At 36.8% G+C, this 131,619-nt stretch overlaps 1 protein-coding gene across 1 annotated transcript; it reads right to left on the bottom strand.

The window, feature by feature from the left end:
- Positions 1-51,992: 51,992 nt before the first annotated feature.
- Positions 51,993-121,694, bottom strand: DTHD1 (death domain containing 1). The gene is given in 15 exon segments (XM_060013184.1): positions 51,993-52,363; positions 53,938-54,008; positions 67,424-67,482; positions 86,268-86,512; positions 93,509-93,798; positions 95,498-95,662; positions 110,748-110,992; positions 112,066-112,245; positions 114,840-115,170; positions 118,882-119,002; positions 119,005-119,228; positions 119,230-119,285; positions 119,287-119,456; positions 119,459-119,494; positions 121,424-121,694. Coding segments are annotated over 15 exon segments (2,835 nt in total).
- Positions 121,695-131,619: the final 9,925 nt, after the last annotated feature.

Consider the following 131,619-nt stretch of genomic DNA (forward strand, 5'->3'; position numbering starts at 1 on the left):
TAAGAGCTCTCCTCCGGACACCTATAGCCAGGTATCAAAGCAATCATTAGAATAAATTTTGTACACATACAAATGTTTATTAGCAAACAGAAACTAAGACAGCCATGCAACCTGTCCCCTTAAGCTCAATGAAATCCCAGCTTTCAGTCCATGGTTAAATGCTTTGACTATGCTTGGCATGAAAGCTTCTCTGAGAAAAAATGTGACAATATGCTAGAGACAGGAGTCTGCTTATCTATTTGTAAGCAATGTACAATTAGATTCTTTCAAAGTAGCTACTGAATACCAGCCACCTTGGGAATAAAAATCCGATTGCTGGGTTCACTCTTTGTGTGAGGGCCAGTGTCTCTATGGTGTTTCTAACGAATATAGTCTTGACCATTACTCACTTCATTAATGAAGTCTTTCTTGTAACATCTGTGATGCTAGGTAAATAACCCCTTCTGTTGATTAGAGATAAATAAAGCTCAAGTCTCCTGACAACATCTCAACAATCTTTCTTCATCACTTACTCTGTTCTTAGCCCCACTAACTTTCACTAAATTTCTTCTTTGAATATACCAATGGCATTCTAATATACATTTATATTTATAATTGGTTCTGTTTTTCTGGAGAACCCTGACTAATACATCTATGTGTGCCCCAAGACTTTAGTGATATACATATATAAGACATTGTTCTTATACTGCTAGGATTGTATTACTAGGGTTTCTTAAAAATATCTCATCTAGGGACTTCCCTGGTGGTCCAGTGGGTAAGATTCCATGTTCCCAATGCAGGGGACCCAGGTTTGATCTCTGGTTGGGGAACTAGATCCAGCATGCATGCTGCAACTAAGAAGTCCGCATGTTGCAACTAAGAAGTCTGCATGCCACAACTAAAGGTACCACATGCCACAACTAAGACCCGGTGCAGCCAAAATAAATAAATAATTTTTTTTTAAAAAAAAGTATCTCATCGAGACAACCCCTGGTTACATAATACTATGAAGTCTTAGACATAAAAGAGAAGTCTAAGGGCCAGTCACTTGATTTAAGAAAAAGGCTACAGTGATGACTTTTAATCACCAGAGAGCACCACTGGCTCAGCCACTGGTTCTATAATGCAGAGATATTTTATTATCTGGTGCATAATTAAGATTCCTTCATTTATTCAAAAAAGCAGTTACTGAGCACAAAATATGTTCTAGGTCCTGGGGGGATACAGCAGCGAATATGAGAAATAAGGTCTTTATTACTGATCTTGTTTAGGTTTCACTCAGAAATGATGGTTTGAGCAGCCTAAACTAGTTAGAATTAAGACACAAACAAATGGAAAGAAATCCCACACTCATGGAATGGAAGACTTTATATTGTTAAAATGCCTATACTACCCAAAGCAATCAACAGATTTAATGTAACACCAATCAAAATCCCAATGACATTTTTTTTTACAGAAATAGAAAAACCAATTTTAAAATTCATATGGAACCACAAAGGACAAGGGATAGCCAAATCAAACTTGAGAAAGAAGAAATCCACAACTGATCTTTGACAACAGTATCTGAAATACACAGTGTGGAAATGACAGTCTCTTCCAAAAATGGTACTGAGAAAACTAATTTCGAAAATATATAAGGAACTCCTACAACTCAATAGCGAAAAAAAACAAAACCACTGGTAGCTCAATTTTAAAATGCGCTAAGAAGTTGAATAGATACTTCTCCAAAGAAGACATACAGATGTGTAGCAGGTACATGAAAAGATGTTCACCATCTGTAATCATCAGGGAAACGCAAATCAAAACCACAATACCATATCACCTCACACCTCTCTGGAAGGCTGCTATCAAAAAAACAAAAGATAGCAAATACTGGCAAGGATGCAGAGTAATTGGAACCCTTTCACACTGTTTGTGGGAATGCAAAATGGTACAGCTGTTATCAAAAACAGTATGGAGGTCCCTCAAAACTTAAAAATAGAACTATCATATGATCCAGCAATCTCACTTCTTGACATTTATGTAACATAATTGAAATCAGAATCTCAAGAGATATTAGCACTTCTGTGTTCATTGCAGCACTGTTCACAGTAGCCAAGATGTGGAAAAAACCTAAATGTCCATCAGCAGATGAATGAGTAAAGAAAATGTTGTATACATATACAATGGAATGCTATGCAACCTTGAAAAAACAAAACTCTGCAATATGTAACAATATGGATAAACCTTGAGGAAATTATGCAAAGTGAAATAAATCAGTCACAGAAAGACGCATACGACATGATTCCACTTATAAGAAGTATCTAAAATAATCAAACCTACAGAGTCAAAGAGTAGAATGTTGGTTGCCAGGGATTGGAGGGAGGGAGGGAGAAATGGAGAGTTGCTAATTAATAGGCATAAACTTCTAGTCAAACAAGATGAATGTGCTCTGGAAATCTGTACAACATTGTACTTATAGTCAACAATAATGTTTTGTACACTTTAAACATTTTTTAAGAGTGTAGATCTCAAGTCAAGTCTTATAACAATAAAATAAAACAAAAATGATGAAATGCTGGGGCAGGGGAGACTACTGTATGCCATTGTATTTAGACTGGGTATTCAACAGTGAACAAGACAAGGTTGTCTTAGTTATTGAATTTACAACATAGTAGGGGACACAAAATTAATTTTTAAATGTCCAATTATGACCAGTGATAAGATGGTAAATAAATGGCAAGGTGATGCCACAATACACAATAGGGTAACTTTTTAGAGTGTAGCAAACACTTTTCTGAAGAAGGCGAACATAAGGATGAGTAGAAATAACCTGCAAAAAATTTTCCAGGAAGACATTCTAGAGAGAAGTAACTGAAAAGAACTCAGTTAACCATAGCATGATATGAGAATGAAGGAAGAACTAAGCACAAAGAGGGTTTGGCATAGAAAAGTGGCTGCTTAGGAAGCTCTTCTAATTTTCTTTTCTTTGTGGTGTTCTGGGACATAGCTGTTAATCTGGCACCTAATCCAGAGTAACCTCAGCCTTAAAACAGCCCCATGACCAATCCAGAGCCATGGATGTTGCTTGTCAAGAAAAGTAAAACTCACTGAGTTTAATTAGTGTGAGACTGACTTTCGACCTATAATAAGTTAAATAACAATACACATGACTCATAAACAGCCAATGATACAAAACACGCCTAGATCCAGGACAAAAATGCAAGACAGCACTACACAATCAAAATCAGTTCCATTTTAAGTAAGAATGGCAGTTAGTATCTCAAAGGTACTAGAGATAGAGGAGGACCAATAAGAAATCAAGGTACTCTCATGAATCTGAGGGAATGAGGGATTAGAGATTTTAGGTATATTTAGTTAGCTTCACGAATGAAATAACTAAGCTTGTTATATTTCTGCTTTTTAAAAATAGACCCAAGAAATCACTCTTTTTTGAAAAGTGAAATTGTCTTTTGCAAATAATATATATTATTAAGCTTACATAATTTTTTTTATTTTGGCTTCCTAGGAACGTGATTTGAAAACGGGCCGAAATTAAACATTAAAAGAAAATTCTTTAAAAAAAGACTCACAAGGGCTGAATAAGAAGATAAAAGAATGCCAAAACAGAGATAGGGAAAAAAGGATAGTAGTACATGTAATTATTTACTATAATTAGTAATCATCTGTTGAAGACCCACTAAGTGCCAAAAACTGGATTAGACTCTGGAAATGAAATAATGGCAGTATTTTTTGGTAATGTTTGCATCTTATCTTTAGGATTTTCTGAGTTTGATCAGGGCAAGAAATATAAAAATAATCACAAAGCAATATGATAAATTCTGTAATCCGGAATACAATCCAAGGTCAGGTGTGAGAATAGTTAACTACCATTATTTTTGCCTTTTTGGTATTTATTCCCCCTCCTTTCTCAGATGACAGAACTCTTCTTTTCAGAGAAAAAACATTTCATGTGGTTCTGTAAAGCCATTGGAATATTTCTTATGACCCCAGTCTAGCCAAACAGGGCTCTGTAGAGCTCTGGTCAGAATGACTAGTTCAGTACTGATCATGTGCTACATGCCAGACAAATATGTCTTTTTGTGGACTTTTCTTTAAGGACTATTGGGAAAAATTATCCTTCCACTGAGGTCAGTAAGCTTGAAAGATATAAGTGTAGGGCTTCTGGCAGCCATTTTGTGAATCACTGCAACAGCAGAGATAACAAGAGATACAGAATCTGAAGGAGCCCCAGGACCTAGCCATGCCTAAAATTGACCATACCTCATCACATCCAAGAAATTTAGCATGAGATTTTTTTCCTCCCACTTGCAAGTAAAAATAATTCTGACTTACACAGTGGACATCACTATACTACAGTCAACTAGTATATACGTTTTTTTTTAAAAGAAAAACTATCTTGAATTTCAATCTTGAATATTTCATTAAGGAATTATAAGGTCATAATTTTTCCATTCAAAGGCGGACATGTCTAATGAATTCTGATTTTTTTTTGCATTGTTGATTAGGTATATCTAAAACAGTTCAGAAACATAAAAGAGAAAAGCAAGTTTAAAAGCAAGTTTATGAGATATTAGACTACAGGACTGCTGAGATTATTCAAACAACACAATGGCTTGTGTTGGATTTTAAGATTGTGAATCTGGCATGAAGGTAAAAATACATACAGGAAATTAGGTGGATTATTGAGTGTGTGGAGAGAATCTAATTTAAAACTCATTGTAAAATTTACCTATTAACAACTTAGTCCACTACACATTCACTTATAAGTGTATCTTAATAGACCACAAAATGAAAGAGAATGTATGAAATGTTTAGCTCCCAGCATAAGGCTGCTGGAGTTGACAAGTTCATTTTTAATATTTGATTTGAAAACCTTGGGCACAGCAGTAGCAAGTTAAGATGCAAATTAAATTTTTCAGGAAACAGCAGAGATGCACATTTCAATTGAATTTCCCATGAATAAAAGGTTATAAAGTCCCCACTGGAGGGGAAGCATCCTTGTTTCACAGCCTGAATTTCACTTTGGGTGGTTTGGGAGGAAGACTTAAAGTTATCTTTTTTCTTATTTTGTTCTCCAGTTTGAATTAAGAATCTCAAAATATTTTCAGAAGGACTAGCAGAACATAAGCTTTATTTTAAAAACAGTCAAAGGCAACCAGGTGAATGAGTTCCATGTGATTTGAGATCTGAGGCAGATGCCTTGATAAAGGCAATTCATTCCCTCAAGGACACCTGCCCAGGTAATGCTGGGCTAGCATTTGCATTTAAATGCCATCTACAAATTTTTCTCTCTGAAAAATCTCAGTGAGCCTAAACTAAATATTAAATCCCTTATTCTTTGACCACCTAAGGGTAGCCAGCCTTTTCTCCTCATGTACAGGTAGCCCTTCACAGCTTCATATTCAACTTTTAAGACAAATACAGAAGGTTAAAAATGCTATTATCAACTCTACTAATGTTGTAATGAATTACAGTATTCTTTCCCTGAAAGACCCAGAGGCTCACACATGATAGGCTCCCATTTCGTGTCTGATGCTTTCTCCATAACGCTATAAACATACAGATGCATGAGAGTTTGCTAAGACAAGAGCAGTAGAACGAAAAATGGCATCAGGAATTGCATTTTGAAAGGGAAAAGATTATCATGTTCCTTTACTGATGACAGGGATGAGATTTCAGAATGAAGCTCCCAAAACAATATCAATAGAGAAATGACAGGATGGGAGGTGAGCGTGTGGCTTGGGTCCAGAGCCTGGGGCTGTCATGTTGCAGCTGTGTGAAGTCAGTCCAGTTCCAGGCTGAGCTGGTCACCACAGTGACAGCTGGGACAAGAGAGGAATGAGACTGAGAGACACTGAAGCCGTGCAGAAGAGGTGTCTGCTACATGGGGACCGATGGAAAACTTAGATCCAAGTTTGTAGCCAATGAATGCAGAGAACATATGCCATGCATCGTGTATATTAACTCCAGTTGTTTTAAATTAAATTTCTAATTTTTCAGACCTTTACCCAAACTTACTCCATTTATTTTTCTTTGCCTTGAAGCAAGCAGGATTTTGCACCTGTAACCAAATTTGTAACAACAGCAACTAAACCCCACTGTGGCCAAAGACTATACTATGTGCAGTTTATGGCTGGTAAAATTCAATGTTGTATACGATGAACAAAGAGAAAATCTGACATTTTGTTACATTTGAGATAGTTGGAATTCTACCAGTACAAACCTCTGGTATCAGAAACTTCTTTTCCCTCTTATAGCAAAAGACGTTTAATATATTGAAAATGCCTTTTGGCTTTTACCTTTATATGCTATTTCTATCTTAGAAACTCAATAATTATTTCATAACTTCTGAAATGTCCATAATTAAGTTTTTATTATATGTGTGTAAGGATATGTAGAGTATGTTGTATGTGCTAAATGACATAAATACAAATAACATATATATACATATATATGTATATGGAGAGAGAGAGGAGGAATTGGGGAGATTACATACACTTTATTATGTGCTACTCTGATGAAAACATGAAGTTGATGTTTGTATCATTTATTCTAATTGGTCTAATGTGCATTTTAACAAATTACATTAAACAGAAGGCCAGTTGCACTTCAGTAATGGCACTGTCCTGATTAACAATGATCCAGAGAAGAAATTACATTTCAATTTAGTCTGCAGCTATTCCTAGGAAATGTAAGCTATTACTGTGTGGAATTTTGCACATTTAAATATTTATGATTGGTTTATAAATATTTTATACTTTAATAATTCTGTAGATTAAAAGTAAATGAAAACCTGCTATAAATACATACTAGAACTGAACAATTATGTGAATGGATGGTGGGTGGTAGGTGCCAGGTTTCTCAGTGTTATAGTGGGAGGTTACAGATAAGCAAAGCCAAGAGGCTATAATGATCTACATGGTAGTGGATTATAGTTGGAGACATCAGTATGACTCATTTAGCTTAATGTAGGTTCAAATGGTTACATGTGGAAATATATAGAGATATGTGTATATACATAGGCTAGTGTATGCACATACATCTCCTTGCTTTGTCAGCTGAGAAGGTCTAGAAACAACTTGGTAGCAACAAGCACACCTAGTGCCCTGATCTTGGTTGCTGATACCATTCTCCAATAAAAGACACCAGGGCTCCTCGGATCCTTAGAGAAAGGGTTGACAGTAATATGGGCAGGAAATATACAAGATGAGACTGGAGCATTTTGTGGTGTCAGAAAGTTAGGAAGTGCTAAAATTTTAAAAAATAAATATAAAAACTATGTTGATGGGAGTATGTTCAAAGCACTATAGGGCCTAATGAAAGAGCTCCAAATGCCAAAGTTAAGCAACAAAATAAAGTATCATTGGATTATAACCCAAAGTATAAAGCAAGTACCAATGAGTCCATCCTAATATAAATAAATGCGTTAGACTATAACTCCCCACTCTTTCGGTGTGCATTGCCTAGAGCAACTGTTATGGGTGGAATTATGTCCCCCAAAACTACATGTGTTGAAGTCCAAGCTCCTAGTACCTCAGAATTTGACTTTTTTGGGAATAGGGCCATTGCAGATGTAATTAGTCAAAATTAGGCCATACTGGAGTGGGGGGGGGCTCCTAATCTAATATGACTAGAGTCCTTTTAAAATGCGGAAATTTGGACAGAGTCACAAGCACAGGGACAACACCAAGTGAAATGAAGGTAGAGATCGAGGTGATGTGTGTACAAATCAAAGAACTTGAAAGATGCCAGCGAACCGCCAGAAGCTGGGAGAAAGGCATGGAACAGATTCTCCCTCACCACACTCAGAACAAGCCAACTGCTTGACCTCAGATTTTCTCGCCTCCAGAACTGTGAGACAATAAATGTCTGATACGTAAGCCAGCCAGATAGTGGTACTTTGTTACGGTAGCCCCAGGAAACTAAACTGAAGCGACTTCCTTTCAAAGAGTAGAATATGGAAAGAAAAAAGAGTAACTTTACAGTGGAGAAACCTGACAAACACCATCTCAGCCAGGTGATAGAGGTTAACATCAATAGTGGTGAGTCACATTTATTTATCCTTAATGTAATGTGATGAAAAGGGCACTTTCCCTCTGTGGTCTTCCTCACAAAAACCCATAACCCCAATCTAGTCATAAGAACAATATCAGACAAATCCCAACTGAGGGACAGTCTACGAAATACATGACTGGTACTCCCCAAAACTGTCAAGGTCATCAAAATCAAGGAAAGCCTGAGGGACTGTCACAGCCTAGAGGAGTCTAAGGAGACCTGATGACTAAAGATAATGTGCTTTCTGGATGGGATCCAAGAACAGAAAATGGGCATCAGGATAAAAGTAAGAAAATGTGAATAAATTATAAACTACAGTTAATAATATGTCAATATTGGTTAATTAATTATAATAAAGGTATCAAACAATATAAGATGTTAGTAATATTACTTATTAAAGAATAAGAAACTGGACCTGGGTTATATAGGAATTCTCTGTATTCTCAACTTTTATGTTAATCCAAAACTTCTCAAAAATTGTTTATTTTAAAAAGTAAGTGAAAAAAATTGGATCAGCTACACATCTGGTACTGTACTTAAAATGCGTAAAGCAAAGTATTGTGAAATACAGGTATATTTTATGTGAAATTCAGTTTGCAGTAATTCCCAACATGCTCATAAAAGCCAATGTGCACATTAAATAAAAAATAGTGTGATCATAAATTATTAATACAAATTATGCAGTTCAGTGAGGCAGAATGACATTTCAAACATGATCTCCAACAGTTTTTTTTCCGCGCAGGCTCAGCGGCCATGGCTCATGGGCCCAGCCGCTCCGCGGCATGTGGGATCTTCCTGGACCAGAGCTCGAACCCGCGTCCCCTGCATTCGCAGGCAGACTCTCAACCACTGCGCCACCAGGGAAGCCCCCAACAGTGTTTTTATCCTTTCAAAATTGAGACTAGTAAATCGTTTTTCCCTGTCAGTTTACTATCATAATATTCTTTGACATATTATCCTCAGACAGTTACATAAACAACTTGTGGTTCATTTCATTTCAGTTGAATAATTTTTTATGTTCTACAGTAAAGACTTAAAAAAAGCAGAGTCAAATATTTATCAGTATTTTTTAATCCTGTGTATTACATGCAAAATCAGCCTGTTTTGAGATTTGGGACAGACTTGTCAATTTCAGGCTATTGCTTTTTAAAATCAACAGAAGGCAAGGTGGACAATTTTAAAAAGCATCTGAACCACTAAACTACCAAGTCATGTGTATTATATCAACTTTCCCAACAGGACAGATATTTTCCATAATTACTTTGTGTGTGTGAATGGGGGGGCAACATTTAAAATCTACTCTCTTAGCATAGCTTTCAAGTATATAATACAGTATTTTTCACTATAGTCATTATGCGACATATTAGATCCCCAGAATTTGTCTTATAACTGGAAGTTTGTACACTTTGACCAACATCTCTCCATTTCCCCCAGCTCCCAGCCCCTGGCAACCACCATTCAACTCTGTTTTTATGAGTTTTATACTCTCTATGAGTTCAGCATTTTTGGATTCCAAATATAATTGAGTTCAAAGGGAATTTGCCTTTCTCTGTCTGACTCATTTCACTTAGCATAATGCCCTCAAGGTCCATCCATGTTGTCACAAATTGCATGATTTCCTTCTTTTTACTACTGAGTAATCTTCCGTGTGTGTGTGTGTGTGTGTGTGTGTGTGTGTGTGTGTATTATTCATTCATCTATTGATGGACACAGGTTGTTCCCATGTCTTGGCTATTGTGAATGATGCTACAATAAACACGGGGGTGGAGATATCTTTTCAAGATAGGAAAAACTTTTTAAAAATTGAGATATAGTTGCTGTATAATATTATATAAATTACAGGTGTAGAATATAATGATTCACAATTTTTAAAGGTTATACTCCATTTATAGTTATTAGAAAATATTAACTATATTCCCTGTGTTGTACAATATATCCTTGTAGCTTATTTATTGTATACATAATAGTTTGTACCTCTTAATCCAATACCTCTACCTTGCCTCTCCTCCCTTCCCTTTCCCCACTGGTAACCACTAGTTCCCCATATCTGTGAGTCTGTCTCCATTTTGTTATATTCACTAGTTTGTTGTATTTTTTTAGATTCTACATAAAAGTGATATCATACAGTCTTTATCTTTCTATGTCTGACTTATTTCACTTAGCATAATACCCTCCATGTCCATTCATGTTGTTACAAATGGCAAAATTTCATTCTTTTTTATGACTAAGTAATGTTCCATTTTATGTATGTATGTATGTATGTATACCATATCTTTTGTATCCATTCATCTGTTGATGGACACTTTGGTTGTCCATACGGAACACTTTGGTTCTGTATCTTGGATATTGTAAATAATGCTGCTGTGAACATTGGGATAATGTATCTTTTTGAATTAGTGGGATTTTTTTTTTTTGGATATACACCCAGGAGTGGAATTGCTGAGTCATATGATAGTTCTATTTTTAGTTTTATGAGACACTGTCATACTGTTTTCCACAGTGGCTGAACCAACTTACATTCCCACCAACAGTGTATGAGGGTCCCCTTTTCTCCACATCCTTGCCAACAATAGTTTTTGGTGGTCTTTTTGTTGATTGCCATTTTGACAGGTGTGAGGTGGTATCTCGTGGTTTTAATTTGCCATCTGTATGTCTTCTTTGGGAAAAATGTCTGTTCTGGTCTTCTGCCCATTTTTCAATTGGGTTGTTTGTTTTTCTGGTGTTGAGTTGTATGAGCTGTTTATATATTTTGGATATTAAGTCCTTAAATTAAAAATTAAAAAGAAATATAATTATCAGTCATATCATTTGCAAATATTTTCTCCCATTCAGTAGATTGTGTTTTTGTTTTGTCAGTGGTTTCCTTGGCTGTGCAAAACCTTTTAAGTCTAATTAGGTCCCATTTATTTATTTTTGCCTTTATTTTCTTTGCTTTAGGTGATAGACCCAAAAATTATTGCTTCAATTTATGTCAAAGAGTATTCTTCCTATGTTTTCTTCTAGGAGTTTTAGATATCTGTCTGACATTTAGGTCTTTAATGCATTCTGAGTTTATTTTTGTATATGGTGTTAGAGGGTGTTCTAAATTCATTCATCTACACGTAGCTGTCCAGTTTTCCCAGCACCACTTATCGAAGATACTGTTTTTTCCCCATTGTATATTTTTGCCTCCTTTGTTGTAGACTAACTGACCATAAGTATGTGGGTTTATTTCTGGGTTCTCTATTCTGTTCCATTGATCTATGTATCTGTTTTTGTACCAGTACCATACTGTTTATTTTATTTTATCTTATTTATATTTTTTTGCGGTACGCGGGCCTCTCACTGTTGTGGCCTCTCCCGTTGCGGAGCACAGGCTCCAGACACGCAGGCTCAGCAGCCATGGCTCACGGGCCCAGCTGCTCCGCGACATGTGGGATCTTCCCAGACCGGGGCATAAACCCGTGTCCCCTGCATCGGCAGGCAGACTCTAAACCACTGCGCCACCAGGGAAGCCCTACCATACTGTTTTGGTTATTGTAGCTTTGTAGTGTAGTCTGAAGTCAGGGAGCATGTTTTCTCTAGCTCCATTTTTCTTTTTCAAGATTGTTTTGGCTATTTGGGGTCTTTTTGTTTCCATACAAAATTTTAAATTTATTTGTTCTAGTTCTGTGAAAAATGCCATTGGTATTTTAAAAGAGATTGCATTGACTCTGTAGATTGCCTTGGGTAGTATGGTCATTTTAACAATATTGATTCTTCCCATCCACGAACACAGCATCGTCGTCAGTTTCTTTCATCAGTGTTTTATAGTTTTCTGAGTACAGGTATTTTACCTCCTTAGGTAGGTTTATTCCTAAGTAATTTATTCTTTTTGATGCAATGGTAAATGAGATTGTTTCCTTAATTTCTCTTTCTGATAGTTTGTGGTTAGTGTATAGAAATGCAACAGATTTCTGTATATTAATTTTGTATCCTGCAACTTTACCGAATTCATTGATGAGCTCTAGTTTTCTGGTGGTGTCTTTAGAGACAACACTTCTTAAGAATAGATTAGAAACATTTTATTGAGAATTATATGTCTGGAAATAAATAATTTCCATCTTGCTTCTCATGTTACTAATAATTAGCATTCATCTTTTGTTGGTGAATCATTCCAGTTTCAATGAGTGGAGAAGTGTCAGTCTGAGTGTTTTTGAGTTATTATAGGAAGTAGACCTTACAGAATTGTTGAAAAATGCAGGTCCAGAAGAGGTTTTGGATCAGAGGTTGAGTCACCAACCAGTCAATTAGAGAAGCCATGTCCTACCAGCCATAGATGTAGAACCATGAAAGGAGAGTTTGTGGAGAAGACTATGAGAAACCATTGCTTCTGAGTAGCTGCTGAATCAGTGAGTCCACAGCCAAGTGACTGGGGGAGAACCTGAGGTCACTGTTGGTCAGCATGGCCAGGAGCCAAAGAGGAACAACCTCAAAAGTTGCTGTGAGGAATAATAATGAATGTCTATGAAAACTCAGCACACAATGTCTGGCACACGGTAAGTACTCCATAAACATAAGATCCATGAAGGCAGGGATTTTTTTATCTGATTTGTTCATTGCTGGAACCTCAGCTCCTAGCCCTGCTTAGTTACATTTTATATAATTAATTGATTAATAGCAGCGGCTTATATTGCTGTTTTTGTATTTGTTGTTAATGTAAGGTCACGTGGTTTATGACGTTCATGAAAAGTGATATCATGATTTCTTTTTAATCTCCAACCCACCTAGGCAGGGCCCATCCTTAAAATATTTAGGTAAGACAGGTGTGCGGTTGAGTTTCCAATATATCAGGTGTTTCTACCTTCTTAGACTTTGAGAATCAGTCTTTTCTAACATCCTTATTATTCAACAGCATTTACTCCTGCCCCCCATCTCCCAATTCGTCACATGAATGCACTCTTAAAGGCTTGTGGTAGTCACTTTTGATTTTTACTTCTCTCCTTAGGCATTGTAGCATAACCTTTGCTGAACAAACTTCTGTTATTTCCCAGCTCTCAGAGTCTACGTGTAATACTTTATAACACTTGAAGTCATGTGTCATGCTTTCTCCTCTCTTCCTGTTAGTTTCCTGGGTGTAGCAAATGCCATTGTTGTTTCACCTAACCCTTGCAGTGTCCAGCATATAAAGTGGGGACAAAAGTGTGCCCTTTTAAAGGCTACAGCCATTTCTAAATTCTAGGGTGAATGCCAACATCCTCCCTTTGCTCTTTTAAGGACCTCTTTGATGACTCTTTTAGCCTTGCATATATAAGGACATGAGAAAGTGAAAACACTCATGCTTCAGACCAAGCTGTTGCTAATATTTAATCATATAAAAGACTGCTTATTTTGAGTTGAGTTAGTCTTTGCAAAGATTATTACGTTGTTAGGATACATTGTTTTCTCTGGCTAAGAACAAGTAGGGAGGGTGAATTAAGAGCTGAGAAAAGATGAATTTATTCCAAAGAAAGAGAATCAAGCCCCATTAATATGGAAATAAGCCATCAGCTGACAAAGATGTGTCTAGTGGGAAAATTTAGATCAAAGATAATGAGGCAACACATTAGAGGAAGAAAATTATCAGAGAGCCAGTTTTAACCTTTCCTTATCTAGACTATAATTCCTTTCCATTTAAGAGAATGGACTCTACAGCCAGATTGCCTGGGAATGAATCCTGGGTTGATCACTTATTAGTTAAATGTCTTTGGGAAATTTATATATCTTCCGCATGTTTCAGTGTCTTATCTAGAAAGCAGGGATAATAATAATACCTTTATCATGGGATTGGTGGGATAAATAAGTGAATATATATACAGTGTCTAGTCCTAGCAAGTGCTGAATGTATTATTGTTATTATTACCAACATTATGATTATCCCCAAGAGTTACTAAAATAGTAAAGATAAGAGTATCGCTCTGGCTATGTTTAGGGGCCTGTGTCCATGTTTTGGGATGAAGTATGTTCAGGAATGAGAAAGTGGTGATCAGACAGCTGGAGGCAACCTGTAAGACAGAAAAGAAGTGATATGCAAGACAAAATGGATTTCTAGGACACACAAGGAGTGATTTCAGAAATACTTAGGAAGAGAATTAGACTTCTTGCAGTTATGCAGTATGGGAGCTCAGATTATTGTTGCACATATATTAAAAGTAATAAACATCCTAGAGGGCTGAAGAACTTCAGGACACTGAGGTTTTGATTATTATTTTAATAAATATTTACATATGTCACAGACAATTTATTGGTCACTGTGTGAGCATAACACTTTCTAGGTGTTAGAGATACAGCTGGAACTTACATTTTGGTTGGGGAGAAAAAGAATGAGCTAGTAAACAAATACATACAAGATAATTATGGATGGCGATAAATGCTATTAAGCAGGGCATAATGATAGAGAGTAATTTCTAAGCACATACTTTCCATAAGGTTATCAGGAAAGGATTCTCTGAAAAAGAAGTATTCAGGCTGAAACATAAAATATGTGAAAGACGGAGCCTAAAAAGCCAAGAGAATAGTTTACCAGGTAGAGGGAAAGCCAAGTGCAAGTGTTCTGGAGCAAGAAAAATCTTGATGTGTTCAAGACACAAAAAGGAGGCCAGACTGGCTGGAGTTTTGTGCAGCAGGGAAAGCAGTAAGAGATGGTGCAGGCAAGAGAGGTAGAACCCAGGTCATGCTCAACCTTGAAGACAAGGGTGAGGATTGTGGATTTTCTTCTAAAACAAGGAAAAATCATTCATAGGTTTTAAGTGGGGTGGGGGGTGAAATAATATATTTTATAACTTAAAAATACCGTAGATGAATTTCCATGTTTCTAAAGCAAATCTCTCCACTGATGCCCAAGATCAAGGACATCAAATTGTCCTTTCTAGTGGATTTTTCCCAGTAACACTCAAATATGCTCTTTTTTCTACCATCTTTTAAAAAATGTTCTCAATCCCCATTCCCACTTTATTTACCATCTTATTTCTCTCATTTCCTTTACATTAGAAAGAAGGAAGGAGGGAAGGAAGGAAGGAAAGGAAAGGAAGGGAGAGAGAGAGGAAGGAAGGAAAGGAAGGGAGAGAGAGGGAGGAAAGAAAGGAAGGGAGAGAGGGAGGAAGGAGGGAAGGAAGGAAGAAGAAAGGAAGGAAGAAGGAAGGGAGGGAGGGAGGAAAGAAAAGGAAAGGAAGGGAGAGAGAGAGGAAGGAGGGAAGGAAGGGAGGGAGGGAAGAAGGAAGGAAGGAAGAGAGAAAATGACTTGAAAAAGTTGTCTGTACTCTCTTACTGCAAGGTATCTAATTCCATTCTCTTTTAATCACATTCTAAATAGACTTGCACCCCACTCCACAGAAACTGCCCTTTATCATGGTTATCAATGACCTTCATGTTACTAAAGCCACCTTGTCTGTTCTCAGTGTTTTATCTCAGGTGACCTATCAGCAACTGTTGCCACTGTTCATACTACCTCCTCCTTCCATCACTGGCTTTCAGGATAACACGTTCTCCTAACATCCCTCCGACTCTTTTGGATCCTCAGTCACTTTTGGTTTCTTCTTGTCTCCTCAGTCTCTAAATGTTGGCGTCTCCTGCACCACTATTCTATCTGTATTCCCTAGATTACTTTATCCATTCCTGTACCTTTTAAATATCATTTATATTTCTGAAGTCTCTCACATTTAGAGCTCCATCTTGAACCCCTACTCTGAACTTCAGACCCACATATTTAACTGTCTACTTAACACCTTGGATGTCTAACAGAACATGTTAAAGCAGCGGTCCCCAACCTTTTTGGCAGGGACTGTTTTGTGGAAGACGATGTTTCCACGGCCGGGGTGGACGGGGAGACAGTTCAGGCAGTAACGCGAGCGATGGGGAGCCGTGGGGAGCGGCCGATGAAGCTGTGCTCACTCACCACTGCTCACCTCCTGCTGTGCGGCTGGGTTCCTAACAGGCTGCAGCCCAGTACAGGTCCGCGGCCTGGGGAGGTTGGGGACCCCTTGTTTAAAACGTAGCTCCTGCTGCCTGTCCCCCACCTGCACAAAAAGAAATGGCTCTGTTCTGTTCATGGTCGTTTCATTGTTCCAACTGCACAGGCCAAAACCTTGAAGCCATTCTTAAAGCTTCTTTTATCCACTTTATTGTCAAACCTGGTTGGTTCCACTATCAAAATATATTCATAAGCTCTCTAGTTATTTTTACCTCCACTGTTGCTATCCTTGAAAAAACCACTATTATCTCTTGTGTAGATGCTTGCGATTGGCTCCTAAATGTTACCTCTGTTTTTATTTTTGTTCCCCTAAATATATTCTTACTATAGCAGCCACAGTGATACTTTTCAAACAAATTTCTCGTCATATCACTCCTCGATTTAAAGAGGAGTAGTTTTGGTAGGTTCAGTGGTGTCCCTTCCCACTCAAAATAAAAACTAAAGATTTTTTTTGTCTGTAAGTTACGAGGGTGTACATGATCTGGCCCTTTTTGACATCTCTAAATACTTTCTTCTCATACTCTGCTCCAACCACAGTGACTTCCTGGCCGTTTCTCAAACATTCCAGGCATGCTTCTGCTTTATGAGCTTTGAACTTGCTCCTTCCACTGCCTGGACAATCCTTCACCTAGACATTCACATGGGTGGTTCACTAACTTTCAGCAGATAGTGATCAGCCTGGAAACACAAACCAAATGAAGTCTTTCAACAGAGAAGATTTGATATGGAATTGGTGAATCGGGTGAAGGACAGGAACAGCCAAAAGCAACAGTAAGGTTAACACCAGATAGTAAAGGCAGGAAGCAGCTACCACCTCTATAAGTAGGAGAAGCGAATGGAAGGGTTTGGGGCTATCAGAACCCAGCAGCTCAGAAGAGTGGCCATGGAGATGTGGCTCAGACACCTGAGGCTGGCGTGCTGATCATCTGGTGTTGGGACCTCAGGAGCTCAGAGGAGGAACCCAGAAGATTTTGTCCCGTATCGCAGAGGAAGAACCATTGCCCATTTGCACTGATGCCTCAGAGGAGCAAATGAGGGCACTGGAGAACTGAGACCTAGAACTGTGAATTGGATGTTCTCAGGGGTCAGAATGAGACTGGTTCTGAAAGTGCCAACAAAAATGGAAAAATAGAATCAACTCTCTTCCAGAAGGTGCCACTTCTACAGTGATGCTGACAGGAATAGAAAGCAACTAGGAATGAAGAAATCCCTTCCTTCCTTTTCCTGCATTCCAGTCTCTTCTTAGTGAACTCTGTTGGGAGAAATGGTAAGAAACCAGCTGACAATAGAGAAATACAACTTATAGAGCTCCAACCATCAACCTGCAGAATATAGAATCACAATGACTTGATTCCTGGGCTCTATTCATAGAGAGAAAGTCTGACTCAGTAGATGTTAAGTGAGTACCAAAAACTCCAAAAATCGGTGTTGCTGTTGTTGTTTTTGGCTGCACGGCATGCGGGAATCTTAGTTCCTTGACCAGGGATCGTGCCCTCCTGCAATGGAAGCACAGAGTCCTAACCACTGTCTGTCCGCCAGGGAAGTTCCCCCCAAATTGGTGTTTTTAAGGTATCCAGGTGATTCTGAAATTCAGCTAGATTTGGAAACCCTGACCTGGAATAAACCCTCCATTCTCTAGTAAGGAAACTGAACAAAGAGAAGTCTTATGGTCTATGATGGCTTATTTTTATGTGTCAATTAGCCTGGGCCATGGGGTGCCCAGCTATCTTAGTCAAATGTTACTCTGGGTGTTTCTGTGTTTTGGAGTGAGTTTAACATTGAAATTGGTGGACTGGGTAGAGCAGTTTGCCCTCAATGATCTGGATGTGCCTCATCCAATCAGTTGTTCTATTCAGGCCTGCATGGAATAAAAAGGCTGACGCCTCCCTGATTAAGAGAGAATTCCTCCTCCCTGACTGTCTTTGAGCTGGGACATTGGCTTTTTCCTGTCTTCAAACTGGAACTGAAACATTGGCTCTTCCCAGATTTCAAGGCTGAGGGCTTTGAACTAAATCTACACCATTGGCTCTCCTAGGTCTCCAGCTTGTTAAATGCAGATCTTGGAATTTTTTTGTTTGTTTGTTTAAGGTGTTTTTTTTTTTTTTAACTGAAGTATAGTTGATTTACAATGTTTCAAATGTAGAGCAAAGTGATTCAGTTGTATACATATACATATATATATATTTTCAGATTCTTTTCCATTGTTGGTTATTAGAAGACATTGAATATAGTTCCCTATGCTATACAGTAGGTTCTTGTTGTTTATATATTTTATATATAGTCGTGTGTAGCAGATTTTGGAATTTGTCAGCCTCCATATTTGCATGATCTCATTTTTATAGTAAATCTCTTTCTATGTATATTGGTTCCGTTTCTCTGGAGAATCCTGACTCATATATGGTGTGTAACTCTGAAGTAAAATGTAAGAAAAAAATGAAAACTTATCTTCCTAAGTATTTGTCATCAACAATCACTGTGTGCTTAGCATGGATCATTTGTTCTTCTATACTTGGTTTATTGATCCACTGGGTATAAATTATGTTTCACATTCACTTGAATGAAAACATAATCACATATATTAGATTATAATGATACACTGTATTTTTTCCCAAGTAATTAGGAGATGGCCATTAGGGCACCACAAAACCCAGCGTTTAGCCCAGTGATGTCTAACAAATTGTTAGACATTAGACATTGTTAGATCTGGAAGAGAGAAAGGTAATAGCAAATGTATAAGATATGTGGGTGATGCAAAGATTATAAATGATACAACTAACAGAAAGGGAAAAAATGGAGTAAGCATTACTTTCAGGGGATTTTATGTATACAGAATGAACAAAGTGGGATTGAATATGGAAAAATATCCCAATCAATGTGGTATGAAGTGAGAAAAATATTCCAGTGAGATACGAGCCATTTGAGAACAGGGTATGATTGTCCTTTTCTGTGTGACTGTGGGGAAGCTTCTCTGTGTGTTAACAAGCACGTTTGGTGGGGATAATAGCATGTTTTCAGTCTAGAGCACTGTGTCATAAACCTATATGATTTAGATTTAAAAATACCCCAGACTATTAATCAAAGGAACAGAATCAATGCAGGCGAAAGGCACTCTAAACTTACCCTGTCCTCCATACATTTTGGAACACCATAGTTCTAAACTATGAAGGCTAGAATGCCAATGGAGAATAATTAGAATAATGGTACTTTAAGATTCAAATCTGGGACTATCTGATTACTTCTTTTCCTGATAGCTTCTCTTCTCACCAAATATATTAAATATCTTAATATATTGCTGTTCTTCCCCCAAATATATTAAAATATAAACTATTTTTATTAAACTTGCTATTTATTCTCAAAGAAAACAGAGATAATTCTTGGTATTTCAAGCCTATGAGAATTTTTCCTTGGTTTCATACACTGCTGTCCTACTGACAGCAATAAGCAGAAAAATACATGCACAGGACTTTGCATGACATCTGCTGGTTAAGAGTGTACATGATACAAGAGCTTATGTTTCTCCAAACACATCAGTGAATAACTTCTCAAGGCTGCCCATGTAAGGACAATGCCTGCAGGACCAGAAGGCTTCCTTTCACCCAAAGTGTTCCATAGATCCATTCTTTAAAGGGCAGGATTTCATTTTACATAAGTAAACACTAATAAATTAGAGGCCAAAACACAGTCTGATTGGGACATCCTAACCTCCTCATCTCCTGTATCTGATTATTTTATTGCATGCCATGGCATTTCCTCTGAAAACACATTAACTTAGCAAATCAGCAACTGCAGCTAACTTAAAAGTTGGTGAATGACTGAAAGCAGCAGTGAGTTCTAGTAACACAGAAGGTGTGTGATAGGGATGGCACCTTGTAAGAGATCAGTATAATCTGAGGGTCAAGAGGTAGCCCTCACCAGCCCAAGGTATTTCTTATCATTACCTTAAGTTACACTATTTGAAGATTATATCTTTAGTTTAAGGTATATCCCTTATTAATATGCAATAATATAGTTTATCCATTTGCAACGTAATTAGAATTACTTTTGTACTCCTAACTCTCCATTTGCCTCTCATCTGGATCCAGTCTCTGACCTCTGCAACCCCAGGTCTTGACCACAGCAGACTGCATCACCCAGGCTCCCTTGCTCTCTGGCTTCTGGGTGGGTTGGCCAGTGCGAGGCAGCAGCAGGAGAACAGGTGGCAGGAGGAGTGAGAGATCACAGTGTTTTACTTTACTCCTTCCCTGCTTGGGTGCTGTGCCTTTGGCAGGGGCTGTGTCTCTCCATGAGCATAACTCCCATCTAGGGTTCTTCCTTCTGGGTTCAGGAACTTGCCATTGTTAGTTTCTGAGTGTCCCCACCATCCTTTGTCATTCCTGTAGCTTTGATCATGCCTCTTTAAGTACTGGCTTCAATAATGGCTCTTTATTTGAACCCTATCCTTATTTACCAGGACCTTTAATGATAACTTTCTATGGGAGACCCACTTTATGTAAAGGGGAAGAAACAAAAGGAGAGGAGGGGTAATAGAAGAAGGAGGAAGGGTGATGAAAGGTCAGGAGGCTACAAGGGTGGGCTCCACACTTTATTTGGGACAGACTTTCCCAAAATGACAACACCTAGGTATGTGATAGCCCCTACTATACAAATTAATATTCTGTGTCTGGGGGTGATTTTTGTTTATTACTCCATTAGAACTTAGGCTCTATGAGAGCAGAGTAGTTTTTGGTTTTGTGTTGTTTCTTTTTGACTGTTTTGTCTACAATAACCAAATACCTAAAACTGAGCATATAGTAACTCAACAATAAGTATTTGTTAAATTGGAGTAGTAACTGGATTATTGTTAGAATACATAAATTAATGGATGGATAGATGAATAGTCATTCCCTGATTCATTTTCTTTAAATAGCCTACATATCCTTGGATCCTATCCTGATTATTTCTTGGAGACACAGTGATATATACTAACTAAGGTGCAATCAGAAAAAATAGGGGATGCTGAAATGATATGCTCTGATAGCAAAGGATTCTACTTAATTACATTTAACATAAATACACTGTACAGCAATAAAAAAATTAAACCTCCCAGTTATTGCAAAGATTAAAAACATGCATTATAACAAACAGTTTTGTTTTGTTTTGTTTTTATTGACTGGGTCATTCCATCATTGGATGACTTGAATAATATATATATATATATATATATATATATATATATATATATATATATATATATATATACACACACACAGCAGGTTCTTATTAGTCATCCATTTTATACACATCAGTGTATACGTATCAATCCCAATCGCCCAATTCATCACACCACCACCACCACCACCCTGCCGCTTTCCCTGCTTGGTGTCCATACATTTGTTCTCTACATCTGTGTCTCAATTTCTGCCCTGCAAACCGGTTCATCTGTACCATTTTTCTTAAGTTCCACATATATGCATTAATATACGATATTTGTTTTTCTGACTTACTTCACTCTGCATGACAATCTCTAGATCCATCCACGTCTCTACAAATCACCCAAATTTGTTCCTTTTTATGGCTGAGTAATATTCCATTGTATGTATGTACCACATCTTCTTTATCCATTCGTCTGTCGATGGGCATTTAGGTTGCTTCCGTGACCTGGCTATTGTAAAAAGTGCTACAATGAACATTGGGGTGCATGTGTCTTTTTGAATTATGGTTTTCTGTGGGTATATGCCCAGTAGTGGGATTTCTGTGTCATATGGTAGTTCTATTTTTAGTTTTTTTGGACCCTCCATACTATTCTCCGTAGTGACTGCATCAATGTACATTCCCACCAACAGTGCAAGAGGGTTTCCTTTTATCCACAACCTCTCCAGCATTTACTGTTTGTAGATTTTTTGATGATGGCCATTCTGACTGGTGTGAGGTGATACCTCATTGTAGTTTTGATTTGCATTTCTCTAATGATTAGTGACATTGAGCATCCTTTCATGTGTTTGTTGGCAATCTGTATATCTTCTTTGGAGAAATGTTTATGTAGGTTTTCTGCCCATTATTGGATTGGATTGTTTATTTTTTTTTGATATCAAGCTTCATGAACTGCTTGTATATTTTGGAGATTAATTTTTTGTCAGTTGCTTCATTTGCAAATATTTTCTCCCTTTCTGAGGGTTGTCTTTTTCTCTTGTTTATGGTTTCCTTTGCTGTGCTAAACGTTTTAAGTTTCATTAGGTCCCATTTGTTTATTTTTGTTTTCATTTCTACTTCTCTAGGAGGTGGGTCAAAAAGGATCTTGCTGTGATTGATGTCATAGAGTGTTCTGCCTATGTTTTCCTCTAAGAGTTTTACAGTGTCTGGCCTTACATTTAGGTCTTTAATCCGTTTGGAGTTAATTTTTGTGTATGGTGTTAGGGACTGTTCTAATTTCATTCTTTTACATGTAGCTGTCCAGTTTTCCCAGCACCACTTATTGAAGAGACTGTCTTTTCTCCATTGTATATTCTTGCCTCCTTTATCTAAAATAAGGTGACCATATGTGCGTGAGTTTATCTCTGTGCTTTCTAACTTGTACAATTGATCTATATTCTGTCTTTGTGCCAGTACCATACTGTCTTGATTACTGTAGCTTTGTAGTATAGTCTGAAGTCAGGGAGCCTGATTCCTCCAGCTCCGTTTTTCGTTCTCAAGATTGCTTTGGCTATTTGGGGTCTTTTATGTTTCAATACAAATTGTGAAAATTTTTGTTCTAATTCTTTGAAAAATGCCATTGGTGGTTTGATAGGGATTGCATTTAATCTGTAGATTTCTCTGGGTTGTATAGTCATTTTCACAATGTTAATTCTTCCAATCCCAAAACATGGTATACCTCTCTATGTGTTTGTATCATCTTTTAGTTCTTTCATCAGTGTCTTTTAGTTTTCTGCATACAGGTCTTTTGTCCCCTTAGGTAGGTTTCTTCCTAGGTATTTTATTCTTTTTCCTGCAGTGGTAAATGGGAGTGTTTCCTTAATTTCTCTTTCATATTTTCCATCATTAGTGTGTAGGAATGCAAGAGATTTCTGTACATTAATTTTGTATCTTGCTACTTTACCAAATTCCTTGATAGTTCTGGTAGTTTCCTGATAGCATCTTTAGGATTCTCTATGTATAGTATCACGTCGTCTGCAAACAGTGACAGTTTTACTTCTTCTTTTCTGATTTGGATTCTTTTATTTCTTTTTCTTCTCAGATTACTGTGGCTAAAACTTCCAAAACTATGTTGAATAAGAGTGGTGAGAGTGGACAACCTTGTCTTTTTCCTGATCTTAGAGGAAATGATTTCAGCTTCTCACCATTAAGAATGATGTTGGCTGTGGGTTTGTCATATATAGCCTTTATTATGCTGAGGTAAGTTCCCTCTACACCTACTTCCTGGAGGGTTTTTATCATAAATTGGTGCTGAATTTGTCAAAAGATTTTTCTGCATCTATTGAGATGATAATTTGGTTTTTATCCTTCAATTTTTTAATATGGTGTATCACATTGATTGATTTGCATATATTGAATAATCCTTGCATTCCTGGGATAAACCCCACTTGATCATGGTGTATGATTCTTTTAATGTGCTGTTGGATTCTGTTTGCTAGTATTTTGTTGAGGATTTTTGCATCTATGTTCATCAGTGATATTGGCCTGTAGTTTTCTTTTCTGTGACATCTTTGTCTGCTTTTGGTATCAGGGTGATGGTGGCCTCGTAGAATGAGTTGGGAAGTGTTCCTCCCTCTGCTATATATTGGAAGAGTTTGAGAAGGATAGGTGTTAGCTCTTCTCTAAATGTTTGATAGAATTCACCTGCAAAGCCCAATCTGGTCCTGGGCTTTTGTTTGTTGGAAGATTTTTAATCACAGTTTCAATATCAGTGCTTGTGATTGGTCTGTTCATATTTTCTATTTCTTCCTGGTTCAGTCTCAGAAGGTTGTACTTTTCTAAGCATTTGTCCATTTCTTCCAGTCATCCATTTTATTGGCATATAGTTGCTTTTAATAATCTCTCATGATCTTTTGTATTTCTGCAGTGTCAGTTGTTACTTCTCCTTTTTCATTTCTAATTCTATTGGTTTGAGTCTTCTCCCTCTTTTTCTTGATGAGTCTGGCTAGTGGTTTATCAATTTTGTTTATCTTCTCAAAGAACCAGCTTTTAGTTTTATTGAACTTTGCTATCATTTCCTTCGTTTATTTTTCATTTATTTCTGATCTGATCTTTATGATTTCTTTCCTTCTGCTAACTTTGGGTTTTTTTAGTTCTTTCTCTAATTGCTTTAGGTGTAAAGTTAGGTTGTTTATTTGAGTTGTTTCTTATCTTGAGGTAGGATTGTATTGCTATGAACTTCCCTCTTAGGACTGCTTTTGCTGCTTTCTATAGGTTTTGGGTCGTCGTGTTTTCATTGTCATTTGTTTCTAGGTATTTTTTATTTTCCCTTTGATTTCTTCAGTCATCTCTTGGTTATTTATTAGTGTATTGCTTAGCCTCCATGTGTTTGTATTTTTACAGATTCTTTTCCTATAATTGATACCTAGTCTCATAGTGTTGTGGTCAGAAAAGATACTTGATATGGTTTGAATTTTCTTAAATTTACCAAGGCTTGATTTGTGACCCAAGATGTGATCTATCCTGGAGAATGTTCCTTGAGCACCTGAGAAGAAAGTGTATTCTGTTGCTTTTGGATGGAATGTCCTATCAGTATCAGTTAAGTCCATCTTGTTTAATGTGTCATTTAAAGTTTGTGTTTCACTTTGGATGATCTGTCCATTGGTGAAAATGGGGTGTTAAAATCCCCTGCTATGATTGTGTTATGGTCGATTTCCCCTTTTATGGGTGTTAGCATTTGCCTTATGTATTGAGTTGTTCCTATGTTGGGTGCATAAATATTTATTTACAATTGTTATATGTTCTTCTTGAATTGATCCCTTGACCATTATGTAGTGTCCTTCTTTGTCTCTTGTAGTAGTCTTTATTTTAAAGTCTATTTTATCTGATATGAGAATTGCTACTCCAGCTTTCTTTTGATTTCCATTTGCATGGAATGGAAATCATTCTTTTTCCATTCTTTTTCCACCTTTTTCCATCCTGCCCTCACTTTCAGTCTGTATGTGTCCCTAGGTCTAACGTGGGTCTCTTGTAGACAGCATATATGTGGGTCTTCTTTTTGTATCCATTCAGCCAGTCTATGTCTTTTGGTTGGAGCATTAATCCATTTACATTTAAGGTCATTATCGATATGTATGTTCCTGTTACCATTTTCTTAATTGTTTTCAATTTTTATTGTAGGTCTTTTCCTTCTCTTGTGTTTCCTGCCTAGAGCAGTACCTTTAGCATTTGTTGTAAAGCTGGTTTGGTGATGCTGAATTCTCTTAGTTTTTGCTTGTCTGTAAGGTTTTAATTTCTCCGTTGAATCTGAATGAGATCCTTGCTGGGTAATATAATCTTGGTTGTAGGTTTTTCCCTTTCATCACCTTAAATATGTCCTGCCACTTCCTTCTGGCTTGCAGAGTTTCTGCTGAAAGATCAGCTGTTAACCTTATGGGGATTCCCTTGTATGTTATTTGTTGTTTTTCCCTTGCTGCTTTTAATATTTTTTCTTTGTATTTAATTTTTGAAAGCTTGATTAATATGTGTCTTGGCATGTTTCTCCCTGGATTTATCCTGTATGGGCCTATGCACTTCCTGGACTTGACTGACTATTTCCTTTCCCATATTAGGGATGTTTTCAACTATAATCAATTCAAATATTTTCTCAGTCCCTTTCTTTTTCTCTTCTTGTTCTGGGATCCCTATAATTCGAATGTTGGTTCATTTAGTGTTGTCCCAGAGTTGTCTGAGCCTGTCCTCCATTCTTTTCATTCTTTTTTCTTTGTTCTGCTCTGTGGTAGATTTTTCCACTATTTTATCATCCAGTTCACTTATGTGTTCTTCTGCCTCAGTTATTCTGCTATTGATTCCTTTTAGAGAATTTTAAATTTCATTTATTGTGTTGTTCATCATTGTTTGTTTGCTCTTTAGCTCTTCTAGGTCCTTGTTAAATGTTTCTTGTATTTTCTCCATTTTATTTCCAAGATTTTGGATCATCTTCACTATAATTACTCTGAATTTTTCTTCAGGTAGACTGCGTATTTCCTCTTCATTTGTTTGGTCTGGTGGGTTTTTACCTTGCTCCTTCATCTGCTTTGTGTTTCTCTGTCTTCTTATTTTGCTTAACTTACTGTTTTTGGGTCTTCTTGTTGTAGGCTGCTTGTTCATAGTTCCATTGTTTTTGGTGTCTTCCCCAAGTGGCTAAATTTGGTTCAGTGGGTTGTGTAGGCTTCCTGGTGGAGGGGAATGGTGCCTCTCTTCTGGTGGATGAGGCTGGATTTTGTCTTTCTGCTGGGCAGGACCACATCCGGTGGTGTGTTTTGGGGTGTCTGTGAACTTATTATGATTTTAGGCAGCCTTTCTGATAATGTGTGGGGTTGTGTTCCTGTCTTGCTAGTTGTTTGGCATAGGGTGTCCAGCACTGTAGCTTGCTGCTCGTTGAGTGGAGCTGGGTCTTAACATTAAGATGGAGATCTCTGGGTGATATTTCGTTGTTTAATAGTACATGGGGGTGGGAGGTCTCTGATGGACCAATGTCCTGAACTCAGCTCTCCCACCTCAGAGGCACAGGCCTGATACCTGGCCAGAGCAATAAGACCCTGTCAGCCACAGGGCTCAGAAGAAAAGTGAGAAAAAAAGAAATAAATAAGAAAAAATAAAATTTAATAAATTTATTGAAATAATTTTTTAATTATTAAAAATAAAATATTTAAAAGTACTAAAAAAAAGAAAGAAGGAAATAAGAGAGCATCCAAAGCAAAAAATAAATCTACCGATGATAACAAGTACTAAAAACTATACAAAAAATAAATAAATAAAATAACAGACAGACAGAACCCTAGGACAAATGGTGAAAGCAAAGCTATAGAGACAAAATCACACAAAGAAGCATACACATACACACTCACAAAAAGAAAGAAAGGCGAAAAAACATATATATCTTTTGGGACATCTGAGGTCTTCTGCCAGTGTTCAGTAGGTGTTCTGTAGGAGTTGTTCCAAATGTATATGTATTTCTGATGTATTTGTGGGGAGGAAGGTGATCTCCACGTCTTACACCTCCACTATCTTGAAGTTGTCTCAGTATATCTAATTCTAACTTCCTGCCCTGATATTTAGGGATGCCAAATGTCAAAGAACAAGACTGTCTGCTAGAGGGAAGTTTCCATGACAAGAAGTCCAGCTGTGTCACATTTCTATTCCTTTTAGGCTCTTTTTGTACTGTTTCAGTCATTTCAATGTGAAAAACAAAGTGTCCTGAAAACAATATACTGATAAAAAGGGACATATTTGTTACTGTTTCTCCACATTTTTATCAGTTTTATATCTATAACTCTACTTTTCAAAATTTATTTTGCAATGAACCTAATATATGTTTCAGCATAATATACTGATATGGTAAATATATATAAGATTAATCAGTTTATTTAACATCCTTCATTTCCAGTACTCCTCCATGTAGGAAACAAGCTTCTTCCTTCTTTGTCTCCCTGATTCTTTAGTTCTGAAAGAATAGGTTGCCCTGCTGGGAGCATTTAGCCTACAGCCCCACCTACAAGCCACAGAGAATCCATTAGATTTTATTAATATTCTCGGCAAAGTATTAAAAGGAAAAGTCCAAAATAATGATGGCAGACACCTGGCCATGTCTGGTTTTGTTTACTTTTTTTTTTTTTTTTGTGGTATGTGGGCCTCTCACTGTTGTGGCCTCTCCCGTTGCGGAGCACAGGCTCCGGACGTGCAGGCTCAGCGGCCATGGCTCACGGGCCCAGCTGCTCCGCGGCATGTGGGATCCTCCTGGACCGGGGCACGAACCCGTGTCCCCTGCATCGGCAGGCGGACTCTCAACCACTGTGCCACCAGGGAAGCCCTTGTTTACTTTTATATCCTCAGAACCTAGCATAGTATATGGCACATAGTAGACATTCAAATAATATATGCTGTATGAAAGAATTACTGAATGAAATCTTCTCTAGAAAAAAAAATGTTTTCAGGTTGTTGAAGTCACAGCATCTAACACTCTACCCAACTCTAGCTGATTGGTATTCAGTAATTAATTTGATGAGAAAACAATCATGAATGAATGAATGCAAGAAATGATCTTCTTTGAAAAATGCACAGGTGTCCAATAGGGGTGGATACTACCTCACATTTGCTTTTCTCTATTAGGAGAGATATTCAAAAATTGTAATCTGTCTGCTGACTCTATCATCCTAATATAGTCAAATGAATACAGTCCCTGTTTGTCTGGTGAGCAGAGTACTATGGAAGCCCCAAGACTGCAAACTGATTAATGGGGAAGTACTTTCCCATTGATCCTTCCAAGATGTGCAGGGCAGCTTTGGCTCTGCATCTGTTTCTATTGCTCATGGTGCCAGTGTCACCACAGGTGTACTTGCTGACTTCTCAGCTGCCAAGAAAAGTATCTTTGCAGAGTCCAAGGAAAGATGGATGTGTTTTCAAGGATATTTCTGGTGTTCAGTTGTCAGATTAATGAATGGAATAGATATTTCTACTAAGGAAAAAAAAATGATAGAGTGGGTGTTTTCCTCCAAAGCAAGGACCACATCCATCAGTCTCATGCTTCTGCCAGAGCTCAGGAGTGAGATGCACTCCTATTCTTACCTACTTGGCCTCAGTGTTGATCCAGGTGCTTGCTATTCAATTGTAGAGCCCTTTATAGTCAGCCAGAAGTTCCCTCTACTTTGACTCCCAATTTACAGGAAAAAACATCCCAGAAGTAATGTTTCTTTTAAAAGGATGGACATTTAGGTATTTTATTATTCAAAAAAAAATTTCCTGAATGATGAGCAGACACTAATTGCACTTCTGATCTATCTACAGAAAATTGGAGTAGAGGTATTATATTATAATTTTTCCACACTAGAGTGAGATCTTCTTGAGGAAAAAAAACTGATGTATTCATCTCTGTATGCTGGGTAGTATAGATGCTCAATAAATGTTTGCTGGTTAGTTTGATGAATGGATGGAGAGACAGATGGACAGATGGGACGGACCTGCATATACCAAAACCAAGCAGCCCTCAACATGGAAAGAGTGTGAGGACGAATCATCTCATTTATTTGCCCTTGGTCCCAGACATGCAATGCTAAATAAAACATCTTCCCAGTGCTCAAAGAGCTTACAATCTATCTGATAAGTGATGCAAGTGATGGAGAGTTTGCTCACTAACTAGTCTTTTGCAAACAGTTCCTTTAAATGGAAATTCTAAAACACTTTTGGAGAAGTGGTATCAGGTAGGTGATCACAGCAGTATCTTTCTCAGTCAAGAATGAGCGGGTGGCAGGTGAGGTACTCTAGGGAGGTAATTGACTGCTTTTGGCCTCAGTTGGGATGAATCGTACTTAAATTAGAATATATGGTAAGTGAGAGGTGATTCAGAGCCTTCCCAGAAACCAGGGCTGAGATCATTGCCAGCCTAACTGGGAAACATTTTTTAAATTTGAGAGCATGCCATTTGGTCTCTCTTCTTCCAGTAGAAAATATTCTGTACTATCACATGGAACTTTTTACCTCTTTATGTTCGTGTGAATTTATTGTCTTTTTTCATCAGTAATGATAATAATGGTAATATTTTTTACTTAAAATTTTTGTCTAAAAATTAAGTTTCATGTATGTTTCATAAAAGATTTTGGTGGAAATGTATGAAATATAATACCCCAAAAGAGCAGCCTCACAATTAGGCAAATTTAGTAACCTTCTTTGTGGCAAGAACTGAAGGAGGCCAAGAAAGCTCTCACCCACTCTACCACTGGCTGAAATGTCTGAATTTGCCCATTAAAATCTATATATATTACTATTTAAGTGTTTCAGAGGCCCCTTATGAGATTGATAGCAGTTATTAGTATCAAATAGTCTTTAAGTTGAATTTGCCAGTTATGTGATACATGAGCCTTCATGACATAATCACTCTCTCCTTCACTTTTAAATTGGTCACAGCATTCATGGTGGTAGAATCCTCAGAACAGACTTCTAGGCAGCCATGCCAAGGGATTAGAACTGAACTACAAAATGATACATATTTGCTCTCCCAGCTCTAAACAGATCTACCGAGAGCTGGCAGAGATTAAGAGATTCACCTGCCTTGATCTCAGTATAAAGCATACAAGTGATCACAGAAAAAAATCCCTGCGACAATTTTGTGATTATCAATTATCAAAATGTTAGTCACTCCAAAGGAAAATATAGCAATAATCTGGGCTTCTCAACACTTGAGATAAATTAGCGATGTAAAATTAAAGAAAAGCACAAGGAAGCATTCATCTTCGTACAAGTTGATTGTATGAATAAATGCTCCATATCCATTTTGAACATTGTCATAGAGGACCCCAAGGGAATTGAATAAGCATATATGTTTTGCCCTAATGAAGTTTCCAATCAGAAGGAAAGTTATATTGTTGAGCTGTGAAACCATAAAACACCATTAAGGAACTGAGTAAAAATATAAACCCAGGACTGAGAAATTCAGAATTTTAAAAGATAACTTGAAAAAGCAATCTACAGATTCAAAGCAATCCCTGTCAAACTACCAATGGCATTTTTCACAGAAGTAGAACAAAAAAATTCACAATTTGTATGGAAACACAAAAGACCCCAAATAGCCAGAGCAATCTTGAGAAGGAAAAACAGAGCTGGAGGAATCAGGCTCCCTGACTTCAGACTATACTACAAAGCTACAGTAATCAAGAAAATATGGTACTGTCACAAAAACAGAAATATGGATCAATGGAATAGGATAGAAAGCCCAGAGATAAACCCACGTACAGATGGTCACCTTATTTTTGATAAAGGAGGCAAGAATATACAATGGAGAAAAGACAGACTCTTCAATAAGTGGTGCTGGGAAAACTGGACAGCTACATGTAAAAGAATGAAATTAGAACACTCCCTAACACCATACAGAAAAATAAATTCCAAATGGATTAAAGACCTAAATGTAAGGCTAGACACTATCAAACTCTTAGAGGAAAACATAGGCAGAACACTCTATGACATAAATCACAGCAAGATCCTTTTTGACCCACCTCCTAGAGAAATGGAAATAAAAATAAAAAAAAACAAATGGGACCTAATGTAACTTAAAAGGTTTTGCACAGCAAAGGAAACCATAAACAAGATGAAAAGACAACCCTCAGGTGGGAGAAACCTAAGTGTCCATTGACAGATGAATGTATATATGTGTGGCACATATATACAATGGAATATTACTCAGCCATAAGAAGGAACAAAACTGAGTTATTTGTAGTGAGGTGGATGGACCTAGAGTCTGTCATACAGAGTGAAGTAAGTCATAAAGAGAAAACCAAATGCTGTATGCTAACACATATATGGAATCTAAAAAAAAAAAAAAATTTGGTTCTGAAGAACCTAGGGGCAGAACAGGAATAAATACATAGATGTAGAGAATGGACTTGAGGACACAGGGAGGGGGAAGGGTAAGCTGGGACGAAGTGAGAGAATAGCACTGACATATATACACTACCAAATGTAAAATAAATAGCTAGTGGGAAGCAGCCGCATAGCACAGGGAGATCAGCTCGTGGTTTGTGACCACCTGCCACCTAGAGGGGTGGGGTAGGGAGGATGGGAGGGAGATGCAAGAGAGAGGGTATATGGGGATATATGTATACGTATAGCTGATTCACTTTGTTATACAGCAGCAACTAACACAACAATGTAAAACAATTATACCCCAGTAAAGATGTTAAAAAAAGCAAAAAAATAAAAATTAAGTAAATAAATTGACAAATAACATGGCATAGTATAGTCACTTAACTGTTTTAAATGCAGCATTTCCCAAACCTGTTATTTCCATATGATCTTCAATTATTTTTAATCATTTCTGCGTACTACTTGTATAATTATTTAAATGAGATTTAAAATTAAAATTTTAAAATATACATTTTATTTTAGAAGAGTTTTATATTTATAAGAAAATTGTGAAGATAGTACAAAGAGTTCCCATATAACCCACATCCAATTTCCCCTGTTTTTAACATCATACATTAGTATGATGTATTTGTTCCAATTAATGAACCAATACTGTTATATTGCTATTAACTAAAGGCCATGGTTTATTTGGAATTCCTTAGTTTTAACTTAATTTCTCCTTCATGTTCCAGGATCCCATCCAGGTTACCACATTATGTTTAGTCATCATATCCCCTTAACTTCCACTGTTTTGATAACAGTGACATTTCAGAGGAATATGGGTCAGATATTTTGTAGAGTGTATCTCAACTTAGATTCGTCTGATGTTTCTCTTATGAGAAGGAGTTATAGATTTTTGTGAGGAAGACCACAGTGGTAAAGTACCCATTCTGCTTGTTACTACATTGTTGCTAGTCTGATGGTAGAAGGAAGCAGGGTCCACCATTGCCTTGATTCAGGTTCAGTCTTAGGTAGGCTCCGTATCACTGCATCTCAGGTCTTTTAGTGATCCTTCCCCTCCCTCAGTGGTAAAAGATATCTTATGGCCTGGGCCCTGGATATTTCCTGCCCCTACCAAGATGTAGAGAGTTTTTTCCTTTTCCATTTTCCAGGCCACAGTGGGTCTTGACCTGTGACCTGGGTGTGGCAGGATTTGCTGCCTATCCCTCAGTAGCTCAAGGCTTTTTTTTTTTTTCCCATGGGGAGAAGCATCCAGGTGGACCTTCTGTCTTTCCCCTGGTCGTGGCCCTTCCCCTCTTCCATACCTGGACCATGAGGGAAGCTTCCTCTCTGTTTTTACCTCTTCCCAATCTTTCTGTGGGCATCCAGTGGAGAGCTGTGGAGAAGAGCCTCTGGGTGGGTGCAAATTGCCCTTGCATCTTCAGCTCTGAGAGGTTCTATACTCTCATACTTGCCCATACTACACTTTTAGCAGCTTTTCACTAAAATTTTTAGCTGAATTTCTCCTACCAACATGCATGGAAGCCCCACCTTCCACATGTGATCTTTCCTATGAGTCAGTGCATAAGGCCTGTATCTCCTTGAAAGTACCTGTCTTTCCTTTGCATTCAGGCTAGTTGGTGGACTTGCAACTTCGTCTCTGATGGATTCAAGAAAATGTAGTTAATCTTTCTGTTTCTGGTTGTTAGGGTATAAGCAATGCCTTTCTCAGACTTTTATGTCCTGAGCAGAAGCCAGAAGTTCCCAATGCATTTTAAAATGAATGCATAATAATTTTTAGTGTTCATCCAAATCCACCTGGAATCATCTAGTTTACTGCCAGCATTGTTAAGTATCAGAATTTGAAATATGCTACTATACTGATGGGTAAATGGACTGGATATCAAGAAACTTGGATTCTACTCCTGCTTTGCCAATAATTAGGTACATAGCCTATGGAAAGTTATTTAAATACCCTAAACTTTAATCTTGTCATTTGCAAAATGAAGGTGTCACGTAGATCCCTAAGAGCCTTTCCAATTCCAGCTTCTGTTATATTTCATATTTTTGTAAGTAAACTTATATTTTCCACTTGTTTTTAATTGTTGCACATTGTTTATTGGATAGAGAACTGAAATTAGAACTCAGAGAGACAAATTTTCCCTAGGAGCAAACTACTTCCTGGCAGCAAGTTGGATACTTGATAAATTACACCGAATGTTAATTGTTACTTTAATAAGTGAAGATATTAAATAGCCCACAAAAAGTTCCTCTGCTTTACTAGCTGAGACCATTAATTTAAAAAATTGACTAATTATTGGCAAAATGTAGACAAAAATAACTCCACAAATTGAAAAATTATATAAAAGTGAGTTTTCTCTAAATAACTCCCATAGAATTGTACCCCAGATTTCTAAGAGCTTATAATTCACTTGAAAGATTAAATTATCAAGAATCTTAATATTTTCATAAAATGTTATATGTATTTGTGTTCACTTTAGTATTCATCATTTTATCCTAAATGAAGTATCCAAATAAATACTACTTCCAACTATCCAAAAAAAAAACTTGTGTTTTGTTTATCTGTCAAGATTTCTATTTGTCTTGACTTAAGATATAAATAAGAATTACTTGTTGAATATTTACTACAGTAGAAAACCACAAGATTTAATATAATTTATAATAGAGGAAAATATATGCTAGCATATTTATTCTTTGGTTGTCTCCAGTAGCAATATTGAATTTTTTCTTTTTTTTAATTGAAATATAGTTGATTTACAACGTTGAGTTGGTTTCAGGTGTATAGCAAAGTGGTACAGATATATATATCTATATATCTAGATAGATATATATAGACATATATATATTAGTTTTTAGATTACTTTCCATTATAGGTTATTATAAGATATTGAAGACACTTCCCTGTGCTATACAGTAGGGCCTTGTTGCTTATCTATTTTATATATAGTAGTGTATATATTTTAATCCCAAACTCCTAATTTATCGCTCCCCACCACTTTCCCCTTTGGTAACCATAAGTTTGCTTTCTATGTCTGTGAGTCTATTTCTATCTTGTAAAGTTCATTTTTATAATTTTTTTAGATTCCACATATAAGTGATATCATATTATATTTGTCTTTCTCTGACTTACTTCACTTAGTATGATAATCTCTATGTCCATCCATGTTGCTACAAATGGCATTATTTCATTCTTTATTTTTTATGGCTGAGTAGTATTCCATTGTATGTGTGCGTGTGTGTGTGTGTGTGTGTGTGTGTGTGTGTGTGTGTGTATCTTCACATACACATCTTCTATCGATGGACAGTTAGGTTGCTTGCATGTCTTAGCTATTGTAAATAGTGCTGCTGTGAACATTGGGGTGCATGTATATTTTCAAATTATAGTTTTATGTGGATATGTGCCCATGAGTGGGATTGTGGTATCATATGGTAGCTCTATTTTTAGTTTTTTAAAGGAACCTCCATACTGTTCTCCATAGTGGCTGCACTAATTTACATTCCCACCAACAGTGTAGGAGGGTTCGCTTTTCTCCACACCCTCTCCAGCATTTATTATTTGTAGATTTGTTTAGTGATGGCTATTCTGATTGGTGTGAGGTGATACTTCACTGTTGTTTTGATTTGAAAATCAAAGCAATATTGAATTTTTAATCTACATTGAGTCTCTTCTTATTCTCAAACTTTATCTGATAAATGTTGGCATAGAATTTATGTGAATGTCTAATATTACATTAGAAATATTTTTATTATGTAACTAAAATACAGGTTGTAATCTGACCATCCCACTGACCTATCATACTGAGTATTTCCTGATTCTTGTGAGAGAGCAGTGCTCCTGATTGACCTGCATGATGGTTTCCAGGTGAAATGTGAGGCACAGTTCCCTCAGTGTCTGAAAGCAAAACTCAGATTCTAGGTGAAACTCCCAGATGTGCTGGTCCCAAATCCCTACCATTCTCCTTTGTGGTGTCGTGTCAAACCCAGTCACATTTGTTGAGTGCACGCTATGCGCAAAATATCAAAAGTGATGATATAGTGAGCCTTAAATATAAGTGAGACAGTTTCTCCTTTTAATATGCTTACAGCGTCAAGGAAAACAAAGGAAGACAGTACCCAATACTGCAAGGATGAGTGTCAAACCCAATACAAGAAAGCTCTTTAGTTTCAAATATCATACCATATATTTTTACAGTGCTTCATAGCGATGATTCTAAAACCTAACTGATAGTCAGAATGACATAAGGGACAGAATCAGGACCACCAGCTTTGGTCCCAGGAATCTGAATTTTTAGAAAACTCAACAATGACTCTGATAGTCAGCCAGGATTGGCAGCCACTCTTAGAGTTCAGCAAAGTGAGGAACATTTTGTTTAACCAATTTTTTTCTTCTGGTAAAATAAGCACATTGGTATTGAGTGAAATACCTTAATTAATGCTTAAGTGTAGAAAGAAGGTAAGGCTCTCACCCAAGGCTGGGGCTGATGGCACCAGACTTCAAGGGAAAAGCGATGATGTTCAGCATAAAGATGGAGGGGTGTGTTGATCACTCTGTTCCTTGTCACCATGAGTGTTCCAGAACCTGGTACCCTCCTGGTCATGACGCTATATTGAGGATGGTCCAAATACTATGACGTGGAGGTTTTATCATTCATTTTGGGTGAGAATCCTTCTCTTCAGAAACATGTGAAAGAATCTTGGACAGTCAGCACTCTGTATCCTCCAGTTCCACATTCATGCATTCAACTAACAGTGACTCAAAAATATTCAGAAAAAAAAATTCCAGAGAGTTTCAGAAAGCAAAACTTGAATTTACCATGCATGGGCAACTATTTATGCATGTACATTGTATTTACAACTATTTACATAACATTTATGTTGTATTCGGTATTATAAGTAATCTAGGGATAATTTGAAGTATATGGGAAGGTGTTTATAGGTTATACGCAAATACTACACCATTTTATAAAAGGACCTCAGTGAGTTTTGGTATCCATGAACCAACTGGTATCCTGGAACAAATCCCTCAGGAACACTGAGGGATGACTCTATGCTACAATCATGGGTGAAGCCAGCCTGTGTACAGGACAACTCGTTGACAACAATGGGTTTGAGAGAATCACTGAGAATTAGTATAAAAGCTCCAAAGCCCTCCCTTTATAGGAGAGGATGCTCTAAATTTTTCCCAACTTGTACACTTATCAGTATGTGAACTGACATATTCATTCTATTATCTTAACTACTTTGAGTTAAATTTTGCCTTTCTTGTACCCTAAACCAACTTAACCAGTTTATTTATTAAATATTTACTGAGCACCAATTTTGTGTTACATATTATTCTCAGCGCTTGGGAAATATTAAAGAACAAAATAAAGAAACTGTCTGCATTTTGGTGACCAATTGCCCACGTGTACCACAAGTTACTATTAATTGGAAATAACTAGTTGCTTCTTTGGCGGTGGGGCTGCTATAGTGTTTGCACCTAGCCAATAAATCTAGTTCTTCGATTAATGTGATCATTCATTCAGTAATGATTTATGGAAGCCCTATGAACTAATCATAGTAATTAATCTATAACCATATTAATGTAGTTTTTGGGTAATGAGCTTTCTTTCCTAGATAATAGACTATTTTAACACAGTTCAAACGCCTCTGCTTCCAGGAGGAACTTAAATGAGAATGAAGAGGTTTACATATTTCAACTTCCTACGGATTGCCTGCTGTGTATAAGAGAACAGACATTATTTTCACTCTCAGCCATGAGTTAGATTTGCTGATGTTTACCCAAAACATGATTTTGAATGGGATATATGTTATATTAAATGCTACTCTTTTCCCACTGGCTGGCATTTCCTTCAGGCCCCCATTAGGTCATCTTTCTCTCTACTTTCTATCAAAGCTCCCTCTAAGGGAAGGCTTATAAATACATGTTGCCCCGGGGGAAGACGGTAGCCAAGGCCTCTTTGCCTTGGTCAGCATCTGAATGAAGTCCAGTCTAGCTGACACTCTCATGTTCTCCGACACCATGAGAGCTTTGCACATCTACATTTTTTAAAAAAATAAATTGATTTATTTTTGGCTGCATTGGGTCTCCGTTGCTACGCGCGGGCTTTCTCTAGTTGCGGCAAGTGGGGGCTACTCTTCGTTGCAATGCGCGGGCTTCTCATTGCGGTGGCTTTTCTTGTGGTGGAGCACAGGCTCTAGTCACACGGGCTTCAGTAGTTGTGGCACTTAGGCTCAGTAGTTGTGGCTCGCGGGCTCTAGAGTGCAGGCTCAGTAGTTGTGGCACCCGGGCTTAGTTGCTCCGCGGCATGTGGGATCTTCCCGGACCAGGGATCGAACCGGTGTCCCCTGCATTGGCAGGCGGATTCTTAACCACTGCACCACCAGGGAAGTCCCTGATATTTTAATAATTATATTCTACGGGCTATAAATTCTCTAAGACAAAAAACCTTTTGGTTCATGATCCCATTCCACTTTTTAAAATGGAAGACATCAAAGTGTTTTTTTCTTGTTGGTTATATCTGGCTATAGTTACCATATTATAATTAAAACAAAATTCGTGAAATATTTATTAATTCATTTTAAAATAACAATTATAAGTCCATTATATGTTAACAGAAATAACATATTTTCTTTAAAAATACTATATTTTCCAAAACAGAAAAACAATAGAGAAGAGTGGCATGGTTTAAATTTTTGCAATTTAAACAATTTACATTATGTAGTCTCTGGGAAACTCCACTGTATATTAATAAAAGAATGAGAATGAAAAGGGCAAATAACATGTTAGTTATATTGCTGAGAGTTTTGACCTCATCTTCTGAGATCCCCTGACAGAGTTTCAGGGACCCCACCACTACCACCACATTTTGAGAACTGTTGCCCTAAGCAATAGTTAAGATAAAAGAGATATCAGTGGCATCTCACTGTGGTGCCATCTATAGAAGTAAAACTAACATGGGAAAGGTTAAATTTAATGTATAGTTTCACTTGTCTGGTCATGTAGCTTGATGTTTACCTGCTCGGGTTCAAAGATGAGAGAGAGGCTTCCCCCAGCACCTTCTGTTCTGTTGCTACCAGATCTGGTACAACCAGAATGGTCCTGGTCAGTGAAATATGACTTGATCTCAAAGTTTTTATTATACCCATCCTTTAGGAAGGGAGTTCACGTCTCCTGTCATGAAGCCTCAGGCAGATAAAGGAAGCCTATGACTTCTATTCAGACTGGTGTTTTCCAGTTCAAAATTAAATACATAAAATTACAAAGGAGAAATTATATTGAAGTAAAGGCATCAATATATTTTTAATTGAGATACAATAGTCTCTGGTCTTTTAATAACTCATAAAATAACAAAATTTAATGAAGTAAAAATAACCAATGTCACGTCAAAATAGCAATGTGCGTAAACCCTATCTTAAGAAACTGAAATCTGAAACAATTTGAAATAATTGGAAGGTGATAATAAAATATCCCTGATTTCTATTGTGACAAGGCCAGGTGCTACTACTATTTCTGTGATTTATTGCCTATATTCAGCATTGGTTAGTAAAAACACAAATGTAATTTTTTTTCAAATATAATTTTTAACGCATCTTTTTTCATGAACTCTCTGAATTCTATCCATAGATACCTTTGAGATCTATGAACTCTAGGTTAATGAATATTCTTCTAGGGAGCAGTGTTTCTCAAAATGTGATCCTCAGACCAGCAAATCACAATTACCTGGAAACTTATTAGAAATACAGATTCATGTGTCCTACCCCAGACATATTGAATCATTTACCAGGGTCGGGGCTCAGCAATCTGTGTTTCAGCAGATGCTGATGCACACCAGTGTTTGGGAACCACTGTCCTAGCAGTCCATTCTTCTCAGGAACAAAGTATGTCCTGCCTTAAGGAAAGGGCAGGCAAGCAAGGCACGTAGTCAAGAATTGGAGCGAAATGGCACCCTCTTTGAGGTCATGCAAACTTCCTTGTAACAGAAGGTGCAACAAGAAACATAGAACACTGGAAAAATAGAAGATTTGGGAACCATCTATTCCAGGAGTGGTATATTGTTTCATGTTAAATGATAACTCAATGTTAATAAGTATATTGAAAACCACTGAGTTTAAGAATGAGGATTTTGGTTGAACTTGAATGATTGTATGAATTGTGTCACGATAAACTATGTGTTATGGATACATGTAGAGATGAGAGAATAACAACCCTCAAGTAGTAAATATGCTATCTCAAATATATCCAATCCTTTCAACTTCAAATGAAAAAAAATGAGACAAAGATATTAAGGGACTTGCCAAAAGTCAACAGTGAGTGAATTTCAGGGCCTGAACTAGAGATTCAGGACATCTGACCCATAATCTAATACTGTTACTTTCACATATGTCATAAGGCAGTAGATTGACAGCCCATACTGTGCAATTTTTACATACTCTAACCCAGACTGTTCTCCAAAAGGCAAGTTGCTCCTCTGCAAGATTTTATAAACTAGGTAAATATAGCTCCTTATTGTATTCTATTCAGTGACTAGAAGTGGCAATTTAACTTCTTTACACGTTATTCAAAACAGTGCAAGGCCTAAACAGACAAGACATGCATGAACTATTCTCTTCTAGAAAGACAACTTGAGACATTAATTGAAACAATGTTACTGAATCTAAAGGTAATTACATTCCCAAATACATAAGAAGAATGAAGAAGATGGGGATTGTTTTCTTGAATAGAGATACATAATTCAGTGTAATGAGTTAAAAATGAAAGAAAAGGAAATTGAACCTGGATGAAGGGCATCCTGACAGCAAATACTAATGAATAATGGAGCATACTTCAAGAGAGACACAAAGAAGATCCATTACTTAGGAAGCTTAGACTACTTTCTCATGGCAAGATCTCCTTTCATAAAACTGTAGGATGGAAAACCAGTTTGCTGCTTTTACGCCTTATTTTTGTATTTGGAGTAATATTTTACATAGATCTTGGAATGGGGAAGGGAGTCTCTTAAAATAAAGGTCATTTATTTTCCACATATTTTAGTTAAATGATATTTCATTATAGATACATATTATGAATAGGGAAAATTGAAACTATTCATGAAGCTTTTGTTACAGAAGAATAGTAAGGTTAAATAAGAAAGGATCTTGAACAAAAATTACAGGGATTTGTCCAAAAAATTTCAAATTGCCAGTGAATATTTAACCCATGCTAGATAAATAAGAAGAGAGGAAAAAACATAACTGAAGAGAAGTCAAGGTTATGGTAGAAAATACATACGTTGACGTAAAAGACAATAGTAATGAAAGTGCCCTTATACTTGTTCATACTGTTCTCAGGGGAAAAGCTTTTGCTTATGTGAGACTCCTGAGTCTCACATAAGGAAATAATGAAGAATTCTAGTCCAGCTGCTGCAGAGACGTGTAGTCATAAGAAAGTTTTAAAAATGGAAATGTCTAAATTAAATTTTCACAGCCCTGAAAAATATCTCACATTCAAAGTTATATATTACAGGTGGACCAGTACTGCCACAAACTTTTACCAGAGTCAATGAATAACTCAGTGTATCTGGAAAAATTAATAAAATTCATAGAATAACTTTGAAAAGAAGGGACTTGAGAGGTCATGAAATCATAGAAAATAAAATCATAAGCTCTGATTTAGAGGACAGCTTAGAGATCCTCTATTATATTCATTTATCATTGCTTTTTCTTTTTCCTTATTTTGCCTTGTTCTTTGTTGAACATATTTCTAAACCTACTGTCATACTTTCCTACCTTTTCAAGCAAATAATTCTGAACATAAATTATAGTTTGATTAATGATGACTCAAAGTTATTAGCCTAAAGGAGAATTCATTAGTTTTCTCTTGCTGTGTAGCAAATTATCACAAACTTAATGACTTGAAAAATACCTGTTTATATGTTTATAGTTTCCATGGGTCTGGCATAGTTTAGCTAGTCCTTCACTCAAGCTTGGTCTCAGAAGCCTGAATTCAAGATGTTGGGCAGCTGTGTCCTCATTTGGAGGTATGACTAGGGAAAGATACACTTCCAAGCTTCATCAGGCTGTTGATAGAATTCATTTCCTTGTGGTTATAGGACTGATGTCCCATTGTCTTGCTAGCTGTCATCAGGGACTGCTTTCTTCTCCTAGAAGCTACACTTAGATTTTGCCATGTGGCCCTCTATATCTCAGGAATTGAGAACCTTCCTTATCTTGAATTTCTTTCATGCTTCAATTCTCTCTGACTTCTTCTGAGATCAGCTCATATGATTAGGCCAGGCCCAATTGAATAATCTCCTTATTTTAAAGTCAACTGTGCCATGTGACATAACCTAATTATTAAGTTAAATCCTTAATATTCATAATGCTGGGGATTATTCAGAGTATGTATGATAAGAGAGTGAGAAATCTTGGGGGTCAACTTAGAATTCCATCAACCACAGAGTCAGATAGAAAGGGATTTAAAGCCTAACTTCACCACCCAGTAATATAATAGGTGCTTAACAAATACTTCTTGATTGGGAATTCCCTGATGGTCTGGTGGTTAGGACTCTGCGCTTCCATTGCTGGAGCACTGGGTTCAATCCCTGGTCATGGAACTAAGATCCTGCAAACTGCACAGCATAGACCAAAAACAACAACAACAACAAAACCAATACTTCTTCATTGAATGATGAGTTAGTGAATAAATGAACAAATGAAAAAGGGAATGTGTAAATGAATTAACATTTCAAGACCTGTTTCATCATCTAGGAAAGAAAAATAATAGCATCGAATTGAAGGATACTTATGAGAATAAAATGAAATGACATGTAAAAAGCTCTTGGCACACCGTCAACATTCAATAAATTGGTATCTATTATTAGTCTTTCTTCAGTGCCATAGTATTTGGGCTTGTCATACCTATAATGACTTTCACTTCCCCCCATTTGCTAGAGCAGTCTGCTGTTAACGCCAACAATTCCAATCTTTGCATTTTTGCTGCACTTCTCATCACTTTTTCTTCGTTATGCTTTCCTAATAAAGCCCATGGCTCTGCTCCTTTTATTAAAGTCTGATAGCATTGATAACCAACCATAGTTTTTTCTTCCTTATGCTTGGTAAATTAATTGCATCAATCAGGAAAACAGGGAGTTACAATGAAATATATTTTTCTCACATACTTTTTATGCTGTGTGTCACAAATAGGCTATGAATCTCTTCCATACTCCAGGATCCAGGCTGATAGAACATTCTTAATTGAGACATTGCTGATCTCAAAGCAGAGAGAAAAGAAACATGATGGAACCACTCGATGGCTCATGTAGCTTCTGCTCAAATATAATACTCATATTTCACTGGGTGCTCTAAATCACATGACCAAGAGTAACAACCATGGGGCAGGAATGCATTGCCTTCCCACAAAGAGAAGTGGCAAATATTTTAATACAATCAATCACATTTTAGTAGTTATCCTTGTATATTGACTGTTTTCAGCCCTGCTTATTTTTGCTTTATGTTCAGGGGCTGCTCTATTGCCATCACACTGTTGTTGGTTTGTGTGTTTTGTGATGCTTTGTGGAGGGGTAATATTCACTTCTTTTGTTTAGAATTTAATCTCAGAAATACACTATTTTAAAATCACAACTAAAAATATCCTGAAAAATATCATTTGATTATTTTTAAATAATAATCTTAATTCAGAAATCCACTTTGAATGTATGTAAGCCAATTTTACTTACTGGCAAACCATAACAACACTGTATTCAGAACATTTTAAAAGCTAGAAGGTAATTATTTAGAAATCAAATCAGTTAAATCAGTGTACTTTCTTAGATAGTGAAGTGAGTCAAAAATACATTTATTCCATGATACATTCAATAGTTTATACTTTTAATTTTTATTTCGAGATAATTTCAGGGAAATTGTACACATCATTTCCTATGGTCAGTAATAGACTGCAGTCTTATTTCTATTGCTTTGACTGAAGAAACATAAGATATCATGTAATATAAAGGCCTCTAAAAATGCAGGAGTTTCTGTATACTTCATTTCTTTATATCAAATGAGAATTAGACATTTCAGAACATTAGAGCAGAATTTAGCCACAAAATGATGTACGATTACACTAACAATATATTGGCCATAAGTGAGGTTATGCCCCAAAATAACTTATAAAAAAATTTGTAAGCATCATGCAAAACAATCCTTTGACAACATAAAGTGATTTCTCTGTAGTGCTGAATGTTTCCTTAATTTTATCTGAGACACAGAGGCCCTCTTGTGGTGGCATCTAGGCATTTGCAGTGACTATTTTTTTAAGTTTCAACTTGTCTGGCACAGACATGGCCTTTCAGGTGGAGCAAGGTCTGGGTCACTTTCAATTTTTGAGGCCCTCAACATATATAAAAATGGACAAAAAGATGTCTACAAAGAATATAATATAGTGCATTTACAATTTTTAGCACACCTAATACAATGAAATATAAATTTGCTCTTTAAAATTAGACAAAAGTTCAAAAATACTAATTCACAGTGTACAGTTGGGCATGTAATCTATTAATGGGACCAAATTTAAAGGCATAGAATAATCAGCTTCCAGGGGAGTCAGTTCATCTCTGTGATTTTGGCACTACTGTTCTCATTAAGACAGATTACTAAAACTCTGTATTTAGCTCCTCTAGGTCAGATGTTCCTCCTTCCCAATTATCCCAGTTCCCTGCCTCAGCTCTTGACGCTGCCCTGCCTAGTCTTGTGAACAAATGAATTGTCTCAAAAGAAGACTATAAACTAAGAGAAAAAAAATATTTTATATTCAGCACAGCACAGAACCTGCTCTGTTTTTTTTTTTTTGCTTTCCCTCCTGTGTTACTCTTGGGTCCATGCTAACCATGAAAAATAACAATAAATTGCTTTGGGCAGGAAGTAAATAGAGTAGGCAACATCCTTCAATTTGTATGTATGTAAACATCACTTGAGGTATTGACTGAGAATACAGATTCCTCAGGTCTACTGACAAAGTTGCTGACTTAAGGGGCTGAGCTGTGTCCTGTGAAACTGAATTTTAGCACTCATTCCAGATTTTTCTAGGTCCATTTGGCCAGAAGAATAATTCTTAGCTTTGGCTGCAGAATCAACTGTGGGGGATGGAGCGGTGGGGGGGCGTGCTGTAAGATTCTGATTTCTGGGCTTCCCTGGTGGTGCAGTGATTGACAGTCCGCCTGCCGATGCAGGGGACGGGGGTTCGTGCCCCGGTCTGGGAAGATCCCACATGCCGCAGAGCGGCTGGGCCCGTGAGCCATGGCCGCTAAACCTGCGCGTCCAGAGCCTGTACTCCGCAATGGGAGAGGCCACAACAGTGAGAGGCCCGCGTACCGCAAAAAAAAAAAAAAAAGATTCTGATTTCCAGGACTCACTCAAGATTACTTCAATCAGGATTTCTCAGGATGGGTCCAGGAACCTCCTGCTGATTCTAACATGCAGACATTGAAAACTACTGGATTAGAGCACAGAAGCATGGATGTCGGAGCCCAAACAGCCTAGGACTACCAAGCACATACTTAAAGTTCAACAAAGTTGGGTTGATTGACTCATTGCAATGAAGGAGATTACACACCAAAGGAACAGTGGTGTCTCACTGAACAAAGGCAAAGACAGAGTTATTTTAGGTCATAGGCATAGAGTGGAGCTGAGTGTTTTGACCGGCTCAAAGCAAAGCAGAGCTTGTGTAAAGGGATCAACATCAGGTCTGCACTGCAAAGTGGGCCTAGTGTTGTGTTTCCTTGGAAACACTAACATTAAGACAGATGTGCAGTGTTGTATCCAGAAATCCTTTATTTGATGCTCTGCATCCAGGTTGTCGATCAAGACTGCTTTTCTTTGTCAAAGTGACTTAAATCCTCCAGCCAAGAGAGGGATATTTCTTTCTTATGGATATGATTTCAAACAGCAAAGTTTCTGATAGTCTGTGATTTTGGAGAACAAAGTTTCTCAGCATGTAAGAAAGCAGCATCACTCAAAGAAAGGGACACTTTACAGCTGTGGTGTGTTTGGGGGAGAAAAATCGGATCCTGGTAACTTTGCAGCAGGTTTCATCTGTGTCTGTTATTCCAGCCTGATGAATGACAGAGCAGATGTTTAGAGTCCAAGCTAAATTTTACCTTTTCAGACAGAATATCTGCCCACACCGTGTTGCTTCCAGAAGGAAGATGGAACAGGAGAAGAGGGTCCAAGCATGTCAGTATAGAGATGTCATTCATGCATTAATTCAACAAAGACTTATTGAGTACTTACAATATGCTGTGACATGACAGGGTAATGGAAATTCAGTGATGAACAAAACTCAGTCTCTGCCATCTTACAGACTGGTTGGAGAAAAACACAGAAAAATAGGCAACTACAACAGGGTAATAGAAGTGCTATAACTAGACTTAAGAATAGGGTGCCAAGGACAATTAACCGAGTCTTGGTTATTCAAAAAACTGGAAAAACATTACCCGAGGTTATGGAAGAGAGAGGGCTATGGATGGGAGAGGGGCGAGGGAGCCAGGGGCAGAGTGTTGGAAGCAGAGGAAAAAGGACTTTGTAAACAGAATCATCTGGGCTCTGATCCAGGCTCTACCACTGACTGGGTATCACTGTAACTCTGAGCTGCAATTTTCTCATCTGTAAAATGAGAATAACAAAACAGAGAAACATTCAATGAGTGCCAGACAGAGTTCTAAGTAATAGGATTACATCAATGAACAAAAGGGACAAGCTCCTTGACCCTTGCATGACATACACTAAGGTGGTGATTTACAAAAATAAATAACTGTAATTGAAATATGCTATTTAGTATGTTAGATAATAAGTGCAGAGTGATAAAAATTGAAAGTGCCAGTGGAGGACACCAGGGAGAAGGGGCGAGTTGAGGATAAAGGATGTGACGTCTGTCAAAACACCTTGACGTAGCACAGGGGCATTCTGATGAGGTTAGGGCCCAGAAGCCGGCTTAGCCAAGATACAGGGGAAACCCGAGACCTGCGTCAGCCGCTTTTTCGACCTCACTCAACATTTCCCTTTTCTTCTGACCTACTACTCTTACAAATTCTTCTAAATTCAGGGAGCCTGACTATGTACCTTAGATGAACTTCTCATTCTAAAGCACAGCTCTGGGCTATACCCCAGGGGGAACCCTCATTGGGGATATTTCTGGGCATGTCATCAGACAGCAGTTGACATTTCTTGCAAACACTGATAGCAGTGAGAGTTTAAGCTAGGACCCTCTTTTGCTCATAAATTTCTAAATTTCCTTTAACTTATTCTTCCCCCTTTCTTTTATGCCCTGCTTCAAGCCAAAAGTTGATTAAGACAGTGGTTCTCAGCACCCTCCTTCAAGGTTCATGACACCCTATTTTTAAGTCCAGTGACAGTACTTGTACTCTCCCGAGCCCCCTCCCTCATGCCTGGATGTATGTGGAAGAAATTTTGTTTCTCATAGTTACTAGGGTCAGGCAGAGCTCTGTGTATTTGGTGGGCAGAGCTCAGGGTGCTGAATGGCTTACGATGCATGAGCCAGTTCAGGTCACTTAAAAACTATTCCATTCATGGGGCTTCCCTGGTGGCGCAGTGGTTGAGAGTTCGCCTGCCGATGCGGGGGACGCGGGTTCGCACCCCGATCCGGGAAGATCCCACATGCCGCGGAGCGGCTGGGCCCGTGAGCCATGGCCGCTGAGCCTGCGCGTCAGGAGCCTGTGCTCCACAATGGGTGAGGCCACAACAGTGAGAGGCCTGCGTACCGCCAAAAAAAAAAAAAAAAAAAAAAATTCCATTCAAAATGCCAGTAACACCCCCACTGATAAACACTGGGTTAGGAAAATAGAACTTTCCTTGCAAAATTTAGCTCTTTCAAAAGTTGCATCATGATGCCCTCAAAGTCTACCTCACTTGCTTATTAAGGTATTTCTATTTTACTCTAAAATACTTCAGAATATACAATGTGATATTGTGTATGCATTCATTTAGGTTACATTTTTTAGGAATAATCAATTGTTCTAGTCATGAATTTATACCCCAGATATGGCAAGCATCTGATCAAGATAACTATGATGTAATATCACAGGTTTTGTTCCTTAGAATAATAAATGTTAGAAGTATTTTAATTTATAAAATATGGTACTTAATGATTAGCAAAATGATGGTTGTAATGGGTTTTCATTAGTGAAATTGATATTAATAGAGATATGTAGATCAGCTCTAAATGGTAGAAACATTCTTACCCCTTTATGGTATAAAACAGGCATGTCCGTAATGATGCCTAAGGCTTTATTGCTAAATGGTCCTGTTTTGCAGCCGCTATTTTGAAGCGCTCTTGATGTGCCTGAATAGCCAAGTTGTGGTAATGTGGCTCTACTTATTGGTGATTACTGATATCTACTGCAAATAGCACAATATTTGTACATCACCAGTTTGTGTTAGGTCAATATGCAATATGATCCTAATCAGTCAGTCTCTTAAGCAAGTCTAAGAGAGCATTTAACTAATTGAGTTGGGACAACTATCAATGATCACAACCCCTTCCCACCTCCTGACCCTCCCCGCATCCCCATCCTCAAAACTAATATCTATTTGTACTGCTGATATGAATTAGAAATACTGTTTTGCAAAATGAGAAGTAGGAATAAAGTTTAGGCAACATGATATGGTGGGAGCCAAGCCAACAACCTAACTTTGAATCCTGTGTCGCTCACTTGTGACCTTAAACAACGCACTCAATCTTTCTAATCTCCAGTTTCCTGTCTTGTAAAACTGGGTTGTGTACCTGCCTCATAGGACACTGGGAGAATTAAATAAGTGAATCCTTGTAAAGGGCTAAGCCGAAAGAGCTTGGTTCATTACAGGCAATGAACAATATGATGATCTCATTCATTCGATCTCCCTTTACGCAGAAAGCGTAACCCAGGGGACTGTCTCTTACTCATTTTTGTACTTCTGGCATTGAACAGATTGCCGATTGCTTGACCCAGGGTTTGTGTTCAGTAAATATCTGTTGAATAAATGAATTTAACATTCCTTTTTTTGGAAATTAGCTATATTTGCTAAGTTCTCTGACATCCTGGAATCTGTCCATATGCTATATTACTCCTCCTTTTGATACTTTTTAAAGATGACAATGCCACTAGAATATGCTCTATTCATTAGTAGAAGAAATACTGTAAAAGATTTAAACCAATATCTTTTTTTCCAATAGAGCAATTGAAGACAATCCAGGCTTACCTAGGATGTAGAATTTCATGTTGTGTGCCTCAAGTTGATTAATTTATGTAATAAATGTACTTAAATATACTGCTTTCCTAAGAATCTGCATAACCTGATGATTAGAATATAAAATGGCAATTTGGCAATGTGTATCAGGAGCCTTAAAAATGTTCCTAGTAAGTAATCCCATTTCTAAAAATGTATCCTAATGAAATAATAATTTATATACATATGTAGAAAGATGATCATTGCATCGTTATTCTTATGAGAAGAAGGAAGTCATCTGAATATACAACAAGAGGGGAAAGGCTAAATGAACTATGGTAACCAATTGTAGTACTCTTTAAGTATATGTTTGGAAGAAATTAATATATATGTTCACTAAAATGTGTCTACAGAAAGTTCATATAAACCCCGTTTGTGATAGCTCCAAACTGGAGTCTACTGAAATACCTATTTACAGTGAAATGGATGTACAATATATAGTATCTACATATAATGGAATATTATTTATTAATGAGAAGGAGCAAACTATTGCCACATAAACAACATGGATGGATTTCAACAACATAAATTTGAATTCGAAAGCCAGACATAAAAGAATATATACTGCATTATTTCACTTCTTAAATTTTCAAAAGTAGGTAATACTAAAATTAATTATGCTATGGCTATGAAGTGAGATATTATACAGCTATTAAAACATTTAAAGACATTGGAAAATGCCCATAATTTAATAAAATTTAAAATTTAATTTAAAATTTAAATTTAAAACTGTATATATAATATATGACCCCCATTCTGGAAAAAAAAAAATATGTAAGTTGCTATTAGAAGTACCAGTCAGGGTCTCAATGGGAAACACATGATACACTCAAATTAGGATAATTAGAGGAGGCTTTGTCTTAAAAGGGGGGGGCAGGGTATGGAGGACCACAGGGAACAGTGCAGCCATACGGCTGTCACTACCCCAGACCGGATGGGACGTGAACAGGAGTGGTTCCCAATCCCAGGAGAGAGCTGCCCATAGAGGAGAGGGGCAGTGGCCTTTGGGTGAGGGATGCATCCCGGCTTCAGTGAATTCAAGGGAGGAAGAAAGGGGATCATCTAACTCACTCTTCTCCCTCCTCCCAGCCTCCTGCTGGGGCTTCCCATTAACCAAGGCCACCCAGAAGCCAGAGCATTGCCAATGTGGTCCCTACAGTTCAGCCCACCAGACAGAGAGCAGGATGCACAAGGGGAGGGCATGGATGTGGCACACATGCCACATATGGGACTGATAATTCCTTTGGTTACCCAAGGGAGAGGAGGTGCTGCAGAGATGATCAATTTTTTTTCTTTATATACCTTTATATTATTTTACTGCTGCCATAATACATACATTTTTTAAAATTCTGGGGAAAAATGTGTGTCAGGATGTGTGTGTGAAGGGATATGTGCCCGTGAGGGTATGGATGTAAATGAGTTTATGTGTGTGTGTGTGAGAGAGAGAGAGAGAGTGCAGGTGCATGAGGATGTGTTTGTATGTGAAGGTGTACAGGGAACGTGAGGGAGCATGTGTGTGTGTGTGTGTGTGTGTGTGTGTGTGTGTGTCGGGGGGTATGCATGTTGACGAGTATATGTGTGCATGTGCTGCAGGAGGGTGGTGTGTATGCATGGGTGAAGGCATATGTGAGGGTGTACACGTGAATCTGAGACTGTATGTTGTGTAAGGGTGTCTGTGCGGGGGAGACGTATATGAAGAAGTGTGTCTGTGTGAGGCGGCAGGAGTGCGGTGTGTGTATGTGAGAGTGTATGAATGCAGGTGAGAAGGTACAGGTGGATGAGAGTCTGTCCCTGAAAGGGGCAGGAGTGTCCGTAACAGGTGTGTGGGAGGCTATGCGTGTGTCTATATGAGTGAGCGTGCTTGGGGGGTATGAGGACACAGAGAGGGGGTGTGAGGAGATGTGTGAGTGAGTGAGGTGGTACATCTGAAGAGATTTGCATGTATTTGTGTGTAAGTGTGTGTGTGTGTGCACATAGGTGTGTTTATATACATCTGCATACACAGAAGTAGAAACCTTTCCTTCCAGGAAAAAAGAAAAACTGGAAGAAAATATTTTCATAATAGTAGTCTCTAGTGGCGGAATAAGAGGCAAATTTTATTTTCGTGACTTCTTTTTTACTTCGTAGTCAGAAAGACAATGAACATTTCAGTCTGTTTGCTTCATTCCAAGAATATGTGACAAATATTGTACCTTTCTGGAAACATGTAAAAATGATAAAAATCTTGACTGCTGAAAGGTTTCTTGATAGGAACGTGTTTGAAAATTGGAATTCTCTTTTTTAACATATAACGAAATAGATCTCTAAGTCTCTGGTTAATTTAATAGAAGGAAATCCTGCCTTTAAATCTGAGAACCATGTACATGTTTAATTTTTCATGTAACTAATGTAAGGCCCACTCATGTCATGCTGTTACAGGAAGCTAAAGTGCTTTAGGGTTTCCAAAGCCTCAAAACATAAACATTAACAGGAATTATCGATGATGGAGGGGCTTAGGTAATTATTGTCTTTTTCTTTTAGTTTTTTTTTTTTTTACAGGTGGTTTTTTAAAAAAAATAATGCTCCTATAGGGCTTATGTAGTAAGGTTTCTGTCAAACTGATTTAGTAGCAGGTTGCTTTCCTAAGTCAGTGCAAAAGGCCCTGAGTTCTTTCACTTACGCTCCATGATCTCTGCGCTGCCCCATTTTACTAATAATAACATACGAGGTTTTCCCGATTCTAGGCTAAATCTTATTAATAGTTTGTGGGAGTAAATGGCTGAAGTGTTCTTCTATTTTTAATTTATTTCAACCTTAGATGTTTTCTTAAAGTGATATGCTATCATCAACATCAGGCGTCTGCAGCCCAATTTATTTTGTACTGTTATCTGTGGGCTCCATGGTATACACATAATGTGAATCAGTTGCTTGGAGTCCTGGGTAACTAGTTTACTTTTATGTAGATAACAATAAAAAAAAAAAAGGGATTCTGTATACCATACCTTTCCTTTACACTTAAAAAGCAACCCCAGCTATTAAAATACACACAGGGCAAACTCTATTACAAATGCTATTAAGTTTGGCTGCAGAACATGTATCACTGAACCATGAGTGAGAATTCAGACCCACAGATGCTTTTTATTGTCTGATTAGTGCTTCTTCACTTGTCTCAATAACACATCTATCAAAGAGATTCACTTCAAACAACATTACTTGGAAACTGCTAGTAAAATGTTGACAGAAACGGTCTTCAAACCGACTGTGACACTTTTCCTAGGGCAAAAGGAAGAGCAACGGGGCTGAACTCCACCACATCAGACCACTGCTGGGGTTCAGTGAACACTTTATTTTCCCACTTGAATTTGAGCTCTTCTGCAAGGTCACTCCTGCTGATCTTGCGGAGATGGCGAGCCAGAAGACGAAGTTTGTCTGTGGAATTTGGGAGTGATCTTTTCCAAAAGCAAAGAAGGTCGTGGGTCTGGTCTGTGAGATCATCAGGGTTCTTCAGTTTGATGAGCTGAATGGTGCTGTGGCGAAGGGGGAGGGATGAGAAGAGACACAGGGCGTTTTCTTCTGAGAGCTCGTCTGCCAGCCAGTAGAGCAAGTTGTCCCACAGGGCTTCTGCCAGGCACACGTGGGACGCTCAGTGTTAGGACCCTTTCATGGAGGGTGTGCTCATCTAACCCTCCAACTGTTCACAGGAAACTTAATCTCTGGTTTGGCCTCTGAGAAGCAGAAAGATTTGGGACCAGCCAGATGAAGAGTTGAGAGTCTTTGAATCCCTGCCCTTTCTGGGGTCTTCCTCTGAGGGAACCACCTATTGCAAAGGGTTAGAAATGCTTCTCAAATTTTAACTTCCCTGAGATCCAGTAGGGCTCATTAAAATGGTGTTTAGGCCCCCACCCCAGATAGTCTAATTAAGTAAAACTAGGATGGGGCAAATCTTGGCATTTTTAACAAGTTCCCAGATGATGCTGACGCTGAGGTCCTCAACCACACTTTGAGTAGCACTATATTAGAAGACATTTTTAGATTCAAAAACTACTTCCCTTAATTTGTACTAACCTGATGCATAAATTATAGCAGCAGCTAGGCAATCCTCATGCCCCAACCCCCCAACTACACACACACACACACACACACACACACACACACAAACTCACCAAAATTCAATATCCAAAGAGCAATTCTGTAGAAGGTCCATTTCACCAACATTCCCCCTGGCTTCTGGACTATTTAGAACTACACACATCTCTGAATATATCCTGTAAGTTCAGCATACCCCTTCCCTTACCCTGTGACTCCTGGCTACCACCTAAACTCAAGATTCCAATTTTCTGTTGTTTGGTTGTTATTTATTTTATTGTGTAGCTCAAATCCATCACTCTCAGGAAACCCCTCAAGCCCTTCTCTCTCCTTGCACACATCAGCCCTAACTTGCATCAGTGATTTTCTCCCACTCATGCAAAACTCTGCTCCAGTTTCCCTGGTTTGGTGTCAGAAAAGAACTCTATGTCTGCCACCTTTTACTCTGTTCTTTCCATCTACCTACTCACATAAATTGCATCTGCTTTTACACTATAAATCATGCCACTTTTCTGTGAAAGCTACTCAGGAAATGGAGCCAACACATCCTTCCCCTCCATTGCCACTTTCAAACCAACATTCTGCTTCCCCCTTGCAGTATATTCATTTTATTGTCCATGCTACAAGGGTAGGCTTTCCTCTCTCCATCCACATCAACTGTCTCCTGCCATTGGCAGGCAGCAGCAACAGCAACCCTGTTGATAGTCAGTCATACCTCTGAACACATGATTTCTTAATCTTGTCAGCATCACTGACCTGTGTGGTGTCTCCATATTAAAAACTGACTTACATGGCCAATCCTTATGTTTCATCATTAGCTAGAACTATTCCACTTCCATGGCTTCAGCTGCTCAATATTACTGCTCACCACTACCCCCTAAACTTCCACAGCTTCTGTTCCTTTGTTCCTGCTTAATATGTTTCTTGCCCCATCACTAATACAGCAAGTCCTTTGACGCCCGCAGTCATTCCATCATCTCTGCCTCCGTACCCATACTGCCCTAATGATCAGCTGTGTAGGTCAATAATGGTCTTGCATCCACCTTAAAATCTGTTGTCCTCTTTAGCTTTCAATGTTCTCAATTTGTCAATCTCCAATTCTGTCTTACTCACATTGCAGTCAACTACAGGGATGCCCAGGGTTATGAAATGATACTGAATGTGATCAACAAGCTCTAAGCTTTGTACACAATTTAAGCCTTTAGCAGCTTACAAATCCATTAAAAACTCTGTTTCTTGAATTCAATTTAAAATTTTCCAGAGCAATGACATAATACTTTCCTACCATCCTTAAGCCCCAATCTCACTCTTATTCTTTTTCACTAGGCCAGTGTCAGTCTCTCCTAACTTTCCCCAAAGCCATTTGACCAGAGTTCTCATAACCTCATTTTCATTTCAAAATCACTTTCTTACAGAATCTCACTCCTCCATGTTTTCTGGGTGCCATCCCCACAGTGTTTTTCATCTAATAATTTCCCTTCACACCTGTTCCTTAACCTCCTCATCAGGTTCTTTCCATTCTTCCCACAGGCACTCTCAAGCCTCCCCTTTCCTTGCTTCTGCTGCTGTTTCAAGCTCTCAGGCTATCTCTCCCCGTCCTTTTACCATAAAATCTTTTCATGCCTATTGTAAATCTGATGCCTTAAGTCCATCACTATCAACTCACTCCTTAAGCCCTTGCTTTAGAGGTTATATAGCCTCTTTTTAAAAAAATTATTTTATTGAAGTATAGTTGATTTACAATGTTGTGTTCATTTCTACTGTACTGCAAAGTGATTAAGATATATATATATATATATTCTTTTTCATATTCTTTTCCATTATGGTTCATCACAAGATATTGATATCCTCTTTTAAAACTCTATTAAAGCCTTATTTTCCAATCTTTCTAGAGCCCTCCTAAATACTACTTACAGCAACTGATTGTCAGTCTACATCTTCTCCGACTTCCACAGAGCATTTTACTCCTTCCCTTGGGTTCCATGGCCTGCCCTGCTCTTCCTCTTCCCTCTCTTTTCCCTTTGCTGACTGTCTTCCTCCTGATTGTGCTGAATTACTGCTTCCTATCTCAGGCCCTTTCTATTTCTGTCCCCTCCCCTCAGTGAATTCACCAACTGCCTTAATAAAGGGTTCTGCATAATTGCCATAAAGATGCTCACCAAACTTGGAAGAAGAATGGATGAACACAGTGAGAACTTCAACAGAGACAGAAAATATAATAAAATACTAAACATAAGTTATAATTGAACTTAAAAATACACTTGAGGGATTCAACAGCAGACTGGATAAGGTAGAAGAACAAATCACTGACCTGGAACACAAAGCAATAGAAAACCAAGACTGAGCAGCAAAATGAAAAAAAAGAAAAAAAAAAAAAGAAAGAAAAGGAATTTTAAAAAGTAAATATACCTTTAGGAAAACATTAAATGGAATAACTTTCACATTATCAGGGTCCCAGAAAGAGAAGGAAGAGAGAAAGAGCCAGAAGAATTCTTTAAAGAAACAGTGGCTGAAAACGTCCCTAATCTGAGTAAGAAAAGAGACATCAAGGTCCAAGAAGCTCAGAGATTTACAAATAAGATGAACCCAAAGAGACATACACCAAAACACATTACAATTAAAATGGTAAAAGTTAAGGATAAAGAGAGAATCCTAAAAGTAGCAAGAGAAAAACAACTTGTTACATGCAAAATAACCCCCCATAAGTCTATCAGCAGACTTTTCAGCAGAAATTTTACAGGTCTGAAGGGAAAGGCATGATATATTCAAAGTGCTGAAAAAAATTTTTTTTCCAACCAATAATTCTCTATCCAGAAAGCTTAGCATTCAAAGTTGAAGGAAACGTCAATAGTTTCCAGATAAGCAAAAGCTAAAGTCCATCACCAGTAAACCAGCCCTGCAACAAATATTAAAGGGACTTCCTTAAGCTGAAAAGAAATGGCACTAATTAATAGTAAGAAAACATACAAAAGTAAAAATCTCATTGGAAAATGTAAATATATAATAGGGGTAGTGGATCAATCACTTGTAAAGCAAGTATGAAGGGTAAATGACAAAGGTAGAAAATTAAAATTACAATAATTAGTTAAGGAGTACATAAAATAAAAAGATGTAAAATGTGTCATCAAAAATAGAAAATGGGGGTGGGAAGTAAAAGATAAAGATTTGGAATGTGTTCAGATTTAAGTAGGTACCAACTTAAAACAGGGTACTATTTACATTGGATGTTCTATGTGAGCCTCACAATAACCACAGGAAAAAAAATAATAGTGAATACACAAAAGAAAATGAGAAAGAAATCTAAACAAAACACTAAAGAAAACTACCAAAACACAAGGGAAGAGAGAAAAATAAGAACAACAAAAAAAAAAACTATAAAAATAGCCAGAAAACAATTAACAAAATGGCAATAAGTACATACCTATCAATAATTACTTTAAATACAAATAGACCTAATGTTCCAATCAAAAGATATAGAGTGGCAGAATGGATTAAAAAAAAAGACCCATCTATACATTGCCTATGAAAGACTCATTTCAGAAGAAAGGACACACAGACAGAAAAGGAAGGAGCAGAAAAAGATATTCCATGCAAATTGAAATGAAAAGAAAGTGGAGTAGCTATAGCCATATCAGACAAAATAGACTTTAAAACAAAGACTGTAATAAAAGACAAAGAAGGGCATTACATAATGATAACAGGATCAATCCAGTAAGAAGATATAACATTTATAAATATATATGTACCTTACAGAGAAGCACCAAAATATATAAAACAAATAATAATGAACTTAAAGTGAGAAATTTAAGCAATACAACAATACTAGGGGATTTTAACACCTCACTTACAACAATGGATAAATCATCCAGATAGAAAATCAATAAGGAAATATTGGACTTAAATGACACATTAGACCAGATGAACTTACTAGATATACACAGAACATTCTATCCAAGAGCAGCGGCATACACATTCTTTTCAAGTGCACATGGAACAATCTCCAGGATAGATCATATGCTAGGCCACAAAACAAGTCTTGATAAATTCAAGAAGACTGAAATATTATCAAAGCATCTTCTCTGACCACAATGGCATAAAACTGGAAATCAACTACAAGAAAGAAACTGGAAAACCCACAAAAATGTAAAGATTAAACAACATGCTACCAAACAAACAATGGATTATTAGGAAATCAAAGAAGAAATAAGACATACTAAAATCTATGGAAAACCACCAGCAAAAGTGGTTCTAAGAGGGAAATTCTTAGAAATGCAGTCCTACTTCCAGAACAAGAAAAATCCCAAATAAACAGAACAAGAAAAATCCCAAATAAACAATTTAACTTTATACCTAAAGGAACTAGTAAAAGAAGAATAAACAAGTAGAAGGAAGGAAATTAGTAGAAGGAAGGAAATAATAAACATCAATGCAGAAAAAAATGAAATAGAGACAAAAAATAGAAACAATGAAACTAAGAGCTGTTTTTTTGAAAGATAAACAAAATCAACACATCTTTAACTAGACTAACCAAGAAAAAAAGAGAGAGCACTCAAATAAGTGAATTCAGTAATGAAAGATAAGTTACAACTGATACCACAGTAATAAAACAGATCACAAGAGACTATTCTAAACAAATATATGACCAAAAATGGGCAATCTGGAAGAAATGGATAAATTCCTAGAAACATACAATCTCTCAGGGATGAATTATGAAGAAATAAATCTCAATAGACAAATTACAAGCAAGGAGATTGAAGCAGTAATCAAAAAGTTCCCAATGAACAAAAGTCCAGGACCAGATGGCCACACAGATGAATTCTACCAAATATTCAAGAAGATTTAATACCTATCCTTCTCAAGCTCTATCAAAAAATTGAAGAGTTGGGAACACTCCCAAACTTGTTTTACAAAGCCAGCATTACTCTGATATCAAAACCAGTCAAGGACACCACACTCACACACACACACACACACACACACACACACACACAAAATCCAGACCAAATCCCTTGATGAATGTAGATGCAAAAATCCTCAACAAAATATTATCAAACTGAATCCAACAATTTACTAAAATAATCATATACCACAACCAAGTGGGATTTATTCCAGGAATGCAAGGATGATTCAATGAATTGATAGCCACAAATTAATTAATGTGAAGAATCACATTAACAAATGAAGGATAGAAATCATTTGATCATTTCAATAGATGTGGAAAAAGCATTTGACAAAATTCAGCATCAATTTATGATAAAAAAACTCTTAACAAAGTAGGTATAGAGGTAACATACCTCAACATAATAAAAGCCATATATGACAAACCCACAGCTAACATCATACTCACTGGTGAAAAGTTGAAAGCTTTTCCTTGAAGAACAGGAATAATACAAGAATGCTCATGATCACCACTGTTATTCAACATATTATTGTAGTCCTAACCATAGCAATTAGGCAAGAAAAAGAAATAAAAGACATCCAAACCAAAAAAGGAAGAACTAAAACTATCATATTTGAAGATGATATGATGCTGTATATAGAAAACCCAAAAGATTCCACCAAAAAACCGTGAGAACTAATAAATGAATTCAGAAAAGTTGCAGAATACTAAATCAATATACAGAAATGTGTGGCATTTCTGTACATTAATAACAAACTATCAGAAAGAGAAATTAGAAAAAAAAATCCTCTTTACAATTGCATCAAAAAGAATAAAATATCTAGGGATAAATTTAACCAAGGTGAAAGACCTATATATTGAAAACTATTAAACACTGATGAAAGAAATTGAAGACACAAACAAAGGGAAAGATATTCCATGTCCATGGATTGGAACAATTAATATTATTAAAATGTCCATACAATTCAAAGCAATATACAGATTCAGTGCAATCTCTATCAAAATTCCAATGGCACATTTTACAGAGCTGGAACAAATAATACCAAAAACTGTATGGAACCTCAAAAGATTTCAAATAGCCAAAACAATCTTGAAAAAAAAGAGCAAAGCTGGAGGTGTCATGCTCCCTGATTTCAAACTATACTACAAAGCTAATCAAAAGAGTATAGTATGGCCATAAAAACAGACACACAGATAAATGAAACAGAATTGAGAGCCTAGAAATAAACCCACATAAATATGGACAATTAATTTATGACAAAGGAGCAAAGAACATACAATGGTGAAAGGATAGTGTATTCAATAAATGGTGTTGATAAAACTGGACAGCCACATGCAAAAAAAACAAGAAAGAAAGAAACTAGACCACTATCTTACATCATACACAAAATTGAGCTAAAAATAGATTAAAGACTTGAATGTAAGACCTGAAACCATAATAATCCTAGAGAAAAACATAGGCAGTAACCTCCCTGACATCATTCTTATTTATGTTTTTGTGGCTCTGACCCAAAAACAAAGGAAACAAAAGAAAAAATAAACAAATGGGACTATATAAACTAAAAAACTTCTGCAACGTGAAGGAAAGCATCATCAAAATGAAAAGGCAACCTACTGGATTGGAGAAGATATTTGCAAATCATATATCTAATAAGGTGTTAATATCTAACATACATTTAAAAAACTCATACAACTCAATAACAAGCAAACAAATGATTTAAAAAATGGGCAGAGAATCTGAACAGACAGTTTTACAAAGACAGAGATGGCTAACAGGCACATGAAAAGATGTTCAACATTTTTAGGGAAATGCAAATCAAAATGACAATGAGATATTACCTCACACCCATCAGAATGGCTATTATTGAAAAGAGAAGAAATAACAAATGTTAGAGAGGATACAGAGAAAAGAGAACCCTAATTGTTATGGCACTGTAAATTGGTGCAGCCATTATGGAAAACAGTATGGAGGTTCCTCAGAAAATTAAGAATAGAATTACCATATTTCCACTTCTTGATATTTATCCAAAGAACACAAAAACACTAAATTGAAAAGATGGATGCACCCCTATGTTCATTGCAGCATAGAAACAGCATAAGTGTCTATTGATGGATGAATGGATAAAGAAGGTGTGGTATATATATACACAATGAAATATTACTCAGCCATAAAAAAGAATGAAATCCTGCCATTTGTGACAACATGGATGGACCTTGAAGGTATTACGCTAAGTGAAATAATTCAGGCAGAGAAAGACAAATACCACATGATTTCATTCATATGTCTAATCTCAAAAAACAAAACAAAGGAACAAATAAAATAAACCCAAAACAAACTCATAGATACAGATATCAGAATTGTGGTTTCCATAGAAGAAGGGGGTTGGAGGGTTAGTGAAATGGGTGAACAGGGTAAACTGTATGGTGATGGATGGTAACAAGACTTGTAGTGGTGATCACTGTGTAGTGTATACACATGTTGAATTATAATGCTGTACACCTGAAATTTATATAATTTTTAAAAAACTTACATTAAGAAGTTTTAATGGGAGGAGGTTAAGAATCAACATAAGAACAATGTAAATTTAAGTATATTGATACTGTAGCACTGTAAAATAAGTGAATAGAATTTTTGAGATATGAACTATGTACTTAATCCTCTCAAAAAATTGAGAAATGCCAATTTAAATAGTGCAGCAGATTCTGTCATTCCCATCAACAGGCATATGACCTGAACTGAGTCTAGGAAAAGAGGTGCACTTTGGATTTTTTCTTTTCTTTGTGTAAACAATTTACCCCCTCAGTCATTCTTTCTTCGCAGATGTCTCATAGCACCTTGATGCACTGAGAGTGATTCTAGTGTTTATGTATTTTTTCACATACGTGAAAATACAAGCCACATTCTTTATCTGGTGCCCAACCACAGAAGCAGTGGATTGTGGATGCACAGGAAATCGTGGGCTCTTTTACACTTCCAGGCACTGTGCTGGTCTCCCATATAGCCTCGTTATTCAGGGATTTTCAGTGCCCCCTTCCTATTCCTTCCCTTCCCTTTTCTTTTTTCTTTTCCCCCATGGTTTTTTTCTGTGCACTATTTTTGCCTTGCATACCACCTTTTAAATTTCACTGGTACTCAGGGTCAGCTCCAAGCCAAACAGGGAAGCCTCTGTTTGTCCTGGAGTGTCCCCTCCCACAGATTCTGTATCTACATGTGTTTCCTTGGATGCGTTCATTGGCAGGACTTTCCTCTCTTCCCTTCTTCCAATCAAAAAGTGCTATTCTGTTGCATCTTCTCAGGATCTACTATTTGCTAAAGGAATTTTTATTATTCCTCTCAGGTAACCTGATTTTATGTTAATATTGTATATTTTATTTTGCTTAATGCAGTTTCTAAAATGTCACTGTCAACGTGTTACTGCTCAGGAAGATTGTCTGGCAAATTTAAACCTGGCTCTCAAGTTCTCAGTAATATACATATACCTTGTAAAAGGGTGTAGTGGGGCTTATGTGGCAGTTTTTCTTTCACTATAAGTCTTTCAAGGGCATCAGTATAAAAGTATAAATAACTCGGATATGTACAGATATGTCTTATTTATGCTGCAAAGCACAACAGAGATCTCATTGACTTAGAAGTGTTTTTAAAAGATTGGAACCAAAGACAGCCACTCACACCTGGAAGGGGTATGTGTCTTGAAGTTTACAGGTCACTGTTTTTTAAGACTCCTTCAATTACTGACTATTCTTTCCATCCTTCTTAAGTACAACCCTGTTATTGAATTCTTAAAACTAAGCAAACCGTTTTTTAGTTCAGATCATACATGTACCACCTTGATCTTTTGTGTGCAACCCAATAAATTAGACTTGGGCACAACCTTTATTTTACCCAACATTGTTTTCCATGGCACATCTTAAAGTTTCCTTTCATTGTATCTTTACACCACTCCAAGAACCAGCCATGATCAGTCTTGGCTGTACTTGTTAGACTGCCATCTCTTTGAGGGCCAATAAGGTATCTTGTTCCTATATTAATTCTTCACCATGCTTTACATGGTATTGACATATACACATAGGATAGTAAAAACTGTTTATATGATACCTTCTCTTGACTTGAATGATCTCCTCCTTCAAATCCTACCATATTTACAAAGCCATTGGTCAAATTCCACCTCTTTTATCAACTACACTAGTCCCTGGTTTCTTATTTGTGAATTTATGCACTGCCACTCAATTTATCTCTTAACTCAATGTTGTCTTGTGTTGTCATCAATGCCATTCATATATCCTTATTCGCATATGTTTGTTTTCCCTCCCCAATTAGACTTTCAGTAATTTTTATATCCTTTTATTTTCAATCAAATAAATAATTTTATTAACATCATAATTTTTTTTCTCATCGTAAAGTTTTGATCTCAAATAACTGTCAGGTCTGCTACTCAAATGAATTTATAGCTGGACAATTTATGGAAGCCTGAAGATACCTGTTCCCAGTCCAGGTTAGTGTCCATTGCAGATAGTTCTCACTTTCCTTCTCCAGCCCCTCAAGGGCCTTTGCAAATATCTCTTTCATTTTATGCCCAGAATCCCCTGAAATGTATCAGAGTATAACATCAACTTGTACAGAATACCAAGATCTCATCTCCTATTCTAGTTTCCTTGTCAAAAAAGCTGAGTTAGGCTATCCAAACAAACTGGCCAGACAGATTATATCAGATAGTGTGTCACACAAAATATAAATTTTCAACAAAATACATCTTTCCTTCTTTGGTCTCACACAGAAACTAAAGTCCCAAAATACAGACAATACCATCCTCCACCCCTTCTTCTGATTCATCAATCTTAGCCAAGTCAGCCCCATTCACACTCCCAGTAGGAGTCTGGTCCCCTGTTCAGCTTCTTTAGCAGTTGCTGCATGAAATCATCTTCCAATAATAATGCAGCTCCTTTAGCACCTCCAGAGCTAGAGAACTCCATCTGTGAGTCTCATGAGCCACACACACAGACCCAACATTCCAGGGAGCTATCTGGTCGCACAAGAAAGAGCAAAGTACCTCAAAATTTAGAAATAACCCAAAGCCCAGGAACAAATGTGATTACAAGATTCCTTACAAGAAGCTTGCAGCTTCTCTTACCACTGCAAGAGGCTTAGGCACTAATTCTCATATGTAAGGGCATTTCCCAAATAAAAGTTACTTCCCCAAACAAAAATTTTTGACACTTACAACTCATATTGAGGTCATTAACCACAGACCATAGCAGAACCTTAGTGTAAGTGAGGACAGTGTGTAAACAGAGAGAAAAAGAGAAAAAAGACTCTCTTGCTTCAGCTTCTTTAGGTTGTCAGCCAATCTCCATTGCTTGACCAGAATCCATTATCTATAAACGGCTGACCCTCTTTCAAGACAATTGCTTTTCTTTATCCACTGGACTAGGTCAGCCAACATCTATCTCTGCTATCTTTGCAGTTTCCTTCGCCTTCTCCTCCACCTTTTCACACCTTTCAGTCAATCTGCCCTCAATTCCATCATCTGGATTCTGAAGATGACTCAGAGTGCTTTTCTCCAAGGCTTCCACCTGGGTTTTTATTTGGATGAATATATGGTCCCTCTCTTACAACTTGCTCCTATTCTGCCTATATGCTCTCCTGTGCACTCCGGTGCAAGACACAATAGTCTCCTGCATCTTGCTGATGACTGGAAACAGGAACTGCTCAAAATATTCCTCAGACCCCAGCACTTTCACTTTCCCTGGTTCCACCAGTTCCACGATGTCCAAGAGCTGCATTTCCCCTGCTACTTTAGAATCACAGTGTGGACCTGAGCACAGAGCGGTGGACAAGCAGTTGACCTAGAGGTCAACCAGAGCTCTGAGTGCCATGGCCCCTTTCACCACAACACTGTGCCTCTACTGACACAAAGCTCCTTTCCAAGGTGCCACATCAGCAAACATTCATGTCCCTGTAAATGCTCTGCTTGACCAGAAAGGCAGTGTATCCGGTCAGCCAGTCCCCAAAGGCCAAGCCAGCTCTGGGCCTTCTCACCCCCAACAAGAGTGACTATGTGACCCCAGCCAAGCAGATATTTTCTATTTGTCTCATCCTTTTTCTTTTTCTTTATCTTATGAAAGTTTCTTGACTTCTGCCCCATTTTGTAGTTCTCTGAAAGGAGACTGTCCACTTCATGAAGTCTTAAATAAAGTTTATTTGTATGATGTAAATTGTCTTCTTTAATCATTTTAGCACCTCTTACAGTCATGCCACTGGTAGAACCTATTGTATCATTTTCTGTGTTTTCTTTTATATCAGCACTTCTATTTACCACAGGGTTACCACACCGTACCCTCAATCAATTCCTGATAACTTCAAGGAGTCTCTGTGGACAATTATGAAGTTATTATCACCACAAATTTAAAGTCTGTAGTTTCAGCTGGGCACCAGGGCTGCTCAGCAATATTTTTATGTATCACTGGAGATTGCTTCCACCATTCCCTACAGAAGACATTGCAACTCTTTACTACTCTTTGCAAGATCTCTACCTCACCCTTGGCTACCACTCCTACCAAGGAGTTTGGTCTTCTACTCACTGAGAAAATAAGGCAGTATTCTCAAAGCTTAGTATTCATAAAAATGAATCTTGAGAAAAAGGCAAAAAAGTAAGCCCACACTTTGATAGAATTGGTCTCAGATAAGGCCACATTTATAACACAGGTGTTTCTGATAGCGAAGTAGGGTGGCTCCACTTAGAAAAGCACAATCAAGTAGGAATTACATCAATTATCAACTTGCATTCCAAAGGTATCCCAGCAAATGCATGGAAGAATGAAAGAAATATATTTATCCAAGAAGTTATGAAGATTTTCAATATCATGTCAGGACCAAAGTGAAATTCTGATTTCACTTTAGTCCTGATGCTATAGAGATACAGTAATAAAAATAATTTCTGATTTATAAATCTTGGTATGTAAGTTGTATGGTAAAGTGTGATAGAATGAAGGAAGTTTTTTTGTTTGGTTTTTTTTTTTTTTAGTAAATTTATTTATTTATTTTTGGCTGCATTGGGTCTTCGTTGCTGTGTGCGGGCTTTTCTCTCTTTACCTTGAGCAGGGGCTACTTTTAGTTGCGGTGTGCGGGCTTCACATTGTGGTGGCTTCTCTTGTTGTGGAGCACAGGCTCTAGGTATGTGGTCTTCAGTAGTTGTGGAACGCAGGCTCAGTAGTTGTGGCTCACAGGCTCTAGAGTGCAGGCTCGGTAGCTGTGGCACATGGGCTTAGTTGCTCCATGGCATGTGGAATCTTCCTGGATCAGGGCTCAAACCCATGTCCCCCGCGTTGGCAGGCAGATTCTTAACCACTGCACCACCAGGGCAGTGGTTTCCCATTCTGCGCTTCATAATATGTGTGATATCATTGTTTCCCAATGGATAGTGGGAAACAATGATATTCTTGACACCTAGAGAAATATCCTATCCCTTTTTTTCTTTTACTGAAGTATAGTTGATTTACAATATGGTGTTAATTTCAGGTGTACAGCATAGTTATTCAGTTTTATATATATATATATATATATACATATATATATATATATATAGAGAGAGAGAGAGAGAGAGAGAGAGAGAGAGAGAGAAGAGTTCCCTGTCCTATACAATAGGTCCTTGTTGTTAATCTATTTTATATATAGTAATGTGTATATGTTAATCCCAACCTCCTAATTTATCCCTCCCCCCACCTTTCCCTTTGGTAACTATAAGTTTGTTTTTTATGTTTGTGGGTCTATTTCTGTTTTATAAAATAAGTTCATTTGTATTTTTTTTAATTCCACATATAAGCGATATCATATGATATTTGTCTTTCTCTGTCAGGCTTACTTCACTTAGTATGATAATCTCTAGGGCCATTCATGTTGCTGCAAATGGCATTATTTCATTCTTTTTTATGGCTAAGTAATATTCCATTTGGGCATATATTTGTAGAAAATAATAATTTTAAAAGATACATGCACCCCAATGTTCATTGCAGCACTATTTACAATAGCCAAGACATGCAAGCAACCTAAATGTCCATCTACAGGTCAATGGCAATATCCTATTTTAAATTGTAACTTGAGTGGTCACTAATTTCAGGGGCACCTACAAGAATATACTATTGCTATTTGATGGATATAGAAATAACAAGTGGTAGAGTTTTCTTCTTTAATTTCTACCTGCCTACTGGCTCTTGGAGTCTCTACTGAAGAACCAGTTTTTGTGTAAGGTAACATGCTAAGAACTTTCTGATACTTGAAGCACCACCTAACATGGATGCTTCCCAACCTTACAGCTAAATGTCATTGTAACACATCCAACAACAAAAAAATGTGATGCTGGCATTAGCATTTTTATCATCTGCCCTAAGGCACTTATCCATGAAGAGATTTTCACAGGTGATTACTCTAATATCGTGTGGCAACAACTCTTCCATCCAGCCTTAACCCCCATACTCCTCCCACCTCCACGCACTTATTATAGATTTTTCTGATAAATAGGTCATTTATTTTGTAGTTAGAAGATATAGAAGTGAGAGTGGTATGAATAATAAACCAAGGGAATGTGCATAATTAGTATATTTCCATGTATCTTTACCACAGATTTTACCAGACTTCACAATACCATAGCCAACCAAGTATCAGTTTTCACTGCTTACTCTGCTCTGTATTTATTTCATATAGAGACCTCTTCAACTAAGTAATAGTTGACATTTGCTTGAGTTCATTTATTGAATCATAATAATAAATTGTATAGTCTCAAATTTATAATGTATGACTCCTATAAGATTCTTAGTGGTTTTACATTGTAAATACATTAGAATATTGATCAAAGAAGTAATCTGATACAAAAGATTAATGACAGCATAAAAACTCTGTGCTTCAGTTATGGGTCCAACATAATACAAATCAAATAAGAACTTATATCAGTGTTGGGTGAGGACATACTGGCATGAAGAAGTGGGCTAGACTTTCGGTTTCCAGACTAACATGTGAGAGGTTAAAAGTTGCCACTCTGTCCTAAAGAGTAAAAAAGCAGAACAAACTGAAAAATCAACAACTCTCTTTAAATCAGAGAAGTAAGGTCACAGGGCAAACCTCTGTGCCAAATTCGAAGAGACTGACAGGCAGATACAGAGAATCCCAACTTACCAGAGCAGAAACCCACAAGCACAAACCACCATGGGAACTAGGGCCAGGGTAAGGAAACCTGAACCAACATTGATAAATTGCTAGAGGCTCAGTACGGATAAGTCCAAGAGTTGTAAACTCCAGGGGGACCCCGTCATGGGGGGGAGTTTCCACACTTTTGTGAATTTTACCTCCAGGAGCTCAATCGGGTTCTCATAGTGAACACCTGAAAAAAATCCCGTTGTGCTTTCTGCAGGGAGAGGGGAGAGGAAGCATTCTGAAATATCCCCAAACACTCTGTTCTGAGCCAGGCCTGCCCTCTGAAGAAGCTATTTAACCAAAGCCTAATCTTTTGGTGTTTTATCAGAGCCTAACTGACCTGGGGAAGGGAAATACCCAACTTCAGGCCCCTCTAGCCATCCTGTCCCTCCAAAGCTGGGGGTGGGGAGGAGACCGAGACTGAGAATCAGGGAGACTGAAGTTCACAGGCTCACTGAAGACTGAGACCTAGTTACAGGCCTATAGAACACTTCCCTGCCTTCACACTTACCACCACATCACAGAAGGGCTATTTACAGCAGTTTCTTTTACCCGGTACATCACATTCAGCTATCAAGAAAAACAATTACAAGACATACCAAATGGCAAAAAACACAGTTTGAAGAGACAGAGCAAGTATCAAAACCAGTCTCAGATATAGCAAGGATGTTAGAATTATCAGATAAGAATTTTTTAAAACTATCATTAATATGCTAAGAGCTCTAGTGGAAAAAGTGGACAGCATACAAGAACAGATGTGCAATGTAAGCAGAGAGATGGAAATTCTAAGAAAGAACCAAAGAGATATAGTAGAGATCAAAAGCACTGTAAGAGACATGAAGACTGTCTTTAAAAGGATTATTAGTACATGTACATAGCTGAGGAAAGAATTTGAGCTTGAGGATATCTCAACAGAAACCCCAAAACTGAAAAGCAAAGAGAAAAACACAACATACAAAAACTGTGAAACAACTATGAAAACATATGGATAATAGGAATTCCAGAAGAAGAAAAAGAGAAAGAAACGGAAGTATTTGAAGCAATAATGAGTGAGGGTTTCCCCCAAATTAATGTCAGACACCAAACCACAGAGCCAAGAAGCTCAGAGAATACCAGGCAGGGTAGATGCCAACAAATGAGCTAAATGTGTAACTGTATTATTTCATTCCAAACCCTTAACAGTAGTCTGAAGAATTGTCATCCCCATTTCACAGATGTAACTTCTCCAAGGTAACATGGAACTAATCTTGAAATCCAGGTCTGTCTAAAGCCCTGACTTAAATCATAAATATTATTGCCTCCAGATAATGATATCAGCTGCTATTTTAACTACTTACCATGTACCAGTAATTATTCTAATAACTGAAAATATATAATCTTGGTAGAGTCTAGTACATCTATAACCTTGTGAGGTAGTTGTTATACCTACTTTACAACTGAGGAAACTGAAGTTTATTTTTTTTACTTGAAGTATAGTTGATTTTCAATGTTGTGTTAATTTATGCTGTACAGCCAAGTGACTCAGTTATACACACACATATATATATATATATATATATACATTCTTTTTTCATATTTTTTTCCATTATGGTTTATCATAGAATGTTGAATATAGTTCCCAGTGCTATATAGTAGGATCTTGTTGTTTATCCATTCTATATATAATAGTTTTCACCTGCTAATCCCAAACTCCCAATCCAACCCTCTCCCAACCCCATCCCCCTTGGCAACCCCTGGTCTGTTCTCTATGTCCATAAGTCTGGTTCTGTTTTGTGTCATATTTTGGGTTCCACATATAAGTGATATCATATGATATTTGTCTTTCTCTTTCTGAGTTACTTCACTTAGTATGATCACCTTTAGTTGCATCCATGTTGCTGCAAATGGCATTATTTCAATCTCTTTTATGGCTGAGTAGTATTCCAGTATATACATGTACCATATCTACTTTATGCATTCATCTGTCGATGAACCTTTAGATTGTTTCCATGTCTTTGCTATTGTGAATAGTGCTGCTATGAACAAAAGAGTGCATGTATCTTTTTGAATTATAGTTTTGTCTGGTTATATGCCCAGGAGTGGGATTGCTGGATCATATGGTAATTCTATTTTTAGTTTTCTGAGGAACCTCCATACTGTTTTTCATAGCGGCTGCACCAACTTACACTACCACCAACAGAGTAGGAAGGTTCCCTAGAAAACTGAGGTTTAGAGAGATAAAATAGTTTGACTAAAAACACACACACTAAGTGGCAGATATAATATTTAAGCTAACATTTATAAGACTATGGATCCTTTATTTATAACCTATAAGTTAAAACATACATAAAGTGAAGGATGTGAGGTAAGTCTTCCCCTAGGCCATTCTAGTACCTCTTGCATTATGCTCACCATTCACAAATATCATCATCACTGCTCTGGGCTTAGAAGCAGTATTAGATGGAGGGAAAGAGCTCAACTCCTAATCACATTACCTTTAACCTCGTGATTTTATAGGTTTGTGCCTTGCTTGCCTCATTCATAAAATGGCCATGATAATAGTATCTGCTTCATAGTGCCATTAAAGGAAACCTTTAGCCATATCATGTAACTCAGAGCAGGGCACCATATGTAATAAGTACTCAAAATAATAGCTGCTATTACTTAACATTTTTCTTTAGAATTACTTTTTTACCTACACAGCTACATTTTTAAAAGAAACCATATTTCAGTCATAGGCGGAAATACTATATAACATGTATAAACACACGGAAACCTTAAAAACACAGTTAAAGCAAAACTCTATTATATTCTCTTGCCAGTCAAGATCTCTGAGCCTGAGAGTTGTTCCCTGTTTGTTAACAGGGAAGTTTTGCAAGTGTTAGAGAGAGATAAAAACATGCAAAAACCAATCTGAGATCTACTCAGAAGATCATGGATTAAAAAGGATTAAAAATAAAATAACTGCCTTACATGTGAATCTATTTTATTCAAAGCTGGTATGTTATTGTCCTAAAAAAAAAAATCACAATTCCAAAATTTAGGAAAAACATGACTGAGCATTGACTTTTATTTGCCAGGAATCGTATCTTTTACTCTCTTTTACTGTAAACATGCATGGAAAGTATTTGTGTTCTTTTAAAACTATAGAGAACATTTTGAGGGCATCTGAGTGATAGATCATCAAAAAAAGCAAGGAATGTGAACTCACAACCTAAGCCAGAGAAAGCTGGAGCCTTCATCATGTTAAAGGGATGGCCATTATCTCTGCTCTGAAAATGAGGAGCTATGAGCTGATGTCACTATGTGGAAAGAACAGAGGAACTTATTGGGCTGTTTAGAAGTGACGATGCATTTAAAACCAAGATGATAGAGATCTGCCTCAATAGCTAAAAATTCCAGATAACAAAGGAAGCCACCATCTGAGGCTATGGTTGCTCTATTAGTTTCATCAAAAGGTACAAGCACTCTGGCTCTCTGGAAGATCTGGATTTGTCAAACACACTGAAGGGGGACAAATGATATGTGAGGCTATATGACATAGTGACAAAAGTGGCAGACATAAGGAAACAAAAGACCCGGCTTGCACAAGGAATGGGGGAAGTGGAAAAGCATGAGAGAAGAATGACTGAATACTGGGTCCTCACACAGCCTCTGTCCCTGTGAGGTTATACAAGTCGAGGCAAACCATCTAAATGCTCTTGCTAAAGTCTCAGACTGGTGAAACAAAGATGATGGTTCCTACCTCTGAAGTACGCTACGAGGCTAGATTAAGATGATGTCTGTAAAGGACGTCACCTACACTGAGAATTCAGCAAGTGGTGGAGGAGACCCACAAACCAAATGCAATGTGTGGACAATTTTTAGATGTTGTTTTTGAACAAATTAACAGTAAAAAGAGAAAAGTAAATCAGTAGGTGAATATAGGGCTGGGTAGTAGACGTTATTAAGTAATAACTACTAATTTTATTGGGTTTTGCAATGGTTTTGTGGTTGTTTGTTTGTTTTAAAAGTCCTTACCTTTTAAAGAAACTTATAGAATTATTTACAAATAAAGTTATAGAATAGCTGTGATTTGCTTTAAAATACTCAAACAAACAAAAAACCCTATTAGATGAAACAAGAATGGCAGAAAAATGACGAGTGATGGGTCCACATAGGTTCATTGCATAGTTCCTCTATTTTTGTGTGCCTCTGAAAATTTACACACACACACACACACACACACACACCTTTTAAAATAAATATATAGAGATTAAAAGACACCAGCATCAGTTAATAAATATCCTGTTATTGTTTTCATCACAGACATTATTTTAACTACACACTCAGTGCAGACTTCCTGCAGGTTTGGTCCACACAATAAAAGGAAGGGCTTCTACATAGAAAGATCTAAAGACCAGAATAAGCCCATGGAGAAGCAAGACTACTGTGGAAAAAAAGTAAAAACTGAGTTTAGAGCAAGAAGAACTGACCTAGAGTGGTCTCACTTGGAAATAAATATAGGAATTAAGATTTTTAGAAGTGAAATCAGGCTGTTACCAATCCCAGAAGAAATGTCCATCCATATCTTTCTTTAGCTCAGATCTTTCTTAGTTTTAAAACTGTACACCTTTTTTTTTTTTTTTTTTTTTTTGCTGTACACGGGCCTCTCACTGTTGTGGCCTCTCCAGGTGTGGAGCACAGGCTCCGGATGCGCAGGCTCAGCGGCCATGGCTCACGGGCCCAGCCACTCCGTGGCATGTGGGATCTTCCTGGACCGGGCCACAAACCTGTGTCCCCTGCATCGGCAGGCGGACTCTCAACCACTCTGCGCCACCAGGGAAGCCCTAAAACTGTACACCTTTTACTGCAGCCAAACTTACATTTTGTTTCTTCATTATTTTTTCAATTGCTCCTTAGAAAATGACTATTTTTAAGGCTTCAGTTTGATTATGACTTTATCAAGAGGAAGGGATTAAGTATCTCTCAGCCTTTGAAGGAGTCGGTCACAGAAGAAGACAGCTTTAGGAAACCCAGGAAACCAGATAGACCAATTCAAGACACCCCAAATGATCTAAAGAGCTGGCAGAGATAGAAGGAAGGGGCCCTAGGGATGGGTGCAGGTATAAAGTAAGCAAGGTCTGGATAATTCAGGAAATATATACGTAATACACATGGAACCAGTAAAAGAAAGTTGTCAAAAGCAGTCTGGAATAGGCAAACCTAATTTCTAAATTAATGTCTCCAGATTCATTTTTTAATCTACCAAAGGGTGAAGCAGTAGACATACCACGTGGGGTTGCAGTGAAGATTAAATGACATAATGCATAGAGAATACTTCAAACACGCCTGGCACGTACCAAGCACTCTGTCAGTGTTAACTATGGTGAGTATGGTTAAAATTTTGCTCACTATTCCAAGCAGTTCTGGCCAAAGCAGATGCTTTTGATGCATAAATGCAGCTATGTGGGAGACCATATTGATTTTAAAAGCAATTCAACAAATCAAAGATACACAGCACTATTAAAACTTGCATAAGTTTCTACCTTCTCTCTTTATTGTTTCATTTATAAATTATAATCCCAACAAGTTTTTGTCAGTCATGAAGACCTGTCAAGTTTCCTGCTCAACTCTGAGCAAAATTCTTTCTAGAATATTCTAACAGATTTTTTAAAATTTCCTGATTTTTTTTTTTTTCTTCTAGATAGGAATAGCCTTTCTGACAGAAAGGGTGATGTGAATGTGCCAGGAAAGGCCTGGATAGCTACAAACATCTTCCTCCCATATCTGGCCAGAGTATGTGAAACCCCCACATTAATCATTCCTTTGTAGGCATGAAAAGCTACTCCTAAATGTAACTGTTAGCTGGGAAAGGAAACACATAAAGCTTTTGTCAGCTATTAAGACTCCACCTTTAATTATTTTATCAATTTCCCCAGCATGCATTCATTTATTCTTTAATAGTTCAACAAAACATCATTGAATGTGTACTAGAGATGGGATTACAAAATTTAATGAGCTATGCTTCCAGCCCTGAGGAACTCTATCACAAAAGAAGACACTGGGTATAGTGGCCGGGAGTGCCACCATTGGAATCAGACAAACTTGGGTTCAAACAGTAGCTTTGCCATTCTCTACTTATTTCCTCTGGAGCAAATCTCTCTGTACCTCAGTTTCTTCAACCACTGACCTTTTTAGTAAATGGCTTAATAGGCGTAAATGCTTTATCAAGTTACTATCAGGGAATAACAATAAATATTAGTTATTATTATCATTACTTTTCTTTCATTACTTTTCTTATTACATGAATTAAAATTATAACAGACCATAAGTTAGTACATATTCAAAGTGCTTTGGTTGCAGATACAGTGTAGTACCTTATTCTGCCTGGGAAATTTAAGGGCTTCTTCTAAAGAGATGATAATAGAGCTAAGTATGGAGGCAGTGCTGTCACAAGGGCACCAGTGGGAAGAGCCATGAGGCAGTTAAGACCACAGTATGTAAAAGAAATGAGACCTTAAGTGGAACGAGAGCAAAAGATGTTAGTTGGGTAAATGTAATATGAAGGGTTTGTAAGGGTGAGTTGTGGGGCTTTGTGAAGGGCCTTACAGGCCAGGGTAAGTGGCTTGGACTTTGATCAAGAGATAGAAAATGCTAATTGAGAAGTTTTAGAAGAAGAGTGAAAATTATATTTGTTTTTGAGAAAAACGACTCTATCACTTGTATAGCCTAGAGTAGAAAAGGGAACTGGTGATAGGCCTTCAAGGAGAAAGTTGCAATCATCTACTGGATGGGGCAACATTAGGGGGAATAGAGATGAAATGCAAGTTTGAACATACTCCCAAACTAAAGTCAGTGAAACATGAAGTTGTATCATAGGACAGCAGCACAAACCAGTGTCCTGGGAGCCACCCTAGGAAGCACCCACTCCACAACTTCCTCCATCTCCCAGTGCCCTCTATGCACCAACCCGCATATGTGTTTACTCTATCACCAAGTCCATTTGATCCCAAGTCCTAAATCTCTCTCCAATTCTGCTCTCTACTTGCCATCCTTACTGCTATGGTCTGAACATCAGGCCATCACCACCTCTTCCAAAGACTACCTCATTAGCCCATTATTTCACTGTTGTTAAGCCTATCACTTTCTAATTTATCCTTACAGGCATCACAGTGATATACTAACAAAATTTGATCATGTCACCCTCCTGGTTAAAATTTTCCAAACACTTACCTCTACCTATAGGACAAAATATGAGCTCAACGAAAACTAGATACCTACTTCTTCATCCTCAGTTATGGCCAGAGTCATTCCAAGAATACCAGTGGCTGAGAGATTTTGTTGTTTACTCATATGCTAAGGATCTCTGGTTTGAATCTCTTCTTTGCACATGATCTCTATGTCATGAAATCAATCACATTCTTTTGACAAATTTTGACTAAAGGATCCCCCTATAACAATTTCACAGAGACATTTGGATGACCTAAATAAGACATTCAAGGCCCTCCATAATCTTTACCCATCTTTTTTCCAATATGATTTTTCCAAATCTTTCACTCAAGCCACATAGGTCTATTCATTGTCCTTTCTTGAAACACACCTGGTGCTTTGCTACTTCTAAGTTTCAGCTCATGGCATCCCTCTTATGTGGAACCCACTGCCTCTTTCTCTCTTCCTCTCCAGAACGTAGATATTCTCTACATGTGTCTTGCTCTGTGAAGTGTCCCCAAGTCACCTCAGCCCACCGGAACCACTCTCTTTTCTGTACCTGCCATCTCGGCCACTTATTTGCAATTTATCATCGGTTCCTGTCTTGTAATATTACTGTATTGTTGTATTCAATTATTTATCTCTTGCATTGTTTTATAACTTTTAAAAAGTTTATGCTTTATTTCCTGCACCAGAGTGTAATTTCCTTGAAAGCTAAGACTTTAACATGTATTACTTTATATATATATATATATATAATATATATATAAAATATATATATTATATATAAAAGTGCCTTCTTTTTAGGAGGGCCTAAAAAGAAATAATACATGAGTAATATGTATATAGTTGGCCCTTAATTAGTAATTAACAATTAATTAGTAATTGTTCATTGACATGGCTGATATAGCTACAGGAGAAAAAAGATTTGTAGTTCATGAACTAGAAAATTGTTTGAATTAATGAACATCATTTTTTACTTATTAAATGTTACAATTTTAACAGAATATATCCAAATACATCAATTACCTATTTTTGTTACATTTTCCCAGACAGGAAAGAATGTATGTGCTTCCTTTATGAAAGAATTATTGAGGGCTTCCCTGGTGGCGCAGTGGTTGAGAGTCTGCCTGCCAATGCAGGAGACGCAGGTTCGTGCCCCGGTCAGGGAAGATCCCACATGCCGCGGAGCGGCTGGGCCCGTGAGCCATGGCCGCTGAGCCTGCGCGTCCGGAGCCTGTGCTCCGAAACGCAAGAGGCCACAACAGTGAGAGGCCCGCGTACTGCAAAAAAAAAAAAAAAAAAAAAAAAAGAATTATTGAAAGTCATATGACAAAACAGCGCACAGTTCTTGGTTTAGTTATACTGCCCACTGAGCAGAGAAAACCTTCCCTTTTATGGACAGAGGATTAAGGAGGAGGGACAGAGATGGAGAAAGGGGAAGAGGGAGGGAAAGAGATGGGGGGAGAAGGACAAGGAAAGGGAGGGGGAAGCAGAAGAGGAAGGAGAAGGAAAAGAGAAGGGAAAGGTTCTCTTCTGATTAAATCAGTGGGCAAAGCACTTTCCAGAAAAGAATGCAGTATCCTCTTGCTGACTAAACCAGTTTTGCTCATTTTCTTCCTTTCACATGTCATGTACAATATAAAGTCTATTTTTCACTGACATGGTCAAAACTGTGTCTTTGAAGATCATTCTGATGGCTTAGAGGAAGTTTAGACTACAGGTAGGAAGGGCATGTCTAGGCAGCGCCAGGGGCGCCAGCATTGAAACACTGGGAAGAGTGAGGAGGCTTTTAAAACTCTCACAGGTTAAAGAAATTGACATGATAACTCTACTTACCAAGATTCTAGTGACTTTCTTCTATAATTGGTAGGGGGTGGAGTATGAAGCAACATAGTATTGTAATTAACTCTTGTAGAGAAAGCATGAAACTAACTTATTAAAAAATTTTAAATTACTATTTTAAATTCACTATTGTTATTTTAAATTCATCATTCCCCCCAACACACACAACCCTGATTTCTCTTACAGGTTTTTTTAAGATCCATGCTTTTCCTAATCTGCTTTCTTAATAGTTACCAATAGCGTTAAAAGCTCCATTTCATTGTTGAACCTTAATATAATTTCGTAAACTATTACAACTAAAAAGCCTGGGTAGAATTGAAGTGCCTGTGAGTGTAAAAATTTTCAGTAGTGAGAAACTTCTCATTTATTCAATCAAGGTTTTTCTCTAGTAGTTAATATCATTAGGGGAAAAAAAAATAATCAGATAGGAAAGAAAGTCAAGGGACTTCCCTGGAGGTCCAGTGGTTAAGGTTAAGACTCCATGCTTCCACTGCAGGGGGCGTGGGTTTAATTCCTGGTCGGGGAACTAAGATCCTGCATGCTGCGCAGTGCGGCCAAAAGAAAGAGAAAAAAGAAAGGAAAGTCAACCCTGGCAGGGCAGGGATATGGCAATGAAAGTCCAAAGTGGTAAGAAAGTGGTGATTCTGAAGAACTGCATGTCGCATCAGCCTCTGCATGCTTCCTCCCTTTGACACAGCAAGTTATTTAATGTGGTGAGAAAGTAAGTGTTGAAGCAGTATCATTCTTTACTAGAAATCACATGTCAGGAGTTCAGTTTTAAAAAAAAAAAAAAGAGGAAGTTCAGGCTAAGCAAAACTTGGGTCAACAGCTGGCTTACGTAAATGTGAAGGTTATGTATGACTGGGATGCTGCAGCCTCAAACAGAGTCCACAGAAGCAGCCACCTGGAGCCCTTCTCTCTTTCAAAGCAAAGCCTCTGAGCAGACAGGAAGAGTCAGCATTCAAACGCAGCCACAACGCAAGCTGGTGCAAATAACGGAACAGCACAGACAGTCACCTATGTGACTTGATTTCAAAAGCACACACGCATGCCACTTCCTGCCACCTAAAATAATCTTTGACAGTTCTCTGAAACTTGCCTTGTTTCTGCCAAAGCACAAATAGACATAATGTGAACTGAAGTGACTTGAATATTCTGTAAAATGAGGAAGTTTGAAGCATAACTTAGGAAAAATTTAGAGATAAATCATCCTTCTTTTCAGCCATACATTTTCACATGTATTGACTATGTGATCGTTTTCAGAAGATCATATTGAAATGTGAACTATCACCAGGACCCTCTTTGTCTCTCAAACCTCATCCCTTTTCTCTGTTCCTCATGTGTGCATTCACTATGATAGTCTTCCTTCGAGTCCTCGATGAGAAGCTTATGCCCATTGCAGTCTGGGTGCTTGCCATTTGCCTCCCTGGGTGCTCTCCTGGCTGCACGAGCACACAGGCCTCTTGTCACTGTAACTCCTCAGCCCAGAAGACACCTCCACAGTGCAGCCCTTACTGGCCATCCCGTCTGTAAGTGTCCACTGCGAATTCTGTCTATCCGCTGATGCTAATTTACTTTTCTTCTTGATGCGTCTTATGTCCCGCTTTAAACTTTTGGTATTTAACATGCAAGCTCTATTTATGAATTCACCCATGCAACAAACATGTGTTGAGCACCTAACGTATGCCAGACATTATTCTAGGTCCTTGTGATTCATCGCTGAACAAAACAGATAAAGGTCCCTGCCCTCAAGGAACTTATGTCCTGGTTGTGGAGTGGAGGTGCTCCTATGATAAACATAATGAATGAGGAAATACATGTTCAAAGATAAAAATGCTTTTGAAGAAAGAAAAAAATCAGAGCAGGGGCTTCCCTGGTGGCGCAGTGGTTGAGAGTCCGCCTGCCGATGCAGGGGACACGGGTTCGTGCTCCGGTCCGGGAAGATCCCACATGCCGCGGAGCAGCTGGGCCCGTGAGCCATGGCCGCTGAGCCTGCGCGTCCGGAGCTTGTGCTCCGCCACGGGAGAGGCCACGACAGTGAGAGGCCCGCGTACCGCAAAAAAAAAAAAAAAAAAAAAAATCAGAGCAATTTAAGGAGGATAAGGAGTGTCAGGCTGTGTGTGTTGCAGCTGATTGCAATAAGAAATAGAATCAAGGTGGGCCTCAGAGAGAAGATGAAATTTGATCAAAGTGAAGAAGATGAAGGTGTTAGCCATGCAGATATCTGAAACCAAGTCATTGCAGGGTTTGGAGCAGAGGCAGGAGTTGGCTGATGTGTTTAAAGGCTCACTCTGCCTTCTGAGTTGAGAGTAGTCTGTAGCGAGGCAAGGGAAGAATGAGACCATATACATAGGAACACCACTGTATGCCTGGCCCATGAAGACAAGAAGTGTTTGTTGAATGAATTAATATATGAATGAATGGAATATGGAGGCTGAAAAATAAGAGATCCTCACAAGCATGAAGTAATGGGCGATATCTTCACATCTTTGGGAAACAGACATAGTACATTAAGGTCACATCTTATAATTATTTGTATGTGAATATGTGCGTGTTTATATCTATATACATATATATGAATATGTACTGCTTGCCTTCTCTGTGGAAAACACTTTGAGTTTTGACAGATGCCTTCACCTAATTTATGCCACGTCCATAAATGTACGCATAATGTATTTTTCAGTAATGCCAAGCTCCATATAATGTGACTACTTCCATTTCCTGAAAAATAGCACATTCTAATACTGCCTAGCTGAGATGCTTTTTTTTTTAATTATGGAAGAAGTCTGTTCTCATAAAAACAGAGGTCATGGTTTCAATTGAAACCATGTTTCATGGTTTCAATTCCCATTTAGGTATGTTAGTTTTAAATGAGGAAAAAAATTTCTCCAGCCACAGATTCTTTCTCAATGCCAAAATGTTACTTGTGAAAACTTACTTTAGGCATGAGAAAGGGCCAAAAGAGTGAATCTGGAAATCCCCATACAAACCAATTTGGAGGAAAAAAAAAAAAAAAAAAACAGGTGGCATACTGGCTATAGATTAATATATGAAAGGCAGCTTACATTTAAAATGTAATGTTTTTTAAAAATGCCAGTATAGTTCCAAGATGATAAATTTCAAGGTTGGACAATTTTAAGGTTTGAAAAATTGTCTCATTTATCTAATAATTTACAAATAATTATCCAACGTGTACTATGCTTGGCACCGACAATACAAATTGAGCACAACAGTGGATGCGTTTGTATGGTTGATTGCACTAATCCCCAACCAAGGTAACATCACTCTCAAGGAGAGAAAATTTGCTCTTGGGCAAGACAAAAAAGCTTAAACTTTTAACATATAAAACATAGATATACATACAATGCATAAACAGACATACAGTCTAAAGATTCCTTAGGAAGCCAAAAACAAACAAAAAAAGGTTGAGAAACACTTGTCTATTGGAAAGCTAGGGATTATGATAAAATAAGATAACTGCACTGGTAGGAAAAGTGTAGAATGTTGTGGAAACACACACCAGGAACACCTAACTTGGTTTGAAGGGGAGGTCGGGAAAGGCTTCCAGGGAGAAGTCACACTTCAGCAGAGCTGTATGGGATGACCAGTAGGGACTGCTCAGGCAAGCAGGTGGAGAGTGTTGTTCTAGAATCAAAGCAGAGGAAGAGCTCATGCAAAAGATATGGACGATCACTAGCACAGACTTTCCTTGAGGAAAATCTATATAGACCCCTTAATTATATAGCTTGGCTAAGTTGGCTAATTAACTCACAATGTCAGATAGGCCACAGAAGAAACACTGTAAACTGAAAGTTGAATTTGGGTCACATTTTATACCTCAAGTGTGTCCTCTCTCACATAGGAGTCTTCCTTTCCATCATCCACCATCATCACAGTTAGACTTTCACCACTTCCTGCCAGAGAGTTCCAACAGCCCCCCTTACTTGTTTCCCTCTGCTCACCCCATACATCAGAACAACACAGCGATCTTAGGAAGTAAAGTGCTAAATCAAGTTACCACCCCTGATGTATCCTTTCTCTGCTCTCAAATATTCATGTTGATCCAAATCAGCTCCTTGGCCTGCCAGCTAAGTGTTTGAATAGCCAGGCTCTAAACCACTGATGTGAGAGAACTCAAGTATTCCTTTAAGTCAACAGTTCCTAAACTTTTAGAATCTAATAAACTCTATAGTCCTCCCCGCATTCATCCAGTCACAAATATTTAGAGTGCCTACAATATGCCCAACACTGTTCTAATTACTGATGCTAGAGCTGGAATAGGGTAGACAAGGTCCTTAGCTCATGGGACTTGCTCTCTCAAGGAGGAAAGTCAAGTCGAAATTAAATAAACAAATAAATAAATCTAATAGTTTCAATTGATGATAAGCATTATGAAGTTTTAAAAGGGTCAGGAGTTAAAGAGTGACTTGAAATAAGGAGATGGAGGAATAAGGATAAGGAGGTGATAGTTGAGCTGAGACCTGACTAATGAGAACCAGTTACATGACTATCTAAGGGAAGAGACCCCCAAACGTAGGGAACAGCAAGGGCAAAGGCCCTAAATGGAAGTGAAAACTCTCAGAGGAAAAACCGATAGTGGGTATACACTGCCCTAGCTATACAATTCTTAAAATATAATTTTCACTATCAGTGGCTTACTAGACTATGCTACCCTACACATGCCTCCCAAGAACTCCAGGATCTCCCCAAAACCAGCAAGTAAAGGGTTGATGTCTCTAGGACCCTGCTCAAATGGCTACTTTCAATGTGAATGACGAGAACCCATGTCCTATCATTTGTGAAATAATTTTAATATCACCTCTACACTAAAGCATGGTATACATGAAATTGTCATACAACTTCCTGGGAGAACCCGAATGTCCTAAAATCCATCCTGTATCCTTGACTAAGAATCCTAGTGGTATCTGCTAAAGAGGAAATAGCACACAGTGGTTGCCTATGTGTGAAGCAGATTTTCTGGGTATGAATCCCACTTCTGACACTTACTTAGTTACGGGTCCATGGGCAAGTTGCCTAAAATTTCTATGCCTCAGTTTCCTATAAAATGAGAACAGTGATAATGCTTCATATGATTTTTGTGAGGATTTAATGATACAGTGCATGGAAAGCATTTGAAAGATCTTTGGCACATTAGAAATTATTTTAATGGTGGTTATACGAATTCTGAATTCCTGCCTACCATCCCCGGTCAAATTCATTCCATTTCCTCAGCCTAACATATATTTTTCTTCATTCCCAATGGCCAAATTTCTACAAACTTACAAAGCTCAGATAAAATGCCACAACCACCATGAAACTTCTTGATTTTAGCTTCCAGAAAAACAATTTTCCTCCTCTGGATAACTATTTGTACACTGTTTATACCATTAGTCTAATTATTCACAATCTTACAAGGTGATTTTGTATACATGTTTTGCATACTCTGCTAGATTGTAAACAATTTTGAGCAATGATGTCCTATAGAAATATAGTTTGAAACACATAATTTCAACTATTCTAGTTAGCCATCTAAAAACTTTTAAAGCATATGAGATTAATTTTAATAATATATTTTTGTTTAACTCCATAACCAAAATATTATAACTTACTATGAAATCATTATGAGCAAAATAACGAAATATTTTCTATCTTTTTGTACTAACTTTTTGAAATCCAATGTGTATTTGACACTTACGGTACATCTAAATTTGGACTAGCCATATTTCAAGTGCTCCATAGACACATGTGGATAGTGGCTGCATCCAGGACAACATAGCTTTAGGGCATGTATTATCCTATATATCTCTGTATTTATCAGAATGCTTAGCATAGCACATTTCCTATTTCAGAAGTTCAATTAATATTTGTCAAATTAATGACTTACTTTACTAATTTATTCAAAATCAGTACAAGATCTAATCCCATAGAAAACATGTTTCTGCTATTCATAACACAAGTAAAACCATGTAAAACTACTTCTGGCTTTCTTTAAATGATAAAAAGTTTGTTCTTCCTCTGGAGTGATAAATTTTTCAGTTATATTTCTCATTAGAATGTAGTTTAGAAGTACAAGTCCTGGATCACTGAAAGAAATAGTACATACAACAATAAAATTATTTACTTTTTGTTTCACGTGTTGAGAGAATTCATTCCTACACTCCTGATAAGAATAAGAATTTTAGAAAAAAGTAATTAACTCTTTTTAAAAATTGAGGTAAAATTGGTATGTTATCAATACATTATATACGATTCAGGTGTACATTACAATTTGATATCTGTATACACTACAAAGTGAACAACACCAAAAACCTAGTTACCAATCATCACCATACAACTGACATCTTCAACCATTTTGTCCCCCAAACCCCCCTCCTCTCTGGTTGGTAATCACCAATCTGTTATCTGTATCTATGAGTTTGCTTTTGTTTTGGTTTGTTTGATCATTTTTTTGTATTTTAGATTCCACAGATGAGTGAAACCACATGGTGTTTGTCTTTCTCTGTCTGACTTATTTCACTTAGCATTGTACCATAAAAGTTCAGCCATGTTATTGCACATCGCAAGATTTAATTCTTTCTATTGCTGCATAGTATGCCATTGTGTATACATACCATATCTTCCTTATCCATTCATCCATCAATGGACACTTAAGTTGTTTCCATAGCTTGGCTATTGTAAATAATACCGCAATGAAGATAGGGTGCATATATCTTTTCAAATTAGTATTTTTATATTCTTTGGATAAATACCCAGAAGGGGAAGAGCTGAATCATATGGTAGTTGTATTTTTAATTTTTGAAGAATCTTCATACTGTTTTTAATAGTGGCTGGATCAATTTACCTTCCCACCAATTTACATTCCCACCAACCCCAAAGTGTATAGGGTTCCCTTTTCTCCACATCCTCTCCAATACTTGCTATTTCTTATCTTTTTGATAATAGCTATTCTATACAAGAGGTTTGAGATGATATCTCATTTTGGTGCTGATTCTCATTTCCCTAATAACTAGTGATGTTGAATATCTTTTCATATGCCTATCAACCACCTGTATATCTTTTTTGGAAAAGTGTCTATCTGGTTTCTCTGCCCACTGTCTAATTGAGTTGCTTCTGTATTTGTTGTGGTATTATATGCATTCTTTATATATTTTGGATATTAACCCCTTCTCAGATATATGATTTGTAAATATTTTTTCTCATTCAGTAGGTTCAACTTTTATTTGGATGATGATTTCATTCACTATGAAGAAGCATTTTAGTTTGAGGTGTTGAATTTGTTTATTTTCATTTTTGTGTCCTGTGCCTTTGGAGTCAGATCTACAAAGACATTGCTAAGACCAATGTCAAGGAGGTTATGCCTATGTTTTCCTCTAGGATTTTCTTGGTCTTACACACAAGGCTTTAATCCATTGTGAGTTAATTGTTATGCATTGTGTAAGATACTGGTCTAGTTTCAGTCTTTTGCATGTGTATGTCCAGTTTTCCCAACATGATTTATGGAGGAGACTATCCTTTCTTTGTAGTATGTTCTTGGCTCCAATGTCATAATTTAATTGTCTATATGTATGGGTTTATTTCTGGCTTCTCAGTTCTGTTCTATTGATCTGTGTGTCTGTCCTTATACCAATGCCATACTGTTTTGATTACTATAGCCTTGTAATATAGTTTGAATCACAGTGCTTGATCCCTCCAGCTTTGTTTTCATTCTCAAGATTGCTTTGGCTATTTGGGATCTTTTGTGTTTCCACACAAATTTTAAAATTATTTGTTCCAGGTCTGTGAAAAATGCCTTTGGAATTTTGATAGGGATTGCATTAAACCTGTAGATTGCTTTAGTTAGTATGAACATTTTGACTATATTAATTCTTCCAATCCATGAGCACAGGGTATTTTTCCATTTATTTGTATCTTCTCCAAATTCTTTTATCAATGTCTTACAATTTTTAGTGTATAGGCCTTTCACCTCCTTGGTTAAATTTATTACTGGCTTTTCTTTATACAGTTGTAAATGGCATTGTTTTCTTAAATTCTCTTTCTGATAGTTCATTATTAGTGTATAGAAGTGCCACAGGTTTATTTATATATTGATTTTGTATCCTGCAACTTTACTGAAGTGATGAATCAGTTCCCACAGCTTTTGGTAGTGTCTTTAGTGACAATTTTAAAATTTGGATTCCTTTTACTTATGTTTCTTGTCTAACTACTGTAGATAGGACCTTTAGTACTAAGTTAAATAAAAGTGTCAAGAGTGGGCATACTTGTCATGTTCCTGATCTTAGTGTAAATGCTTTCAGCTTTTCACCATTGAGTATGATGTTTGCTGTAGGTTTGTCATGTATGGCATTTATTATGTTGAGGTAACTTTTCTCTATACCTGCTTTGTTGATAATTTTTATTATAAATGGATGTTGAATTTTGTCAAAATTTTTTTCTGCTTCTATTGAGATGATCATATGACTCTTATCCTTTATTTTGTTAATGTGGTATAACACATTGATTGATTTGCAGATGTTGAACTATCCTTGCATCCTTGGGATAAATCCCACTTGATCCCGGTGTATGATTCTTTTCATGTATTGTTGGATTCACTTTGCTAACATCTTGTTGAGGATTTTTGCATCTACATTCATCAAGGATATTGGTCTGTAATTTTCTCTTTTTTGTGGCATCCTTGTTTGGTTTTGGTATCAGGGTAATATTGGCTTCATAAAAAAATTTTGGAAGCATTCCCTCCTTTTCAATATTTTGGAAGAGTTTGAGAGGATAGATAGTAAATATTCTTTTGAATGTTTGTTAGAATTCATCCATGAAGCTGTCTGGTCCTGGACTTTTGTTTGCTGGGAAGTTTTTGATCATTGTTTCAATCTCCTAACAAGAAATCAGTCTATTCAGATTTTCTATTTCTTCATGACTGAATCTTAGAAGATTTTTTTGTTTCTAGGAATTTATCCATTTCTTGTAGGTTGCCTAATTTGTTGGTATATAATTGTTTGTAGTAGTTTCTTATTATCTTTTTTTATTTTTGTGGTATCAGTTGTAACTTCTCCTCTAGATGTAACATTTATAAATATATATGCAGACAGTATAGGAGCACCAAAATAAATAAAGCAAATATTAACTGACCTAAAGGGAGAAATTGACAACAATACAGTAATAATAAGGGACTTTACTATTCCACTTATTTCAATGATAGATCATCCATACAGAAAATTAATAAGCAAACATCAACTTTAAACAACACATTAAACCAAATGAACCTAATAGATACATATATAGAGAAAGAACATTCCATCTAAAAGCAGCAGAATACACATTTTTCTCAAGTGCATGTGGACCATTCTCCAAATAGGTCACATGTTAGGTCACAAAATAAGTCTCCATAAACTCAAGGAGATTGTAATCCTGTCAAGCATCTTCTCCAAACAACAGTGACATGAAACTAGTAATCAACTAATAGAAGAAACTGAGAAATTCACAAAAATGTGGAGATTAATCAACATGCTACTGAATAACCAACGAGTCATTAGGAATTTGAAGACAAAGTCAAAAACTACATAGACAAATGAAAACAGAAACAGGACATACCAACATCTATGCTAAAGCAGTTCTAAGGGGAAAGTTCATGACGATACAGGCTTACTTCAAGAAACAAGAAAAATTGCAAATAAGCTAACTTTACACCTGAAAGAACTAGAAAAAGAAGAACAAAAAAGTCCAAATTTAATCGAGGAAGGAAATAATAAAGATTAGAATGGAAATAAATGAAATAGAGTCTGAAAAGACAGTATAAATGATCAATGAAACTAACAGTTGGTTCTTTGAAAAGATAAACAAAATTAACAAAACTTTAACTAGACTAACCAAAAAGAAAAAAAAAAGAACTCAAATAAACAAAATCAGAAATGAAAGAGGAATTAACTCTTAAAACAAACGTGCAGGATTTGGTAAGTCTCACTGAAAATATTTTTATGTCATTTTCCTTGTCACCACATGATTTTTCAAAAATTGTTGTGTTCTGAACGGTATTCTATGTTTTTATAAATGATTTTTTTTAGTTACTCAGAATCAGTTACAGAAAATGAATGACATTTTTTCAATAGTCATTAACAATATACTGTCAGGACCAGACCAATTTGAATTGTTCCTATTACAAAGTTGATATGGAAGAAAGTAGAAATCCTGACATGCATTCTATCACTCTTGTAGCTTATCCTTCTTTATCAACATTATTCCTATCTTTCCTTTCAACCATAAGTATCCGTATTTATGCAGTATTGAATTTGGTAGAGAATTATAGAGAATTAACAAAATACAGTAATTAGGGAAGTAAAATGATTCACCTTTGGCAATTTCAATGGTAATTTGCAAATTGGCAACTGATAATTGTTTTCGTTAAGTATAAGAGATTGATCCAAGTTGTGGACTATCTTTTCTTTAGGTACTTTATAAACTACAATGGTACCCTTATAATGAGGGCAGCTATAGTTTCCCAATTCATCCACCTCTTTGATTTGGAGTTCCAGTCTAGGTTTCCTTTGTAAATGAAAAATAAGCTTGTAGTCTTTTCCATAATCCTTCCCATTGCCTAAATAGAAGTAAAATGCATTTGTTACTATTAATATATACCACTTTTTTTACTTATTTTTTAAAAATCCGAATAATCATTCATTTTAAAAAATTTGTCTTTTTTGTGTCAATACCTCTTGTCAAAACATAACCTAATAAACCAGCACTAAGCTGAGACTGTATAAATTACTAAAATGATTCTCATCTATACTTGGACCAGGTGCTCTCTGGCTGCTTCTAGGTCTAATAATCTTTGATTTTCTTTTTCTTTTTTTATGCATTTGTGGGAGTCATCATTGATCTGATTTTCTTTTTCTATTCCATTTTGCTACAACAAGAAACCATTGGAAATACTCATCTCTTTCTCTACTTAGAAAATTATTTTCACTTTTTAAGAATGATATTTTTCCTTTCACTTAACTATTCATATCACGTTGCACACTATCACGACCTCACAACAGACATTCTAGAACTGTGCTCTCCTATACGGTAGCCACTAGCAAAATGTGGCTTTTAAAATTAAAGTTAAAACTAATTAAGATCAAAAATTCAATTCCTTAGGTGCTCTAGCCACATTTCGAATGTTCAATAGCCACGTCTGTCTAGTAGCTACCATATGGGAGAGTACACATATAAAACATTTTCACCATGCAGAAATACAGTGCTGTTCTAGAACTTCCAAATGGAATAGTTTCTAGATTTAATAGCTACTAAAATTTCTATTAAAACCTGGTGAATTCTCCCCAAACAAGCATATGTAAAAGTCTTCTCAATTGTCCACTGAAAATAATGGAGCTTTAGTGAACATAACATTTCACTCTTGGGGGTTTTACCATGACAGTCAGGATATTTCACCTTCTCATTGCAACAGTAAAACAGACACTGCGGTATTCGTAAGGCAAGTGTGCATTACCCTTAGCAAAATTTAAAAGTAAGCTGTAACGTAGCAGTTATAATATGTTTCTGACATAAAGATCTAGATCCATGTTCAGCCTCTAATATTTACCTACGCCGTAATATTTATCCAGTTCTTGCACATCTCTGAACTTCTTGGAGCCTTAACTTCCTTACCTTTAAAACGAGAAATAAAACTAACGTCCTAGGATTGTTCTGGGAATGAAATGAGGGAGTATGGATAGAATGATTGGCACAGGGCCTGGCACATAATAAAGGCTCAGTAAATAATAGCAATGACAGCAAATGAGAAGAACAAAGACGGATTCTTGTTTTGAATTTGTATGACAAAAACCAACCCACTTAAATTTTTTAAAAGACTGTCAATATGAAGCTTTTATATCTAAGTTGCAACTTTCTGCTGCTCTCAGAGGCCTGAAAGTTGACTGCCCAGAGCTTTCTCTTTCTCTCTCTTTCTCTTATGGGAAGCTTTCCCTCTTGCATTCTGTGAGAGATGTAAATGACACTAATACTTTTCTCCTTGTTTTGACTGCTAGAGGTCATTTTGGTGAATTTCTAAAGCACAATTAAATCTAGAATTAGAATAACTCCAGGTTATGGAAGGTATAGGAGTATGTCCCTTTGCTTAAGTCTACATTTTAGGGGCAACCTGGCTCCTTGAACAAAACAGATTCCTAGGACATCCTAGGACAGGCATGACTATCCAGGGTTTGCTTTAAAAGTTTCATTCTGTTAAGAAAGAAAGGGAAAAAGAAAAAAAAAGATAAATTATTTGGAGTCACTGAAATAGCATCTAGTAAATAGTGAATTAGAGTTTCTAGATCACTGTGGGAATACTTAGCAAACTTCTACTTCTATGCCACTAGAGTACTACCAAGAAAAATGTTGCTACTTATGTCCCAACAGAATATAATTTAGTAAATTTCTCCTTCCACCCCTTGAATGATACTCCCTGCCAGGTATACAATTACTCATAAAGGATAATGTATATAAGTATATGAAGATTGGAGGATGAGGCGTAGTCACATTGGTTCTACCTATTTCTAGAACTTATCTACCTCGAATTGCCAGTTAATTTAAAAAAATAAAGATTTGTAATGTAAATCTCTAAGAATCACATTTATATATGAAATAAGGATGAAATTATTGAGGATTTACTAGTAATAAATAGCATGATCTTAGTGTTATCAAAGAAAGTATTATGTAGACTTAAGTTGGAGTTTCATTGTTGCTAAGATGTAACACTATATTTTGAAGACCCTTTGTCACAGAAAAAAGCAGAACCAAAAAAAGAACAAATAGCACAAAGAAATTGCATTATTTTATTTTTTTCTCCCACTCTGGCATATTTAGAGAAGTAAAACCAAAAGTCACTCATTAAATACCAAAATTACGAAAGCAATCATTAGTTGACATTTTGAAAACCTCTTTCTCGTCAATGTATTATGTACATAGTTCCTAGCAGGGATAGTAGGGTAGGAGCTATACAATAAATATTTGTCATTTAAAGAACTAAATAACTTATTTATATTTTGTGAGTTACTAGATATTTTTTATAGCAATGTATTTTCTTCTCAATAATGCATATTGGAATATTTTTCATTGAAGACATAGGAAGTACAAACATAGACCTATATGCTTTTGCTTAGAAAAGTCACATGAAGAAGTGACATGCTACCAACACAGAGAACCAGAATACTCTCATGAGAACCACTGGCTCAGGATATTTCTGTGTCCTAACACATCTCCACCAGTTCTAGGTACTTTCACCATAAGCATCTTTGCTGTAGACATCTTTGCCACAAACCTTTTTTCCACCACATTTTTGCCATATAACTATCTGGCCATAAGGCAATTTTGCTGTAAAAGATAAAATAACTGGTTAACAGTTCGGTTTGACATATACAACAAAAAAATCATGACAGATGACGATGTTTTACCCCACGAATTGGTTTCTTATTTCGAAACACACTACACTGGGGGAGAAAGAGGCTGAGACTGAGAGCCTGGCAGGCCCAGAGTTGAACTCACATTTTCCATAGAACTTTGGAACATCTGTCAAGAGACATGTGACAATATGCAAAGGACAAACAGTGTAGAAGGTTTTGCAATGCGACACAAAGCTCAGTTACAAATATGCATCCTGGTATATGGAAACTGATACCTCTCTCAGTGAAGGATGAAGTTTTAGTGAATAAGAAAAAGTGCGATGCCAAACAGAAAGATGAATAAACAAGTTTAAAAAAATGTATAAAATACTATGAACAAAAGACTTGGAAGACAAGTGCTTAGGTACAACCCGCAAAATAAAATCAGTTATCTGTGCAGCATTGTCATGAATCTACACACATTTTAACTGTATTTAAATATTTTGTGTCGCAGTAAAGTCTTTATAATTTTGTTATTCATTTTTCATGTTTCATTATGTGCTTTTAAATGTCCCCCTTTTATTTTTTGCCATTATACCTTTTATGGCAAAATTGCCTTATGGCTAATTAGTTATGCAGTAAAAATACTTGCGGCAAAGATGTCTATGGCAAAGATGCTTATGGCGAAAATACCAGAAACAATTTCTAATACCTTTGCCTCTAAGCCTCCATCAACCCTTGCTTGATTCATTGCAATGGCTCATTAACCTGTCTCCCTGCTGCTACACTTGCCTTATACCATCTAATCTCAACACAGATATAATCTGACCCAGATCATGTGATGGCCCTGTTGAAAACCCTTCTTGGCTTCCCACTTCATTTAGAATAAAAGGCAAAGTCCTTGAAATGGCCTTCAAGGCATGACCAGTACCTACCTCATCTCCTCCAACTCTCCTCTCCCTCCCTCTCATCCAGCCATCCCAGCCTCCTTGCCCTGCCTGGGACAAATTCTCCTGGGATAGGATTATGGCTTGCTCTCTCATCTTCAAGTCTCTGCTGAAATGGCACTTTCTCTGACGAGTCTATTTAAAATTGCAAATCTGCCACTCTCTCTGAGACTTTCTATTCCCTTTCCTTTATTCTTCTGTAAGGAATTTTCCACCTCATTAAGCTGTACATTTTATTATTTATTTGCTTCTTCTCTGTGTCTCTCCAGTAAAATATAATGTACATAAGGACAGGGAATCTTTGTTAAATGAGTAAAAGGAAGGTCATTCTAACATTCTAACACGTGTGTCTGGGAAAACTATTTCTCTGGGCCAAAGGGCATTTGGGGCAACTTGGACACACACAGACCTCTTTGGGGCATTACTCGATGTTATGAGTGGTGCTAAGGTGTCATTATATAAAATTCTGTCTGCCCGTTTCCTAGCACTTTATGAATTTTCTGAGCACTGGGGGCTTAGATGTGATGCAATAGAAAGTTTAAGTGCTGAATCAACAGCTCTAACCTAGAGAGAGAAAGAAGATTCTAGCTGTGTCCAGAAGAATGCCAAAGGCCAATATAAAAACCAAAGGAACACCTATCTTATTTTCTCTTAGAAGTGGAAATTATCTCTATGTCCCAAGGTCCTCAGTCAAAAGAACCATCTGTATTCTATATAAGGAATATAGAGATTTTGATATTTCTCAGAGGGCAGTCATCTAAATTTATTAATTAAAGTTTTAAATACTTTTAATCACATAATACTATAATGTTAAGGTTGTTCCAAAGCTTTTGTCTTCATTCTTCAAACAAATACTTCTTCTAGCTTTTAGGCACCTCCCTAAAATAAAGCAGGCCCACCAATAAAACAGGCCCTCCTTTCATGGCACTGTAGTCAGAGACACTGACATTGATCAAACAATTAAAAAATAAATAGAAGATTATATCTACGAGCATGTCCACTAAGAGAATTACATAAGGATCTGAATAAGTGAAATAAGAACAGAGGTAATCAGGAAAGATAGAAAAAGCTTCTCCACACGTGATCATTATAAGTGACATAGGAAAATACAGTAGGAGATGACTAGAGAAGACGGTGGGGATGGATTGAGGGGAGGACCTCCAGGCAGACAACCTCTGGCAGTTTGTATCTGAGATTCACAGAGGCTACCACAGGCCCTGATGGAAGGATCAGGTATCAATTCTTTACTGAGGGTCTTGCTCCTCTTAGATGGAGAAAATCCAGTGAAGCTCCAGATCTGGCCATAAGTCTCTAGAAAAGGCAAAGGAGAAAGGATCCTGGCATCCTGACTGACTCATTTTCTTTGAGTGAAGAGGAGTTCTTCATTCCTATATGGAGGGACCGCACACATGCTGCCTGTCTCCAGGCACTCTTATTTTAGCATATACTCCCTATTCCCCATTATAGACAATAGTACACTCAACCGTTGCCTATGAGAAGCACAGTAACTCTCTCCTGTTTGGAGCAGGAGGTAAACACAGCTGCTGTCCCAAGTACTACAGGAAGTCATTTGCATCACTAGTTTGGGTGGGACACTTCCAGGTTTTGACTCTCTCTTCTTAGAGGGATTATCCTAGCATAGTTTCTATTCCAGAAGCCAAGTAGGAAAGGATATCTTCCACCCTTCCTTCCTCTCCTCCCCCTTCCCCTTTTTGTGACATTCTGTCACTCACTCCATAGGTCCCATCAGCTGGCTCAGATGGCTGAGACTCTGCATGCGAAAGTGGAAGACATACTTCAAATTGGGACATTTTGAATCTCACTTATTTCTGAGATACCAAAAACAGGGCAGCCTCAGCTTTAAGCCACATCGTTTTTGAAGCCACAGAGAGCAAAGAGCCAGCGGAGCTTAGAGTAATTTCCAGAATTAGAGAGAAAATAGGCACCATTTAAAAATCAATGAGATCTATATTAATTTATAAGTAAACAGAGACTCTTACTTCAAGTCAAGTCTATCACAGGACTCCGGGGCCAGAAATTCCCACAGAACCCATTCCTGAATTTCCCCCACACCTCATCTTTACATGCATGCTGTTTGATATTATTCTGCCTCAAGGAAAGGAGTTAGAAAGGAAAAGGGGTTGAATCAATAAAAAAGAAATGGCTGTGAGGGCAACCCCCCCAAAGCTTTTTTTCGCTCTTCTCTCACACAGCTGTTTTCTCTGTTCTTCTTTTTCTTCCTTTTCTCTTTCCCTCCTTTTATCTCTTCTGTCTCACCCATTCCCTCACTTCTGCCACATCTCCTTCCACCTCTCATAGTCACTCACCCTGTTTGTCTTCCTCAGCATCATCATATATTCATTGATTCACTACATATTTATTGAAAGCCCTTGATATATCAGGCACTATTCTAGGCTCAAGGGTACACAGCAAGAAAGACACAGTCACTGCCCTAATGGAATTTACATTCCAGTGAAGAACATAAATATAAGAATGAAAAGTATATAAACAAATAAATAAGTAAAGTAATTTCAAGTTGTGGTAAGATTTATAATGGAAATAAAAGATCACTAGATAAATATAAAGATAAGAGGTAAGCAGGGGTATGTCATCTGGATCTGAGGTTCTTAACCACTTTTGTGCCATGGTCCCTTTTGGACTTTGGTGAAGCTTATTGATTCCTTCCCGGCATAGTCTTTTAAATATATAAAATACAATAACTGGAATTATAAATAGTACAGTTATGCTGGAATATAGTCTATCCACACATCTCTTGGGAGTCCACTGACCTCACGTTAGATTCTTTGTAGGACAACATAGAGTTTGGGCATTATTTAAAGTGGAATAGGAGGTAATTACAAAGTTTTAATCAGGGAAGTAATAAAGTATGACTCATTTTTAAAAGATCACTGTTATTACTCTATGGAAATATTGATACATTCCATTTCACATGGCTAATAGTGAAAACAGAGGAATATTTACGAGGCAACGACACTGGTGTAGGAAAGAGATGATCCTAGCTTGAACGCAGCTATACAAATTATGGAGAAGATTATTTCTAAAAGTGTCACTTAGGGTCTTCCCATTAAGGAATGTGCATGCTCTAAAAAGAGAAGAAGCAGACTGGAAAGAAAGAAGTAAATAAGTCCTTTTTCTCTTCCTACTTTTCCAAAGCTTCCCCTCAGTTCTTTGAAGATTTCCTTAGCAAAACATGTTTAGTGGACTCCTTCTGAAGCTTGTGGCTGATAGCCCATAGAACATGCAAAAAGATTTCTTGATACTTACTTGAAGCAAATATGTTTCCAGTAAACCTTAAAAGGAGTTGTTCTCCTTCTTTCACTTGGAAATGGCGAGATGGCTCTGGAGGACCACTAGACGCTTCCAAGCGCAAGTTCCTAAGCACCTGATGTAAATCTTTAGAAGGCACCACTAAAATGACAGTTCTATGTGGGTTGTCTTTCTGGTGATAAAGTACAATGCAAACAGTGATGCTGAGCGTGGCTTCCTCCAAAGACTTCACAAAAGAAACCAAATGGCTATTGTCCACAATGGAAGACGGGTGAAGCACTATAAACCTGCATGGAAGACAGAAGGAGTAACCTGAGGGAAACAGCCAGTTTCAAAAATATCAAGAATAACTAATAACACCCCCAAAAAGCCATTATTAACCAAACCTCCTTTAAAAATCAAGCATTCTGATGACTAATTGATTAAATTCATGAATGACTTGAATGAAACTCTTGGCAGTCAGGAAACCAGCTTAAATCAAGTTCTAAAACAGATGCCCATAAACAAAGAAGTCATCCAGCCTCAGCTTAGCTCTAAATATGGCAGCATATTTTAAATTATATTTTAACTAACATTACCAAAGAGTATTACTTCAAAAAGAGAAAGATGATCCGGATAATCTGTTTACTATCAATAGGACACAAAATATATGTCATTATTAAGTGGAGATTGAAATATTCATCTCTGTCACTGTGTGATAAGAGTTGTTATGGTGGACCCTGTATGAGTTGAATTGTGTCCCCTCCACCCAAATCCTGTGTTGGAGGCCAAATTCCCAGTACCTCGGAATGCAACCTTATTTGAAGATATGGTCTTTACAGAGGTAATCAAATCAGTGTGAGGTCATTAGAGTACACCCTAATCCAGTATGACTGGTGTCATAAAAAATAAATTTGGACACAAATATGCATACAGAGAGAATGCCATGTGAACATGAAATGAGCCATCTATAAGCCAAGGAAAGAGGCCTGGGACAGATCCCTCAGAGTCCTCAGAAGGAATAAACCTTGCCAACACCTTGATTTTGGACTTCTAGCATCCAGAAATATAAGACAATACATTTCTGTTGTTTAAGCCACTGAGTTTGTGATACTTTATGATGGCAGCCTAGCAAACTAATTCAAATCCCTCTTCCTGGTCTGGCCCACCTGTTGCCCAACTGTTCTCCAGAAAATTGCTCTATAAGAGCCCCCTCCCCCAGAACAGCATCACATCCACAGACAAAGACTAACTGATGCAAGAGTGTAAAGCCAGCCTCCTTGGAACTCACACTTCAGAGCTCCCCTGAGGTATCAGGCTGAGGTAAAACTTCACCTCAAGCCATAATTTCTCCCATTTCTTCCCTTATCCTCCCTGCTTTCTTTCATCACTCTACAGGAGTCTCCTGAGAGCCCTCTCTCAAAGAGTCACTTGCATTCTCATCTTAGACTCTTTTTCTAGGGAACTGACCCAAGACAATTATAGATGTAAGTTCTTCCTTTATGAGATACAGGCTATCTTTGGACATGTGATTGCCCTCTCTTTATGAGTGTCTACTTCTCAGGAACCTTAACATGTCTAACTCTTCTCATAATGAGCTGTCTAGAAAACATGGAAATGAGAAAGCAAAATGAGGACACTGGAATAACAAATTCAGTTTATATATACATAGGAGATAAGCATAATATGAATGGTTAATTACTATCTCCATGAAATTTCAGAAATGAAGGTGCTATTTTAAAACTATTTTGGAGTTAGAAGAAAGCTGTAAAAATAAATTTAAGTTAAGAGTGGTTTCCAACAGCACCTATTAAACTATCGTGAGTGAAATTACTGATAGTATATTCATGTCAGGCCTAGTTTGCATTTTAAGCACCCCCTAAAGGACTATTCATATTTCTATTTGAGGAATAAAAGGTCTAATCCTATGATTCTACTTCTGTAAACATCAATTACGAACCATCAGGATATAATATCATCAATATTTTTTGTTTACTGTTGTATTACTTCTCTAAATGTTCACACAATTCAAATGATATCAAGCCACTTTGCATGGTTCTCACCGCGAAACCATCAAGCACAAACCAACCACTGTCTTGGCTTCTGAATCCCAATAATTTCAAAGATTCACAAGCATTGCTCCCAGGTTTTCTTATGGAAGTGCTTTTTGTCCTATAATCCGGAAGCAGAAGAGAAACTGGTAAAATTTGTGTAGCATAAATCATATTTAATGCATTCATTCTTTCATTAAGTGAATAATCCAATGACAATTCATTAAGTATATGTTATGTGCCAGTAATTATGCTGTGCACCAGGAACATAAAGATAAGGTATATATTGCCCTTGCTCGACAGAAGCTCACAGTATTACAATATTAAACAATCACAGGACAATGTGATCTGTGTGGTAATGAAGAGAATGTACAGGGTGGTTTAACAGCAGAAGGAAGGTGTTCAGGAAAGCTTGCAAAGTGAAAATGCTAGTATTGAAAATGAGCTTTGGAGAATGAGAAACATTTTACTACTGGCAAAAGAGTAAGGGAATATCCCAAGTCAATAAATTCACTGATGTAAACTGATGCTTTAGGATAGCCAAGTCTTGTGGTATAGCAACCATAGACTCTGGAGCAATACTGCCTACTTCCAAATTCTGAGTGGCTCTGCCTCTTATTAACTGTATGACCATGAACAAGTTATTTGACCTCCCTATATTTCCATCTTCTTATCTGTAATATGAGTGTAATAATACTATCCACCTCATGGGATTAAATGAGTTAAAATTTGTAAAGCACTTAAAATGGTAGTAAGGATAAATGGTATTGATAGTCTCACCCTAATTCCTACAGCAGACATGGCCAATTAGCTTTCCTGTACAATTCTCCTTGCTAACTTGCCCCACCCCAAAGCCTTAAAAGAGACAGCTGTACATACTATGTGATACTTTCTCCCAACCAGAGCTGATTTCGCTAACACTAGATCAACTTCCAATACCCAGCCAATTTGATTTCTTTCTTTGAAATTTGACTAAGAAAAAGGCCCAGAGATTGTAACTTATTGTCCTTTGGCTGTAGTGCCCTGGGCTATGAATATGAATAAGCAGAGAGATTATTAAGAAAGGAAAAACAGAGCAGATGCTAAGAGAGAAAAGGAAAAAAAACAAGGTGAAAGAATTAGGGTAATTTTAGAGATGGAGAAAGCAGAGAGTACCTATTGTAGCCTTACAATAAACTCTTCTTAAATTCACTTAAATGGGTATTCACTTAAAAGCTACAGAAAGAAAAATACTTGATACTGAACATCTTGCTGGAAAAAGGAAAACAAAACCTGGTCTAATGCTGCTAAAACCCACAAGGGGGACAGAACCTTTCTAGCTAGGTACTAAAGAATGAAGACGTAAGTGTGAATCCCACATCTTTATTTGTGAATAGAGTTAGTTACGGGTTTAAAACCACTTTAGTTTCACAGGTTTAGCTGTCCTATAAATCATAAATTAGGAACTGAACTAGATTTAAAATGTCTACTTTGAAAACTTTAGACTCTGTTGATCAACCAGATTAAAATCAAGATGATGGGGAAAATACAACAGTTTTTGGCTTTTGGTTTATACAAATATGGTAAAATTTTTAACACTTGGAAGGTAATAATCTATTAACACAGGAAGATATACTCATACTGAATCCAGAACTTTGGTCATTTACTAGAAATTGACTTAATTATATGTAATATATATTTTTTTCTGATAATAACTCCTACTTTTTTCCTAATAATAGTCTGTTTTCTGTGAAAACCTACATGTTTTCAGCTGCAGTGGAGCTGACCCTACCACCAGGTCTAGGTGGGTATATGACCTGAGCCAATTAGTACATTTGGCATTCATCAGTGTTGTTTTCAAAATACCCAATTTCCCCCTACCATTCTGAGCTCATGATAGAGTTTCACTTCCTTGTCCCCTATGGTTGAGTGGGGCCATGTGACTTGTTCTGGTTAATGAATAGTGAACAATGTCATTCTGTCATTTCCAGGCTAAGCATTTAATTATTAGTGTGGGTCTATCCAAAGGTCTTTCTTCTGCCACCATGACAGCAACCAAACAGTGGCTGCCCTTCAGCTTAAGTCTAGGAGTGAGACGACCAAGCCTGTCTTTGATGAATCAGGTTTGTGTTACCATGCCATAAACTAGGCTAGCCTGCCTTGTACAGCACATCTTCCTTTTGGTTTTAGTGATCTGTTCAGTGATGGGTTTGTGACACATTTGGAGTAAGAATAAGAGCCAGGGCTTTTATGTATACTCATGGGGAAAAGAAGTTTCCTCTTTTCTGCTGAACTTGGAGTTTTGAAGACATAGTAATATTACCAGCATGAGGAATAAGCATGTTGGAGGATGGAAGTGACACAGAGGAAGCAGAAAGAGAAGAGAGACTGGGTTTTTCCTGGTCCAAGAAAAATATTAAAATAAAAATATCCCCAGATTTGTAATTTATGTGGACCAAAGAATTCCTTTTTTCTTAAGCACTTTGGGTTTGTTTTTCTGTCACTTAAAATCAAAAAAGTCCTTAATGATATTAAGGTCAAATTTAAACTATTTTTTTTTCCAGTTGAGATATAATTGACATGTAACTTTGTGCAAGTTTAATATGTACAATGTGATGATTTGATACTTGTATATACAATGTGATGATTTGATACTTGTATATATTGAAAATTATTACCACAGTTAGGTGAGTTAGCACATCTATCACCTAAAATTTAGACTTTAATATGATAATAGATACAACTTATATTGAAATTAAATAATTTGGTGGCATCCTTATTTATCCCAGCTGTTCTTAACAGCACTGCAACTAAACACTTTTTTTTTAATACATACTATTAGCAAACTTTGACAACTAGTATTGCCAGGCAGTGAATAGCCCTTGATTATACTCCACAAAAGATGACAGTTTGATATACTAATAGTTTCATAAAACATAATCAACCTTTATTAAATCAACTTGTTTATTCAAGAATAACTGACTTTGCTATTTCTTGAGTTCAAGGCTCTTTCAATGTCCAAAATTCCAGGCATTAAGGGAATTATGATTGGCCCATTTGGGGTCAAATATTCAAATATAATGAACAGGAACATTGAAGAACATGGAAGCTCCTTTAGATACACTAGGATAGAAAATATAATTTCCAGAATTTCTGGTATAATTACCCAGAAATAAAATAGTGGTGTAGACAAACCATCAAGTGTCTTCCCCAGGCTGCCTTTTTCAAGTCTAAGAGTGTCCTGATGCATCATTCCCAGGTACAGGCCATAGTGCCACACAATTAAGATTTTTCCCTGAGATAAAAAAGGTTGTTCCAAGGTACCTCAATATTTTGTCTCTGCAAGTAGAAATAGACATTACAGGGAACTTTTCAAGGGTAGTTTCTTTTCTTGTTTTTTAGACTATATATTATTAAAATTTTTATTGGAGTATATAGTTGCTTTATAATGTTATGTTATTTTCTACTGTACAGCAAAGTGAATCAGCTGTACATATACATATATCCCCTCTTTTTTGGATTTCCTTCCCATTTAGGTCACCACAGAGCACTCAGTAGAGATCCCTGTGCTATAGAGTAGGCTCTCATTAGTTATCTATTTTATACATGGTATCAGTAGTGTATACATGTCAATCCAAATCTCCCATTTCATCCCACACCCCCTTCCCCCTTGGTATCCATACATTTGTGCTCTACATCTGTGTCTATTTCTGCTTTGTAAATAGGATCTCTGTACCTTCCTCTCAATTTTGCTGTGAACCTAAAACTGCACTAAAAATAGTCTAAACCACTAATCCATCTCACTGATGACATATGATGTGGATCATCTTTTCAGATGTTTATCTGCCAACTGTACATCTTCTTTGGTGAGGTATCTGTTAAGGTTTTTGGCCTATTTGAATCAGGTCTTTGTTTTTTTATTGTCAAGTCTTAGGAGTTCTTTGTAAAGTTTGGATAAGAGTCCTTTATCAGATGTGTCTTTTGCAAATATTTTCTCCCAGTTTGTGGCTCACCTTCTCATTCTCTTGACATTGTCTTCCCCGGAGCAGAAGTTTCTAATTTTATGAAGTCCAGCATATCAATCATTTATTTCATGGACTACACCTTTGATGTTGTATCTAAAAAGTCATTGCCATACCCAAGATCATTTAGATTTTCACCTATGTTATCTTCTAGGAGTTTTATAGTTTTCTGTTTTACATTTATGTCTACATTCTACTTTGAGTTAACTTTTGTGAAGGGTATAAGATTTGTGTATAGATTCTTTTTTTTTTTTTCTGCATGTGGATGTTCACTTGTTCCACTGTCTTTGCTCCATCGTATTGCCTTTTCTCCTTTGTCAAAGATCAGTTGACTATATTATGTGGATCTATTTATGGACTATTTATTCTGTTCCATTGATCTATGTGTCTATTCTTTTGTCATCAATACCACACTGTCTTGATTACCGTAGCTTTATAGTAAGTCATAAAGTCAGGTAGTCCTCCAATGTTGGTCTTCTCCTTCAATATTCTGTTGGCTATTCTGAGTAATAGTTTCTTTTTGATTTGGAAATTAAATTAAATTCTTCCTCACTTGGCTTTCCAATCCACAGGTAACATTATACGTTCTTAAGTATAAAAGTATATAATAAAGTAAAAATATTTCTAGTATACTACCTCCAAATTTAATAAATGTGAAAAATCATATTTGCTCAGTAAGCACTTACCTCAAAATTTTGCTGAAATAATTTCATTCTATTAAGTGAGATTAACCTGTGTCAACAACATTGTACTGACTGATCAGTACAAAGAAAAATATGGCATGTGTGGTTTTACTTTTTATAAAATTACCATTTCTTAATGTAAAACATGGTGCTTATAGTTGATAACACTGTTATATAGTTGAAATTTGCTAAGAGAAGAGAGTAGAATTTAAATGTTCTCACCAAAAATTTTTTTAAAAGGTTGATATGTGAGATGATGAATGTGTAAATTAGCTAGATGGGAGGAATCTTCACAGTGTATCCATATATAAAATCTCCATGATGTATGCTTTAAATATTTTACAATTTTCTTTGCTAATTATACCTCAGTAAAACTAAAAATTAAATAAATAAAATGACTTTTTTACGTGAAATCTTTTAACTATTATAAATTAAATATACAAGACACAAGATTATAAATAACAAATTGACACTAAGTAATCTAAGTTCTCTATCTCCCTAAGGCTAAACAACTAAATCCTGATAAATATGCTTTCTAATGTGTTTTTTTTTTGGCTTGCAATAAGCAGAAGGAATCTTAAAGGAATGTCCCAAATTCCCCTCCAAAACATCTGTGAAGCCAGGGTCAAATCAGGGGGCAAACAGCCAGGAATTATGGGATTACCATGAGGACAAATTCCTTTCCAATAACTTAGATACAGGAGACTAAAGCTTTAAGTGATAATCAAGTGAGCAAAACAAGGAGCTGTGATCTTTGAGATCTTCACCATAAAAGGTGAACTTGAGAACTTGACCAAGACCCTCAAAGAGGTTGAAGTAGTCCCAGGTAAGTAGCACCTGGTTCTCAGCATAGACAGAAATATATGCCATCTGGAGGAAAGCAGCTCCATTTACAACTGCAGAAATCTCATATATACATAATCACAAACAAAAGTCCCCAAACATATAAAGAGATAAATACCATGAATGACAGCCAGCAGAAATAACAGGCAACACCCTCAAAAACTGCAGGTATCAGAATTAGTAGTTACAGTATGAAAAAACAACTATATATGAAAAGTTTAATAAGATACAGGGCAGTATCATAAAAATAAGCAGTCAGCAAGAGACTATCGAGAATGATGAGGGAAATCTGAATATGAACTAAATAGAACCTTAAGATATAAAAAATATAATTGCTGGAAACAAAAAGTCGATGATAGATTAAAAGTGTATTTTAAAGTATACAATATTTGTGGCAATTGAACTGAAATGTGAAAAAATTACACAGAATATAGCATACAGAGACAGGAAGTTGGAAAATGTAAAAGAGAAGAAAAGAAATATGGAATTTAGAAAGATATGGCCTAATATACATCTCATTGGAAATTCAGAAGTATGGAGTACATAAAATGGAGGTGAAGCAATATTTGATTAGAAAACATATAAGAATTTTTCAGAAATGTGAAAATGCTGTATGATAGCATTTATATGTGGAATCTAAACAATACAACAAACTAGTGAATAAAACAAAAAAGAAGCAGACTAACAGATATAGAGAAGAAACCAGTGGGGAGAGGGAAGTGGGGAGGGACAAAGCAGGGGTAGGGGAAGAAAGGGTAATTATGGGATTATATGAAATCATGTGTGTGAAACTTTTTAAAATTGTAAAGCACTATAGAATTTTTAAAAATCTTTCATTTAAATAAGTACATAAAGTCCTTCAAAAACACAAATGAATAAGTAGTTACAAGAAGGTCTAAAAGCAATAAAATTTATTTTTTAAATCTAAAAAAATGTAAATCCACTTATTCAGAAAGCATAATGTATTGTATTCAGAAAAAGTGTTTAAAATTTACATCTAGATACATCATAGAAAAATTCAGAAATCCAAGTACAAAGAAAAGATATTAAAAGCAGCCAGCAAGATAAAGCAGATCACCCAAAAAGTTATGAAAATAAAATTCACTGAGATCTTCCCAGCATCAATAATTAAGTCCATGAACAGTGGCATAATATCCCCAAAGAAATGAGGAAAAACTCAATATAAATCAAGGATCTTAAGCCAGATCAGTAGCTGGTCTCCAGAGATACTAACCATACCTCTCAATATTCATGTCACTGTGTAGCACTCTCCCACGATGGACTAGAGACAGTTCCGAGACTGGCTTCAATCAATAGAATATTTCAGAAATGGTGATCTGATAACTCCGGGCTTAAAAATTAAGAAAGTCTGGCAATGTCTGCTTTTGTACTTTTGAAAGCCCTGATCCTCCATGTCATTAGTCCAGCTATTCTTCTGGAAAGAGCCCACGACAGAAAGAGGCCATAAGGAGAAGTCAGGTGGAAAGAAAGAGACCTTGAGACCACCTGGAGAGAGAACGAGGCCCAGCCATTTCAGCATACCAGCGGAGTCCAGGCTTGCAGCTACCACTGCCAGGGCTCCAGACATGTGAATAAACCCATCTTGGACTTTCCAGACTCAGCACCATCTTACTGCAATGCATAACAGACCCTAGGCAAGATAAACCAAAGAACAGTCCAACTGAGACCCCAAACAACCCACAGAATCAGGAGAACTAGTAAAATGGCTGTTGTTTGGAATAGTTTGATATGAAGAAATAGATAACTGAAACACACAGCAAAATTCTATTTCAAGAAAAACAATATACAAACAAATGCTCATGGATTGGAAGAATTAATATTCCATACTACCCAAGGTGATCTATAGATTCAATACAATCCCTATCAAAATCCCAATGGTACTCTTTATAGAAATAGAAAAAATTTTTCTAAAATTCATATAGGACCAAAAAAGACCCTGAGTAAGCAATCTTGAGTAAGAACAAAGTTGGGGGCATCACATGTCCTGATTTCAAAATATATCACAAAGCTACAGTAACAACAGTATGGAACTGGCATAAAAACAAACATAAAGACCAATGGAACAGAGTAGAAAGCCTAGAAATAAATCCACACATCTATAGCCAACTGATCTTCTACAAGAATACCAGGAACACACAATGGGGAAAGGCTACCCTATTCAATAAATGGTTTGGGGAAAACTGGATATTCATATGCAGAATGAAATTGGACTTATCTCACACCACATGCAAAAATTAACTCAAAATGGATTAAATACATAAACATGCTGACTGGAAGGAAAAACAAAACTTTCATTGCTTAAAGTTGATGCAAGAGTTTACATAGAAAACTTGAAGGAATTCTCGAAAACAAATATTAGAAATAATGAGAAGGTTTAGAAAGGCGGCTGGCTTCAATACCACTGCAGAAAAATCTAATGCATTCATATATATATATATATATATATATATATTTTTTATGAGAAAACAAAAATTTTGCATACCATTTATAATAGCAGTTAAAACTATAAGGTATCTAGGAATAAGCCTAGCAAAGCGTGTGTAATACATATGTGGGACTTTGATAACACTTCATTGAAAGGCATTATAAAACTACACAAATTGAAGCATATATTATAGGTAACAGATTTAAAGGCTTAATATGCTAAAGATGTCATTTTTCTCCAAATTGACCCATACGTCAGAGGAAATTACTAGCAAAATCCTAACAGAGTTCGTTCTTGCGGACCTTAACAAACTGATTCTATTTTATATGAATGGGAAAGTTTCAAGATAAACAGAAACAAAAATTCTCCTGAATAAAAAGAATATGATATGGCTTACCTATCAGATATCGACTTTTTAATTATAAAGCCTTAATAACTATGACGGTGTTAGATTGGCTCAGAACTATGTAAAAAGACTGACCAATGGGACAGCTCAGAAGAAGAAAACTTGTTGTGTGACAGAGGAGGCTTTGCAGATTGTTAGGGAAAGAAAGAATCGTTCAATAAATCATGCTGGTAAAATGTTATCCACATGGAAAAAAAGAATTCCTACCTCACACTGTATATAAAATTCAATATCAGATGGATCAAAGACTTCCTTGAAATTCAAACCTTTAAAATTATAAGATAAAAAAAGGACCATTTTTATAATTTAGGAGATATAAGTATTTAGGACCGGGCAAAAAGCACTGATCATAAAAGAAAAACATGATAAATCTGTCACATAAATATAAAAATACAGACCACAAACTGGCAAAGGATTAACACTGAGACCATAAACAATCCTACAAATCAATGTAAAAACTTCAAAAATGAGCGAAGAAATTAAGATACCTCACATATAAGAAAACACAATGTCTAACAAAAGCAATTATGAACGATGTCACCTTCATTGTAATCAGAGCATTGCAGATTAAAACCACATGAGATCCATTTTACATCTATTAAATTTTCCAAATTACAAAATCTGACAATATGCAAGGCTAGAAAAGATAAAAAGCAATAGTGGGAGCATGAAATTTAGTTCTACCAGTTCGTAAAACTTGTAAAATTGTACATGTGCATACCCTATGACTGAACATGACTTCTAGGTAGATACTCTAAAGAAATGCTTACACAAATACACTTTGAGTGAAGAATAATCATAATAGTACTATTCGTTTTAGCAAAAAAGTTGAAATTACCCAAATGTCCATCAGTAAGAACACTGGTAAATAAAATACAAAGTTATTCAATAGAATATTATATAGAAGTGAAAATGAACTTTTTTATAAATGGAAAAGCAAGACTATAAGACTATACACAGTAGGGTACCACTTTTACAAACAGTAAGCACAAACAAAACCAAACAAGGTATTGTATAGTGATGAATACAAATATATTGGGGCTTCCCAGGTGGCGCAGTGGTTGAGAGTCTGCCTGCCGATGCAGGGGACACGGGTTCGTGCCCCGGTCTGGGAAGATCCCACATGCCGCAGAGTGGCTGGGCCCGTGAGCCATGGCCACTGAGCCTGTGTGTCCGGAGCCTGTGCTCCGCAACGGGAGAGGCCACAACAGTGAGAGGCCCGCGTACCACAAAAAAAAAAAATATATATATATATATATATGTATATAGATATATTGATAAAACTAAAAAGTAAAAGCAAAGGAATGATTCATAATTTCCTAGTAGTGGTTAACTTTGGTGAAGATGAAGAGCAATTAGGGTAGCGAAGTAAGGGATGGGATGGGGAGAGATAAGTAAGGAGATGTAATTGTATTGATAATATCTAATTTCTTAAGTTATGTGGTAGCTTTACCAGTTTCTCCATTTTATTATTTTTTGTGATACGATGCATATATTGTACAAATATTCTTGTGTATGACTCACATATTACATTTTAATAAGATGATCTTAAAACCAATAGCATTATATAGAAATGGCATTTTTCATGCAAAAAATTTCCCATCTAACTCTCTAAAATATTTCTTGAATAATATGGAATAAGTTTCCATTTAAGAAATTAATTTCTCCTTTCATTACTGTCAAGAAATCTTTTCTGGCTGGTAATTAAATAACTCTCATCTTTTCCCCAGAAATCATTTACACATGAAAGAATGAACTGCAACAAAGACCTTTTATTCTTTATATTCAAACTATGTTTTGGCCTCAAATCGTTTTTATCTTTTTTATCTTCTGAGGTATGGATTGCTTCATTGTGTTTCTACTTCCACAGAAAATGTTCAACTGGCTTTCACTCTTTGATGAAAGAATGTTAAATAAATAGTTCATATAGGTTCTCATTTAATTGTTTTATGCTACACTGGATGGGGAAAATGCACCACCCATGTCTAGCTCTAATAGCAACAGAGCATATTATAACTTATCAATTTAGTATTGTCAGAAAGTATAGAAAATTAATGACACAATTTACTTTTCCACAAATTTACTCATTAATTTATTTAATTCACCTAATTCAACATAGCACTGACTATGTTATAATTATGCTGAGGGATGATAAATGGAAAAGGGAATTTAATAACACTATGGTGTGATTTAGGATGTACAAAAGAATAGGGCTGGCACAAAGAGAGGAGTGTTCAATCCCTCCTGGAGATCAGAGACTGTCTTGACAGACAAGGAAAGAGCTGAGCTTCAGCTTATAGAATAAATGAGAGTTCTTCAGCTAAACATGGTAGAAAAAGCGAAGAGATCATGTACTAAGGCAAAGAAATGGAGAAGAAAAAAGAAATTGACACTGGCTAGTTGAATTGGTGACAAATGGCAATCTTAGAATGCTGGATGAAATGTCACACACACACACACACACACACACACACACACACACACAAGATGGAGAAACTCAAAAGCTGGAAAGAAAATCTCCTAGATTTGGGAAAAAAAAATCTCAAAAAGCTAGAATCCTCTTTCCTCTCTTGGGAACATGAAGGACTGAATCTATGAATCCTCCCACCCTCATCAGCCTGCTCCCCGCCACCAACCATGCACACACACCAGATGTGTGCAGTCTAGAGTCTAACATGTACTCAGGCACATTAGATACAGCCTCCAGCTGTCAGCTGGAACTAACTCAGTCAAAAAACTGGAATCCCCAAAGGGCAGCACTGGCTATGAAATGAGAAACAACAAAAACAACCAAAATCCCTTTGAACACTAGCTCAAGAAAGCAACAAAGAAGCACACAGAAGCTGCTCTGGGTGGAAGGGAAGGGGAGAAGAAAAGCTGATCTGATCAAAAATTATAATCAATACTCAGAAATGAATTTCTAAGGCTAAGAGTCATAGAATGGAATTAGTATGATAGTCTACTAGATTAACCATGGTAATAGATAACATAGTTAACATCATGCTCGTAGATGATAGAATAATCTGAATGAAACTTAAAAAAAAAAGTGTTTACAATGATTAAAGGAATAAAAGAAGAAATAGGAAGCATAATGTAAAAACATAGTACCTTGGGAAAAGTTTTCTTAAGACCTTTAAAATATAGCAATAGCCTTTTAGAAGTGAGAATTTTAATTAATAAAATGAATAGCTTAAACAATTGACAGTAAAATTGGTAAAATATATAATAAATCTAAGGAAACCTCTGCAAATACAACATATAAAGTATTAAAAAATATTTAACATTAAAATGGACAACAGAATAAATTGTTTAACCCATTTATATTTATTTAATATAACTGATGATTTTATTTATATGGTATTTTCTCTTTGATGTCACCATGCTGTTTTCTTGTTTACTTTCTGTTGCCACTTTGCCGTATGAATTTTTACTTTTTCTTTTGCTTTTATATTATTTATATTCAATACCAGATATTTGAAAATAAGAATTACTCTCCTATTCTTGATTTCTTAAATTTTATTTTATCCTTAGCTCATTAATTTTATCTATTTATTTATTTTATTAAGAACAAGTGAGTAGTACATTTTGTGAGCCCTTGTATTAAAAAACAAAAAAACTTGTTTGTTAGGTGAAAACCCTAATTCCACAACATCTTCCCTTCAAATCTTTGAAGGCTTTAGTCCATTTTTCCTTGATATTTCATGCTGCAAAGAATGAGCCTAGGTCTAGACTGATTTTATTCCTTCTTAATCTGTTTGTGCTGAATGGATGCTTATAGAATTACGTTTTATTTAAATGTACATTTCAATTTGCCATGTTTTATCTAAGTATAGGGTTTTTTTCCCTAAATTTTGAAATCAACACTTTCTAACTCAAGGTTTTAATCAACATCAGAAAATCACATTTTCATGCCTTTGATTGTTGCTTCTTGTATGATTGTTTTGGTCTCTTTCAATGGTACTTATAATTATTAGGTTACATCACTTCAGATGAGTCCTTATCATACCTTGGTGACTTTTCATCTGAGCTTTTTATCTTTGTATCTCATCCTGTTGTTCTTCATTCTTTTCCTGGTCTATCCTGATGGCTTTCTGTTTCTTAGAAATTTTGCTTATTGAATACTACTTAAACTTACAAATAGATTTCTATAAAATCCTCCAGGTAACTGTAATTCTCATTATTCAAATTACTGTGAAATGTCAGGATGACATTCTCTTTCCTTATTTCTATAGTTTGTTTTTTGTTATTTTTGTTCTTCTTTTGAAGTCTTGGTACTGATTGGTATTGATTTTTTTTTTTTTCCTTAAGACATCATGGAGGACTTGGGTTTTTTCTTATCCTTGAAAATATTTTTCTGCCCACTTTCAATTTGGTTGCTGTTTGAATCTCTTTCTTAGATCTAGAGGGCAGATCCATGTGCATAATTTCTAAACCAATTTTCAGTGTCTAGTCATTTTTACTGAGTATAATTTCTCTGGATGAAGGTGTAACCTTCTCCTATCTGTGCTGATTGGATTTACAATGCTTTGAGTCGACTAAGTGTATGAAAATGTGCCACACTCAGCATGCATATCTTTTAGAGATCTTATTGCCTCTATCATTATCCCTATACTTTTGGCAATTACATTTTTGACAATGCAATACACTGCCTCTAATTTCTTTCCACATTCTGCCCTGTTGTTTCTGAGGGATATGGAAATACAGCAAAGGAGAGGCAAAGAAACACTGATCTAGTCACTTCCACAAATGATATCTGTGTATTACAGGGATACATTTTTATTCTCATTGGTATATATAGACTATGGGATCAACAATCAGGGACAGGCAAATTGGTTTTCTATTATCTTTCTGTGAAATAGAACTGATTTGTTTTATGATGTAAAGTACATGTCAGGCACAAATTATTTTTATTAATCCTTTGCAATCTACTCTATAGACAGTAGAAATACTAGATTCTAGCAATAGGTGACCAGTCAGAATAAATTTTTAGAGTAAAGCTCTCATCTTTAATATATATATGTATATATACATATAAAATGTATGTGTATATGAAGTACATATTTCTATATATTTTAGGGGCTTTTGAAAGAGAATGTCTTAATCTGTTAGACTAATACATTTAAATAGGAAGCTCCAGGATATTTCCGGTTTTAAATCTTACCTTACCATGATATACAGGAACATGGATTAACTCAGTGCCAATTGGGAGATATATATATATATCCCAAGTAGCAAAAGCAGGTACAAATGGATCATGTCTATATTTCTATGTTCTCTCTCACTTACCTAATACTAGCTAAAGTTTAACTTCATCTCCTAGCCACAACCCAATGTTCTACTATTGTCAGCTTCCTAAATCAGAAACAGTGGTAAAGAGCAAATAATCCACTTCTCTATTTCTAGTCTTGCAGCCTCAAACTAAATAGATGATGGCTACATAGAGTCATGATTAGGAATAGAGATATGTTGAGTCCAGACCAAGCTTGCACACTTCTCACGTACAGTCCTTCCCTGGTATCCAGATGCAAGAGATTGATTCTAGGACCCCCAGAGGTACCAAAATCTGTGGATGCTCAAGTCTCTTATGTAAAATGGCGTAGTCTTTGCATATAACCTACGCACATCTTCCCATATACTTTAATCATCTCAAGATTACTTACAATACTTAATACAATGTAAATGGTATGTAAATAGTTGCCAGTGCATGGCAAATTCAAGTTTTGCTGTCGGGAACTTGCTAGAATTTTTAAAAAATATTATCAACCCACAGTAGGTTGAATCCTCAGATGTGGAACCTGGGGATAACTGTACAAGTTCTTAATCTCATTGAGTTTCAGACTTCTCACTGATAAAATGAAGGTAGGGTGGTGGGGAGATTGGATGAGATAATGTACATAAGGAACCTGGCAAATAGTAACTTCTCAATTAATAATAATTTTTATTTCTTTCTGAACTTGTTTCTCCCTCTGATGTTTTTTCAAAGAAAAAAAAATTCCCTTCAGTACCAAAGAATAGAAAGGTCCCCTTCTACATTTCTTATTAGGAAAAAAAAGTAAGTATTAAATGAAAGGGCAGAAAATAAGATCAGGGTTACTATTATTCAGTGTATCCTATTTGTTGTTAACATCTCATTTCTGATTTCATTTCTGGCTGGTAACTCAATATGTATATTAGTCTTATTTGTGGGGATTTTTTTGAATTATAAAAATTAGGAGAGAAAGGAAACTGCCTATATGGCAAATATAGACTCAAATTTACTGCCTGCCGATGCAGGGGACACGGGTTCATGCCCCGGTCTGGGAAAATCCCACATGCGTGGAGCGGCTGGGCCCATGAGCCACGGCCCCTGAGCCTGAGCGTCCGGAGCCTGTGCTCCGCAATGGGAGAGGCCACAACAGTGAGAGGCCCGCATACCAAAAATAAATAAATAAATATATATATATATATAGAGAGAGAGAGAGAGAGAGAGACTCAAATTTAATTTATTTTTTAAAAGATCAGGTTAATCTTTTCCCACATCAACGGAATGCTCTTAAACATAGAAATTACAATCATCATATCACATCTTTGTAATTAACCATATCATAAATTTTTTGAAAATAAGGATTGATTTTATCTCTTTTGTGTCAGTCTTTTCACATAGCATACTTGTGAACCTGTTACAGCTAAAATCATTACCCTTCTGGATACACAACATTTTATTTCCATATTAAAAATATTTCATCATATTTCAATACCGATATTTAAATACATCTGATTATACTTTAAATCATTTAAGTTTCTTTGTTTACCATCAAGTCAACTAGAGACATTAGGGTCTAACTCACCAGTTGAGGTATAAAGGTATGATTCTGTTTGTTGTGGCACTAGCTGTTCTTTTATGATCTATCTCAGACCCAAGATTTTTTTTATCAGGGTGTGTAGAGCAAGGTAGGAGTACAGTGATTGGCTTCTGGAAAAGATGTGTTGATGGGTGCTGAACATGAATCAGAGGGCTTGTGGATAGTACTGAGTAGGAAGTATCTTGCTGAGTTTTTAAATATGCCACCAGAGATGGGTCAATTGGTTGGACCTATACAAAGAAAAAATAGATATATATTCCTATATTTTAATAGCAGAAGATACAAAGTATCAGCACATTTCTAAGTCAATTTCCTGAAAATTTAATAGAACATAGTTTTATACATTTTTCTCTACATTGTTAGCTGGAATCTACACTATATTAATTTATAAAAGATCACAGGATTTGGTCTTCTTTTTGCAAAGTCTTTCTGAAATCTAGGTTCCTTGCTCTATGTTATAAATAACTGAGAAACACTCTTAACTGTAGGCAAAAAAATGACCTAGAAAACAAAATAGACATTTTATATAATTTCTAATTAGAACTATTGTTAGATCAAGTGATCTTCAGAAACTAGAAAAACAAGACTATATTTATTTGTTTCCTCTCACATAAGAATGGCTGATAAAAATAGCTAACATGATTCCAAAATTTCAAAGTTTATGGAAAATATTCTTGAATAAATTGTACATAATATGATTTCTTCCTAACTTTTCTTCTTTGCTTACCACTTATGGTAACAACTGGGAGAAACTAGGAGAGCATGAGGGAGAGTTAGGCTAGAAGGAAATATTGAGGAAATATGTCTTCTAAAATATACATTGATATGTCATTGTACACCTTGTAAATAATGTTTGTATGTATTAAATTCTCATCCCAGAAAAGTACTGTTTAATAATTAAATATAACTAAGTATTTACAATCATAAGTATTTTAATTGATTAACCTTTCTTTTAACCATCCTCTCAGGTGGAAAGCTTGAATCATACGAAAGTCCCAATGTCTGGCATTAATTCTATCATAGATACTCAACATTTGTTTTTGTCAACAAATATCATAAATAAAACAACACAAAAAATTAGCTATAAAAAGCTTTAAAATAAGGCAGGGATTTATTTTGGAATGAGATTTAATATGCTCCAAATCATCACTATATCAATGATGACACTGTAAGTTAGGTTATTAAAAGTATAAGAATTCATTTACTGTTATATTAAATATTTGTATCTTCTCAATCCTGTTTGGATGACGTTAGATGACCCACAAAATCTAGGAGAAGAAACTCACCAGTTTTTAATATTTACCTTTAATTGTACAAGTACTGGTGAGCTGAAAACTCCTGGAGGGTAATTTAAGGATATTTGAGAATCCATGCTTGGCTTAAGAGTAAGGCCTTTCTTTGTTACTGTCAAGGACTCTTTCTTTAAACAAGACACAACAGAAAAGATACCCAACTTATAAACTTTCACTTCAGCACAGGTCACCTGTGTGGATTTAAGGACATTAAGACAATGACATTAAAGGACATTAATAGTGCATTGCTCTGGAAGTACATGCTGTACATATTCTCTGGCTATGGGAAAAAACAACAACTATATGCTGTCCCTGTAATCTCCCACATTTGAGAATTACTTCATTAACCCCAAATGGATGGTCCTTTCATGAGATCAAGTAGAAGTAGATACTAGGAGTTTCTCAAATTTGAACTACATGATAGAAAAGAGAGAAATAAATGTATTTTAAAATTTAAATTATTCCCCACAAAAGGTAAACGGATAATGGGTAATCACATTTAGTGTTTTCACAAATATTAATTATATTTGGAATCCTATCCTGGACTTGGACTTTAAATATTGCCCTTTATCCAGAAGATTTAACAATGTTTTAAGAATTCCAAGGACTGAAAAATTTCATCATTTGGGTAGTTTACACAAATCCTACAGCACTTATAGTATCAGCAAATTCTTCCTGCTGACAATTCACAATCTCTTGATAAAGTCATTTTCTCTATTTCTCTCTTCCATGCAGGGGGAGCAGATGATTGCAAAGAGACACATTTGTGTTTCTTTTTTATATAGTGACATTTAAATTTGGAATGCATATATGCAGGGACATATTCAAGCTTTTTTATCACAAAAAAGGAATTGAGTACATACATGAAAACAAAATTATCTACTCATATAATCACCAAAGCTTAAAATGAAGAGGAAGACTTAGAAGTAATCTGGTCTATTCATGCTTCCCTGAACATCAGCTGGGCTCCACCCAGGCATGAGAGGATATTCATGAAGACACACACACAAACATTTCAGGGACAGTAACAATGGAAAATAATCTATCATTTGAAAACTGATTAAGGAAGAGATTTCACAATATCTTGTCATGAATCCATTGTTGGGAAAATTCAGGGCATGATGGATGTTCTTAATTGGCCAGAGGGAAAATGGTGAGAGGTAAGAAAGAAAGGTTTTCTGGGAACTCATTATGGTTGCCATGCAGTTAGAGTACATTTGGTAGGTTCTGGGGAAATGGAAGGGTTTTTAAGCAGGGGAGTGTCAAGAGCAGAACTCTGATGATGGTTTGTCTGACTCCAGAATTAGAATTCTTAAATGTTGTATGAACCACATAAAAATTTGGAAGGAACCTAGAGTTTAAATTTTCTTGAGCTAAATATAGGGATAACAACCATTAGAAAACTATGAAAGAAAAGTATATGCTTTTATTTTTTTCAGTAGACTTTGGCTCTCTTATTTTTTTCTTTTGCATTTTCTATTTGCTAATCATCTTGTATACCCGTTTGGTGAAAAGCATATGTGCTATGAACTGTTTTTGTTTTTATTATGATAGTCACACAGATGGGTCAAGATTAAAAAGCCACACGTAAGGGCAATGATAACTAGACTATTATACTTACAGACTTCCTAGACTAAATATAAAATGTTTTCGTTGCATGAATTGGCATAATTAGAACAGGCTTAGTTTTCATATTCAACTGTATAACATTGTTTGTAACTCAGAAAAGACCCAAATCAGAAGAGATAAATTAAAAAGAATTGTTTGCATGTGTGGCTTTTTTTTTTAATATTTATTCCCTGCCCTCTTCTTCAAATAATGATATAAAGATGAAAACTTATATAAAGCTGAAAAGACAAATATTTTAATTATTTAAAAATAAGTTCAGTGATCCACAGAAGAACCTTAAACTTTAACTCCCATCAACTCTATGCTAAGTTTGATAATTATGTATATATTCTTTCTTCAAAACATATGAACTTGTCACCATGGATGGCTTGAGAGTTATTATAAGAAAGTTTACCATGAAAAAGATAATTTATTAACTACTAACATGTGTTTATAGACATCCTTTTATCTTCTTAAGTGTTTTTTCTCATTTAATTCTTATTACCCTATCAGGTAGACACTATTATTGTATTCATTTTTTAGATGAAAATAATTGAGTCATATCAAGGTTACATAATTTACTCAAGTTCACATATCAGGAAAGTGTAGGAACCAAACTTCAGACCCAGCCAATCTTCCGCGACAACCCACATCCTAACTACCACATATACTGTTTTCCATGTACAGACTAATAACTAGACTTAATAACTGTCTCAAGGCATACACACACACACACACACACACAAATTGTTGTTTTTACATATTTTTCCAACCCATGAATGATAAAAATAAAGCTAACGTCATCTGGGGATCCTAGAATTCTTAAATTTAGACAGAGGTCCATCCCATTAGAAATGTTAGTCTAAAGCTAGTCTAAGGTGTAAAGCTAATTAAACCATGATGTTGGCTTTGTTTCCCAGGCAAAAATATAACACTTGCTGGGTCCTAGACTCAAGTTCTTCACTCCCAAATTTGACCAATAAGCTCTGCTCTTTTATCTTTATGGATAGCAAAACAAAACAAAACAAAACAAAAACACATGAATTCACCGGCATAAATCTTATCAACCCTTCCATTTTATACCAACGGAGTAATTGTATCTGTACTATGATCTGGTAGTCTGAGTAATAGTTAGAAGTCAAACAGCAAATGTATGTGTAGTCAAGGATTTACCAACCTTGTAACTTCCTCTCATTCCTTCCAGTGAATTTGGAGTCAGGTAACTTGATTGAAGGTCTACATCAGACACTTTCACCATGATGTCTCTGTAATTTCCCCTGTAATGTTCAGTAAATGGAATTGCAATGCATATTGGAAATGGAATTCTCTTTTCCATATCTGAGCACTCTACAGTGATAACATTGCTGACCAATTCTTCATTATCACTCACTATTAAAGAACTCATGTTATTAATTATCCGGCATTCTAGATGTTGTAGAACATAGGATGGTGCTGTAATATAACAAGACACTTGGGTGACAGTATCATCACTCAGCACATCAAGATACCTGCAGGGGAAAAAAAGGACATCATTTTTTCAAATATTTGATTTATAGACTGTATAGTGAAATGCCTAAGAGCACAAGCTCTAGAGACACGTTGTCATGGTATGAATCCCTGCTCTCCCACTTAGTAACTCTGTGACCTTGGGCAAGACACTTAACCTCTCTATGCCTCAGTTTCCTCAACTGTAAAATAATGATAAAATAATACCTATCTCATAGGAAGACTGAGAATTAAATGAACTATTATACAGTAAGTAATTAAAAAGGCGTGCCTGGCACTTAGAAAGTACTATATATATTAAGCTATTGTTACTATTGTTACTACTATTATTATTTAAGCAGACGATTCATTCCTGTTTTGTTCACTTCAAATATAAATCTGAAGATTGCTGAAGCTTCTTGATAAACCAAGTACTAGTGCCTGAATAGTCTTCTAAATTTTGAGGAAAGGTATAGATATGGTACTGGAATTGTTTATTACATTTTTAAGAAAAATAGAGAAAGGTACAAAAGTACTGTGAATGTATGTTTAATCAAAGTAAATAGAAACAGAATATTTACAGTCCTCAAAGAATGAATCCAAAAACTGATTTTGACAATTGGTTTTACTCTTGCTTTTTGTACCATCACCTTTGCCTAAGATTTTAGAGTCTTATAGATTTGAATTCAGTTTTGAGATCAGTCACTTACTATTTGTTTGACCTTTAACATCAACTATTATTATTAAAATAGCTAATATTTTAGCTCTTTCTATGTACCAGGTTTTAGGCTATACATTATTTCATTCAAATCCTCACACCATGGGTATGAGGTACTACTCACCCATGGGCAGGTACTACTATCATTACTATTTTACAGATAAAGAAACTGAAGTTTAGAAATTTTAACTTGCTGAGGATCACACAGATGGTAAGTTGTAGAATCAATAAATGAGTCCATCTATCTTTAACACAAAAGCCCAAACTTTCTAATATAATATCATACTTCCTCAAATCATTCCAAAACACTGGTTTCTTTATCCATTACAAACTGAAATGAATACCAGATTCACAATAATGTGAGGATTGAATGAGATAAAATATTTCAACCTCTTACAGTAGTGGGTTAACATAAATGAGTGTTCAATAAATGTTAGCTCTCTATGTTAAAACTACCAGCTTGCATTTCCTCTCTTCTCGCTATTTCTCATTTCATACCAGTGAAATGATTGAAATATAAACAATGTCAAAGAGAAATAAGAGGATCTTTATAAAATGCAGCATTAATATCAAGTTCTAGAATAATCAGCTTTTAATTATTTTTCAATTAGTAAATTGAATGCTATAGTGCCCCTTAACGCAGAAATCTAGAAAATATGTTGAAATTTCAGGGAGGGTTACTTATTTATATTTACAATTCTGAACCCATAAAGTTAAAAGGAATAGAAAATTATCCAGCACATGGGTCTGTTTGAGTCTTCTCTGATCATGGTGATAAAGGTATTTCAGAAAATTAGATACATTGTTTAATATAGGATACAATGATCCAGTCTTTTTCTAAATCATCATAGCATTACTTTATTCATAAATTAATTTAAATCTTTAATATCATAAAATAGACAGTGTTCAAATTTCCCATTGTTGTTTTTAATTAGTTTCTTTTATCTGAATCCAAATAAAAGCCACAAATTGCAGTCAGTAGGATGTGTGTTTACGTCTTTTGCATTATATATGTTTCCCCTCAATTTCTTCTGTCCTTCCTTCCTCCCTCCTTTCCTCCTTCCTCCCTCCCTCTCTCCCTCCCTTCCTTCCTTCCTTTTGGTCTTACTCTCACTCTCTTGGTCTCTTGCTCTCAGGCTGGGGGAATACTACAGATCCAGTCTTGTATAACTTCAAAAACGACTCTCTTTTGTGCCCTGGAAACCCAACTCAATACACTCTTCTTGCAAAAGACTGACAGATGAAGTAGGGCAAGGGGCCCTGTAAATGCTTCCATTTCCCCTAGACCTAATCAAATAGATCTAGTCCAGCCACTAAAATAATCACATTGGTTTATTCTAGTGTCGTTTCCCTTTGTATACACTAAGACAACTACCCTGGAAGAGATAGGCTTTTTTCAAAACACTCTCCCGGGAGGAATCACGACAGATTGTGAGCTAGGTTTTATTTATGACTCTCATCTTTCTTGTGGCATGATGGCTTCCTAGCCTGAGGAATTGCAATGAGTAGTCATCTTCTGAAACATGCAAGCCAAGCAAAATTGGTTTTCATGCCACAAAGAGGAAATCACTAACTAGGAAACACCTAAAGGAGGTGTTAGAGGGAGTGGTTCAGCAATGACTCATTAGTTGATGCTTTGAGTCATTTCTGAATGTGAGGATATGAAGTGTTAATGTTTTTCTCAAGCGAAATGGGCAACCGCATATTGACTACTTTCATAGTTGTTTTGCAGGGGCAGTAAGCCTTTCACACCGGGGGGGGGGGGTCTTTCACGGGTTAAATATTACTCCTGTGACACCTATAGAATTCATTAGATTTTCAGACATGCAGGAAAGCTTACAGCTAAACCAGCTCAACCTCTTCATTTTATAGATGAGACAACTAAGGTCAAAGCGCGCAAAATGACGTGCCTGAGATCATAGACTCATTCATTCTGTTGTCCTGGAAATGGTATTGTATTCTGAAAGAGCAGACACGGGATAAGTGAAGTTTGGCGGTGTGTGGGAGTGGAGAACGTGAGGGTTGTTGGGGGTGAAATAAATCAACATACTAATATTTAGCTGAGAGTGAACATCTGCCAAACAACAAGGCGCTAGGCCCTTCAGGTGATTTTCTCATTTGACCTTACCAAATAATCCCAGCAATAATTTCTATAAATAAGAAAATGGGGCTAAGAAATGAAACAAGTTGCCCAGGGTCACAGAACTAGTAAGTAATAAAACAGGAGATAAATTTAAGTCTGTCTCCCAAACCAATGATTTTTTTTTTTTATTCCCCATTACCTTCTAAGGGTCTTAATTTTACTGTGAAAATATGGCTTGTGAATATTTTATTTTATTTGGACAATTATGGATTATTATCCCCTTGTATAGGGGAGATAATTCACAAAATAGATCAGTCAGTTTCAACATATTTTTTCGAAGTCATGGGCTCTTTGAGAATCTGGTGAAAGCTCTGGACCATCTCCAAGGAGATAAAATAGGTGTGAAAATATACATTCAATTTTAGGAACCTCCCGAAGCTTATCCATGAGCCCTCCCAGAGTTCTTAACCCACGGGTTAAGAATTTGTGATGATTTATAAATCAGATAAATGTGAGAATTCATTTGAGGATATAAATAAAATAAATCTGAGGCTTGGAAATTCTCTTCTAATATTTGAACTCTGCAGTCTCCTAGTTTTTTCTTATGATAATCTAAAGAGTAGTGATTTAGGAATGTGTCCATGTTCTCGACAATTGTCCATTTTAACTACTTTCTTATACAGTCAATTCTTTCTTCCTTTAAAGAAACCTTTAATATTTTTCCTGAAACTATAAGAAACAAACAATATTATTAATAGCAGCCATAAACATTTTTATGGGAGTAATTTAAACTGAATTATTGATTTGTAATATCTTTTGGTGATCTGAAATGTATATATAAAATTTTATTCATGTATAAATATTGTTTTATATACAAGTAGAAACACATATAAGCAGGAATATACAAGCACCTCTCACATTGTATTTACTCACTCCTTTTCCATGATGTTATGCTTTTGCTTTAGACTCTCTGAATCACTGGGAAGAGGACTATTCACATATTTACTGGAGATATCACATGTTGTTGAGGATGTGGTAATCTCTTACTTTGGCTTTCTGAGGTCTCTTGAATTTCTCTTTCTCTTGTCTGGATTATGTCATGCATCTCTTCCCTGTTGCTATTTATGTTCTCAACAGTCATGTGTTCTATTTGTTTATCATCTTCATTTTCTGCATTATCTGGGAACATTTTGTTCTGTGACTCTTCTTGCCCTGTTACATCTCCCTTCAATGATGTATTGTTTTATTTTCCCACTAGTTCTGAACTCCTATGTATTTTTTTTTTTTAACTGAACCTGGTTTGTGTAATGACTTTCCTCTCCATTTGTGGGAGAAACAAGAAGCTGTTTCTATGACATTTTGTTCCCCTCTTGCAGCAATGTCTGTTGCTTTGATATCTTGAATGGTGGACATTGTCTGCAGTGGAGTACATTCATCATGCATGCCGCATAAATTACACATCTCCTTTTCTTCTTTCTTTAGAAATGTAGCAGTGCTCCCCAAATATTACTTCTTTTCATGAGGCAATCTATGAATGCAATGATTTCTACATACACACAGAGACACATTAAAAAGAGTAAATACAAAACTAAACCAAATTATGTTTCTCCACTGATATGTAATGAAATATGGAGAAATTACCCTAGAAATCTACAAAGACCCTTACTAGGCTTTTAAGCCTACCTCCCTTCTGAAGAAGTCATTTGCACAACTGTAATTCTTTTAACACATCTAGAAGTTGGGGATAAATTGCTTTTTAACATAGTAGAAAAGACTAAATCTAATCCCTCTTGCTTGTGAAAATGCTTTGAGTATTTGCAGAAAGGTATCATGACCCCCATCCATAAGATGCCATTCAACTGAAGCCAATATCTCCCTCAGTCATTCCTCATTTGGTATGATTCTGAGAATTGTTTTACTTCTTCGGATGTACTATGCAGTTTATCAATGATCCACATATAATTATTCACCTAAAGTTTAGCAGAGCTCTCCAGATGAGACTTGGGTAGCAGGCATACCAAAGCTACATTATTTCTGCTGATGCAGATGCTGTATTTTATTGGGTACTTTGTTTGCTATTATGATTAGATTAGGTTTATACTACTTCTCCTGCTGGACTTGTGATGACTGGAAATTTTCAAATGAATCTTTCAAAAATAGCTCTAATTATATCAATTCTCTGATTAGAACCTGGCTACTCAAGGACTAATAAACCAAGTGAAGCCTCTTTGCTCTGGTGTAAACCATCACCATGATCTAATCTGATATAATCTCTCACTCCATCCCCATTTCTTATTATTTTCCTGTTTGTTCATTCCTCCTCTCCTCACAGCTGGGGTCACTTGATGGCTTCTTACAGGCTTAGCAACTCTGCAATCTTTAGAATTCAATTCTGAACTCAAGAATATGTAATTTAAGGCCCTATAGCTCAGTGTTTTCAAAATCATCAGTAAATCATCCTTTAACTAGTCTAGCCTTATCATTGGGCTCCAGTTCTGACAACTTGTTTTTTATCTTGTATCTGAGACTCATGCTTTATTTTGAACTCCTATTCTGGTAGCTGAGTCATCATCATTTTCCATGAATGATCATTTGTGTTGCCTAGGACCACATTCAGTTCTCTCCAGAGATTCCATTCCTGGCTATGAGATCCAGCTGATGGTCTCTAGGTCATGCTGCCTTTGGACAGATTTCCCTCATGTCCACAGTCTGCCCTCTAGACCGAATTTCTTAACGTTATCTGGATTCCTGATTGATGAGACCTGCCTGCTTGCCTTGACACTACATTATTTAGAGTTAGATTTGATGATGCCACCTATCTTCTTATCTAGAGTAACTTGTTGTTGTCTGAGATCATAGACATCAGATACCATGTTCTTCCTGCCATGCTGTATTTCGCATCCATAACTGGCCCTATTCCCAAGAACCTGCACCCCACTTCGTGTGTGGGGGGGGTCTAATTTCATATCCCATCCCATCCCATTCTTCCCAGTGTTTTTTCAATTAACAGGTTCAAGTTCAAATAAGTCTAAAAATAGAGTATCATACTCCAATATGAAAAAACTGCTTGTCCTGCCTCACACTAATCCTATGTTTTCCTACTTCTAAGTGTTGGGTCCTACTAATAACATCTCTGCTGGAATGCTCTTTAAGGTACCCAGTTTCTGGCTGCATAAATCCAATTCATTCCTTAAGCTTCAGGTTAGTTACTGCATTTGTGCTAGTGAAATTCCCCACTCTAAAAATGGAATCTCACCTATTTCTGAAGACTTAACGCATTTCATTTTTATGTCTCTAATGGAATTAGCTTCAATGTCCCTTGCATTATTGTGCAATTGCCTTAACTGATTTCCCATGTTAAATTGTTAGTCCCTTGTGGACAGAGACTCTATCCTGGTTTTTGTACGCTCCTTAGCGCTCTCACAGTGGCTACTCAATCAATATTTCTTAGAGAAAGAATAAAGGAAATACTTGCCTTGTCTCCAGGTACAATAATTCTCTTTGTCAAGCAGTACATACAGCTGCTGTTAGGTGGAGCACAGAGTCCCTGTAGTATGTTCCAAGAGTTGGTGAAGGGCCTCACTGAGTTCTTGACCCAGAAAGACCACTGTGGCTATCCAAGTGGCCCCGCCAGCCCCTTCACAATGGTCTTCACCCAGGAGCTCCTGCTTTAGCATCAGGTTTTGTCTCCAAATCTGCTTCAATATTTGGCCTAGTTTACCTGAGCCTATGTCTTCTGTATCCATTTTATGCTCCACAGGTGGGATGTTTTCTAACAGCAAAGCCTAAAGGTTTAGCAAATTCAAGCTTGGCTGTGGTTTTTTTCCTTCTAAAATCTAGGAGATGATCCAAGTCAGCTAGCCAAGCACTTTCCTGCAACATAATAGTTTATTCAGCTTCTTGTTGACCAGTGAAAAGTTACTAGGTGACCAAAGGAGGGGCGTTCCTGCACCATGGGTGCCACTGTGTACAGAATACATTAACCACAGGGATGGAGTTACCTCACACAATCCCACTTTCCATGTAAGTTTTACACTTTCGATGTACTGTGGAAGCCTCATATACTTTTCAAGTTTTGAGGCAACAAAATATGGATTCTGTGGTAGGATGAGGAGTATATTAATCAAAGGTGAACTCTTTTAATAATACTGCTAATAACTATATGAAACTCAAAAATACTTATGGGGCTTCCCTGGTGGCGCAGTGGTTGAGAGTCCGCCTGCCGAGGCAGGGAACACGGGTTCGTGCCCCGGTCCGGGAAGATCCCACATGCCGCGGAGCGGCTGGGCCCGTGAGCCATGGCCGCTGAGCCTGTGCATCCAGAGCCTGTGCTCTGCAACGGGAGAAGCCACAACAGTGAGAGGCCCGTGTACCGTAAAAAAAAAAAACAAACAAAAAACTTATGAATGAACTAATATGTTGTCTGAATTGCTTCAAAAGAAGCTGGGAGTGTGGGAGCAGTGTATAGATGAAATAAGGTTGGCTGTAAGTTAATAATTGTTGAAGCTGGATATGGTTACGTGTGGGGGTCTTTACAATTCTCTCTAGTTAGCATAGAACATTTTTATAATAAAGAATTTTAAAAATATTACTCTGCTGGAGCAGCGTCCATTACCACTCTGCTCTGTTAGGTTAATCAGTACCTTCTTCTATGGCAGGTCTGCAGTGAGATCGAGATAGGTACTTGGCCTCTTTCCTCTCTGATCATTTCTCTCTAATTGGGTAAAATGCTCCTCCACGAACAGAAAGCAAATCTGAAGAGTGGCTTTCTCTGAACTAGCAAGGAATCTTCACCATGTGTAATTAAAATATAGTCACAGCACGTTCTCACGGCTGCTGGCCCCTTCGTTGGCACATTTTATATGACACCATGGCGTCACAGGACCTGATACCGGGCGGAGCCCCGGAGTCCGCCAAGGAACCCAGAGCAGCCTGCTTCTTCCTCTGCAATCCCCTCCTCTCATAAGGGAGAACACGGCACCGGAGGGAGAGGGCCGTGCATTCCGGACGGGCTCATGTTCTCTCGGGGGCACTGGAATGAAATGAAAGCTCCCAAAGCACAGCCCGAATCCCTCCTGCCCACAGCCATCACCTTATCTCATCTTAAGCACTGGGCCTCTTAGAGCCACACTCAAGACACCTGAAAGAGGAGACGGGGAAACACAAACCCAGTGAATAAGGAATAGAAAACGAATGCCACCACAGGCGTAAAATACTGCCCAAGCTGCTTTTGGTCTGCAGAGGCTGAAGGAAAAGGAAAGGAGCGGCGGTACGAAGAGGGGTGGTGAGGGTGAGGTTCGGGGTGCGGCCTCATTCTCTAGTGGAAATCTTATTTTTCAGTGACCTCTGTTCCTTTAGTGCCTGAAATATATGTGTAATTCGCATTATAATGCATATGTGGCTTTAATTTGATGCCGATTCTGAAAACTTTCTGTAGCATGTGCTGTGGGCCAGGCACTCTCTACATGCTGGGAACTTCAGAGAGACTTCGGAGAGAAGCAGGCACCTGAAAAGATGACTAAAATCAGCTCAGACTGTGTTGAGAGCTAGAACAGAAGTATGAATTAAGAGTATCACCAAAGCTTTGAGGAGTAAAAATTTCATTCGGATTGGAGGCCTGGGAGATGTTTAAATTAGGAGCTAAATGATGAGCAGGATTTGAGCAGGCTTGACAACAGAGGGAGGGAACATTCCAGATAGGAAATAATATCATCAAAGGCAGGGAGGCAGGAAATGGCACCATGTGAACAAAAAGGGAAAAGGATGGCTCTAGAAGAGGGTTTATAAGTCTGGGAAGTGGCAAGAGAAATAATTATGGAGAGTCAGGAGGAGAAGCTGGAATTTTGTTTTGCAGACAAAAGAGAGAAATTACATATTTTTGAACCAAGTAAATATATAGCCAAATCTATGCTGTAGGAATGCAGATGGTTTAAATGGTAGAGACACAAGAATTAAGTGACTTGAGGGCCCATATTAGAGCAACAACAGTGCAGTCAGGGGAAGGGGATGCTTTGAGAGGGGATTCGAAGTAGAGTAACCAGAACTTGCTAAATCATCAGTTAGAGGAAAAGGAATAGAAAGCACTGAAAAGCCATTCATTTATTTATTTGAGAAATATTTATTGGCTGCTGGTATAGAACTGTGCTTGTTCTATATGGAGTATAACTAAAAATTTTGGTTTAGGTGACTGAACAGATGGTAAACCAACTGAGTTGAGGAATTTAGAAAAAAAAACATTCAGCTTGATTGATAGGTAATTTGACTAATTTTGGATTTGTTGTGTTTTAGATACACAGGGCAATTCTTTGGAATATGTTAGAAATTTAGAAGTCAGAATAATATTGGCACATTTGAATGTCATCAGTCAATAGATAGTGAATGTATCCCTATCTGGAAATAGAAGGGATTGATGGGGAATTTACACCATGTACATTTTAAGTATTGAATGAAACTGATAATGAAATGCTAAATCACTGGACCAATATACATTTATTCCCTTCTATTCTACAGATGTGGGAAAATTCTTTCTCAGGTCAGGGGGAAAAAAAAACCCAAACATTTTTCCTCAGCCTCACTGACATTTGCTATCCTCAAGTCTAAACTTGTTCTCTGTCTGGCTTCCCCAAAATATGTAATATTTGCAAAGTGAGACCTACCACAGGTCATGCTGTGTTTACTCATTAAAACAAGCATCTGCATGTTCCTGTATCTTGTTTTCAATTAATTGATGTCACTAACCATGGAAAGAACTGACATTTGCAATCAAGATTTGTGACACCCAGAAAAGTGTAACCCACAGAAGTTAACTACAAAAAAATTCATCCCGATGGGTTTAACATTGGATTAGCATCTTCATTGTGGCTACTCGTTATTATGACTACTAATACTCTCTTTTACTTTCTTTACTGAGAATTCTCTGCTTCCACTGACATTAAAGGAATTAGTATGCAGTCTTGAATTCACACAAAACATTATGTGGTTGAAAAGACAGCAGTTCTTCATAGTAAAGCATCAAAGTGAGTAGAAAGAAAATTCCAGTAAGTAGGATAATCACTCATTTACCAGCTGAAGAAATAAAACTTTGCAATAGACTGAACAACCTATTGATGTGAGTCAGGAGGGAAGGACAATAAAGTTTTTAAGTAAGGAATTGGGCTACTTTCCATGGAGTTTATGGTGGGGAACAGTGGATAAGTCAGATGTTAGCAACATTATTAGTTCTGTTACCTGATCTTGTTATTTTCTCCGAGTTCCTGTGTAGTGTCCGACACCAGACTTTGGTGCAGTTAGCCCAGATTAATTTTTATCCATTTGGTAACTCTATTATTGAATGTCTTTTATCTGTTTAGAGCAAGCTCACACAACTGGATGATGAGTAGACAGAGAATACAAAATAGTTGTTTTGTTTTTGTTTTCCCCAATAACTTATCGCACTGGGAAAATACAAGTTAAATATCAGAATTCTCAATATGCATATCAATTTAAAAATGTTTTTACATTTAACTAGACAGTATAAATAAAAGTTTGTAACAGATGAATAAAAAATTAAAATGTTTTTAAAAAGCAGGTGGTCAAAATCAAAGTTAAGACTTTTGGTTAAACAATGTAGATTAAATACATATTCTATTTCTGCTTCCTCCTAAAACACCACTGAAGAAGATAAAACAATATATAAACCACAAAGGACAAAGAAAATGGGTGATAATATGATGGAGAAAAGATGTCAACAAACTTTTAGTAGATCAAAAGCAGATGGACAAGTTGTAAATGACCTGAGTAAAGAGGGTCCCTCTATGGTGGAAAATAGGCTGGTTCTTGCCATGGAATTTCAGGAGGACCTAGAAATTAGAGACAACCAGTAGCTCTGGAAGTGAGAATGAAGTTGGCGCTGTAAACAAGTTTTGTTCCAATTCAGTTTTGGGAGCAGATAGATACCTAAATCCCTCTCCTCTGCCCCAAATAGCCAGGCAACAGTCTCTTTCCCACCCATTGGAAGCTAGAGATGTTCTCTATGAAAAATCTGCAGCAGAGGCAGGAGGTCTGGGCTGAGCAGAAAACCAGAAGGAAGTGCCGCTGTACACATAAGGGTTAAGTGAAATTCTACAATTTTAAAAAGTGAGGTCCCACTCTATTCTTCTGCTCAGCCCCAAGAACAGGGGTAAGCAAGTGTAACCTCTCAGGCAGAAGATTAGAAGTTTGTTCTCTAGAGTAACTGAATACCACAAGAAAAAAAAAAATTCATAGTGAAACTTTTAGGGGCCCTCCCCCTTCTCCCCACCCTCAATGGATTACCCTGCTCTTGTCAGATCATCAATAATGAAGCACCCAATCAGAAGCCCTATCTATGTATGTGAAGCTTCCAAAAAATGCCCCTAATGCTTCATTTTTCAGTATCAAATAATAGTCAAGGGGGTTAGGCATTTGAAATAAGCCTCATATAATGCTGAAGACTAAAGCAAACGTAAATAAAGAACTTGAAAAACATAGAGCCAATACAGGAAAGAGAAGAAAATATCAAATAAGTCTATAATTAGCACTCTTAAAGTCTAGGATATGAGAAGATAATGAGCCCACACAATAAGAAAAGATTTTCCTAAAAAAAGGAGCATTCAGAAAATGAGAAAGACCTCATAGAAAATAAAATATAACAGGAAATTTTTAAGCTTGTGTATGGGTAGAATGAAGCAGTTGAGGAAGTATCCCAGAGTTAAACCAAAAACAAAGAGACAACAGGGGGAAGAAAAAAGGAGGTTAAGAAATTTAATAGTTCAGTCTAGGGTGGTTCAATTAATATGAGTTCTAGAAAAAGAAAACAGAAAGAAATTATCAAAGAAATAATATAAGAATATTTCCTAAATGAAGGACTTCATATTCCAGACTGAAAAAGATCAAAACTATAGATTAAAAAAAGAAGAAATCATAACTGGTCATATTATCATGAACAGTCAAAACATCAAGGACAAAGATCCTAATAACCTCCAAAGAAGGAAAAAAGTTCACATTTAAATCAGAAGGCATTGGAATTTTTTTTTAAAACATCTTTATTGGAGTATAATTGCTTTACATTGTTCTGTTAGTTGCTGCTATATAACAAAGTGAATCAACTATACTTACACATATATCCCCATATCCCCTCCCTCTTGTGTCTCCTTCCCACCCTCCCTATCCCATCCCTCTAGGTGGTCACAAAGCACCGAGCTGATCTCCCTGTGCTATGCAGCTGCTTCCCACTAGCTATCTATTTTACACTTGGTGCTGTATATATGTCAGTTCCACTCTCTCACTTCATCTCAGCTTACCCTTCTCCCTCCCCGTGTCCTCAACTCCATTCTCTATGTCTGCATCTTTATTCCTGTCCTGCCCCTAGGTTCATCAGAAACTTTTTTTTTTTTTTTAGATTCCATATATATGTGTTAGCATACGGTATTTGTTTTTCTCTTTCTGACTTACGTCACTCTGTATGACAGACTCTAGGTCTATCCAGCTCACTACAAATAATGCATTTTTTTTCTTTTTATGGCTGAGTAATATACCATTGTATATATGTGCCACACCTTCTTTATCCATTCATCTGGAAGTGGAAACTTAGGTTGCTTCCAAGTCCTGACTATTGAAAATAGTGCTGCAATGAACATTGTGGTACATGACTCTTTTTGAATTATGGTTTTCTCATAGTTTACGCCCAGTAATGGGATTGCTGGGTCATATGGTAGCTGTGTTTTTAGCTTTTTAAGGAACCTCCATACTGTTCTCCATAGTGGCTGCATCAATGTACATTCCCACCAACAGTGCAAGAGGATTCCCTTTTCTCCACACCCTCTCCAGCATTTATTGTTTGTAAATTTTTTTATTATTATTATTATTTTGCAGTATGCGGGCCTCTCACTGTTGTGGCCTCTCCCGTTGCGGAGCACAGGCTCCGGACGCGCAGGCTCAGCAGCCATGGCTCACGGGCCCAGCCGCTCCGCGGCATGCGGGATCTTCCCGGACCGGGGCACGAACCCGCGTCCCCTGCATCGGCAGGCGGACTCTCAACCACTGCGCCACCAGGGAAGCCCTGCAACCCTTCTCTATTGAGTCACTGTTGTGTTTATGAAAACTATGACTCTTTATACAGTCATGGGCCTATGACATGAAACCAGTGAAGTAAATTTTCGTGTGAAATGAAAACTAGACAGTTGTCTTCTCTGCCAAAATTTTCAGAGACAGATTTTCAAATGAGGGTGTGCCAGATGCATTGCTACTGTGTACTGCATGGTATCCCAGCATTGAGAATGTGTTTCTCTACCTTCCTCATGGCTTGACCTCTACCAGGGTGTGATTAGAAATTTGAAGCATAGTTCTGGCAAAGAGAAAGAAGAAATATAGGTGAAAGAAGAAAAATATTATTTTTAAAAAAAAAGGAGAAAGAAAAAAGTAAAAGGGTCTGATAATGTTTTGACACTACATGTACCTTTAAGTTCACCTCCAGTTTCCCTCCTTTCCTCTGGACAGTCACAAGGAAATCCACCAAAGGAATAGGACTGTGCTATTCTAGACCTCACCTCCACAGCATGTCCTTCTACCCACACTCTGATATCTCTTAGAGACCTTATTCCCGGACATATCATACCAAGACTCATCTCTCTAAAAGTTGAATTATGATCAGAAGTCTTATTCCTCACGCTGCAAAAATAAATCTGCAAGAAAAAAAATTCTTCAGCATGAACTGTACCCTGAGCATGATGGACGCTCTTTTATAAAGTGGGGAAAGGATGCTGAGTGGTGCCCAATTTGCTGCTTTTCAGAAGTAACTGAACTCTTCTAACTAAATATGGATGAGCTGAGACCACCTCAGGATCTCCCCCCACCAGTGTCCATCATTACTCAGAGAAAGATATTGTACACATTGAATCCTCATGTGTCTTTGTTGCTCAGAAGTAAAATTCATTACAAATGGAAAGTATCGAGTTCCTTAGAACCACAACTTTCTCTCCTCTTAGACCATTGTTATCTTGACACATTTGATCTTACGCTATCAGCTGCTGTGTTAAATTATTTGTATCCACTACAGATATTAACCAGGTCTGATATCTGAAAACTGTTATCAACCTTTCTTTTTTGCTTCACTTCCCCTCCTCATTGCTCTCATCAGCAGGTTCAGGGCACCCTAGCATCTCAGTGAGTGGCAGATGGTGGGAGGAACAACCATAGCTGGCCCTAGGCAAGCATTTCTATTATGAAATAATCACTGGCATCTCCTTTCTGGCCCTGCTTCCCACCCACCCCTCCCTTTAAGCATATCTTCCATGTTGTTTTTCATTTGCTGCCTTGAATCGTCTGCCAAAAATCACTTGGATAAACCCATTTATGCTAGAGTCTTGGCAGGTGTGTATTTCCTCACCAGGATTACTTGAATTTTTAAAGAATGAATCTGTGATGGTAAAGTGGAAGCTTCTATGGAATGCCTTTCCAGGTACCTCTCAGCCTATGCATTAGGTCTACACAGTGAAGTGCTATCATCGGGAACAGTTTTATCTGTTTTTCTGAGCTGTCAGAAATGCATCATTTTGCTTTTTATTGGTTCATTTCTTAATTTATAACTAGCTTTAAAATGTTAAGGACACTTCATTTGATTTAAAAAAAAATGAGAACAAAAATGAATTCATTTCTATTCCCAAGAAGGGCTCAGTCTTTGTTAGGGCACAGACGATCCAGGATTGTGTCACCTTTTAAAGATGCTGTTACAGTTGCTGGTAGACCCAGATAATGGCCCCAGTGTAATTAATCCCAGGCTCCCATATTGAATTAAATCTGCTTTGGGTTATTTAGGTCACATACTGCATAAATGCCCTCTCTGTGTCATTTCTCTGTAAAGAGTGAGTGTGTTTCAGTTTTCTCTATAATATACATTTATTTTTGGAGCTCATTAAACAGGTTAGGAAATTTAAATAGGTCTAACCAGTAGACAGAAGCTAAAGCTGATGTTAGAAATACTCTCTGTGGTATTATCTAACACAAGATGAGGGTCGTTTTTTAACTCTTGGCTGCTACATACGAAGACACTAAAAGTGCTGTTTGAAAAGGAGGTCTTCAAATCAGGTCTATACTTTTTAATATATTTAGATATTGCTTCAGAATATTACTTTTGGTTTAAAAGCAAAACTCGTAATAGGTAGTGAATGCTATATACCATTTTGTCCAGGTGGAGATGGGGGTAAGAAAACTCTAATTTATATAATATAGTCCAATTTGTCCTCCCCAGCACCTCTCTCAAACTCCCTTTTGCTGCAAATACATGGTTGTGATCTCTCCTTAGTCTTAAATTGGTTTGCACTTTTCGAAAGTCTAAGTTTGCTCCTAGAAAATAAACCAGGTGCTTGAGGGTTAATGATTTAACTGTGTTTCAGTAAAGATGCTATATGAATTCATTTGATTATATAGAATGGTGCAGTAAATCAGTGCCTCTGTATGGGAAGTGGCTTCCTTGTGTTTTGAAGAAGTTAATCCCTCAGTGCCTTATTCATGTCCTAAGAGGGACTGGTGGTACTAGGAGAAATATGCCAGAATGATCAAGACCAGAGGACTTCTTTTATTTCATTGTACAAGAGAAGTAATGTATTCATCCATTGAAGAACTGAGTCCTCTGTATGGGTGCTTTTAAAAACCACAATTTCATCTGTTAAAACTTCAAAATGTTAATGATAGCTTAAAATAGTAAAAATGGAGCAATTTCTAAAGAATTGAAAATTACTAATCCAGTAACTGGAAGTACAGGGGCCCTCAGAGTTTAGCTTGTTGAGATAAGCTGGAAGATTTTAAATATGCATTTTCTACATATTCAAAATATTCTCATTAAGAAATTCTAGTTTTTTTTTTTTTTTAAAGTACTAGACTCCTAAATATTTTATTGTACTTCACTTACTCTCATTTCAGCAACAAGCTGTAATCTTAAAACCTGGAAAACAACCTTATTCTTAAGAACCCAGAAAGTGGAGCGCTTCAAGGAGAGATAGCAGGGGACATGCTAGGAATTAAAAAAAAAAGATAGAAACTATCTTTAATATGCTTTTCTGAGAGGAAGAGGTGATCCATGGTAGGGCTATTTTTGAGTATACAGGGGATTTTTGCAGAACTTGAAAACTTTATCCTTGTCCAAAGGAAGAAACAGTAGTGTATTTGCATGACCTTGAAGACTGATGTTTTGAGTCATTACTTATTGCAGCAGCTGTGGCAATGCCCTTTTGTATGATACAAAATAAAGAAGCAGAATATACTAGGGAAAGTGAATTCTTGAGAAAGTTTGCTATCTGGATACAGCTTCAGCTTCCCTATAATGTTAACTATTTCAGTGTGGTAATGGTGATACCCTCCCTACAATTTGGCTGTGAAATTTGGGCCAATAATAGATATTGTGACCCATTTGGGGACAACCTTAATCAACATCACTTGTGAACCATGACTAGCACAGGCAGCAAGACAAGATCAGTGATAATCTACTGGATAGAAACCAGGTATTTATGACCAAATCTCTGTTGAATAAATATGAGGACAATTGACCTGTACATCTACATATTACAGAGAAAGGAACACTGATGTGAGACATTTGCCCACCCATCAATTAATATTATGGGTTTATGATATGCTAAGCATTGTCCTAATCCTCTGGGTGGCTTAAAAGACAGCTCTTGT

Source organism: Delphinus delphis, chromosome 5, assembly GCF_949987515.2.
Source record: "Delphinus delphis chromosome 5, mDelDel1.2, whole genome shotgun sequence".
NCBI classification, from domain to species: Eukaryota; Metazoa; Chordata; class Mammalia; order Artiodactyla; family Delphinidae; genus Delphinus; species Delphinus delphis.